General features: G+C 44.8%; 2 protein-coding genes across 2 annotated transcripts; both read right to left on the bottom strand.

Moving 5' to 3' along the window:
• Positions 1 to 7,562: 7,562 nt before the first annotated feature.
• LOC141100132 (oocyte zinc finger protein XlCOF7.1-like) lies at positions 7,563 to 40,050 on the bottom strand. The gene is made up of 5 exons (XM_073588393.1): positions 39,839 to 40,050; positions 38,488 to 38,654; positions 19,898 to 20,074; positions 9,050 to 9,173; positions 7,563 to 8,955 (listed from the first exon to the last, which is right to left on the bottom strand). The coding sequence occupies exons 2-5, from the start codon at positions 38,563 to 38,565 to the stop codon at positions 7,766 to 7,768; spliced, it is 1,569 nt and encodes a 522-aa protein (XP_073444494.1). The 5' UTR covers positions 38,566 to 38,654; positions 39,839 to 40,050; the 3' UTR covers positions 7,563 to 7,765.
• An 8,611-nt stretch (positions 40,051 to 48,661) lies between these two features.
• Positions 48,662 to 115,526, bottom strand: LOC141100137 (gastrula zinc finger protein XlCGF66.1-like). Its single transcript, XM_073588399.1, has 7 exons — positions 115,413 to 115,526; positions 59,896 to 59,994; positions 55,815 to 56,003; positions 55,082 to 55,205; positions 54,919 to 54,995; positions 52,502 to 52,607; positions 48,662 to 49,551 (listed from the first exon to the last, which is right to left on the bottom strand). The coding sequence occupies exons 2-7, from the start codon at positions 59,989 to 59,991 to the stop codon at positions 48,851 to 48,853; spliced, it is 1,293 nt and encodes a 430-aa protein (XP_073444500.1). The 5' UTR covers positions 59,992 to 59,994; positions 115,413 to 115,526; the 3' UTR covers positions 48,662 to 48,850.
• Positions 115,527 to 144,179: the final 28,653 nt, after the last annotated feature.

The raw sequence follows: 144,179 nt of genomic DNA, 5'->3' as shown, positions 1-144,179 counted from the left end.
TGCCATCTGAGAAGTTGCATTCCCCTGGTTGCTTGGAAGGAGGCGACCAGGGAGTATACATTTCCTCCATTTTGCCCTCCCAAGGTACCATGTCAGCAGATGTCTTGGCTGGCGGGGTACCAGAGGTGATACCGGTGTTTGTGGACAGAAGAGCACGAGTCAGTCTGGTGGATGCTCGCTTTGTCCAGACTCATGATCTGAGGTTAAAAACACATGTGACATGCACAATGTGAACAAGTCGGTAAGACAACGTTCACACCACCCACTAACTGACACACAACACGAAAACAGATTTGCAAAAATACTCTGCAGTAAAAGAGCTGTCTTGCACCACAAGCCCATACTAAGAAGTGCCTGTCCGAATCCTGTTCATTTTAGACACTGTTCAGATGTTCAGGTTTTAAATACATTAGATAGGGACTACTTCAATACGGGTTACCTTGACGCGGTGAAGCAGCTTGGTATACATTTTTTTGCAAAAAAACGTATTGACTAAATACCCTGTATTTGTTATCCAGCACTTGCTGATTACTGTCATATATTTTACTGCAGAGTATTTTTGCAAATCTGTTTTCGTGTTGTGTCTCATGGTCTGAGGTGTAGGACGCTAGCCCAGCCTATAAGCGTCCAGGCCATAAACTCTGTTCCACTGAGCCAGGGGAGCATGACCAAGGTCGTAGAGAATATCCATCTGCGTATAGGACATCATGAGGAGTCCTTATCGTGCTACTTCTTGGAGGGAATGCCAGTACCTATTGTTTTAGGCCTCCCTTGGCTGAAAAGACACAACCCGGTAATAGATTGGTGGGCGAGGGAAGTGGTCAGCTGGGGGCACTCGTACGGACCCCTTCCTCTCCGGTGAGAGCAGATGTGCTGCAGGAGAGTAGGGGCAAGTCTCAACCCTCGCCATTGGCCAACCCTGGGAGGCGCAGACCTCATGGTGGAAAGGGTTGGAGGGTGGTGTACCCCTTGGTGAAATGCGGGGGTGTGAGTGTAGTGACACAAGGGGACGCCTCTGTTGTCAATCCCAGAAATAGTTCTCCTAGTGGTGACAAACGAACGAGTGGCAATAAACGTTGAGGTCCGGACCTGTGTGTGAACGAGCGTGTATGGGTGGCCACCAAAAAACATCCAGTGGAAGTGTGTTGTGGAGTGTTACCAGCTCATACCAAACATACACAACTCGTTCTCCAGGTCAGCGCTTCGGAGATGTGTGGTACCTCCAGAACAAACGTTGCCAATACCAGCGGGCTCGTTTGTCATCAACCTGAAGTGCAGGTAGTTGCTGGGGTGAACTCTGGGTCTGGGCGTCCCCGCTGTAGGTGGTTCCCTGATGGGGAGCGGTCTTGAGGGTCCAGAGGCCCCTCATTAAGGGGAGGGTACTGTCATGATCCATACGGGATCAGGACAGATAAAAGCACAGGTAACCTTTTTTTTTTTCTCAATCTGTGCTTAGAGATGTTTTTTTCCCCCGGTGGCCATTTGGATTATTGCACTGTGGTGTCGTTTGTTCTAAGTTTGCCCCCGGTGGTGGTGAGCGTCATTGCACTCTGTTTCTTTAGTTAAGTGCACATTTATAATGCAGGTGTGATTGCTGGCTCTGCTATAAAAGAGTCACAGGTGTTGCAATCAGCGTTGGTGATAGTACTCATTTCAACCATCCCTGGTGGAGGAAGGAGCTGGAGAGCGTTTCTTGCAGCACTGTCTTAGCCCTGGTGTGGAAGAAGTCAGAGGGGATTTCCTTGTAGCTCTGACAGAGCTTGGTGGCAGCGTTTCAGGAGGAGAGCTGCATTCTGGTGTTGGACTCTGTTGCCAGGAGCAAGTGCAACGGAGTAAAGCTAAGTGTGTTCCCCTGTTTGTGTTTTTCCTTCGTGTATTAGTACAGCGGTGGGGCCAGTGCCTGCGCCACCCAGCTCCCTAGAAAGGGATAGGTATAGGGTGTGCTAGGGCGACAGGTATCCTGAGCGGCTCCCGGTGCGGAATCGGCATAGGGAACGTTAGGAGCGTTAGGAACACTGACTCAGGGGAGTGCAGGAGGTCTCCACGTCCCCTTTCCCTATTGCAGGGCCCACCGTTGTAACTGTGTTCCCTCCCCCTTGTCTTGTTGTTTACAGTTACCGGCCTGCGGGCCGTGTCACACAGGACGGGTCCACGTGACACTGTGGTGCTGGTCATGCAGTGTGGAGGTTGGACCTGAAATGTCTATGTCCGGACCTGGTCAAACTTTATCTGCGCTTGCCCTTTCTGGCGCCATTGGAGTGATCCAGAAATGTTTTAGGTACAGTTTGCATTTAATGTGGTCTTGCTTTTAATACTTTTAGGAGGCCGTAATGGCACAGCGAATATAAAAAACGTAGAGTAGGACTGCCCCATATGAGAATGCCTTGATGTGGCTCGGTGGCTCAAAGAATTGATCAATTATTTGCTAAATGTCTCATTTTGAAATACAGTTAGAAATCAATATGTGCATATGCACGTTATGTATTGTATTCTGATCATAAGCAGCGCTGGCTTCTCCCCTTTTATTTCCTAAACCCAACACACCTCTAACCCTAATCCCAACCCTATCCCCAACATTACAACCGTAAACCCAACACAACCCTAACCCTAGCTCTAACCCTAGCTCTAACACCAACCCTAACACTAATTGCAAAGAATGTAATAAAAATACATTTTTTTTATTTTATTATTTTTACCTAGGTTTGATAAGGCGGGGTTTGATTTACTATTTTTTTTATTTTGATCACTGTGATAGGGTCTATCACAGTGATCAAAATTAACCAATAGGAAAAATCTATTGTGTTTGGGTGCCGACTGGCAGATCTCGGGCAGGTGCACTGCACATGCGCCCGCCATTTTCTTCCGGGAAAATTAGACAGAGGGTCGGAGGACGGAGCCGGAGAGTCCAGGGATGCCGGAGGTACTGGAGGGGGGCTCGGGGGACCCCATTTCTCTCTCCTCTGGTATGCTAGATCATATCAGAAAAGAGAGAAATGAATAGAAAATCTGACTTTTTTTTGCGATCGCAGTTATTCGGAGAATAACCGTGATCGCAAGACTGGAGACGCTAAAAACCGACCCGAATCATGTTCTCTTGTAGCATGCTACCCCTGGTAGCCGAGACCCCGGAGATTTTCCGACGCTGAGGGGCAATATATACTTATTTCTCAGTGCCATTAAAAAGCCGCCATTATCGTTTGTTGTTAAGGGGTTAATGCGATGGCTGTATATAATTATTTTATCAAGAAATCTCACCAAAGAATTTTTATTATAATTCCATAGGGATGGCCTTCTGTGTTGACTTCTTGCATATAAATGGAATGACACAAAGTCCAAAAATAGATCTAAATCCATCTTTTATTTTTTTAAGGAAAATATATTAACATATTTACATTGTGAAGTTAAGCTTGTATTGTTTTTAACTGAAGGTATAAGAAAATGGAGAACCTTTCACCTAAGGTTTTCATGTTTAACTGAACATACTGTGGAACAGTAGCTGCAGAGCGGAATAAAAGGTTTTTATTTAGCTTCTCCATTGCAGAGATATTAGCAATCAAATATTTGCGTCTACTTTAGTTAAGTTCAAGTGGGTGTTATTAGATAGTTTTCACTGGGGGCGTGTACTTCTGCCTCCTGTATGATGCTGACCAATCATAAGCAGGCAGCAACATAGAAGTGCAGAAAGACCAGTGATATCATCAGGATCACATGACCTAAGTCCACATGGCCAGCCAGCTGGTGTGCAGGCTAAATATACACTGAAAATATTTTATACAGCACAGAAGTATGGACATATTAACTGGGATTAAAAGCTCCGCACTTCTGTGCTGTGTAATATATCTTCAATGCTTGTTTAAGCTGCATACTCTGGCTGGCAGGAAATGTGGACTCAGGTCAGGTGACCCTAATGACATCAACACAGGTCCTTCTGAACTTCTACACTTTTCTGCTTATGATTGGTCAGCGTAAAACAGGAAACAGAGGTGCATGCCCACAATTAAAATTTTAGTTAAGTCCTAGTGAGTGTTAACTCATTAGGTGTAAAATATTTGATTGATATTATCTCTGTAAAGGAGATGCAAAATAAAATAAACCTTGTTATTCCACTATTAGAATGTGTGTTGAGTTCAACATGAAAAATTTGGTGAAAAGTCCTATGGCCCCTTCAAGGCTGCTGGTTAGTTTCCAAGATGCTACTAATTTCCTAGTAGGTAACATAAGGTTATATTAGAACAAGATAAGTGATGGAATTGGAGGTATAATTGGCATTACATCATTAAAATATAATATCCTTCTATGGCCAGCTTCACATGTCTGCACTTTACTCTTCATGCATGGACCACATTTTCCAGACCAGCAAAGAGTCTCCTAACAGTCTCATAAATGTTTATGAGGTGGTCAGTTCGGGTAAGGAGACCAGCACATGGCACGAACATCATGTCCTGGATATGACCTGTGAAATGTGGGTGTGTGAAGCTGGCCTAAGTGCTATTTATTATAGAGTTCCCCATAAGTGAATGAACTAGGCTCTCTTGACCAGCTATAGGCTGAAACATCTCATGCATGTCATACCGTCACACCTTTAGACACCCACCCTAAATAATCTCCCTAATACACACTGCAAGGCATCCCATGATCATACACAATCCAGAGCATTTCACCGCTCCTTATACAGTACTGTACAAAAGTTTTAGGCAGCTGTGAAAAAAATGCTGCAAAATAAAAATGCTGTCATAAATAAAATAATTTATTTTATCAATTAACAAAATTCAAAGCGAATGAACAAAAAATAAATCTAAAAGCAATTTGTGTGACCGCCCTTTTACCTTCAAAGCAGCATAATTTCTTCCAAGTAGACATGCACAATGTCAGGAATGTAGGATATTAGTCAGGTGTATGAGCAACCAATTATGCCAAACAGGTTGACAGATAATGATTATTTTTATATGCAGGTTCAATCACAGTAATTAACAGAAACAGCTGGATAGGAGGCTTAAACCGTTTGAGGAACAGCCAAACTATGCGGCAAAGGTGACAAGATTGTGGTAGACACAGGTCACACCCATTACCAATCTGCAACAATACACACGGTAGTTATACTGCATCAGCAAGGTCTCTCCCGGGTAAGGATTTCAAATCAGACTGAGGGTTCAAGCTCTTGAGAAATTACCAAGAAAAGGGCATTGATGAGGACCAAAGACATAGTGGTTAGCCAGGACAGCTTATCAAAGCATAGTATAGACACATCATGCTTGCTTCCCTTTGAAACCAGAAGACGTCCAGCAGTGCCATCAGCTCAGAACTGACAGCAACTAGTGGAACTCAGCTACACCCATCTACTCTTGGGGAGAAGTTTGGTCAGCAGGGTCTTCATTGCAGCCAAAAAAATCATACATTTGACACAAACAAGGCCACGCAACTCAATACTGCACAAAAAAATAGAAACTGGGGTACAGAAAAATGGCATCAGGTGTTCTGAACTGAGGAGTCAAAATTTTAAATATTTGGCTGTAAAAGAAGGCTGTTTGTTCTTTGAAATGCTGAAGAGCAGTACAATTATGAGTTTCTGCATTGAAAAGTGGAGCAAGGGAGAGGTTCCTTGCAAGTTTGGGGATGCATTTCAGTATATGGAGTTTGGGATTTGGTCAGGATTAATGATGTGTTCAATGTTGAAAAACACATGCATATACGTAACCATTATGCAATACCATCAAGGAGGCATCTAATTGGCTGTATGTTTTGTTCATTTTCCTGATGCAGAATAAATTTTAAGCCTTGAAATTCATTAGGGGGTTTATAGGGGACTACTATATACTTTTTTTTTTTTTTACTATGGACTGTGGTAGAGCGGCTCACTCGGCTGGACACAGAGGTAAAACCAGAATACTGTCTTTTTAATAAAATCCTGGTTTTATTAAAGCCAGCATAAACCAAGCTTGGGAAAGTAAACACGCCTCTCCGGGCAAAACAGTAAAACAAAGAAACAAAAAGAAACATAGTCCTTTTCCTAACAGGGATCAGTCTGCTAACAGGCAGTAATGTCCACGGTTCAGATCAGCACACGCTTTCCTGGAGTCCTTTCTCTCCAGGCACCTCCTGAACACTGGAAGCTTTGGCAGTCAGCCATTTAAGCCCAGACCTTGTGACTCCTCCATCATGTGACTGATCACATGACCCTGACATCACACAGGTCCAGTAAGGACACTGCTCTATGGAGGTCAACTAAAACCAGCCCATTATATAACTTTATATAAACCGTCCCAACACGCAGTGTGCAGGAGGAAACTATTTTGGTTTTACATCACTGACGCCATCATCTCCCCTCCATCACTTCACCAGTGACTCTGTCACAGGACTGAAGATCTAACAGGCAGGTAGTTGCTAACTATCTGCCCATTCTGCCTTCCACTGATCTCTGCCAGCTCAGAGCAGTCACAGACTGCTTCTGCTGGTGATTGTCCAGCTTCTGTTGGTGTCATGTCAACAGAGCAGCTGATGTCATGCTGATTAACAGCAGGCTCCCTCCTGAGAAACTGGAAGACGATTGTCAACAAACATGACTTTGGCAGTCGAGCACCATCCACACAGAAAACCCAGAAGAGCATATCTGTTGACGTGAAACAGCAGAATCGCCAGCAGGAGTGGTCCGTGATTGCTCTAAGTCGGCGCCGGATAGAGCACATATGTAGTTAGCAATAACCTGACTATTGTTAGGCCCATAGTGGAAAAAAACTAGTCCTGGATAACTCCTTTAAGAACCATTTTGAATCGCAAAAAGATTTGAGCAAGCCTATATCCACAGAAGATCTTTGGTTAGTTCTCCAAGATGTTCGGAATAACCTGCCTGTTTAGTTCCTTCAAAAACTACAAGTATATCTAGAAGAATTGATGCTGTTTTGAAGGTAAAGCGTGGTCACAGCAAATATTGATTTGTTATAGATTTCTCCTTTGTACCTTCACTTTCTTACTTAATAAAAATTAAAAAATATAAGTGATAATAGTTTAAGCATTCTTACTTTGCAACGTTTTTTTCCACACCTGCCTAAAATCTATGCACAGTACAGTATATGTCAGCATATACTGTATCTCTATAAGCATCTCTATACACAATGTAGAGCATCATAATATCCTTAGGCTAGTTTCACACTAGTGCTTTTGAGCGCAGCGACGGCCTGCGCACGGCCGCCGCTAAGCCCCGCCCCCTGCCGCGCCTCCGCCGGTAGCTCCGCCTACCGGCGCATGACGCTGCATGCGTCCTGCGTCCCCTATCTTTATCACTGGGGGCGCAGGCCGTGCGCAGTATGCGTTTGGCGGTGCATGCGTCCTTTTGACGGTGCGCCAAACGCAACCTGCTGCAGTTTGGTTGCGCTCGGCGCACCGTCAAAAAGGCGCATGCGCCACCAAACGCATACTGCGCACGGCCTGCGCCCCCAGTGATAAAGATAGGGGACGCAGGACGCATGCAGCGTCATGTGCCGGTAGGCAGAGCTACAGGCGGAGGCGGGGCTTAGCGGCGGCCGTGCGCAGGCCGTCGCTGCGCTCAAAAGCGCTAGTGTGAAACTAGCCTTAGACAATAAATTGCTTGGTGCTTTTGAATGTAAGGACACACCGATAAGAAACAAATGCCATTAGATTATAAGGGATTCAATTTTGCACCTTGCTGAGGAGACATTTATTAGGTGCAATTACGCCAAATAATTTAACTTTACTAAGGCTTTCTAGAGGAAGGTGTAATCAGATTTTTCTAAGCAAAATTAAGATCTAGTCACTGCTGTGAATGTGTCTTTAAATGCAAAGTCAACAATGTTTTCTGGACAAAACGTTTCCCACAGGCAGGACAAGAATAAGGCTTCTCCCTAATGTGAATCTTCTGGTGTTTTATCAGATGCGAGTTGCAGCCAAAACTTTTTTTGCAGTCTAAACAAGAGAAAGGTTTTACACCAGTGTGGACCTTTTCATGTTTTGCTCGGTCGGAGTTGGTGGCAAAACGTTTTCCACATTCATGGCACGGGTAAGGCTTCTCTCCTGTGTGAATTCTCCGATGGACAATAAGGCTTGCACTACAATTAAAAGTCTTCCCACATACATTGCAAGGGTATGGCCTCTCTCCTGTGTGTATCCTACGGTGCACAGTGAGGTGAGCATTACGGTTGAAACATTTCCCACAATCCGAACAAGAAAAGGGTCTCTCCCCAGTATGGACCCTCTGATGAAGAGTAAGGTGGGCACTGCAACTAAAACATTTCCCACATTCCTGACAAGGATATACTTTCATCCCTTTATGAATTCTCTGATGGACATCAAATAATGATCTTGTTCTAAAGCAATCCCCACATTTGGAACATTCAAACAATTGGGAAGCTTTATGCCCTAAGAAATCAGAGCTGTTGAGATGGGTTTCATCCTCAAATATATAGTATGCTTGGCCTGAGGCATGGGTTGCTTGATTTAGAGCTGTAAATCGCGTCTTTGTGTTATTCACGGGTCTGTAAATGTTGGCATTCTTGAACATTCCTTCTTCCAATGAACCTGGTTCCTCTTTAATAAGAGGAGGAGGGTATTGCAGATGATCTCTGGCAGCATAAAAGTCAATGTCTAGAAGAGGACTTCCTTCCCAAGAGACTGGTTGCTCCTTAATGTATGGAGATGAGTATTGTTGGATATGTTCTGCAGTTGCATACATTTCTGGATCTGTGAGGTATCTTTCATCACAGAGTTCCTCTTTAATATGAAAAGATTTATAGTGTATAAGTTCTGAAGGAGTATATATTTCAGGATGAAGAAGACTTCCCTCTTCAAATCTCGCTGGTTTTTCTTTAATATTAGGAGATGGAGTTCGTTGTAAATGGTTTATAGGTGTATATGTTTCTGTGTCTCTGGGGTCTGCGCCATTACATGATACTGGCTCATTACCATCAGCCAACCGATTTTCAGATGTGTCATTTACTAGTAAATCTATTCAAAGTAAAAAAAACAAACAAATAAGATAGAACATTTACAATTACATAGAGTTTCTACTGATCATACTAAAGGTGATCACATTTCTTACCGAGCGATGTGAGAGATTGTTGGTTTTCCATCATGACGTCCTTGTACAGATCCTTGTGCTCTTCTATATACTCCCACTCCTCCATAGAGAAATGGACGGTGACATCCTGACACCTTATAGGAACCTGACACACATAATGATACAGTCATCATCCAGATACCTTTCTCACCTGCTTCCTGTCTCAGAAAATTTTAGCTTTTGCAATCTAGGTTTATTTTTCTCCCCTTCCTACACGAGCCATAATTTTTATTTTTCCACCAACATAACCAGATGCGTTACTGGAAAAAAAAATGCCATGCGAGGTGAAACTATGAAAAAAACCACATTTGAGCCATTCTTTTTTTTTTGTTACGGCATTCATTGTGTCAATAAGGTGAATATACCGACAAAAGTCCAAAAGTAGAAAATTCATAAAATATTTTATTAATTACAATATTAAAAACAAGGGGAAATGACAACAGATAACACGAATAATACCATAGTAGCTTGAGATAATATATCAAATACATGATCGGAAACACTGATTATAGAATATAGTCATGGTAAGTCCCTAACACATAATCTTCATAAAGTGCAATACATACACAGACTAAGCCTAAAATAAAGTGCATAGAAAATACATAAGAAGGGATAAGTGCCAATAGTCAGGGAGGGAGCTAGAGGATCACTGACTATTGGCACTTATCCCTTCTTATGTATTTTCTATGCACTTTATTTTAGGCTTAGGCTACTTTCACACTTCAGGTTTTCGGCGTCAGGCGCGATCCGGCGTCGTGCCGGAACGCCGGATCCGGCAAATGTTTCTGAAAACCGGATGTGACGGATCCGGTTTTCTGCCGGATCCGTCTTTTTCTGGACAGACAAAACCGGATCCGTCTCATCCGGTTCATCCGTTTTTCTATCCGTTTTTTCGACGGATTACGCCGGATCCGGTTTTTAAAATTGACCCTTGTGGCCTTCCGAACGGGATTGGCTACTGGAAAACTATATATAGCGTGTTCCTACAGCCCTTCTTTGACAGGTTGTAGAGGAGAAAGTGCAGGTTGGAGAGAAGAGCAAGTTACTGGCGAAGATGGATGTTGTGATTGGAAATATTTTGAAGAATTTGGCGGATTTTACAGCAGAGGCGAATCGTTTGAGGGTGATTGTTCTGGAGAAGGAGAGAGCGAGACAGCAGCGCATCAGGCATCGTAGACGACGTTTGTGGATCCACCCCATCACAGCCAAGAGAATGACGCGTGGGGTCTATTCTACACTATGCATGGACCTTCGACGAAACCCGGATAAATTTTTTGGATATGTTAGGATGAAAATGGAGAATTTTGATTACTTGGTGGAGCGCATTGCACACCTCATAAGAAAAGCGGACACCTATTGCCGCTTCTCTGTTTCACCCGCAGAGCGTCTGATGGTGACTTTAAGGTAAGCCACATTTATTGGATGTGATCGCATCAGAGCACACTTTCACTGCAATCTTGTTGGTGGTAATTTGTATCTCCAAGTGTTAAAGGTCAGTTTTGGTATGTAATGCTGTGATTTAAAACTAATTTATTGTTTTTTAATTCCCCACAGATTTCTTGCAACTGGAGAATCCCTTTCGTCACTGCATTTCCAGTACAGACTCGGGATTTCCACCATATCTGGAATTGTGAAGTACACATGCCGTGCACTGTGGGACTCCTTAGCTGAAGAGTTTTTACCAGAGCCCACAACAGAGAGGTGGATTGAAATTGCTGACAAGTTTCAACAGATATGTCAGTTTCCAAACTGCTTGGGCGCTGTGGACGGGAAACATATCCGCATTGTAAAGCCAGCTGGATCGGGATCGGAATATTTCAATTACAAGAAATATTTTTCAATTGTCCGCATGGCCATCGCTGACGCGGAATACAAATTTATTGCGGTTGATATTGGGGCCTATGGCCGCTCCAATGACTCTCAAGTTTTCAAACTGTCTGCCATGGGGCGTAAACTGTATGGAAACACCTTCCAGTTCCCACCACCTAGACCGCTGCCGCAAACATCTGGTCCACCTATGCCATTTGTCTGTGTAGGGGATGAAGCCTTCCAGCTGTCAGAACACCTTTTGAAACCGTACTCTAGCAGAGGATTGACAAGACCAAAACGCATTTTTAATTACCGCCTCACAAGAGCAAGAAGAATGGTTGAATGTACCTTTGGTATTCTGACAGCCAAATGGCGGGTCCTATTGACTGCGATCAACCTCAAGACAGAAACTGTGGACGAGGTGATCAAAGCGTGCGTGGTACTCCACAATTTTGTTATCTGCAAGGAACCCATTTCCATTGAGGACACCTCTGAAGAAACCACCTTGCAAGATTACCATGACATTACCACTAGAAGTTCTGTGACGGTTTCAGTAATGAGGGACAATTTTGCACTATACTTTATGTCACCTCAAGGCAGAGTACACTGGCAGGATGACAGAGTGTGAAAGATTTGTGCCCTAACCAAACTTGTGTACCTTCTGGACCAACAGTATATACCTTTGCCAACCAAAGTTGGCTATCTTGTCATGGTCTCTATTTTTAGCTTTAGGCCACAGGTGTGTACCTGGTTGTGTTTTATGCAAAGTATTTCACCTTTTAACAAAAGTTGTGTACATTGTTAGGAAATCACCAACAATAAACACAACTTTTTAGGTGAAATACTTTGCTTCAAACACAACCAGGAACACAACTGTGGCAAAAAGCTAAAATTTACCCACAGTTATATACCTAGTTTTGAATACCATTTCACCTTTTAAATACCCTGTATTTAACCTTTTTCGCCGCAGAAAGAAATGACAGACAACCAGTGTAAAATAATTTAACTTTTATTGAAAAATGTTTTTTTTAGTAAACTTTTTTAAAATTTTAATAAACTTGTTTAATAAAACTTTGAAACTATAAAACTGAAACCATAAAACTGGTCATTTTTATTTAAATACACACATTATAATTCTGTGTAGTGTGTGGTGGAAATACTGCTGTAGGGGCTGCGGGACACTTCGACACTGGGAGTGTGGAGAGAGGACTGGGATCGTGGTGGGGAAGGAACAGTTAGAGGTGAAGGTGTGGAAAAAACTACAGAATGGGTGGACATGTGGGAAGCAGAAGAGGTGGTGGGTGGTGGAGTGGAGGGTTGGGCAGGGACTGTAGGAGCAGATGATGTTGATGGCAAGTTGTATGGGGAAGGAGTTTGGTACGGGGCAGGTTGCTGGAAGTGGGGAGATGTCTGGTACGGGGCAGGTTGCTGGAAGTGGGGAGATGTCTGGTACGGGGCAGGTTGCTGGAAGTGGGGAGATGTCTGGTACGGGGCAGGTTGCTGGAAGTGGGGAGATGTCTGGTACTGGGGAGGTTGCTGGTACTGGGGAGTTTGCAGGTACTGTGGAGGTTGCTGGTACTGGTGAGGTTGCTGGTGCTGGGGAGGTTGCTGGTGCTGGGGAGGTTGCTGGTGCTGGGGAGGTGGATGGTGCTGGGGAGGTGGATGGTGCTGGGGAGGTGGATGGTGCTGGGGAGGTGGATGGTATGTAATAGGAGGGGGAGGATGGAAAGTGGCTGGAGGTGGATGGTATGTAATAGGAGGGGGAGGATGGAAAGTGGCTGGAGGGGGTGTAGATGTAATAGGAGGGGGAGGATGGAAAGTGGCTGGAGGGGGTGTAGATGTAATAGGAGGGGGAGGATGGAAAGTGGCTGGAGGGGGTGCAGGTGGAGGAACTACTGTGGTGGGAGGAGGAGGAGGTTGGGAGGTAACTTGCTGGAGAGCAGCGTGGCATGAATGCATTACATGCATCTGCTGGGCAGGAGAGAGCGTTTCCATGCGCTCCACAACAGACCTGAAAAAGGTGTGGTTTGGCGAAGATCTTGCTTCTGAATGCATGGTTTGCAGAAGTGTCTTCACCTCCAGAATGCTGGAGTTGATCTGCTGATAGCCTGCGGATATTTGCTCTGACAAGACTTTGAGACAGTTCTGGAAAGATGCATTCAGATGCAAGAACTCTGGCGCATAAGTCTTTTCCTGACCCCTCTGCCGCTGCCGCCCAGTACCCGCAGGTGTACTAGAGGTGGCAGGGGCAGAAGGGTGGGGTAAAGGGAAAGCGATCTCCTCACCAGCAGCTTCATGTAATGTAGGCGGCCACGATGCTCCTGTGCTGGTGGATGGGACAGATGGGTCGAATGTGTGGGAAGGCTGGGAAGGTGCAGATGTACCGGGGCGGTCGAAGTGTCCCTCGGTGCCGGTCTCCTCAGGGATCGCCTCAGAAGGGTCCAATCGTGCCGGCTCCCGAGTGCTGCTCACCGTGCTGTGGAATAAAGAGAAAAAAAAACAATTAAAATACTGACATGGTATGGCCCTGGCTGAAAATTTTTTTTACATATAACATTTTTTTTCACATGTGGTGTGTAATATTTACCTTCTGGTGACCATTGTTTCCCGGAGGAACGACAGGGCTTCTGCGTACTTGTACTTGCTCCTGCGTCCTCCAGATCCACTCGGGGCCCGCATCTCTTTATTGAACTCCTTCTTGAAACGATCCCTCACAGACCGCCACCGATTCACATTTCTGTTCCCTGAAACAAGAAAGGAGTGGTTAGTATACAACATCAGTGTTTCCCAAACTCCAGTCCTCATGGTCCCCAGGGGTCATGTTTTCATGATTTCTATAGTAAATAGAAATCCTGAACACATGATCCGTGGGGACCACGAGGACTGGAGTTCGGGAAACACTGGTTTACATCAAGCAACCGGTACTGTATATACTTACGCTCTTTAATCTGGGCCCGAGCTTCGAGGTCCTCCCAGCGGCCCACAAGGAGAGAACAGATTTCCTCCCAGAGTCGTCGGGTAACAATCAGGTCAGCGTGGCGGCGGTCAGCCATATTCCAGAGCGGCTCCCTTTCTCTGACGAGATCGATGAGGCGGTCCACATCAATCCCTCCATCCTCACCGTCAGAGTCGGGAGCACGCTGTGAAGGCTGTTAAAGAAAAAGACAAAAATAACATAATTAGCCTCCACAAAAGAAAGGAAATAAAAAGTGCAAAAAAACAAAGCAAAAATATTTATACTTACACGCTGGTGACCGCCGCGTTGCTGTCCCACTGTGGTGGGAGGAGGAGGAGGTTGGGAGGTAACTTGCTGGAGAGCAGCGTGGCATGAATGCATTACATGCATCTGCTGGGCAGGAGAGAGCGTTTCCATGCGCTCCACAACAGACCTGAAAAAGGTGTGGTTTGGCGAAGATCTTGCTTCTGAATGCATGGTTTGCAGAAGTGTCTTCACCTCCAGAATGCTGGAGTTGATCTGCTGATAGCCTGCGGATATTTGCTCTGACAAGACTTTGAGACAGTTCTGGAAAGATGCATTCAGATGCAAGAACTCTGGCGCATAAGTCTTTTCCTGACCCCTCTGCCGCTGCCGCCCAGTACCCGCAGGTGTACTAGAGGTGGCAGGGGCAGAAGGGTGGGGTAAAGGGAAAGCGATCTCCTCACCAGCAGCTTCATGTAATGTAGGCGGCCACGATGCTCCTGTGCTGGTGGATGGGACAGATGGGTCGAATGTGTGGGAAGGCTGGGAAGGTGCAGATGTACCGGGGCGGTCGAAGTGTCCCTCGGTGCCGGTCTCCTCAGGGATCGCCTCAGAAGGGTCCAATCGTGCCGGCTCCCGAGTGCTGCTCACCGTGCTGTGGAATAAAGAGAAAAAAAAACAATTAAAATACTGACATGGTATGGCCCTGGCTGAAAATTTTTTTTACATATAACATTTTTTTTCACATGTGGTGTGTAATATTTACCTTCTGGTGACCATTGTTTCCCGGAGGAACGACAGGGCTTCTGCGTACTTGTACTTGCTCCTGCGTCCTCCAGATCCACTCGGGGCCCGCATCTCTTTATTGAACTCCTTCTTGAAACGATCCCTCACAGACCGCCACCGATTCACAATTCTGTTCCCTGAAACAAGAAAGGAGTGGTTAGTATACAACATCAGTGTTTCCCAAACTCCAGTCCTCATGGTCCCCAGGGGTCATGTTTTCATGATTTCTATAGTAAATAGAAATCCTGAACACATGATCCGTGGGGACCACGAGGACTGGAGTTCGGGAAACACTGGTTTACATCAAGCAACCGGTACTGTATATACTTACGCTCTTTAATCTGGGCCCGAGCTTCGAGGTCCTCCCAGCGGCCCACAAGGAGAGAACAGATTTCCTCCCAGAGTCGTCGGGTAACAATCAGGTCAGCGTGGCGGCGGTCAGCCATATTCCAGAGCGGCTCCCTTTCTCTGACGAGATCGATGAGGCGGTCCACATCAATCCCTCCATCCTCACCGTCAGAGTCGGGAGCACGCTGTGAAGGCTGTTAAAGAAAAAGACAAAAATAACATAATTAGCCTCCACAAAAGAAAGGAAATAAAAAGTGCAAAAAAACAAAGCAAAAATATTTATACTTACACGCTGGTGACCGCCGCGTTGCTGTCGCCGACGACCCTGGGAGGCACTGCGAGGACCTCTTGGCCAAGCACCAGATTGGGAAGACTAGAGAAGAAAACAAAAAAAGTTATGTCTTTGGATGTAGGCATTTGTTTGCTGTGTGTGGTCTGCAGAACATTGTTTTCTATGTGTTGTGTGTAGTGTGATGTTGTGTTTCTGCGTTTGATGCAAAAAACTTACCAATTGTGAGCCCACTCCAAGTGTCTGTCCACCCCTTCCTTCTTCTTCTGGGAGCTCCTCTTCATCTTGTGATTCCTGTTTTGAAATAAAAGGCAATGAATAGACATATATTACAGAGAAGATGGATTTTGGAAATAAAAACTTACCGTCAAACGCTGACGATGCGAGGGAGGGCTCCCAGAAGATGTGCTGTCCTCTTGCTGGCCAGACTCCATGGCTGTGGGTGGTGTTACAGCTGCTGCCAGTGAAGCCAGTGCTGCTGCTGCTGCTGCTGCATCTCTTGGGCGGCTGTTGAATAAAGAGAAACAAAGGGCCAATGAATATCTTGATATTCAATAGCCCTAGTTTGGAGGAATGGGGGATTTGATAATTACCGTCTCTCATCTGCTGCTGGCCTCCCCTCCTCAGCATGTTCTATTTGCTGCTCCATTTGGGGTGGTGGTGGTGCGGATGGTGCTGCAGTGGTCTCCTGCCTTCTCCTGCGCCTGGTTGCTGTCTTGGGTGGCATGTTGGGTGTGGCTGTGGGTCCCACTGTCTTGCTTTTATATATGTCTTGTGGGCAGAGCTACTGAGCATGCTCAGACCAAAAAACCGGATCCGGCCGACGGATCCGGCTTTCGCCGGATCCGGCGCATTGCGGCGCTCATAGGCTTTCATTGTGTGAAAAAGCCGGACGCGCCGGATCCGGCGTGTCCGGCTTTTTCGACGGAGACAAAAAACGTTACAGTCACCGTTTTTTCCAGACGCCGGATCGCGACACATTGCCGGATCCGGCGAAAACCGGATGAAACGCATGGCCATCCGGCGCGATCCGGCGCAAATGCAAGTCAATGGGGGGGAAAACGGATCCGGCATTGCATTTCGCCGGATCCGGTTTCTGTCAAAAGCGCCGGATCGCGCCTGACGGCGAAAACCTGATGTGTGAAAGAGGCCTAAGTCTGTGTATGTATTGCACTTTATGAAGATTATATATTAGGGACTTACCATGACTATATTCTATAATCAGTGTTTCTTATCCTGTATTTGACATATTATCTCCCGCTACTATGATATTATTCATGTTATCTGTTGTCAGTTTCCCCTTGTTTTTAATATTGTAATCAATAAAATATTTTATGAATTTTCTACTTTTGGACTATTGTCAGTATATTCACCTTACTGAGTAAGTTTGATAGGGAATGTCATATTGGTGAATATTCTATATTGAGTTAGTTTTATCTCACTTATTTGTTGTTTGGGCATTCATTGTATGGTAAAAATGACCTGACAACATAATTCTGTAGGTCAGTTTGATTACGGCAATTGCAATTTTGCCCCTATCTACATAATGGGGGAAAAGTGTATGTATTGGCATCTGCACCGTCGCAGCTACAGCCACAAAATTTTTGCACAGTTACACGTCTGGACCCCAAGAGCGTCATAGGCTATGTTGTGAGGCAAAATTTTAACCCCACGCGTTCCAATTCACCAAACAATCTTGCCCCTATCTACATAATGGGGAAAAAGTGAAAGGAAAAGTGTTGGAGGCAAATTGACAGCTGCCAGATGTGAACAAGGGGGACTTAAAGAATGAGAGCGATGGCGCCAAAGAGTATATACCGTACAGTTGCTAAGGTGGGGCCCTGACATGGGATACTCACCACACACGGGGATATGAACACACAAAATGCGCCACACACTACCACGTGCTTCACCACATATACCACCCTCAGCACACATTTCACCACACATACACCAACCTCGCCACATAAAAGTCCAAACACAAAAGTCGCCACTCAAAAGTCGCCACGCTGTCCCAGAGCTGTTTAAAAGATGAAAAATGAGCTGTGATTGGTTGCTATCAGCAACAATTTTCTTTGTAGACAGTTGTGGTAACTGAGGCCTAGTATTCTTATCATTTCTATGGTGTTATCGTCCTTCTGTAAAGCTGGAAATAACACAATTTATTACCGTGCCAACACAGACTACCCTCTGACACAGACTGCAGGGGGAGCCCAGTATCACACAGGATAGGATTAGATACACAGCTCAGCAGTCAGTATCACACAGGATAGGATTAGATACACAGCTCAGCAGTCAGTATCACACAGGATAGGAACATATACACGGCTGAGCAGACAGTATCACACAGGATAGGATTAGATACACAGCTCAGCAGTCAGTATCACACAGGATAGGAACATATACACGGCTGAGCAGACAGTATCACACAGGATAGGATTAGATACGCAGCTCAGCACACAGTATCACACAGAATAGTATTAGATACATGGCTCAGCAGACAGTATCACACAGAATAGGATTAGATACACGGCTCAGCAGTCAGTATCACACAGGATAGGATTAGATATACGGCTCCGCAGTCAGTATCACACAGAATAGTATTAGATACACGGCTCAGCAGTCAGTATCACACAGGATAGGATTAGATGCACGGTTTTTATGTGCAATATAATCATTATAATTTTGTTATAACTAACCACAGTTGGTTACTATGCCCAGGCAACGCCGGGCTCTTCAGCTAGTACTTTTATATAGCTGTTGAACAACATCTGGCTCCCCATAAATGCATATTCTTAGATTCCCAATGTGGAGAAGGGAAGAAGCCACTGCTAGACCTTTGTGGTAGAGGTTTATCTCACATGGGACTATAACAAGCTACAATGTTAGATTATAACATGGTAGCTCTTTATATTCCTATGTCAAATAACTCTCTTAATCCGACTTTTGAGGCAAGGCTCCCTCTGGTGGATACTGCTGGTAGTGGAGCTGGTAAACATGATGTTAACCCAACAGCTGCAGAAGATAATTGGAGGAGTGGGGGTAGTGACTGGGACTACAAAAGCGAGAAGACTTCTCTCAGTGGCTGCCGGTGATGCTCCTTTCTTTGCTTATTGTGGATTTCTGTCTCCTGCCTGATCCTGCATTTTTCTGCTAAGTGTCATTTGCTAAACCCTTTGCATCTGATTTTGCCTTGCTGTCAGTGGTCAGCTTTCTCCCCCAGGGGCTGCTGGCTCCTGCCCTGTATTATTGTATCTTGTGTTTGTTTGCTCAGTCCCCTGCTGTATTAGCCTGTTGCTAGCCGCCAGTTCACACCTGAGTGCTAATATAGTGGGGGCGAGGTGTGTGCAAACCTCAGTATTTTTGTACATCAGTCGTGTTGGAATTGTTAAGAGTTTTTGCGTGATTGCAGACAGTGCCTTTTCTGTCCTGTCCTATCTAGTCAGTGTGGGCCCCATCATTTGCTCAGTCTATTTTCTGTTTGTGTTTGTGCTTCATCTTGTCTCACCAACAATATATGTTTGGGGGCTGTCTATTCCTTTGGGGATCTGCTCCGGGGCAGTTAAGATTTCACCTTTCTGTCTTTAGGCTTAGTTAGTCCTCCGGCTGTGACGAAGCGTCTAGGGCAACGTAGGAACGCTTCACGGCTACTGCTAGTTGTGTTGTTAAGATCAGGGGTCTGCAATCCGCTGAGCGACCAACCTCTCTGGTGTTCTGGTGGCATAGCCTATTGCGCTCTCCTCCTCAGTGACCCATTCATAACATAAACCCTTGTCATAATGACCTAGCAGAGGCTAGTTACCCTTTCTACATTAAAAAGTATGCCTCCGAAAGAAGATGTCAGGAGGTCATTATATACACATACGATAACACTGTCAGACCATTCTCGGGTTTAGACAAATTTTATCTTAAGTATTTGAAATCTCTAAATCACTTCTGGCAGTAGCTTCTTCCTGCGGAACAGATTAACTGCATATTAAATTGTAAAGCCAGCGAGATGACTGACTGTCAACGAATAATTGGCTGGCAACTATCTTGTCCATCTCTCCCATGCATAATATGGCTCCCTTGTCCTCTCCTGTGTTATCTATGAGATAGCCAATAACCATATATGTCTGGTAGTGGCTTATCTTTGGGAGAACAAAAGGATTGAGAGTTCAAAATCAAACAGGCCGGATCCTTATCTCCTCCGACAATCAACTGGGGCTCGTAAACATATTTGACCATTGGTGGAACTCGTTAAAGACATTAGTGTATTGTGTGAGTGGGGCTTAACATACCTTTTCTCTCATTACCCTGTCATCTACTGTTGTAGGAGAGTCTTAACATAACCACTAGGCAGTTAGCTGGTCCCACCAAAATGACTTTACTATGTCCCAGTATTCCCAGCAGCGCTCACCTCTCCAGTCAGCAGCTCAGTGATCTTGTTGGTGAGGTCCAAGATCTTCTGCTCCTTGTTTCTCTTGTGTTCATGTGAGTAAGGTGAAGAACCTGTCATTTTGCGGCCTCCGCCAGACACACTGTGACAGCTGCTGGGGGTGATAAATTCTCCAGATTTCTTCACTGCTGCATAATCCTGTGTAGAGAAAGGCAAATATATTATACACAGTCTTATATATATTAATGCCCAGCTTCATACGCCAGTGTTAACAAGGGGCGTGAAGGATTAAGATACACCAAATTCATTGAGAAGTGCATGCCATTTATTGAATGTGGTGCATCTTCTCAGTGGAATGAGCCTAACCACAAATGTTACTCCATTCAGGGAGTTTTGCTGAATTTGATGGAAGGGCATATCCATACCTGATCCGGCCCTGGCTCTCCCCAGCTCTACCCACTTTTAGCAAAGCTGCTTGAAATGGTCACAAAAAAATGACAAAAGTTACAACATGTTTGCACAACTTTTAAAAGTGTTTTACTACGGTATTTTTGCCACAAACACTTTGATGAATCGGGCCTAAGAGTCCATCACCTCTGACAGAGATGATCGTGCGGTATGAGCTGTAGGGATTCCACTCTTTGGCAGCAGTTAAGGAAAGCATAGCCAGCAAAGGTCTTTGTGAAAAAAACAGGCTGATTTATTAAAGTCCATAAATCTTCAGAGGAACAGAAAACAACCTTTTCCTTCCAGCATACAAACAACTCGCTCAGCATACACAGGTGAGCACGCAACATGCATCAAAATGACACATGCGGAGGCATCTGCATTCATCAGCACGGCCTGCGTACCTAATGCTAAAGATAGGGTACGCAGGCCGCATGCCGACAGAGGCGGAGCTGACCGGTGGAGGTGCGAACGGGGGCGGAGCTTCACAGAGGAAGTCCGCATCCCTTGCAGCTCCTCCATACGCTAGTGTAAAACTAGCCTTAGTGAAAAAAACAGAAATATGGCAAAAATTTCACAGTTTTACAATTTTAAATTTTTATGCCCTTAAATCACCGTTATGTTCCACAAAATAGTTAACAAGTAACATTTCCCACATGTCTACTTTACATCAGCACAATTTTGGAACCCACATTTTTTTGTTAGGAAGTTATAAGGCTTACAAGTTGACCAGGCATTTACATTTGTCCAACAAAATTTACAAAACCATTTTTTAGGGACCACATCACATTTGAAGTCACTTTGAGAGGTCTATATGATAGAAGATACTGAAAAGTGACACCATTCTAAAAACTGCACCCCTCAAGCTGATCAAAACCACATTCAAGAAGTTTATTAACCCTTCAGATGCTTTGCTGGAATTTTTGGAATGTGGAAAAAAAAATTAACATTTAATTTTCTTTCACAAAAAATTTACTTCTGATACAAGCATGCCGATACCCCATATGAGGGAGAAAACCACTGTTTAGGTGCACAGCAGAGCTCAGTAGGGAAGGAGCGCCATTTGACTTTTTGAATGCAAAATTTGCTGTAACAATTGGCGTATGCCATGTCATGTTTGGAAAGCCTCTGATGTGTCTAAACAGTGAATATCCCCACAAGTGACACCATTTTGGAAACTAGACCCCTAAGGCTGTGTGCCCACGTTGCGTTTTTATGCACTTCCGCCGCGTTTTTGCAGCAGCGGAAACGCTTAAAAAATGCTAATAAAACGCATCCCTATGCAATCCTATGGGATTCCACAGTTGCTGTGCCCACGTTGCAGCATTTCTGCAACGTGGGCATATAGCCTAAGGGAACCGATCTAAATCTGTGGTGAGCACATTGAACCCTCCGATGCTTCACAAAAGTTTATAACGTTGAGCCGTAAAAATAACAAAAAAAAAAAATCAAACTTTCCCCACAAATGTTTTTAGCATAAAATATTGCATTTTCATAATGGTAAGTAACAGGAGAAATTGCACCATACAATTTATTGTGCAATTTCTCCTCAGAACGCTGACACCCTATATATAGGGGAATGCTACTTTTGAGGCACAGTACAAAACTCAGAAGGGAAGAGGCGAATTCAGATTTTGCTGGAATGGTTTGAGGGTGCCATGTCACATTGGCAGAGCCCCTGAGGTGCCAGAACAGAAACCTCCTATATGTGAACTCATTCTACAAGCTACACTCCACAATGAATTCATCTAATGGGGCAGTGATCATATTAGCACCACATGTGCCTCACAGAATTTTATACCACTGAGCGGTGAAGAAAGAATAAATTACATTTTACCACTAAAATGTTGTTTTAGCCCCAAGTTTTTAATTTTACTTAGGGCTAATAGGAATTTTTTTTACAACAAACTGAGGTGCATTTTTCCCTGAGTGTGCCAATACCCTACATGTAATCAGGAAATAATTTTCAGGCACAGTGCAAAGCTCAGAAGGGAAGGAGCGCCAGATTTTACTGTTAGGCTGGGTTCACACGTGGCGTTTTTTTCGCGTTTCCGCGGCAGTTTTAACCGCGCGATTTTGCCGCGAAAACACGAAAAATAAGCATCCCATGCATTCCTATGGGATTCCGCAATGCTGTGCTAATGCTGCGGTTTTTACCGCGGCAGAATCGCTTTGCGGTAAAAACCGCAGCATGCTCATTATTTTGCGGAATCGCGGCGATCCCGCACCCATAGGAATGCATTGTTCCGCTTATTTCCCGCATGTGGCTGTGCACACCATGCGGAAAGTAAGCAGAACAATTGCGGATGGTACCCATGGTCCGGAGGAGAGGAGACTGTCCTCCGGGCTTTGGGTACCATATCCCTGTAAAAAATAGAATTTAAAATAAAAAATATTGTTATTCTCACCCTCCGACGTCCCGCGCAGCCTTCCCGCCTCTCTCCACGCTCCCGTTCCCAGTAGTCCTTTGCGAAAATGCCCGCGATGGCGTCCGATCTCGCGGGATCGCGAAGTCTCGCGGTAATTCGCGCGACGTCATCGCGAATTACCGCGAGACGTCGCGTTCCCGCGAGAACTGACGTCATCGCGGGCATTTTCGCAAAGGACTACTGGGAACGCCTGCGAGGGACGTCGGAGGGTGAGAATAACACTATTTTTTTTTACATTCTATCTTTTACTACTGATGCCGCATAAGCAGCCTCAGTAGTAAAAAGTTGGTCACACTCGTCAAACACTGTGTTTGACGAGTGTGACCAACCTGTCAATCAGTTCTCCAAGCGATGCTACAGATCGCTTGGAGAACGCTAGCATTTTGCAAGCTAACGCTTGCAAAATGCTAGTTTTTCCGCGGGAAAATCGCGGGAATTTAAAATGCGATTTTCCCGCGGACTGGAATTCCGGAATTCTCGCGGTAATTTCCGCGAGAGTTCCGGTACGTGTGCACTTAGCCTTATGGTTTGCCGATGCCATGACCCACTGGGAGATCCCATGAGGTGCCAGAACAGCAGAACCCCCCCATGTGACCTCATTTTACAAACTACACCTCTTAATGAATTCATCTAGGGTGCAGTGTTCATATTGACACCACGGGTGTGTCACATAATGTTCTACCATTTGTCAGTGAAGAAAAAAGAACTACCGAATATACTTGTGTATAAGCCGAGTTTTTAGCACATTTTTATAATGCAAAAAATGAACCCCTGGGCTTATACACAAGTGAATTGTCCCAGAGGCCGGCAGGGGAGGGGGTCAGAGGCAGGAGCCGTTTGCTGTGGCTACAGCCTGTGCCGCTGTTAAAGAGAAATGAATATTCATTTCTCTTATAGCGCACACAGTGACATCTGCAGCCGCCGGCTTCCAGATGACATCCTACTCGCCCCCGGCGCTGTCGTAGCATCTCAATGGTGCCAGCTTCTGGCAGCTCTTCCTGTGCTGAGCAATCACGTGGCATCGCTCATTAAGGTAATGAATATGCACGCGTCTCCATTCCAATAGGCGTGGAGGGAATATTCATTACCTTAATGAGCGGTGCCACGTGACTGCTCAGCACAGGAAGAGCTGCTGGAAGCCGGAACGAGGTGCTGCGAGGGCACTCTGAAGGATGAGTACGATCTTTGTTTTTTTTTTTGTAATAGAAAGCATGCATACAAGGATGGGAGGGGGGGAGCAACGCATACCAGGACAGCGACGGGGGGATAAACGCACACCAGGACAGCGACGGGGGAGCCACGCACACCAGGAACAGGAATGAGGCGACAATGCATACCAGTACAGTGACGTCGGGAGCCACGCATACCAGGACAGGAACAGGGGGAGCCACGCGTACCAGGACAGCGATGGGGGAACCACGCATACCAGGACAGGGACAGGGCAGCCACGCATACCAAGACAGGGACGGGGGGAGCCACACATACCAGGACAGGGACGGGGGAGCCACGCATTCCAGGATGGGGGAGCCACGCATACCAGGGCAGGGATGTGGGGACAATGCATACCCGGCTTATAATCGAGTCAATAAGCTTACCCAGTTTTCCGTGGCAAAATTTGGTGCCTCGGCTTATTCTCGGGTCAGCTTATACTATATTATTGAGTATATACGGTATATTTTTACCACCAAAATTTTGTGTTAGCCCAAGATTTTTCATTTTCACACAAAAAGTGGGTAAAAATGGCACCATAATTTGTCCCACAATTTTTACTGAACGTGGCAATATCCCATATATGGCTGTACAGTACTACTGTACAGTTTGAGTACTCAATATACAGAGCCCCTAATTGCTAGAAGAGCAGAATCCCCCCCTCAAGTAACCCCATTTTGGAAATTATACCCCTTTGGAACTTTATCTACAGATGTAGTGCTGATTTTGAATCCATGGGTATTTTCCAGAAACAAGCAGCAAAGAAGGTTACCAAGTGAAAATTGCAAACTGCCGCTGCAGTGACCAGTACGTTGAAGTCACCAGTACATTATGCCCGTTCCTGCTCGGTGTAAGCTGTCAGAATCAGCTGACACTTGGCGACGATCGCCCACGCACAGCCCGTGTGCGCAGGCAATTGCGATGACATAATAATCCATCCCTGGTCAAATAGGCCCCAGGCACAGGGACGGATTATTACGTCAGATGTCAGAAAGTGGTTACGTTTTTTTTTAAATTAATTTTCAAAGTTTTGAAAAAAAAAAAGTAAATTTCTGTGTTGCATGCATTTACATTTCTCCTGATACCTCAGGCCAGACCCAAGATAGAGAAAAGTAGCACCATTTCACTCAGAAATGTACAGGCTTTCATCCGATATGCCACAAGAATATCTTCTTTGTTTCATGACTTGTCCCAATCTTAGACCAGGCAAAAGGATAGAAAAATCTATAGTGGATACAGTGAAAGGTTTATACAATAGTAATGAAGTGTGCCGAATTATACGTGGCAAGAAAGACTGTCTATGAAAGTGAATGGTAAGTAAACTCGTGTCCATAAGAGGCTGGTTTCTGCCAATTTGAAAGAGACCTCATTAGGATTTTGAGGCTGTCACTTGACAACTCGGAGCTTCAACTCCCTCCGTAAGTTTTCTATGGGATTAAGGTCTGGAGACTGGCTATGCCACTCCATGAACTTAATGTGCTTCTTTTTGAGTCATCAGTTACACTTGTTTCAAGGGCTGGTCCATCCTCCTTGTGGAGGGTCTCCCTTGTGAAGGGTCTTACCCAGTGCCCTGTACGATGAGCGCAGTGTCTGGTCTGTTGCCTGCTTAGCTTAGTAATAAGCCGACAGCAAAGAGGTGTCATTATACCCAGTGTACAGGAGGACTAGCGCCGCTTCCGCAGATGACGTCATTGGTCTCTGTCAGACATAGTGACATCGCTCTGCTGCCAGCTTATTACTATTCATCTAAACAGACAGCAGACCAGACGCTGTGCTCATCGCACATGGCACTGAGAAAGACACTGCACAAGAAAGACACTGCAGGAACAGAGCAGGGACCAAGTCCCGTAAACGAGCATTGTTTCAGGGCAGCAAACAAAGCAAGGGGAGTGTCAGGATGTCCCAGCTGTTCATTTGTTCAAAAAAAAAAAAATATTTCAGAGATAACAACTAACATCCTACCCAGTTGTGGAGTCGGAGTCCATTTTGGTCGAGTCAGAGTAAAATAGACTCCCTAAAAATAATTAGGTCAGATTTGAGGTTATCTATGAAGGAGGATCTGATGGAGGCGATACTGTTTTTCAGAACAAATTCATAGACTGCACAAATGTTATTCAGTAGGTTTTTGTTAAAAACTGTTTTTTCCACTTACTGCATAGTGTATAACAAATTGTAAATATGCAAAAGTTTTTGTTGTTCTAAAGTACTCCAATAAATATATTTTATGGTCTATCTAAATGGCTTGAATATTGTATCATAATAATGACTAAAACCCTGATGTTACCGTTTTACCACAGTAAATTTATTACTTAAACATGAGCCATGTATGAAGGAGCCAGAGTCGTGGAATCGGTGTCATGGAAGTTGAGGAGTCCAAGTTGGAGTCGGAGGTTTGGCTTACAGACGCCACAGCCCCGATCCTACAAAGTTTGCGCAAGGTCTACTACTTCTCAGATGGCTCTTCTGCACAATATGAAATCAGGAGAAACTTTATAAATGTCTGCCATCATAAGAAAGATTTTTGAATGTAAGCTGAATGGCACTTTAGATTTAGGAGGCTCCGTGAAACGCCTTGCAGCTCGAGCTAGCCTCCAGAGGTCATGTTCACACCAAATCTTAACATTTATGCAATTGGAGTGAGAGTAATATTCCTAACATCGAATTCATGTGCTGTACTAACCAGGACTTCGAAACATCGGTTAAAGGAAGCAGAACCCATCACAGGGACTCCACAATACCACACTTTCACTCCATGTTGTGAAACAGAAATAAAAACAAGGATTTTTTCATTCAGCAACGACAGTGACTTCCATGAAGTGAATGAAAGTGGCACAAGACTGGCAATGGCTATCATAACTGGTTATGTGACCTGTGTGTACGATCGGCACTGGTGGCTAGCCAATGCAGTCTAAAAGATTATGACAATGAAGAAGTAGAAGTGACTTTTCTGCACCTTCTGGTCCATCCCAATCCTTTGTGTATACAAGAAAACCAGTCATATTAAAAGTAAACAAAATCAGATATAACTCAGGTGGACCTAAACACCATAACAGGCCGTACATACTCTGACACAAAAGGAAATGCCCATTGTTAGTAAGAGATTGTGGACATGATTACATTTCACCCAAAAGAAGGGATAAGTTAATGGTAAAAGGTCAGTTTAAAGACTTACTAGTAATTGTTTAAAAGGGAACCTGTTAGGTGCCCTCCAATCCATCCGAATTCAGCTATTTGTGAATCAACTCCCTGGCTATCCATCCCTGTATAACATAATTCAGTTAAATAAATTATTAAAAAAACAAACAAACAGATTTATAAACTCTGCTTTCCCGGTGATGAGTGCTTGGACTAGTCGATGGGGTGTTAGTTGTCCCAAACAAGCCAGGGTTCTTTCCATGCTATCACGACCCTGAGGGGGGGAGCAACGCATACCAGGACAGCGACGGGGGGATAAACGCACACCAGGACAGCGACGGGGGAGCCACGCACACCAGGAACAGGAATGAGGCGACAATGCATACCAGTACAGTGACGTCGGGAGCCACGCATACCAGGACAGGAACAGGGGGAGCCACGCGTACCAGGACAGCGATGGGGGAACCACGCATACCAGGACAGGGACAGGGCAGCCACGCATACCAAGACAGGGACGGGGGGAGCCACACATACCAGGACAGGGACGGGGGAGCCACGCATTCCAGGATGGGGGAGCCACGCATACCAGGGCAGGGATGTGGGGACAATGCATACCCGGCTTATAATCGAGTCAATAAGCTTACCCAGTTTTCCGTGGCAAAATTTGGTGCCTCGGCTTATTCTCGGGTCAGCTTATACTATATTATTGAGTATATACGGTATATTTTTACCACCAAAATTTTGTGTTAGCCCAAGATTTTTCATTTTCACACAAAAAGTGGGTAAAAATGGCACCATAATTTGTCCCACAATTTTTACTGAACGTGGCAATATCCCATATATGGCTGTACAGTACTACTGTACAGTTTGAGTACTCAATATACAGAGCCCCTAATTGCTAGAAGAGCAGAATCCCCCCCTCAAGTAACCCCATTTTGGAAATTATACCCCTTTGGAACTTTATCTACAGATGTAGTGCTGATTTTGAATCCATGGGTATTTTCCAGAAACAAGCAGCAAAGAAGGTTACCAAGTGAAAATTGCAAACTGCCGCTGCAGTGACCAGTACGTTGAAGTCACCAGTACATTATGCCCGTTCCTGCTCGGTGTAAGCTGTCAGAATCAGCTGACACTTGGCGACGATCGCCCACGCACAGCCCGTGTGCGCAGGCAATTGCGATGACATAATAATCCATCCCTGGTCAAATAGGCCCCAGGCACAGGGACGGATTATTACGTCAGATGTCAGAAAGTGGTTACGTTTTTTTTTAAATTAATTTTCAAAGTTTTGAAAAAAAAAAAGTAAATTTCTGTGTTGCATGCATTTACATTTCTCCTGATACCTCAGGCCAGACCCAAGATAGAGAAAAGTAGCACCATTTCACTCAGAAATGTACAGGCTTTCATCCGATATGCCACAAGAATATCTTCTTTGTTTCATGACTTGTCCCAATCTTAGACCAGGCAAAAGGATAGAAAAATCTATAGTGGATACAGTGAAAGGTTTATACAATAGTAATGAAGTGTGCCGAATTATACGTGGCAAGAAAGACTGTCTATGAAAGTGAATGGTAAGTAAACTCGTGTCCATAAGAGGCTGGTTTCTGCCAATTTGAAAGAGACCTCATTAGGATTTTGAGGCTGTCACTTGACAACTCGGAGCTTCAACTCCCTCCGTAAGTTTTCTATGGGATTAAGGTCTGGAGACTGGCTATGCCACTCCATGAACTTAATGTGCTTCTTTTTGAGTCATCAGTTACACTTGTTTCAAGGGCTGGTCCATCCTCCTTGTGGAGGGTCTCCCTTGTGAAGGGTCTTACCCAGTGCCCTGTACGATGAGCGCAGTGTCTGGTCTGTTGCCTGCTTAGCTTAGTAATAAGCCGACAGCAAAGAGGTGTCATTATACCCAGTGTACAGGAGGACTAGCGCCGCTTCCGCAGATGACGTCATTGGTCTCTGTCAGACATAGTGACATCGCTCTGCTGCCAGCTTATTACTATTCATCTAAACAGACAGCAGACCAGACGCTGTGCTCATCGCACATGGCACTGAGAAAGACACTGCACAAGAAAGACACTGCAGGAACAGAGCAGGGACCAAGTCCCGTAAACGAGCATTGTTTCAGGGCAGCAAACAAAGCAAGGGGAGTGTCAGGATGTCCCAGCTGTTCATTTGTTCAAAAAAAAAAAAATATTTCAGAGATAACAACTAACATCCTACCCAGTTGTGGAGTCGGAGTCCATTTTGGTCGAGTCAGAGTAAAATAGACTCCCTAAAAATAATTAGGTCAGATTTGAGGTTATCTATGAAGGAGGATCTGATGGAGGCGATACTGTTTTTCAGAACAAATTCATAGACTGCACAAATGTTATTCAGTAGGTTTTTGTTAAAAACTGTTTTTTCCACTTACTGCATAGTGTATAACAAATTGTAAATATGCAAAAGTTTTTGTTGTTCTAAAGTACTCCAATAAATATATTTTATGGTCTATCTAAATGGCTTGAATATTGTATCATAATAATGACTAAAACCCTGATGTTACCGTTTTACCACAGTAAATTTATTACTTAAACATGAGCCATGTATGAAGGAGCCAGAGTCGTGGAATCGGTGTCATGGAAGTTGAGGAGTCCAAGTTGGAGTCGGAGGTTTGGCTTACAGACGCCACAGCCCCGATCCTACAAAGTTTGCGCAAGGTCTACTACTTCTCAGATGGCTCTTCTGCACAATATGAAATCAGGAGAAACTTTATAAATGTCTGCCATCATAAGAAAGATTTTTGAATGTAAGCTGAATGGCACTTTAGATTTAGGAGGCTCCGTGAAACGCCTTGCAGCTCGAGCTAGCCTCCAGAGGTCATGTTCACACCAAATCTTAACATTTATGCAATTGGAGTGAGAGTAATATTCCTAACATCGAATTCATGTGCTGTACTAACCAGGACTTCGAAACATCGGTTAAAGGAAGCAGAACCCATCACAGGGACTCCACAATACCACACTTTCACTCCATGTTGTGAAACAGAAATAAAAACAAGGATTTTTTCATTCAGCAACGACAGTGACTTCCATGAAGTGAATGAAAGTGGCACAAGACTGGCAATGGCTATCATAACTGGTTATGTGACCTGTGTGTACGATCGGCACTGGTGGCTAGCCAATGCAGTCTAAAAGATTATGACAATGAAGAAGTAGAAGTGACTTTTCTGCACCTTCTGGTCCATCCCAATCCTTTGTGTATACAAGAAAACCAGTCATATTAAAAGTAAACAAAATCAGATATAACTCAGGTGGACCTAAACACCATAACAGGCCGTACATACTCTGACACAAAAGGAAATGCCCATTGTTAGTAAGAGATTGTGGACATGATTACATTTCACCCAAAAGAAGGGATAAGTTAATGGTAAAAGGTCAGTTTAAAGACTTACTAGTAATTGTTTAAAAGGGAACCTGTTAGGTGCCCTCCAATCCATCCGAATTCAGCTATTTGTGAATCAACTCCCTGGCTATCCATCCCTGTATAACATAATTCAGTTAAATAAATTATTAAAAAAACAAACAAACAGATTTATAAACTCTGCTTTCCCGGTGATGAGTGCTTGGACTAGTCGATGGGGTGTTAGTTGTCCCAAACAAGCCAGGGTTCTTTCCATGCTATCACGACCCTGATAATTTGCACGACCGACATCATCACAACTTATGCACATCTGCACAGGCTCACTGCTCATTCCGACAACATCACTGCATCTCTCAAGCCAGGTGCATGCTTCCCGGCTTAAGAGGCGTGCACTGCTCATTTCCGCATGTTCAGAAGATAGCCATCGGTCATGGGCAATCCCGCTGCTTCTCCCACTTGGCCCACGGGCTCCTCCTGGAACACCAAATCATCACACTTCACTCCAAAATAACTGCCATCTACCACGCCACCCCACCCTGCCCACATGTGGAGGAATCCGGACACATACACATCCCCACCTGGTCCTGCGAGGCTGCGACGATCTTTGCACCATCAACCTTAACACCATCCCTGGGCGATGCAATTATCATTCAAAACGGACCCTTAAACCTGTTCTGGATATTTTGAAAGCCAAGAAGATCCCCTTCTGCTAGGGGTTCCCCTTCTCATTGAAGGTGCAAAAGGGTCCCCGCATCCATACCCTTTGTTCCCAGGAAGACCTTTCAGCATTCCTACAAGCACTGGTGTTACCCATGATAGTTCTCTCCTCTTGGCTGATCCTGTCTCTCAACTCCATGGATACTAGGAAAAGATTGAGAGTCGCAGACTTCGAATCTACGGCGCAGTTGCAGGGGGCCTACCTCCTCGTGTCTCACGCAGCAACAACCAATGGAAAGCGCAATCCCACTCCTGTGTGCCTGAGGACAGTGACTAACTATGGTCAGGGTACTATTGAATGGATGGTGCCAATATCCTGATGCCCGTGTGTATATCAAGGTAGCCATCTGGTTGACGTTCCTCCGTAGCAGGCCTGGCCAAACTTTGGCTCCTGTTACCCTTGTGAATATGAAAAATTTGAGGCAAACCAACATTTGTGCAAGGAAAAGAATTTTTTCCATTTTCACAATTCAACATTGTAAAATCCTGTGAAGCACTTGTGGGTTCAAGGTGCTCACCACACTTCTAGATAAATTCCTTGAGGGGTTTGGTTTTCAAAATAGTGTCACTTCTTGAGGTTTTCCACTGTTTAACCCCTTCCTGACATCAGATGTACTATCCCGTCCATGGGACCCGGGCCCCTATGCCCATGGACGGGATAATACGTCTACCGCGATCAGCGGCGCCCACGTGGTGAGCGCCGCTGATCGCGGCCGGGTGTCAGCTGATTATCACAGCTGACACCCGGCACTATGTGTCAGCCGACACGTTAACCCCTTGCACACCGCGATCAAACATGATCGCGGTGTACCGGGGGTTAAAGGGAAGCATCGGCAGGGAGGGGGCTCCCTCCGTGCTTCCCTGAGCCCCCCACGGCAGCGCAATGTGCAGCGCTGCTGCGGTGGACTCTTTCCCTACAGGCCCCCGGATCCAAGATGGCGACGGGGGCCTGTAGGGAGCTGACTTCCTCAGTGCCTGCAAAGCGCAGGCATGAGGAAGTCTGCAGAACTGCCTGTGACAGATTGCTGATCTGTCACAGTTATCTGTGATGTGATACAGGACAGTGATGTCCCACCTGGGACTATGTAATAAAGTTAAAAAAAAAAATCGCCAAATAAATTAGAAAAAAAAAAATATATATTCCCCCAATAAATCCATTTTTTTTAAATAAAAAAAACAAACAATAAAAGTACACATATTAGGTATCGCCGCGTCCGTAACGACCTGCCCTATCAAACTATCCCATTAGTTAACCCCTTTAGCGAACCCCTTAAAAAATAAAAATAAAAAACGAAGCAAAAAATAATGATTTATTATCATACCGCCAAACAAAAAGTGCAATAACGCGCGCTCAAAAAGACGCATATAAATAGCCATGGTACCGCTGAAAACGTCATCTTGTCCCGCAAAAAACGAGCCGCCATACAGCATCGTCAGCGAAAAAATAAAAAAGTTATAGCTTGCAGAATAAAGCGATACAAAAATAATTATTTTTTATATAAAATAGTTTTCATTGCATAAAACCGACAAAACATAAAAAAACTACCTAAATGAGGTATCGCTGTAACCGTACTGACCCGAAGAATAAAACCGCTTTATCAATTTTACCGCACGCGGAACGGTGTAAACGCACCCCCCCAAAAGATATTCATGAAACGCTGGTTTTTGTTCATTCTGCGTCCCAAAAATCGGAATAAAAAGCGATCAAAAAATGTCACGTGCCCGAAAATGGTACCAATAAAAACGTCAACTCTTCCCTCAAAAAATAAGACCTCACATGACTCAGTGAGTCAAAATAAAGAAAAATTATAGCTCTCAATATGTGGTGATGCAAAAACTATTTTTACAATAAAAAGCGTCTTTTAGCGTGCGACAAAAATAAATACCGCCATAAATAGTAAATCAAACCCCCCGTTATCACCCCCTTAGTAAGGGAAAAATAATAAAATTAAAAGAAAATGTATTTATTTCCATTTTCCCATTAGGGTTAGGGCTAGGGTTAGGCCTAGGGCTAGGGTTAGGGTTAGGGGTGTGTTGGGGTTAGGGTTGGAGTTAGAATTGGGGGTTTCCACTGTTTGGGCACATCAGGTGCTCTCCAAATGCAACATGGCGTCTGATCTCAATTCCAGCCAATTCTGAGTTGAAAAAGTCATATGGTGGTCCTTCCCTTCCAAGCTCTGCCATGCGCCCAAACAGTGTTTTACCCCCACATATGGGGTATCAGCCTACTCAGGACAAATTGCAAAACAACTTTTGGGGTCCAATTTCTCCTGTTACCCTTAGGAAAATAAAAAATTGGGGGCAAAAATATCATTTTTGAGGAAAAAAATGATTTTTTTATTTTCACGCCCGGGAGTATAAACTTCTGTGAAGCACTTGGGGGTTCAAAGTGCTCACCACACATCTAGATAAGTTCCGTGGGGGTCTAGTTTCCAAAATGGGGTCACTTTTGGGGAGTTTCAATAGTTTAGGTACATCAGGGGCTCTCCAAACGCACGACACCCGCAGACCATTCCATCAAAGTCTGCATTCCGACGTGGGCCCATACAGTAGTTTTCACCCACATATGAGATATCAGGGTACTCAGGACAAATTGGACAACAACTTTTGGGGTCTAATTTCTCCTGTTACCCTTGGGAAAATAAAAAAATTGGGGACTAATTGATCATGTTTGTGGAAAAAATAAGATTTTTTTATTTTCACGCCGGGCGTTATAAACTTCTGTGAAGCACTGGAGGGGTCAAAGTGCTTACCACACATCTAGATAAGTTCCTTGGGGGGTCTAGTTTCCAAAATGGTGTCATTTGTGGGGGGGTTTCCACTGTTTTGGTACATCAGGGGCTCTCCAAACGCGACATGGTGTCCGATCTCAATTCCAGCCAAAAACGTCAAATGGCGCTGTTTCCCTTCCGAGCTCTGCCATGCGCCCAAATAGTGGTCTACCCCCACATATGGGGTATCCGCGTACTCAGGACAAATTGCACAATAACTTTTAGGGTCCTGTTACCCTTGGAAAAATAAGAATTGAGGGTGAAAAGATCATTTTTTTTGGAAAAAATATGATTTTTTAATTGTACGGCTGTATGTTATAAACTTCTGTGAAGCCCTTGGGGGTTCAAAGTTCTCACCACACATCTAGATAAGTTCCTTGGGGGGTCTAGTTTCCAAAATGGTGTCATTTGTGGGGGGTTTCCACTGTTTTGGTACATCAGGGGTTTTCCAATCGCGACATGGTGTCCGATCTCAATTCCAGCCAAAAACGTCAAATGGCGCTGCTTCCCTTCCGAGCTCTGCCATTCGCCCAAATAGTGGTTTACCCCCACATGTGGGGTATCAGCGTACTCAGGACAAATTGCACAATAACTTTTAGGGGCTCTCCAAATGTGACATGGCGTCCGATCTGAATTCCAGCCAATTTTGCATTGAAAAAGTCAAACGGCGCTCCGTAACAGTGGTTCCCCCCCACATATCAGGTATCAGCGTACTCAGGACAAATTGCACAATAACTTTTGCAGTCCAATTTCTCCTGTTACCCTTGGTAAAATAAAAAAAATTGAACCTGAAGTATTTTTTTTTTATGAAAAAAAGTTAAATGTTCATTTTTTTTTTTAAATATTCAAAAAATTCCTGTGACGCATCTAAAGGGTTAATAAACTTCTTGAATGTGGTTTTGAGCACCTTAAGGGGTGCAGTTTTTAGAATGGTGTCACTTTTGGGTATTTTCTATCATATAGACCCCTCAAAGTGGCTTCAAATGTGATGTGGTCCGTAAAAATCAAATGGTGTTGCAAAAATGAGAAATCGCTGGTCAATTTTTAACCCTTATAACTTTCTAACAAAAAAAAATTTTGGTTCCAAAATTGTGCTGATGTAAAGTAAACATGTGGGAAATGTTACTTATCAAGTTTTTTGTGTGCCGTATCTCTGTGATTTAAGGGCATAAAAATTCAAAGTTGGAAATTTTCAAAATTTTCAAAATTTTCGCCAAATTTCCATTTTTTTCACAAATAAACGCAAGTTATTTGAATGAAATTTTACCGCTAACATGAAGTACAATATGTCACGAGAAAACAATGTCAGAATTACCGGGATTCATGGAAGCGTTTCAGAGTTATTACCTCATAAAGGGACAGTGGTCAGAATTGTAAAAATTGGCCCTTTCATGAACGTGCAAACCACCCTTGGGGCTTATGGGGTTAAAGTTTACAACAAGCCACCTGGAAGACACACCAAACATATGGAAGGTGCTCTGGTCAGATGAAACCAAAATCGAACTTTTTGGCAACAATGCCAAACGATATGTTTGGCGTAAAGGCACACAGCTCATCACCCTGAACACACCATCCCCACTGTCAAAACATGGTGGTGGCAGCATCATGGTTTGGGCCTGCTTTTCTTCAGCAGGGACAGGGAAGATGGTTAAAATTGATGGGAAGATGGATGGAGCCAAATACAGGACCATTCTTGAAGAAAACCTGTTGGAGTCTGCAAAAGACCTGAGACTGGGACGGAAATCGGTCTGCCAACAAGACAATGATCCCAAACATAAAGCAGAATCTACAATGGAATGGTTCACAAATAAACATATCCAGGTGTTAGAATGGCCAAGTCAAAGTCCAGACCTGAATCCAATCGAGAATCTGTGGAAAGAGCTGAAAACTGCTGTTCACAAACGATCTCCATCAAACCTCACTGAGCTCGAGCTGTTTGCCAAGGAAGAATTGGCAAGAATTTCAGTCTCTCGATGTACAAAACTGATAGACATACCCCAAGCGACTTGCAGCTGTAATCGCAGCAAAAGGTGGCGCAACAAAGTATTAAGTTAAAGGGTCCAAATAATATTGCACACCTCACTTTTCAGTTTTTGAATTTCCACAAAAATTTAAAATGACCAATAAATTTCGTTCAACTTCGCAATTGTGTTCCACTTGTTGATTCTTAACCAAAAATTTACATTTGGTATCTTTATGTTTGAAGCATGATATGTGGGAAAAGGTTGAAAAGTTCCAGGGAGCCAAATACTTTCGCAATGCACTGTAGATTCCTTGAGTGGTAAAATTTCCAAAACAGGGTCACTTGTTGGGGGTTTCCAGACACATCAGGGGCTTTCCAAACGTGACATGGCGCCTGGTCTCGATTCTAGCCAATTTTGTGTTCAAAAAGTCAAACGGTGCACCTTCCCTTACGAGCTCTGCGATGCACCCATCAGTAGTTTTCCCCCAGATATGGGGTATTGGCATACCCAGAATAAATTATTGTTACCCTTGTGAAATTAAAAAAATGGGACAACAGTAAAATTTTTCTGATAAAATCTAAAAGTTCCTAACCCAAAAAATATGTTTAAAAAATGATGCAGATGTAAAGATGGACACTGCTGATCATAGCCTAGAAGGAGTCCACAGAGCCTCTATCTGCCTCGTTATAGGTAATCTGCTGAGGGTTCCGTCTGAATCACATTTTTCAGAGATTTATATGGAAACCCCAGTGTAAGCGCTCAGCTCAGAGCGCAGGATAAATGTGAGCCGAACCTTAATGCGATCTTTGGGAGGCAGAATGAACAAATTAACAGCAGGTGAACAGTTGGTTATTTATTTTTTACGCCGTTCCTCGTGCAATATAAGCGAGTAGAGGACATTATTTTTCTGGGTCAGTGCAATTATAGTGATACCAGATTTATATTTTTTTTTTCCTGTCTGGCGGCTGTAGCACACTAAAAGATGATTTTTTTTTGGGGGGGGGGGAAACTACTTTTTGCATTGCCATATTTTGAGAGCTATAATTTTTCCACATTACTTCCATTAGTGTCATGTGAAGGTTTGTTTTATTGCGGAATGAGTTTATGTTTTTATTGGTGTCATTTTTCAGGCACATGACATTTTTTGATCGCTTTCTATTCTGATTGTTCGGAGGCAAAATTAACAAAAAAAAAGCAAATCAGGAATTGTCTTTTGTTTGTTTTTATGCCATCTATGGTAAAATCGATAAGGCAGCTTTATATATCTTTTTATGTTTTGGTACATTTACACAATAAAAACTATTTTATAGAAAAAATAATTAGTTTTGCATCGCTGTATTCTGAAAGCTATACATTTTTTAATTTTCCACTGATGAAGCTGTATGGTAGCTTGTTTTTTACGGGACAAGATGGAAGTTTATTTAAATTTGTTAACTCTGCTGCCCGACTAATTCATCTCTCTCCTCGCTACTCCTCCACTTCTCCCCTCTGCAAATCTCTTCACTGGCTTCCATTCCCTCAGCGTATCCAGTTCAAATTACTGATACTGACCTACAAGGCCATCTATAACCTGTCTCCCCCATATGTCTCTGAACTAATCTCCCGATACCTTCCCTCACGTAATCTCCGGCCCTCCCAAGACCTCCTTCTCTCCTCCACACTTATTCGCTCCTCACCCAACCGCCTCCAAGACTTCTCCCGAATAGCCCCCATCCTCTGGAATTCTTTGCCCCAACATGTCCGACTATCAACAACATTCGGATCCTTCAGACGGAACCTGAAAATCCACCTCTTCAAGAAAGCCTACAGCCTGCAATGACCTCGCTACCTCCTCACCACTACTGGAGATATCACCTCAACCATCACCGGAACTGCTGTAACCTCCAACCTACTGTCTCCTTCCCCACCATCCTGTAGCATGTGAGCCCGAAAGGGCAGGGTCCTCTCTCCTCTGTATCAGTCTGTCATTGTAAGTTTGTTTACTGTAAGTGATATCTGCAATTTGTATGTAACCCCTTCTTATGTACAGCACCATGGAATCAATGGTGCTATATAAATAATTAATAATTTGGCTTTTTTATTTTAGACCACTCTTTGTTCGGCGGTATGATGAAGAAGCAGTTTTTTGCCTTGTTGTGGGGCACCGATCATAGTGGAGAGGAGGCCCATTCCCTCTCCCTTTCTTCTTTATGTTGTGATCGATATTGATCGCAGAATTTACAGGGTTAAACTGCTGGAAGCGATGTAGGCATCCCAACCAGGATGTATGGATACGTCTAAGGTCGTGAAGGAGTTAAATAGCCCGTTCAAATTCCTAGACCTAGAGGTAAGGGAATGGCAAGTCTCAACCAGCTCTTTGCTGGCTCCTAAAACTCGGACTCAAACTCCGGGCCCATTAAAAACACCTCTCAGCACTGTACGCGCTAAAGCCTGTTTCTCTAGGTCCTACATCACCGAAGCTTGTCACCTCAGTGACACATACCTCCCGTCCAGGACCTGTCTAGTTGACCACCTTAGAGACAATTACTATAATCATTTACCTCTCCAGTTAGAATGAAGATTATCTCCAGAGTGAGGTTTAGTATCTTGTTGGTGAGATGGGTTGAGTTCTTGTCCATCCTCTGTGGATATGTCAGATGATGTCTGTGAGACCTTTTTTCAAACACATAGGATTCACTTTGACTGTTCTTTTATTGGAGGAGAGTCTCTAAAAAGTCAATGTTGATATAACAAAGATTTATTTTTTCCAAAACCTCAGAGCTCTACAAATGTGAACGTCCTCATTGACAGACACCAATGGACACAAAGTATTACCTCTTGGGACCCTGTGTGGCTGCAACACACTGACCAGTGCAAGTCAATATGGTAGTTCACATGAACAATTTTATGAAACGGACCTTTGTTCTGCATGGGAAAAATCGCAGCGTGTTCTGTATTCTGGATCCAACTCCCAAATTGTAAGTCAAAGGGTAAGCAAAAAACAGATCACATATGGGGCACCAGCCCCGTGTTAGGATTGTAGTTCTAAAAATAGAAAACTATATTTGTCCTTTATTATTTATTAAAGGGAACCTGACAGGTGATACATGCTGCCCAAATTGCGGGCAGCGTATATCAGTCACAAGCTGTACGATCGCAGCCATGTAGGTCTGACTCTGAAACACTGCGGCGTTTCAGAAAAAAAACATACTTATGAAGGTGCCAGGGACCGAACCGCACTGTGAAATAGTCGTACAGGCGGGTCCACCGGTCAGATTGCCTTAATCTGTTCATAGAGTAGCCGTCTGTGTGGCATAAATGGACAAGGGAGCAGTACGGATATGGAAAACGAACATGTGGAAGCCTGGCCGGATGGAAATCAGACAATTTGGCAGGTGCTAGTGTGAACCCTTACACTGCAGGCACCGGATTTCATGGGTCACTAATACCCAATTAACCCCTGACACAGGACTTCGGAGCCCCCTTATTGCTGAACTGCATCTCTTGCGTATTAACCCCTTTGTTGCTTGAGTTTTATAACCTATCAGGTGCCACATTACTGAGCCCACTCTATGACTTGTCAGGGGGGCCATGGAACCTACAATCTTTATCCTACAACACATTAGTCAATATAGGGAAGAAACTCTGGTGTGAGCACAGTATTAGGACCTTATAATGATGTCGCACTGAAAGCCCATAAGAATTACCGCTTTGTGGACACCTATGGGGCCAGACCCTGCATACAAGGGCAACATCTGCACACCCTACAGCCAGAACATTGCATCAGGGGGCCCAAATGTCACACTCCCCACCCTTGTCAGGGTGCACATGGCCCCTGTGGACAGGTTTCTTCTGCCCTGAGGTCTGTGCTGACTGACTGACTGCTTCTAGCAGCACCATGCACAGCATTACCTGCAGGCACTTGGTGCAGCTCCTCTTCCTCACTGGCTGCTGCTGAGAGATAAAAGTTTTCTCCTGCCCCTCCACTTCCTGTTGCTGCGTTTCACTTCACTTCCAGGTTGCATGTCTCCAGCCTGTAGTCTGTTCAGACAGGAGGTGGAGTGGCTGGGGAGCTACATCACCTGTCATGCCGGCCACAGTGAGGCACTTACTGTACATGGAGCATGCAATTCTGTCAGCCCGAGCTGGTATTATGTGGCAATGCATTATGGGGAATGTAGTCTATACCCTGCGCACTCCTCCTAGCAGGAAACAGAAGAGCAAGTGTGAAGGAGCGGCCAGGTCTCATGGAAGACTGAACTGTAACATGGCTGACATACTGTCATGTCAATACGTCTCACAGCTGCTGCAGAACCTTATTATATGCACCAAGCTGCTGCAGAACCTTATTATAAGTACCAAGCTGCTGCAGAACCCTACAATACGCACCGAGCTGCTGCAGAACCTTATTATATGCACCGAACTGCTGCAGAACCCTATTATAAGTACCAAGCTGCTGCAGAACCCTACAATACGCACCGAACTGCTGCAGAACCCTATAATATGCACCGAACTGCTGCAGAACCCTATTATAAGTACCAAGCTGCTGCAGAACCCTACAATACGCACCGAGCTGCTGCAGAACCTTATTATATGCACCGAACTGCTGCAGAACCCTATTATAAGTACCAAGCTGCTGCAGAACCCTACAATACGCACCGAGCTGCTGCAGAACCCTATAATATGCACCGAACTGCTGCAGAACCCTATTATAAGTACCAAGCTGCTGCAGAACCCTACAATACGCACCGAGCTGCTGCAGAACCCTATAATATGCATCCAAGCTGCTGCAGAACCCTACAATACGCACCGAGCTGCTGCAGAACCCTATAATATGCACCGAACTGCTGCAGAACCCTATTATAAGTACCAAGCTGCTGCAGAACCCTACAATACGCACCGAGCTGCTGCAGAACCCTATAATATGCATCCAAGCTGCTGCAGAACCCTACAATACGCACCGAGCTGCTGCAGAACCCTATAATATGCATCCAAGCTGCTGCAGAACCCTATTATACACACCTGAGCTGCTCAGAACCCTATTACACACATCCGAGCTGCTGCAGAACCCTATTATAAGTACCGAGCTGCTGCAGAACCCTACAATACGCACCGAGCTGCTGCAGAACCCTATTACACACATCCGAGCTGCTGCAGAACCCTATTATAAGTACCAAGCTGCTGCAGAACCCTACAATACGCACTGAACTGCTGCAGAATCCTATCACACACATCCGAGCTGCTGCAGAACCCTATTATAAGTATCAAGCTTCTGTAGAATCCTATAATATGCATCCAAGTTGCTGCAGAACCATATTATAAGTACCATGCTGCTGCAGAACCCTATTATACGCACCTGAGCTGCTGGAGAACCCTATTACACACATCCGAGCTGCTGCAGAACCCTATTATACACATCCAAGCTGCTGCAGAATTCTATTATATGCACCGAGCTGCTGCAGAACCCTATAATACGCACCAGAGCTGCTGTAGAACTCCATTATACGCACCTGAGCTGCTGCAGAACCCTATTATATGCACCGAGCTGCTGCAGAACCCTATAATACACACCCCAGCTGTGGCAGAACCCTATAAGACACACCCGAGCTGCTGCACAACCCTATAATACACACCCGAGCTGCTGCAGAACTCTTATGCACCCGAGCTGCTGCAGAACCCTATTATAAGCACCGAGCTGCTGCAGAACCCTATAATATGCACCCAAGCTGCTGCAGAACCCTATTATACGCACCCAAGCTGCTGCACAACTCTATAATACGCACCCGAGCTGCTGCAGAATCCTATGTACCCGAGTTGCAGCAGTACTCTATTATAAGCATACAAGCACTGAGCTGCTGCACAACCCTATTATAAGCACCGAGCTGCTGCACAACCCTATAATACACACCCGAGCTGCTGCAGAACTCTTATGCACCCGAGCTGCTGCTGAACCCTATTATAAGCACCGAGCTGCTGCACAACCCTATAATACACACCCGAGCTGCTGCAGAACTCTTATGCACCCGAGCTGCTGCTGAACCCTATTATAAGCACCGAGCTGCTGCACAACCCTATAATACACACCCGAGCTGCTGCAGAACTCTTATGCACCCGAGCTGCTGCTGAACCCTATTATAAGCACCGAGCTGCTGCAGAACCCTATAATATGCACCCAAGCTGCTGCAGAACCCTATGTACCCGAGTTGCAGCAGTACTCTATTATAAGCATACAAGCACTGAGCTGCTGCACAACCCTATTATAAGCACCGAGCTGCTGCACAACCCTATAATACACACCCGAGCTGCTGCAGAACTCTTATGCACCCGAGCTGCTGCTGAACCCTATTATAAGCACCGAGCTGCTGCACAACCCTATAATACACACCCGAGCTGCTGCAGAACTCTTATGCACCCGAGCTGCTGCTGAACCCTATTATAAGCACCGAGCTGCTGCACAACCCTATAATACACACCCGAGCTGCTGCAGAACTCTTATGCACCCGAGCTGCTGCTGAACCCTATTATAAGCACCGAGCTGCTGCACAACTCTATAATACGCACCCGAGCTGCTGCAGAATCCTATGTACCCGAGTTGCAGCAGTACTCTATTATAAGCATACAAGCACTGAGCTGCTGCACAACCCTATTATAAGCACCGAGCTGCTGCACAACCCTATAATACACACCCGAGCTGCTGCAGAACTCTTATGCACCCGAGCTGCTGCTGAACCCTATTATAAGCACCGAGCTGCTGCACAACCCTATAATACACACCCGAGCTGCTGCAGAACTCTTATGCACCCGAGCTGCTGCTGAACCCTATTATAAGCACCGAGCTGCTGCAGAACCCTATAATATGCACCCAAGCTGCTGCAGAACCCTATTATACGCATCCAAGCTGCTGCACAACCCTATAATACGCACCCGAGCTGCTGCAGAATCCTATGTACCCGAGTTGCAGCAGTACTCTATTATAAGCATATAAGCACAAAGCGGCTGCACAACCCTATTATAAGCACCAAGCTGCTGCAGAACCCTATAATACGCACCCGAGCTGCTGAACTCCATTATACGCACCTGAGCTGCTGCAGAACCCTATAATATGCACCCAAGCTGCTGCAGAACCCTATTATACGCACCCAAGCTGCTGCACAACTCTATAATACGCACCCGAGCTGCTGCAGAATCCTATGTACCCGAGTTGCAGCAGTACTCTATTATAAGCATATAAGCACTGAGCTGCTGCACAACCCTATTATAAGCACCGAGCTGCTGCACAACCCTATAATACACACCCGAGCTGCTGCAGAATTCTTATGCACCCGAGCTGCTGCTGAACCCTATTATAAGCACCGAGCTGCTGCAGAACCCTATAATATGCACCCAACTGCTGCAGAACCCTATTATACGCATCCAAGCTGCTGCACAACCCTATAATACGCACCCGAGCTGATGCAGAATCCTATGTACCCGAGTTGCAGCAGTACTCTATTATAAGCATATAAGCACAAAGCGGCTGCACAACCCTATAATACGCACCCGAGCTGCTGCAGAACTCCATTATACGCACCTGAGCTGCTGCAGAACCCTATTATATGCACCGAGCTTCTGCAGAACCCTATCTTGAGCACCGAGCTGCTGCAGAACCCTATAATACACACCCTAGCTGTGGCAGAACCCTATAAGACACACCCGAGCTGCTTCAGAACCCTATAATACGCACCCGAGCTGCTGCAGAACTCTTTTACGCACCCGAGCTGCTGCAGAACCCTATAATATGCACCCGAGCTGCTGCAGAATCCTATTGTACGCACCCAAGCTGCTGCACAACTCTATAATACGCACCCGAGCTGCTGCAGAATCCTATGTACCTGAGTTGCAGCAGTACTCTATTATAAGCATATAAGCACCGAGCTGCTTCACAACCCTATTATAAGCACCGAGCTGCTGCAGAACCCTATAATACGCAACCTAGCTGCTGCAAATCACTACAATACACACCTGAGCTGCTGCAGAACCCTATAATACGCACCTGAGCTGTTGCAGAACCCTATAATACGCACGTGAGCTTCTGCAGAACCCTACTATATGCACCCGTGCTGCTGCAGAACCCTATTATAAGCGCTGAGTTGCTGTAGAAACCTATTATAAGCTGCTTATAATAGGGTTCTGCAGCAGCTCGGGTGCGTATTATAAGGTTCTGCAGCAGCTCGGGTGCGTATTGCAGGGTTCTGCAGCAGCTCAGTGCTTATAATAGGGTTCTGCAGCAGCTCGAGTGCATATAATAGGTTTTTGCAGCAGCTCCTGAGAGACGCCTGGGCCCAGAACCGCTATCTCTTTTTCATACCACACCACCCACTGGCTTTTTGGGGTGGGGCTCCTTGTCTCCTGCCCTTGTCCTTCAAATATATGGGAGTTGATGGTCTGGCTAGCACCCACCAGTAGATCAATTAAGGCCTCTTTAGTTAGTCCCTGGTAGTTTAGGCCCAGGTCTCTGGCTCTCTCATGTAAACTGGACACAGTCCAATTTCTGCACTCACTCTGTGGGTGGTTCTCCTTTTCGTTACACTATGTTGATCCCACTGCTGCCGCCAGTTGTCACGTCCTTTTCCAATCAACAGAGCAAGAGAAGAGTGAACAATTCCAAGACCTTTATTTAGGCAAAAATATGAAAAGTCCATATACAATCCACCACACAAAGGATAAGATATTCCAGAACCCGAATGCAGTTCAGTAACAGGATAAAAAGCCCTGGGAAATGAAAGTACAACAATCCAGCAGACAGAGGATAGCATAGTCCATATACTCTTCTTTCTCTCTGAAGTGCTGTGATCACATCCTAGTTCCACACACGATCTTAGATTGTGTCTCATCTCACTGATATTTTAAAAGTCCACCTCCTCATTCACAGGTCAGGGGGGAAGGCCACAGGGGCTCATTGTTTCATCAACCTAGGTCAATATGTCATTAGCATATTAGCAAACAGCAGTGTCGTAACTACAAAGTGATGGGCCCTGGTGCGAATTTTCATATGGGGCCCCCCCATGCCAAAATACACGCACATCTCCGCTCCGTACACCTCGTACACACGCGGCTCCGCTCCGTACACCTCGTACACACGCGGCTCCGCTCCGTACACCTCGTACACACGCGGCTCCACTCCGTACACCTCGTACACACGCGGCTCCGCTCCGTACACCTCGTACACAAGCGGCTCCGCTCCGAACACCTCGTACACACACGGCTCCGCTCCGTACACCTCGTACACACACGGCTCCGCTCCGTACACCTCGTACACACACGGCTCCGCTCCGTACACCTCGTACACAAGCGGCTCCGCTCCGTACACCTCGCACACAAGCAGCTCCGCTCCGTACACCTCGCACACAAGCGACTCCGCTCCGTACAGCTCGTACACACGCAGCTCCGCTCTGTACACCTCATACACAAGTGGCTCCGCTCCGAACACCTCGTACACACGCGGCTCCGCTCCGTACACCTCGTACACACGCGGCTCCGCTCCGTCCACCTCGTACACTCGCGACTCCGCTCCGTCCACCTCGTACACACGCGACTCCGCTCCGTCCAAAATTGTACACACACAGCTCTGCTACATCCACACTGTAAACCCCTCCTGACCCCACACATAAACTTCCCGTCATCCAGCACCATGACAACCAGCACAGCAGAGTCCTGCAGACACCGAAGCCCCCGATCATGTGAACCCTGACTCCTCTCCTCCTGTTACCTCATCACAGGTCCTGTGCGCACATTAGATAAAACAGCCTAGCGACGTCATTGTAGGCTATGGGCGGCTGCCTGCGGTGCTGGGTCTCTGCGGGAGGGCGAGGATGGGGTGCATGGGGGGGTGTGGTGCTGCGACTGTGGTAGTTACGCCCCTGGCAAACAGCATTATTCACTGACCCTGTGAGAAGACAATAATACAGTACTGTGGGGGCTGATCTCAGATGGCAACAACAGTCATTCATCAATTAGCAAATAACAACTCCTCCTACAAGAGAACACCATGAAAATCAGTAAAAAAAACTACTGGGATTGGATGGGAAGGAGCGATACTTGGCTTTTAAAACGTAGATTCCATTTGAAAAGATTGTGGGCTCCATAAGCCGAGCCCATGAGATGTTAGATCAGCAGGAACCCCCACCCAGGAGACCTCATATTGGAAACTTCACTGCCTATGGAATTCATCTATGGATGTAGTGAATATTTTGAACCCACAGGTGCCTCACAGAATTTTATAACATTGGGATGTAGAAATATATCATTTTAGTGGTAAAATATATATATTTTTTATTTGCTGCTAATTTGTCAGTTACACAAGGGTTAATAGGTGAAACTGGATCGCATCATATATGGCACAATTTCTCCCTAGTCTGATGATAACCCATAAGTCGTTGAAAAACTACTGTTTAGCCCAAGTCAGGTCTGAGAAAGAAGGAGCACTATTTGGCTTTTGAAGCACAAATTTTACTAGAATAGCTTGGGGGTGACATTTGTGGAGCCCCTAAGGTGCCAGAACAGCAGAAAAAACATTGACCTCAATGTAGAAATTGCACTGCAACTGCAGTTACTATTTTGTAACATTCACACGGTGCTTTATTCTGGAGAATTGCAAATATCCAAGCCCAAACATTGTGCCCCCATATTGTAGCACCCTCATACATAGTGGTTCTGGAGACACACACCCTGCAAATTGTTAAGTGCTCTCTCCCCACCACAGTAATGCCAAATATGTGGCCGCTTACTGCGGTTTAGACACAGTGACTCAGAAGGTGGAGGGCATTTGGATTTGGGAAAGCAGATTTCACTGGATTTAATTTGAGGGGGCGGGAGCCGTATCGCTTTTCCAGAGTCTTTGTTCTACCAGTAGCGTGGTTGTTCCAGTGACAGATGACAGACCTGAATGGGGGCTGGTTTTGTGCAGGATAAATTAGGGGGTTTTATTTGTAACATTTTGGGGTACATAACATTTTTTTGATCGCTTTCAGTTTAAGCCTGTGATCGTAATCTTGTGTTCTACACTGATCATTTGCATTGGGGTTTCCATGTAAATTCCACAAAAATGTGATTCAGAAAAAAATCCCGAGGGAACCACCCACAATGATGAGGCAGATGGAGATGCTTTGGGGTCCGTTTGGCATCTGTCCTGGTGGTATCCATATTTTAAGCGTTCACAGAACTGTTGTCGTCCACACTCGCGCACTAAATAGACACCTAAAATGATGGGACATCGCGGAAACAAAGACAAGCCACAATCAAAAGTGACTCCATCTGCCTCATAAGTGAGTGGTTCCATCTCAATTGCTTTTTTGGGGGGTTTATATGGAAACCCCAGTGTAAGCGCTCATTGGAGAGCACAGGATAAATGTGAGCCGAGCCTTATTTCGATTTTTTTGGGAGGTATAGTGAACAAAGCAGTACAAGAATAGTTCTTATTTTTGTGCAGTTCACCATGCTATATAAGTGATAAGACACATTTATTCTTTGGGTGGGTGCGATTTCATAGATATCAGATTTAGTTTTTTATGCTTTGCTGCCATCACACAGTAAAAATGCTTTGCCACATTCTGAGAGCTCTAACCTTTTTATTGTTTGGTGAACAGAGCTGCATGAGGGCTTATTTTTTGTGCAATGAGTTGAGTTTTTTTGGCACCATTTTGGCACACAGAACGTGTTTTTGATCCCATTTCTATCATATTCAGATGCAGAATAAACAAAAACCAGCAATTCAGTTATTGGTTTTATTTTTTGCTCTGTTTACCATGCGGTAAAAGTGATCAGATTGCTTTGTTCATTGGGTCAGTACAATTACAGAGATATCAGATGTACCAATTTTTTTATGCTTTGCAACTTTTACACATTAAAAACAATATTTTTCAAAACTGAATTTGCTTTTGCATCACCATATTCTTAGAGATGTAACTTTTCTTATTTTTGTGCCGAATGGGCCATATTAAGGCTATCATAACTACAAGATTATGACGGTATTTTGTTTCTCCCAATGAGAACAATGCAATAAAATTAGAAAAATGTATTAAGAGGCATCTTTACATGTTGCTAGGTGTAAATTTGCTGCCTGGCTTCAGGAGGATCCTCATCCTCCAGATAAATCCCCATCCACTTTACTCAGCATGTATTAAAAGTGACAAGAGCAGCTCAAAAATCATCATCAGTCAATCATCGTTATTATTTTTTTTTCAACAACACTGTGAAGAAAAAGCAAAACCCAGTCATAAACCTAGATCAGGTGATTGCGAATCCGCTTCTGCTCATCACTGGACTGCATCATGATTGGATCTTCTTGATCACCCTTTCATTGTATCAGTACTGTAACTCACATCTGCATGTATATTTTTGTATATTTATATAGTCATGTATTTGTTTGTTTTTTAATGAGAATCATTCATAATATCCCAAAACAAGTATTTTATGATGTGTACCGTGATACAAAGGTGAATTTATTTGCATAACCACAGTGCTCTAAATCACTTTTTTCTTCTTGTTAGATCTGAGCCACAAATAATTTTTTAGTAAATAATTTATAGCATGGGAAATCAGAGGTAATTATATCAGAAAATTAATAGAGGGGGGCTACTCTTTAATACAGGTAAGAAAAGACCCTAATGCCATAATTAATTAGACTCAATTTGTGTATTGGCTTCCTTTATGTGAAATATTAGAATCTTTTTTACATTATAAACATGGAAGACATCCTTTATGTTTTTTAAAATATAGTTTTATTGTAAAACATTCCAGAAATAAATTTTGCTGGAGTCCTCTTTACAGTGTCCAAAAAATTTCCCACATGTAAAACATAATTATATTTTAACCCATTTGAGAATTAGGTTTAACAAAACTAATTATTGGTAGACCATCTCCAACATTCTGAACACATTTTGATGTCTAAGATATATGAAGCTTCTGGTGTGCAACAAGATTTGATTTTTGGGTAAAGCATTTACCACATTCCAAGCATGAAAAAGGTTTCTCTCCTGTGTGAATTCTCTGATGATCAACAAGGGTCGATTTCTGCGAAAAACGTTTTCCACATTCAGAACACGAGAACGGCTTCTCCCCTGTGTGAATTCTTTGATGATCAATGAGAGTTGATTTCCTGCTAAAACATTTTCCACATTCAGAACATAAAAACAGTTTCTCCCCTGTGTGAATTCTCTGGTGGTCCACAAGACCGGATTTCCTAGTGAAACATTTACCACATTCTGAACATGGATATAGTCTAACATTTTTGTGGATTTTTTTATGTTTAACAAAATCTGATTTCTGGACAAAACATGTTCCACATACAGAACAAGATGACAATGTATTCTCCTGTGTGTGAATTTGCTCATGTTCATGATGAATTGATTTATAGGCTATAGGCCTAAAGTTTTCGGATCTTAAATATGGTTTTAAATTTGTAGACAGCATCGTATTAGGATTACTTTTACAGATAACATCTCCTCTATGGTATTCCATACTTGGTTGAACAGATGATAGATCTGCACTGCTGAGTCTTGAATGTATGTGTAGAGTAAAAAGGTTTTCTTCTAGGGAACATTGTGTGACATTTTCATGGTGTCTTTCTTGTCTCTTTTTAAGACAATCTGGTGAAAAGAAGAGAAGATTTCTAGCTTTCTAACATCATATTAACAAACATCACTATAACACAATACTTTCTAACTTACGGATTCATCCATCGTATTCAAGTACTACTATCGAGTAGTCAAGAGCATTTTGCCATTACACATAACATTGGTGTCTATAGATAAAAATACCATGTAGTGAAAACTCTCCTATAATGTGCATCCACCTGTGTATTAAAGGGGTTGTCTAGGGTTGGGACAAACGTCTAAGTCACTGTGATTTGTGGCAGTGTTTGGGGTGCACACTGTCTTGATTCCCCAGAGGTGCCGATGCGAGCGGTTAGTCACATGGCCACATGAATGTGATTCACATATTTGCGATCAGGTGCTGACTACACACGTTTGACTTCTCTCCATAAGAGTGATTTGTGAGAAGCTGAATGTAAGTGTCATGCTCGCCATGTCTGTTATGTCCGCCATGTCTGTTTTGCCTCATGACCCCTGGAGCGGTGTGCACGCGCATCTCATGTCTGCTATCCTGCATGTTCCCTAGAGCAGTGTGCACACTCACCTCATGGCTGTTGGCCTGCAAGATGCCTGCGTTTCTGCTCTGCCTTCTGTGATAGTCTCGTCATGTCTAGAACCCCTGATCATGTGTCCTTCCTATGTTCCAGCAGAGGCTGGTTCTGCATTCATCTCTGCATGTCTGGAACTCTGATCATGTGACCTGCCTAGGTTTCAGCACTGGTTCTGCAATCATCACTGCATGTCTGGAACTCTGATGATGTGACCTGCCTAGGTTCCAGCATTGGTTCTGCAATTGTCTCTGCATGTCTGGAATCCTGATCATGTGACTGCTCCCTGAGATCCTGGAGGATCTGAACTGGAAGTTCTCCCCTGGTCCAGACCCGGAAGTGGAGGTGCTATGCCCTATATCAGACCGCCCCTTCCTGTGCTCAGGGCCTGAGTATTGTGTTGCTTCCCTGCATGGCTGCTTGGTCTGCTGGGTCGCTCCCTCTATTCTGTGCCCTTGCACTTTGCTCTGTCGTGCCTCTCTGCACACGCTCCGTGCTCGTACTCCGTCTCTTGTCGTGCCATGTCTAGTGTTTGTCCTTTGTGCCATGTTTTGTCTTTGCTCCGCTTGGCCTTGTAGTCCTTCCTTGCTCTGATTCTGTTCTGTGCTCCAGTCTAGCTTCCGTTCCTTGTTCCGTACCTCGCCTTGCTCTGCCTTGCTCCTCCCTATGGTCTCTGTCTTTGCTTGCTCTGCCTCGCTCTCTCCTATGGTGCTCTGTAGTGCTCCCTGGCACACGCACTATTCCTCCTCGTTTACTTTTGTGCTCGTTTCCATGTCTAGTTCCAAGGCTCTGCCTTGGCCCGGCTCTGGCTTCGGCCTACACTCCGCTGCTAGACTCTTTCCTATTGTGCTCTCTTCCACGTTTCTAGGCTAGTCCCAAGGCTCTGCCTTGGCCCGGATCTGGGCTTCGGCCTACGCTCCACTGCTAGCTCTGTTCTTGCTCCGTGTTTCTGCCTATGCCTCCGTTCCTGGTTCCGTATTCTGCCTAAGCTCAGCCTGGTTTCCTGTCTTGCCTTGCTTTGCTGCTTCGTGTACCCTGTCCCTGGCGTGTCTCTCTACACGTGCAGGCCTCCGCTTTGAACCTGTCCCTGGCGTGTCTCTCTACACGTGCAGGCCTCGCTTTGAACCTGTCCCTGGCGTGCCCCTCGGCACGCACAGGTCTCGCCTTGTACTTTGCCCCTGGCATGCCCTTTGCATGCGCAGGACTCTGCCTCTTACCCTATGCCTTGTCTCTGATGTTTTGTGCGCCCTTGCACTTTTCGTACTAGGCTTTGCCGTGCTGTTTCGCACGAGTCTCTGTCCTGTACCTTTGCCTAGCCCTGCCTTGTGGCTCTGTGCCCTCGTGCACGCGCCTGGTCACCCTGTGCCTGCCTGCTGTGCCTCAGCCGTGCTGCCTCTAGTCGTGCTCGCCTGTGTGCCTCAGCCGTGCCTGCCGTCCAGTGCTATAGTGGTTATCGCCTGTGTGTGCCTCAGCTGTGCCACCTCTAGTCGTGCCCGCCTGCCTGTGCCACCGTCGGTACCGCCTGCCGGCGCCCCAGCCGTGGTTTCCGTCCTCCCTTGCACTCACGCTGGTTCTCGCACTGTGCGTTTTCGTGCTACTCTTGCACAAAGTCTTTTGCTTACTTTGCTCTGCTTTTTACCCTGTCTTGCCTGCCGGATTCCGTAACCTGCCGACCGCTGCCAGAGGTCCAGACCCTGATGACTGCGGCCTGATGTCCGGAGCTGATTTCCGCAGTCTGATTACTGGATCCTGTTGGTCGATGCCAGCCCCCCGGATTCCGATGCCACCGTAGCCTATCTTGGATCCTGGCGTGTCTTTGGGCACGCACTCTGTCTTGGACCCCGGCGTGTTCCTTGACACGCATCCTGTGTCTAACTTTGTCTTGTCTCCTTGCATGGAACCCTGGTTTGCTTACCGGATGTCCGGAACCTGCCGATCGCCTACAGGGCTACAGAATCTGATGTCCTGGTTGATCGTTGCCTGCTGTCCGGAGTCCGTTGTCATCGTGCCCCTGCCTACCATCTTGCACTTACCATGCTTTGGACCTTGGCGTTCCCTGTGTATTTATGTTTGGCACCTGTTATTACCCTGAAGTGTTCCTTAACGAAGTTACTTTGAATTAACGTCTTGTCTCGCCTTGTCTTGTTTCCCTGAGCCAGCCGTCTGGTCCAGCTGGCGTGGTGGCTCACCCCCTTGGTCCTGCCCCTGACACTCCCTGTATAGGGGGTGGCTTTGTCACTAGGTCAGCTCGCCCTAGATGGGTGGGTGCCACGGCCCTGAGGGTCCACTCTCATTCAAGAAAAACGACTCAGCGTAAGCTGACGATCGTCACAGTAAGCAGGTTCCAATCTATATCCCATCACAGATACTTTTCCTCACATTTGGCTATTACTCACCTAGTTGAATAGCCACAGGAATTTCTTCCTCCTTGTACTGATGATCTCCCTCCACGTCTTCTATTTCAGCTAGGACTTTATCTTCTAGACTGACCAGATCTTGCTGCTGATTGACCATAAGGAACAAATAATGAATAGTTACTGTACCACAGACTGCTATGAATCCCCCAGCAACATCCCAGCTATCTAATGGTGCATATGTATTAGATGACATCATGAACAGATCTAAGACACTACATGTTTGGGATTGTTTTTAAAAGGTGAGCAAGTCAGAATTTATTAATAAGCATGCCTCTTAAAAATATAAGCGCACGTCTTATAGACTTTATGCCAGAAAATCAAATCTACTGTGATTTTCATTATCATTTCTGCCAAATATTGGAGTATATTATAGTAAATCTTAAGGCCATCTTGTAGCAAAATGTCTTTCCACTAAGTTCCCACCACCATTAAGTCTAGCGCTGTAAGCGCTGGAAAAGTAAAAAAAAAAAAAAAGAAAATAGTTTTGCAAATGTGTAATGCGCCAGTTTACGCTAGAATAGTGATTTAGGTGGAATGATAAATTACCCCCTTGTATCGTTTTGGACTTTTGGTGCCATTGATTTGAGGAATTACCGTATATATATTTCTGAAGACTACTTTTTAAGCACAATTGTATTCAATTCTAAAATGGTATTCCACCTCCACATCAGGAGGAGAACGTGGCTGGTGAAATTACGTCTACCGATATCTGCCGGGTTGTGCGCACAAGCGACTGGGACCTGTACGTGTCCTATTCTGATAAACATAAAACCGTAATTCTGCTTTTTTTTAAAAAACATCATTCACCATTTAGTAGTAAAAGGTAGAGGGAATCCAGAAGCCAAAAAATCAGGTAAGCTAAAACTTCACATTTATTAGGAAAAGTTTAAAACCAGGGTGTAAATCATAGTAGAGGTATGAAAAGACATCTGGTCTACGCGGCTCTAATCGAAAGCCCAAAGACTAAGAGCTCTAACTCTACTTTCTACTTCTCAAATTACCCAGGAATCGGACTGGAGTTAGGCTGGGGTCACACTGCGTTATGGCAGTCCGTTAGAAGGACTGCGTTACACCGCGACATAACGTGATGTAACGCAGTCCGTTAACACAATTCGCTCCCATTATCAGGCGCATCGCTAACGCATGCCATAATTGGCATGCACTAGCGATGTGCCGTCATTCTGTGACGGAGCCTCTGACGCAGGCTGCAGCGTCCAAGGCTCCGTCACCGCTAGCGTAGATGAAGCATCTGCGCTAGCGGTATAGCATAACGCGATCGCGTTATTCTATAGCATTAATGCAGTCCGTCAACGCTATGCATTGAAGGGACTGCTTTAAAGCAGTGTGACCCTAGCCTTAGCCTTGCACCGCACCCATGCTGGTATTCCTCCTGCACTGGAAGGCTGATGCTTTTATTCACCATTTAATACAATAAACATTATATTGTTTTTTGTGTAAGCTGAACCGATAATGAGAAAACCAAAATGTATTTAGTTTCTTTTTTTATGTTTTACTACTTTTGTTGAAATTTTTTTTTTAATACATAACTTTTTTATTTTTCAGCAGACAAAGTTGAGGGAAGTCTTACCGTATTTTTTTCAGTGTAATCTGTAGTTTCAATGGTATCATTATTGGGTACATACAACAGCAATTCTGGCATTTTTTAAAATTCTTTTGTGTTTTCCATGCGGGATAAATAAAGATACAGTTTAATTCTATGAGTCGATATTATTACAGTGATTTATAACTTTTTGTTGTTATGTTTTACTACTTTTGTTCAGAAAATTCCTTTTTTTGTGCATCAAATTGTGAGACCAATAACTTTGACATTATTTTACTTTAAAAGTACCAAGACATAGCTTTTATTGGTAGCACCAAAAAAAGTATTAACCTGCAGATAAGTGGTTAATCTGCAGGTCAATAGCGTTATTAACCTGCGTGGCACCTGCATTTAGCTGAACGCTGCAGGGGGAAAATGAACGTTATTTCCCCTGGCAGCGTTCCTGATTCAGATACCACTCTAAGAATACAGAGCGGCTGCTGCAACTGGGACCCCAGCCCTGACTGACGGCCGAAATGCAATCTCAGCAACAGAAATTACATCAATAAAAATGTATTGGATGCGATGAATCCGCATGGTTCAGTGAACACATGCAGATTTACCTGAGTTCAATAGAAGGCAGCGCTTTGGATGCAGCGAACATACGCTGTGTCAAAAGCGCTGCTAGTTCCGGATCGTTGATGCTGCATTGGGAATACAGAATGCTTTTCATCTACAAATTAAACCTCCAGCACTCACGGTTTTATACATAGCTCCAATCTTATCTTCAAATCTGTATCTATTGCAAAATTTTAGCTCATAGAAAGACCTTTAGAGTCAAAGGGTAAAGACCTACCTGACTAATTAGTGGACAATCCTGTGCAAATGCGGAGCTGGGATATCCCTCTGACATGCTTCTATTAGATAAGCTACCTATAGAAAACACATGAGCATGAAAGTATTTAGGGGACGTTCAAAACTGTGATCACGTTTCCAAACAAAAAAGTGTCTCTCCTTACTTAGTGATGTGAGGTTCTGGTGGTCATCCATCATGATGTTCTTGTACATTTCCTTGTGCTCTTCTATATACTCCCACTCCTCCATGGAGAAATGGACAGTGACATCCTTGCATCTTATAGGAACCTGGCACACAATGATACAATCATCACCCAGACACATTTACCCTTGTGTTAATGTACAGGGTGGCCCATTTATACGGATACACACCTAAATAAAATGGGAATGGTTGGTGATATCAACTTCCTGTTTGTGGCACATTAGTAGTATATGGGAGGGGGGAAACTTTTCAAGATGGGTGGTGACCTTGGCGGCCATTTTGAAGTCGGCCACTCTTGCTATCAGTGTGTCAAGAGAGGGAGAAGAGGGTTGCATTGACAATCCAACACAATGGGCAGCACTTTGAACACATTTTATAAGTGGTTATAAACTTGTAAATAACTCATGAAAGATACGTTAAAACCAAGCACACCATTGTTTTTCTTGGAAATTCTCAATAAGTTTGATGTGTCACATGACCCTCTTCCCATTGGAAAAAATAAAGTTGGATCCACAATGGCCGACTTCAAAATGGCCGCCATGGTCACCATCCATCTTGAAAAGTTTCCCCCCCTCCCATATACTAATGTGCCACAAACAGGAAGTTGATATCACCAACCATTCCCATTTTATTTAGGTGTATCCATATAAATAGCCCACCCTGTATAATATCCCAGTATTCCCAGCAGCACTCACCTCTCCAGTAAGCAGCTCAAGCATCTTGTTGGTGAGATCTAGAATCTTCTGCTCTTTGTTCTCATCATGGATCAGTAAGTAAGGAAGGTGCTCTGTGATGGAACTCTGGGTTTTGCACCCTTCTAATATATTAGGATAGTTGCTGGATGTCACACTTTCTCCAGATGTCTTCTTGACCACTGTGTAATCCTGTGTATGTAGAGAGACTCTATATATACATTCATTATATACATTCCCCAAATCCCTTATTGTCATGTCCGCCATGTCTGCCCTGTCTGTTTTCTCTCAAGAACTCCTGGAGCGATGTGCATGCGCATATCTTGTTTGCTATCCTGCTCATTCCCTAGAGCAGTGTGCACACTCACCTCATGTCTGAGCTGCAGGATGCCTGCGTTTCTGCTCTGTCTTCTGTGATCTTCTCGTCATGTCTAGAATCTCTGATCAGGTGTCCATGTCTGGATCCTGCGCTGTCTGGTTCTGCAATCATCTCGTCATGTCAGGAACGCTGACCATGTGACCTTTCCTAGGATCCTGCCCTGTCTGGTTTGGTAATCATCTCGTCATGTCTAGAACTCTGATCATGTGACCTGTCTAGGTTTCAGCACTGATTCTGCAGTCATCTCGTCATGTCTAGAACTCTGATCATGTGACCTGTCTAGGTTTCAGCACTGATTCTGCAGTCGTCTCGTCATGTCTGGAACTCTGATCATGTGAATGCGCTCTGTTATCCTGTTGATCTGAACCTGGAAGTGTTCCCCTGGTCCTGACCTGGAAGAGGAAGTGCTATGCCCTATATCAGGCCGCCCCTTCCTATGCTCAGGGCCTGAGTATTGTGTGGTGTCCCTGCATGGCTGCTTGGTCTGTGGGGCGCTCCCTCTATTCTGTGCCCTTGCACTCTGCTCTGTCGTGCATCTCTGCACACGCTCCGTGCTCATATTCCGTCTCTGGTCTTGTGTCTTGTCTAGTGTTTGTCCTTCGTGCCATGTTTTGTCCCTGCTCTGCTTTGCCTTGTAGTCCTTGTTTGCTCTGATTCTGTTCCGTGTTTCTGTCCATGTGTCATGTCTCACTCTGCTTTGTGGTTTCAGGTACTCTGTCTCTGATGTGTCCTTACACGTGCATGTCTCCGTCTCTGTACCCTGCCCTGACGTGTCTCCCTACACGTGCAGGCCTTCGTCTCTGTCCCTGTCCCTGGCGTGTCTCTACACGTGCAGGCCTCCGCTCTGAACCTGTCCCTGGCGTGTCTCTACACGTGCAGGCCTCCGCTCTGAACCTGTCCCTGGCGTGTCTCTACACGTGCAGGCCTCCGCTCTGAACCTGTCCCTGGCGTGTCTCTACACGTGCAGGCCTCCGCTCTGAACCTGTCCCTGGCGTGTCTCTACACGTGCAGGCCTCCGCTCTGAACCTGTCCCTGGCGTGTCTCTACATGTGCAGGCCTCGCTCTGTACCCTGTCTAGTCCCGAGGTCCTTCCTTGGCCCGGCTCTGGGCTTTGGCCTACGCTCCGCTGCTAGACTGTCACTGTCCCTGGCATGCTATGCGCATGCGCAGGTCTCTGCCTCGTTCTTTGTCTTGTCCCTGTTGTTTCGTGCGCTCTTGCACATTTCGTACTAGGCTTGGCCATGCTGTCTCGCATGTGGTTCTGTCCTGTACCCTTTGCCAGCCCTGCCTTGTGGCTCCGTGCCTCCGTGCACGTGCCTGGTCGTCTGTGCCTGCCTGGGGTGCCTCAGCCGTGCCGCCTCTAGCCATGCTCGCCTGTGTGCCCCAGCCGTGCCCCGTCCAGTGCTATAGTGGTCTGGCTGCGTGGCCCCGCAGCGGTGCCGCCTCTAGTCGTGCCCGCTTGCAACTGCCATCGTCTGTACCACCTGCCGGTGCTCCCAGCCGTGGTCTCTGTGCTCCCTTGCACTCACGCTGGTTCTCGCACTGTGCCTTTTCGTGCTACTCTTGCACAAAGCCTTTGTCTCTTTTTGCTCTTCTCTGACCCTAGTTTGCCTGCCGGATTCCATAACCTGCCGACCGCTGCCAGAGGTCCGGAGCTAGATGACTGCGGCCTGATGTCCGGAGCTGATGTCCGTAGCCAGATACCTGGACCCTGTCTGTCGATGCCAACATTTGGATTCCGATGCCACCGTACCCTGTGAACCTGACCCGTCCCTGGCATGCCCCTTGGCATGCGCAGGCCACCGTCCTGTGAACCTGACCCGTCCCTGGCATGCCCCTCGGCATGCGCAGGTCTCTGTCCTGTGAACCTGATCCTGGCGTGTCCGTTGACACGCACCATGTCACTAACTCTATCTTGTTTCCTTGCATGGAACCCTGGCTGACTTCTGGATGTCCGGATCCTGCCGATCATCCTCTGAGCTACAGACCCTGATGCCCTGGTTGATCGTGGACTGTTGTTTGGAGCCCGATGTCCACGTACCATCTGCACGTTCCATGCCTGGACCTCGGTGTGCCATTGCACGCACCCTGTTCCACGAACTCTGTGTGTTCACGTTTGCTCCTGTTGCACCCTGAAGAGTTCCTCAAGTCTTGGACCTTGGCGTGCTCTTGCACGCACCTTGCCTTATGTTCTGTGTGTCCACGTTTTGCACCTGTTGTACCTGAAGTCTTCCTTAATGAAGTTTCTTTGAATTAACGACTCGTCTTGCCTTGTCTTGTTTCCCTGAGCCGGCCGTCTGGTCCAGCTGCCGTGGTGACTCACCCCCTTGGTCTTGCCCCTGACACTCCCTGTATAGGGGGTGGTTCTCATTAGGTCAGCTCGCCCTAGGTGGGTGGGTGCCACGGCCCAGAGGGTCCACTCTTTCTAAGAACGACTCAGCGTAAGCTGACACTCGTCACACTTATCTCCAGCCATGTCAATTGTTATTTGAGAGACGCTCTCTGTTTATCTTAAGTGTGAAGTGTGTCACCAAACGGTTATGCTAGACCTAAACCCCTATAAATGGGTTCGCCCGACAGTCTAATATGTTATGGGAGTCCTATACAATTTATTGTAGGGAAAAATATTGATGCGGCATGTCCGATTTTGGACTGAAAGTATTGTCTGGCGGCAGCTTATTCCTTGGAGACATGTTTGGCAACAGTTCTGTTATAGAGAACACAGAATTATCTAACGTGTTTGGTGGACTTTAGGGTTTGAGGTTAGTAATTTCATATCTACTACGGATATCCAGTTTGCTGTGCCACAGATCTTCACAAAGATTAGCACCAGTCACTTAATGGAATGTTGTAATCTTTCCTCAGGAGCGCACCGCTTCTCTGCCCCCCCCCCCCGGATTCCTAGTTGTCAAGGGGCAGCATGCTCCTGAAGATTGACAATTTGGACCAGCAGCATGGTACCAGCGGAGACAGCTTTGCCTTTTCAGCATGGTAGAAAGTGTAGGGGAACTGAAGCTGGCTGAATCCAGCAATCAGGTTAGCTTCAGCTTGACGATTGCATGTTCTAATGCATAGAGAAGAGATGTACAAGCTCTACTAGTCTGAGGGCCATATTGAATCACTCCTGAGGGCCGCAGTATAACTTAGGGATATTAGCATCTGCGACATTTCAGGCAAGATTATATCTTATAAATGAATGATATATAGGAGTCCAGAAAATGAACCTGCACCTATGGGAAGAATTGCGGTTCCCTTTTCACTTAATTAGCACTCCAGAGAGGAGAAAGCCATATGCGCTTCTGGCTTTGCATCATAAACTCAACTGCCTTAGACTACAATGGGGAGAGCCACATACATTGATAGTCACCTGTAAAGCATACACACCTTCCGGGAGGGTTATGCATTGGAAGCTTTCAGTGCTCTGTGCTCACATCTATGTCAAATCCTGTACATGTGAACAGGTCTTACACTTTCATGCATCTAACTCGTTGTAAAATCATATGCTGTGCAGTATTTGCATGATTCAGTTATAAAGAAAAATATAGTCAATAGAAGGTTATACTAATGTGTACAAGCTGAACATACGCCAAAAACACAACTTGCTTGTTGGAAATTAATCTATGGGCATGAGAAATGTATAGGCCAAATGTATCGTCATTACTGCCTACGAGTCATGTCATGCGACATAATCCCAAAATTGCTCACCTCTCCAGTTAACAAATAGATGATCTCTAGATTGAGGCTTATTATCTTCTGGAAGATCTGCTCCATCTGTGGTGGCTTGTTCAGAGAAGAGAACATCACCTTGTGGAAAGGATATGGAGAGGCTTCAGAATGATGCTCATTCAGCACAACACAGCAATAATTTTATGTGCAAGCAGAGATTAGTGACAGACATAATTATACAGCTCTGGCAAAAATTAAGAGACCACTGCACAGTTTTATAAAAATTAGCTTCTCTATATGTCTGACAGCCATTCCATTCCAGTGTCTGTTGAATTCCGACCAGAGTACACCTCATTCTGCTTATTGTGCGTCTGATTAGGTGATCACCTGAACCAAATCTTATTTAACGAAGGAAAGTATAAAAAACCCTGCTGTGGTGTTCACAATCCTCTTGCAATAGGACAAGCTGGATGGCAAAACAAGTGCTAGTAATATCCCAAAAGTAATAGGAATGAAAAAATAACTTTTAACCATGCCAAAGGAGTTGAAAAGAAAAGTCTTGAGTGAGGAAAAGAAGGGCTCAATTCTGGCTTTACTAGCAGAGGGATACAGTGAGCGTCATGTTGCCTCCATCCTTAAAATTTCTAAGATAGCAGTCCATTACAACGAGGTCAAGCAGCAGACATTGGGGACAACAAAGCTACAGACCGACAGAGGACGTAAATGACTCTCCACTGACCGGGATGACAGTCATCTTATTCGAATGTCACTCAGCAACTGCAGGATGACATCAAGTGAACTACAAAAACAATGGCAAATGGCAGCTGGGGTGAAGTGCACGGCAAGAACAGTTCATAGCAGGCTTCTAGAGGCAGGGCTCAATTTATGTAAAGGTGGAAAAAAGCCTTTCATCAATGAAAAGGCTGAAGTTTGCCAAAGACCATAAGGATTGGACCATAGAGGACTGGAGTAAGGTAATCTTCTCTGATGAGTCTAATTTTCAGCTTTGCCCAACACCTGGTTGTCTAATGATTAGACAGAGACCTGGAGAGGCGTACAAGCCACAGTGTCTTGCATCCACTGTAAAATTTGATAGAGGATCGGTGATGACCTGGGGATGCTTCAACAAGGCTGGAATTGGGCAGGTTAATCCTTGCGAAAGACGCATGAATCAAGCTGCATACAAGGTTATCCTGGAAAAACAGTTGATTCCTTCTACTCAGGCAATATTCCCCAACTCTAAGGACTGTTTTTTCCAGCAGGACATTCCGCCATGCCACACAGCTAGGTCAATCAATGTGTGGGTGAAGGACCACCACATCAAATCCCTGTCATGACCAGCCTAATCTCCAGACCTGAACCCCATTGAAAACCTCTGGAATGTAATCAAGAGGAAGATGGAGAGTCACAAGCCATCAAACAAAAAAGAACTGCTTGAATTTTTGTACCAGGAGTGGCATAAGGTCACCTAAAAGCAGTGTGAAAAACTGGTGGAAAGCATGACAACACGCATGAAGGCTGTGATTAAAAATCATAGTTATTCTACAAAATATTGATTTCTGAACTCTTCTTGAGTTAAAACATTAGTAATGTTGTTTCTAAATGATTATGAACTTGTTTTCTTAGCATTATTTGAGGTCTGCAAGCACTGCATTTCTTTTGTTCTTTGGACCATTTCTTATTTTCTGAAAATAAATACAAAATTTAGTGCTTGGAAATTCGAAGACATATTGTCAGTAGTTTATAGAATAAAAGAGAAATTTACATTTTACTCAAAAATATACCTATAAAGAGAAAAATCAGACACACTGAAAATTTTGCAGTGGTCTCTTAATTTTTGCCAGAGCTGTATATATGCTAGATGTAGAGAAACATGCACTCAGTCATTGTATCAGTGCAGTTATCCAGTTAATCCTGAATGCTATCTATGTGTTTTCAACTCTGCAAACTTATATCTGGTATACAGTTTTTTTCAACTTATTCTGCTTGTCCCCTTATGTTGTGAGGTCAAGAAACTTTTCAAAGTGCTTTATGATCCATGTAGTGCTGGACATGTGTTTATTTGACCACAACATTTTATTGGGTTCTGGTGTCTCAATTTAGTTTGATTGATTAACGAGAAGAGAGAGCCAAAAAAAAACAAAAAAAAAACTTAGCCTTAACCTCCTATATATTCAGACATAGCTAGGGGGAGCATTTATGCAGGGGTGGCATTTATGCACATGTAATCGAAGTACATGTATCAAAGTACTTCTGGCAGTTATAACATGGCAGTTAGACAGGGCAGGAGACAGGTAAGACATTTATATACATCTACTCCCTGTACATTTGGAGTACAACAAATATATACCATATGCATTTGTGTAATGTATATCCTTGCCGCTGCATTCACACACATCCACCGCCCTGGCATTAACTCTCCACACTCCATCCATATTGGCCCCTCGCTTCTTTCCTCTCCTATGTATAGCACTCACGCTCTTTTCACATTGATAAATTGCACAGATCCAGGCAGTCCCACCATTCAACACCAGAGACGCTCTCACAAATCACTTAACCATCTGCTCACTCTTTCTATCCTCCTTCTCCTAGTCGCAGGAGACATTGCTCCCAACCCTGGTCCCCCATGTTATAGAAAGTCAAACCCCCCCACTGCTACACTCAGAAACCCCTCTAATCTTATTAATATTCCCTGCATGCCATCTGTCTCTCTTAATTGTGCACTTTGGAATTCTCGCTCAGTGTGTAACAAACTCTCCTTCATTCATGACTTCTTCCTTTCTAATTCTCTTAACCTCCTGGCTCTTACTGAAACCTGGATCCAGCAGTCAGATACTACCGCTGCTGCTGCTCTTTCATACGGGGGGCTACACTTCTCTCATACCCCAAGATCAGACAATAGAGCTGGTGGAGGCGTTGGTCTGCTCCTATCACCAAAATGTACCTTTCAGGTTATCCCTCAAGTACCCTCACTTGTCTTCCCTTCTTTTGAGGTCCATGCCGACAGACTCTACACCCCTTTCTCCATGCAAGTGGCGGTGGTGTATCGTCCTCCCGGCCCCTCCCATCAGTTCCTGGATCATTTTGCCACTTGGCTTCCACATTTTCTCTCCTGTGACATCCCTACCCTCATCATGGGAGATTTCAACATCCCCATTGCTCTTCCCCTCTCCCCATCTGCTACTCACCTTTTATCTCTAACCTCCTCATTTGGCCTTTCGCAGCTTACTAATTCTCCAACGCATGAAGACGGAAACTCCCTCGACTTGGTCTTCTCTCGGCTTTGTGCAATGGATGATTTTGCAAACTCCCCTCTCCCGCTCTCTGACCACAATCTTCTTTCATTCTCTATAAAGAACTGCCAGGCTGCTCAGGTCACCCCCACTGTCCAGACTTATAGAAACATACAGGCCATTAACACCCAGAAACTTCTGAAGAACTTGCAGTCTTCATTGGCCCCTATCTCCTCCCTCTCATGTCCTGATTCTGCATTGAAGCATTACAATGAAACACTTCAAAGTGCCCTGGATGAATTTGCACCCCCTATAAATAGAACACCACAACACAGACGGCGACAACCCTGGCACACGGTGCAAACACGTTTCCTGCAGCGGTGCTCCAGGTGCGCCGAACGTCTGTGGAGAAAATCCAATCTACACGAATATTTCATCCATTTTAAGTTTATGCTTAGAACATGCAACACTGCCCTTCACCTCTCCAAACAAACCTATTTCAACACCCTCATCACCTCACTGTCCAACAACCCGAAACGTCTCTTTGACACTTTTCATTCTCTACTCAATCCAAGAGTACAGGCCCCAACCACGGAGCTCCGAGCTGACGATCTGGCCAATTACTTCAAAGAAAAAATTGACCAGATCCGACAGGAAATTATCTCCAAATCCCCTCATACCATGCACTGTCCTCCCTCCCCCACTGCATCTAACTCACTCTCTGATTTTGAACCAGTTACAGAAGAAGAAGTAAGCAGGCTCCTTGCATCTTCTCGCCCAACTACTTGCACCAGTGACCCATTTCCGTCACATCTCCTCCAGTCCCTTTCCCCTGCTGTCACCCCTCACCTAACTAAAATATTTAACCTCTCTCTCTCTTCTGGTATTTTTCCCTCCTCATTTAAGCATGCCATCATACATCCACTACTTAAAAAACCATCCCTCGACCAAAACTGTGCCGCTAACTATAGACCTGTCTCTAATCTTCCCTTCATCTCTAAACTCCTGGAACGCCTGGTCCACTCCCGTCTTATCCGCTATCTCTCAGAAAACTCTGTTCTCGACCCTCTCCAATCCGGTTTCCGCTCTTTACACTCCACCGAAACTGCCCTCACTAAAGTCTCTAATGATCTGCTAACAGCTAAATCAAATGGTCATTACTCCATGCTAATTCTCTTGGATCTCTCTGCAGCATTCGACACTGTGGATCATCAGCTCCTCCTCACTATGCTCCATTCCATTGGCCTCAAGGACACCGTTCTCTCCTGGTTCTCCTCCTATCTCTCCGACCGCTCCTTTACTGTTTCTTTTGCTGGTTCCTCCTCCTCTCACCTTCCCCTTACTGTTGGGGTTCCTCAAGGATCGGTTCTAGGCCCCCTCCTCTTCTCCTTGTACACTGCCCCTATTGGTCAAACAATCAGTAGATTTGGTTTCCAGTACCATCTCTATGCTGATGACACCCAATTATACGCTTCTTCTCCTGACATCACGCCAGCCTTTCTAGAAAACACTGGCGATTGTCTAAACGCTGTGTCTAATATCATGTCCTCACTATATCTGAAACTGAACCTGTCAAAGACTGAACTCCTGGTGTTTCCTCCTGCTACTAATGTACCTATACCAGACATTGCTATTTCTGTGTGTGGTTCCACTATTACTCCCCAGCAACATGCCCGCTGTCTTGGGGTCATACTTGATTCCGAGCTTTCCTTTGCCCCCCACATTCGATCACTGGCTCGCTCTTGTCATCTGCACCTCAAAAACATTTCTAGAATTCGACCTTTTCTTACTTTTGACTCTGCAAAAACTCTTACTGTTTCTCTTCTTCATTCTCGTCTCGACTATTGTAACTCTCTTCTAATCGGTCTCCCTCTTACCAAACTCTCCCCTCTCCAATCTGTCTTGAATGCTGCAGCCAGGATCATATTCCTCACCAATCGTTACACCGATGCCTCTACCTTGTGCCAGTCATTACACTGGCTACCCATCCACTCCAGAATTCAGTATAAACTTATTACCCTCACCCACAAAGCCCTCCATGGCTCAGCACCACCCTACATCTCCTCCCTTGTTTCAGTATACCACCCTACCCGCGCCCTCCGTTCTGCTGATGACCTGAGGTTAGTATCCTCAATAGTCAGAACCTCCCACTCCCGTCTCCAAGACTTTACACGTGCCGCGCCAATTCTTTGGAATGCACTTCCCAGGTCAATACGATTAGTCCCCAATCCCCACAATTTTAAGCGTGTCCTGAAAACGCATTTATTCAGACTGGCCTATCGCCTCAACACATTAACCTAACCTATCCCTGTGTGGCAGAGCCAAAAGTTTTACCATAACCAGGTTCCCAGCATCATGTTCCCACATGCTTTATGCATCCATTAGCCCTCTGTGTCTGTACTGTTACACACTTAACATTATGGCTGGTCCATACAATCAGAGCAACTGTTACCACCCACCTTTCGTGTCTACCTCTTTCCTCATAGACTGTAAGCTTGCGAGCAGGGCCCTCACTCCTCTTGTTATTAGTTATAATCTACTGTATGTGATTATTGTTATGCTGTAATGTCTATTGTCTGTACAAATCCCCTCTGAAATGTAAAGTGCTGCGGAATATGTCGGCGCTATAAAAATAAAATTTATTATTATTATTATTAGTTATGTGGCCAGGACCTTCTCTAAAATGTATGTAACAAGGAGTAGCATTGACAATGAAAACACAGTCACCCCCAAAAGGTCTAAACTGGCCCCATGGGCCAAAAATCCCCACAGAGAGGCATTAAAAAATCTTACAGCTCCACCACCCATCCATCATGAGCGCATATAGGTTAGCCAACCACTCATCACACGTGTATAACTATTCCACCTGATTCTCTCACATGCGTATAGCTCCACCACCCGCTTGTCTCATGTGTATAGCTCCTAGACCCGCTTGTTACCCGAGTATATCTCCACCAACCACACATCACAACACATGAGGCACTGCTGAGCTGTTGTTACACTGTCAGCGAGAGCTATCTACAAATCTACCCAGGGGTGTGTTTAAGAGTGTCATAATAAAGTATATGTGTATGAATGCTTGAAGGACCTGTGATGAGGTCATAGCCATGTGACCCGCTGGGCGTGGCTACGGACCATATAAGGTAACCAGAGTAGGTTACATGAGAGAGAGCGCATGGATCTGATTGAGCCATGTGGAAGGTCCCGGCAGGCCTAGGTGGAGGAAGGTGTGCTACCTTCCTGAAGACCACGTGCTGAGGCTGCTGACCCGGTGAGGCCTGTGGATATTGGCTGTCTGTGAGGACGGATAAGCCTCCTGTGTTTTGCTGAGGTTCCAGGACTGAGCCTGAAATCATGGACACTTATGCTTGCTTTCGCCTGAGCTAAAGGCTATTCCTTGTGTTATGTGCTGCTTTATGGGTTATGAAGCAATAAACCCTATGAACTTTTAAAGGAACGTGCCTCCTGATTGACTCCCGTTGCTCCTGAGCGAGTTGAATCCCTACAGTAGGTTAATTTTAACATTGAGATAGAATATCACAAACAAAATCCAGAAAATCACATTGTATAAAATGTATAAATTTATTTGCATTTTGCAGTGAGAAATGAGTATTTGATCCCCAACCAACCATTAAGCGTTCTGGCTCCTACAGACCAATTAGGTTCTACTAATCAACATGTTACCTGCATTAAAGACAGCTGTCTTACATAGTCACCTTTATAAAAGTCTCCAGTTCACAGACTCAATTAATCTGTCAGACTTTAACCTCTACAACATGTGCAAGACCAAAGAGCTCTCTAAGGATGTCAGGGACAAGATCATAGACCTGCACAAAGCTGGAATGGCCTACAAAACTACAAGTAAAGCTCTGGGTGAGAAGGAGACAAAATGGAAGAAATACAAAAGGACTGTCAATCGACATTGATCAGGGGCACCATGCAAAATCTCTCCTTGTGGGGTATCCTTGATCATGAGGAAGGTGAGAGGGCAGCCTAAAACTACATATTAAAACTTGTTAATGATCTCAAGGCAGCTGGTACCACAGTTACCAAGAAAACCATTGGTAACACATTACGCCGTAAAGGTTTACAATCCTGCAGTGCCCGCAAGGTCCCCCCTGCTCAAGAAGGCACATGTGCAGGCCCGTCTGAAGTTTGCCAATTAACACCTGGATGATTCTGTGAGTGATTGGGAGAACGTGCTGGGGTCAGGTGAGACAAAAATTGATCTCTTTGGCATTAACTCAACTCGCCGTGTTTGGAGGAAGAGAAATGCTGCCTATGACCCAAAGAACACCGTCCCCACTGTCAAGCATGGAGGTGGAAAAATTATGTTTTGGGGGTTTTTCTCTGCTAAGGGCACAGCACTACTTCACTGCATCAATAGGAGAATGGATGGAGCCATGTACCGCAAAATCTTGAGTGACAACCTCCTTCCCTCCGCCAGGACATTAAAAATGGGTCATGGCTGGGTCTTCCAGCAAGACAATGAACCAAAACATACAGCCAAGGCAACAAAGGAGCAGCTCAAAAAGAAGCACATTAAAGTAATGGAGTGGCCTAGCCAGTCTCCAGACCTTAATCCCATAGAAAACTTATGGAGGGAGTTGAAGCTCCAAGTTGCCAAGTGACAGCCTCAAAATCTTAATGATTTAGAGATGATCTGCAAAGAGGGGTGGACCAAAATTCCTCCTGACATGTGCACAAACCTCATCATCAACTCCAAAAAAAGTCTGACTGCTGCTCTTGCCAATAAGGCCGGGGTCACATTGGTGAGGAATACGGCCGAGTGAGAGGCGCTAAAAGCACGCATTACACACGGACCAATGATTCTCTATGAGGTACCTCGCACCAGGCGTATATTTCTCATCCGTATTCTACGGTCCGTGCCAATCGCAGCATGCTGCGATTGTCAGCGTACTACGGCCGTAGTACGCCAATGCAAGTCTATGGGTGCGCAAAAAATACGGATTACACACGGACCACACATGTGACTTGCGAGAAATACGCACCCGGTGTCTTTTAGCAAAGGCGGCAATTCAGTGCGCTATACAGTAAAATCACACTGACAGGTTTAATAAAGAAACGAAAGAATAGATATAGACACATAGAATACATATACATATATATATATATACAGTATATATATATATATATATACAGTATATATATATATATGCATTCTTTGTGTCTATATCTATTCTTTGGTTTGTGTTATAAAACCTGTCATAGGGCTCCATTATATGTCCATTTTGCAAGCCTGCGAGAAAATCTCGCCATACGGATGCCATACGGATTACATACGGATGCTTACATGCGCAAAATACGCGACAACACCTTGATTACGGATGACATACGGAGCACTGTTTAGGGGCCATTCATCCGTATTACGCATGTAAAATACTGACCGTATTTTGCGTCGGTTAGTGTGACCCCGGCCTAAGGGTTTTGCCTCCAAGTATTAAATCTTATTTGCTATAGGGATCAAATACTTATTTCTCACTGCAAAATGCAAATAAATTTATATAATTTATACAATGTGATTTTCTGGATTTTATTATTGATATTCTATCTCTCAATGTTAAAATTAACCTACCCTCAAAATTATAGACTGTTCATTTCTTTGTCAGTGGGCAAACTTACAAAATCAACAAGGGATCAAATACTTATTTCCCCCACTGTATAGCTCCACCACCTGTCACGGGTGTGTCAGAGGCTGCAGACAGTCAATTTGCATCTAGCTGTAAAAGGTCTTAAAAGTTTGCTTTGAAGACTCCTTCCTAGTCTTTCTGACTTTAGGACTCAGAGGCAATCTCCCCCGACTCTAGTTGACACACCTGGACCAGGGTGTTTATAACTCCCAGCTTGCTGCTGGAAGTTGACGGTGATATTTCCATTTCCATGTTGAGGCTTGGAGCTGTAGCAGTCGGCTATCTTCCGCTTTGGTGTTTGGAGGACGTCTGTGTTTCTCTCCGAGTCTACTCAAGCTAAGTGTTTCCTTTGTTTGTGTAGCCCATCTGTCTTTAGAGGTAGTGGGGATTGACTAGTGCCGATCCTGTCCTTCCCTATGCAGGGCTTATCACCAGGGTCAGACAGGGGTTAGGTATTCTGCTTGGCGACAGTTGCGGAACCTATATAGGAACTCTTAGGGCAGACAGGGTAATGTTAGATCTGCCTAAGGGTCTCCACTCCCCCCTAACCTAGTGTTGAGTTCCCTTCCCTTTATCCATTCGTGTTGCACTTAGTCTTTCCTACACTATGCGTGACCCCACCTGCTTGTCACACATGCACAACTTCACCAACCATACATCACAATGCAGTGCTTATAGCTCTACCACTGTCTTGCCACATGCTTATAGCTCCAGTACCCGCATGCCACACGTGCATAGCTCCAGCACCCATCTGTCACACATATAGCTCCACCACTTACGCATCACACACATATATAGCTCCACCACTTACCCATCACACACATATATAGCTCCACCACTTACCCATCACACACATATATAGCTCCACCACTTACCCATCACACACATATATAGCTCCACCACTTACCCATCACACACATATATAGCTCCACCACTTACCCATCACACACATATATAGCTCCACCACTTACCCATCACACACATATATAGCTCCACCACTTACCCATCACACACATATATAGCTCCACCACTTACCCATCACACACATATATAGCTCCACCACTTACCCATCACACACATATATAGCTCCACCACTTACCCATCACACACATATATAGCTCCACCACTTACCCATCACACACATATATAGCTCCACCACTTACCCATCACACACATATATAGCTCCACCACTTACCCATCACACACATATATAGCTCCACCACTTACCCATCACACACATATATAGCTCCACCACTTACCCATCACACACATATATAGCTCCACCACTTACCCATCACACACATATATAGCTCCACCACTTACCCATCACACACATATATAGCTCCACCCACCCCTCACACAAGCGTATAGCTCAACCATCCACTTATCACAAAAGTGTATAGTTCCTCCAAACATTTGTCGCATACATGTATAGCTCCATAGTCCACCACTCACATATGCATATAGCTCCACCGCCCACTTGTCACACATGTTTAGAGCTTTACCAACCCCACATCACACTGCGTATAGCTATGACAACCCAGTGACATATATTGTTTTTTCTTAAATACATCTAAATTAATGAAGCAACACCGAAAGGAAATATATTTCAATTTCAATCGTAATGTTTCAGGAATATACGGTAATACATGATTTCTCTTCAGTATTATAGATAAGATGGTTTAGGTAATGTACGATATATGGAGGGAGTAGCTTGGGATATTAAAGGGAACCTGACAGCTGATTTATGATGCAATATATATCAGCTTGTGGTTGCATGACTTAAGCCATTTATGTTTAACTCTGAAATGATGCAACATTTTAGAGAAGAACATAGTTTAATAGCCACTGGGGACCGAGCTGCATGGGAGACTAGGGACAAATGAGTCCCCGGCCACTTTTCACTGCCCGTTGTCCTCAGAGTGACAGGTCTCTCCCTGCAAGCATGAATAAGGAGAAACTCGTCACTCTAGGGGAGCGCGATGACATCATTAAATTGTGCCGCCAGAACTGTCCCATTGCTAGACAAGCCCGACGAGGAGACGAGGCTGCAATGGACAGGAACCAGGATTAGGTGAGTGGAAGATTTTTTTTTTTGTTTTTGTAATCTTGCAGCTTGAGAGTCGGGGAGACTTTGGTGGCATCATACTGTATACAGTACACCAGTGGTGGCGAACCTTTTATAACCGAGTGCCCAAACTGCAATCCAAAGCCCACTTATTTTTCGCAAAGTGCCCTGAATACTGAGCTTTTAGATTAGAAAGACAACCCGTACATTAGCGCGCTATAGAGTCAATATCAAAGAGTTGGCGAGGGCTACACTCCAAGCTTGTAAGGGCTTCCAAACACAGTATGATACCCCCACAGTGAACTCCTCCACACGCACAGTATGATGACCCTATTGTATCCCCCTCCATCAATTCCCCCAACAACAAATAGTGACCCCATCACAGTATGGTTCTCCAACTGTAATCACCACACTGCCCTCCAGACAGTATAACGGGCACATAAAGTCCTCCATACAGTACAATGGCTTCACATAAATCTCCATAAAGTATAATGGCTCCACATAGTCCTCCATACAGTGTAATGGCCCCCACATAGTCCTGCATAAAGTGTAATGGGTCCCACATAGAGCTCCATGCAGTATAAGGCCCCACACGATGCTCCATACAGTATAATGGCCCCACATGATGCTCTATACTGTATAATGGTCCCACACAGTATTTCATACTGTATAACATGCCCACATAGCACTCCATACAGTATAATGGCCTCATATTGAAAAAAATAAATACCGTATAAACTCGTGAATAAGCCAACCCGAGTATAAGCCGAGGCATCTAATTTTGCCACGAAAAACAGGGAAAACGTATTGTATCCTTGTATGCATGTGTGACGAGCGTCAGCTTAAGCTGAGTCGTTTTCCTTTTTAGAGTGGACCCTCTGGGCCGTGGCGGGAGTGTCAGGGGCAAGACCAAGGGGGTGAGCCACCACAGCAGCTGGACCAGACGGCCGGCTCAGGGGACACTATTGAGTGTCTGGCAACAGGACGGACGGGATACGAAACATAAAGCGAAGTCACAGGTTCTCTTCAGCAAACGTGGTTACACACTTTATTCAGGTGCTCGGCATAAACAGGGAATCAGGTGCAGGGCACAAATGGTGAAACACGGCAAGGTGCGTGCAAGGGCATGCCAAATGTTCCAGACATAACACGTGCAGAAAATATACCAGGGTCCAGGGCAGGGTACGTGTTAGGGTTCACACCAGAGTTCCTAGGAAGGATGCGTGCTAGGACACGCTAGAGTCCAAGACAAGGTGCGTGCTAGGAGACACGCCAGAGTCCAAGGCAGAGTGTGTGCAAGGAGACACGCCAAGGTCCAAGACATGGTACGTGCGAGATGGTAGGCAAAGGCACACTGGCATCGGACTCCGGACATCTGGAAACGATCGACATGATCAGGGCATCAGGCTGCGGACATCAGCTCCGGACATCAGGCCGCAGTCATCAGGCTTACGATCTCTGGCAGCGATCGGCAGGTTCCGGGCATCCGGCAGGCAAACCAGGGTTCCATGCAAGGAGACAAGACAACTTAGAGACACGGTGCGTGTTGAGGAACACGCCAGGGTCAGGCGAGACAGAGTCCTGCGCGTGCAGAGAGGCACGCCAGGATCAGGCGAGGCAGAGTCCTGCGCGTGCAGAGAGGCACAGCAGGGTCAGGCGAGGCAGAGACGGCACGCCAGGATCAGGCGAGGCAGAGTCCTGCGCGTGCAGAGAGGCACGCCAGGATCAGGCGAGGCAGAGTCCTGCGCGTGCAGAGAGGCACCGCAGGGTCAGGCGAGGCAGAGACGGCACGCCAGGATCAGGCGAGGCAGAGTCCTGCGAGTGCAGAGAGGCACGCCAGGGTCAGACGAGGCAGAGTCCTGCGCATGCAGATAGGCACTCCAGGGTCAGGCGAGGCAGAGTCCTGCGCGTGCAGAGAGGCACGCCAGGGTCAGGCGAGGACAGGGTTAGGACCTGTGCGTGCAAGAGGGCACGACAGGGTACATGGCAAGATCTGCGCGTACTTTTACAGAAGCACGGGGAGGTATGCCAAGGAGCAGGCGAGGGCCTGCGCGTGCTTTAGAGAGCACATAGAGCGCAGTGCAGAAACAGCGTGAGGTGCAAGGGAGCACAGAGAGCACGGCTGGGGCACTGGCTAGCTGATCGGGCTGCGGCACTGACAGGCGGGCAAGACTCCAGCGAACCCGGCTGAGGCATGGCAGGCGACACAGCTGTCACTGACCGACGAGCACGGCTGAGGCACAAACAGCTAGGGCGGGCACAGCTGAGGCACAATCAGGAGGCTGGGAAGGCCAGGCGCATGCAAAGAGCACACGAAGCAACAAGGCAAGATAGCAACAAGACGAGAAACAAGATAGAGCTTAGGCAGAGTACGGAACCAGGAACGGAAGCATAGGCAGAAACACGGAGCAAATCAGAGCGAGAACAGAGCTAGCAGGGGAGCGTAGGCCGAAGCCCAGAGCCGGGCCAAGGCAGAGCCTTGGGACTAGCCTAGAAACGTGCAAGAGAGCACAATAGGAAAGAGTCTAGCAGCGGAGCGTAGGCCGAAGCCCAGAGCCGGGCCAAGGCGGAGCCTTGGGACTAGACATGGAAAAGAGCACTGAAAGTAAGAGGAGGAATGGTGCGTGTGCCAGAGAGCACTACAGAGCACCATAGGAGAGAGCGAGGCAGAGCAAGCAAAGACAGAGACCATAGGGAGGAACAAGGCAGAGCAAAGGCAAGGTACGGAACAAGCAACTGAAGCTAGACTGAAGCACAGAACGGAATCAGAGCAAGGAAGGACTACAAGGCAGAGCAGAGACAAAACATGGCACGAAGGACAAACACTAGACAAGGCACGGGACAAGAGATGGAGAACAAGCACGGAGCGTGTGCAGTGACGCACGACAGAGCAAAGTGCAGGGGCACAGAATAGAGGGGGCGACCCAGCAGCCATGCAGGGAAGCAACACAATACTCAGGCCCTGAGCATAGGGAGGGGCGAACTGATATAGGGCATTAGCACCTCCACTTCCAGGTCAGGACCAGGGGAGAACTTCCAGTTCAATCCTCCAGGATCACAGAGAGCGATCACATGATCAGGGGTTTCAGACATGCAGAGATGATTGCAGAACCAGAGAATGCTGGAACCTAGGAAGGGTCACATGATCAGGGGTTTCAAACATGCAGAGATGATTACAGAACCAAACAATGCTGGAACCCAGGAAAGGTCACATGATCAGGGGTTTCAGACATGCAGAAATGATCAAAGAAGGCAGAGCAGAAACGCAGGCATCTTGCAGGCCAACAGTCATGAGGTGAGTGTGCACACTGCTCTAGGGAACATGCAGGATAGCAGACATGAGATGCGCGCATACCGCTCCAGGGGTCATGAGGCAAAACAGACATGGCGGACATAACAGACATGGCGAGAATGACAGTATGGCTCCTTTTCCCCATCCTTGTATGCATGGTTCCTAATCCCTATCTTTGTATGCATGGCTCTTCATCCCCATCCTTGTATGCATAGCTTCTTATCCCCATCATTGTATGCATGGCTCCTTATCCTCATCCTTGTATGCATAGCTTCCTATCCCCATCATTGTAAGCATGGCTCCTTATCCCTATCATTGCATGCATGGTTCCTCCTCCCTATCATTGTGTGTATGGCCCCCATGAGAAAAGCATAAAAAACCCATCCTACTTACCTTTCCTGCTTGCTCTTGCAGCATCTTGTTCCGATTCCAGCAGCATCTGCGGCCGAGCTCATTAACCCCTTCATGACAGGAGCTGTTGTCAGAGTTTGACAGCGGCTCTTAAGTACAGTGGGGCAAAAAAGTATTTAGTCAGTCAGCAATAGTGCAAGTTCCACCACTTAAAAAGATGAGAGGCGTCTGTAATTTACATCATAGGTAGACCTCAACTATGGGAGACAAACTGAGAAAAAAAAATCCAGAAAATCACATTGTCTGTTTTTTTTTTCATTTTATTTGCATATTATGGTGGAAAATAAGTATTTGGTCAGAAACAAGCAATCAAGATTTCTGGCTCTCACAGACCTGTAACTTCTTCTTTAAGAGTCTCCTCTTTCCTCCACTCATTACCTGTAGTAATGGCACCTGTTTAAACTTGTTATCAGTATAAAAAGACACCTGTGCACACCCTCAAACAGTCTGACTCCAAACTCCACTATGGTGAAGACCAAAGAGCTGTCAAAGGACACCAGAAACAAAATTGTAGCCCTGCACCAGGCTGGGAAGACTGAATCTGCAATAGCCAACCAGCTTGGAGTGAAGAAATCAACTGTGGGAGCAATAATTAGAAAATGGAAGACATACAAGACCACTGATAATCTCCCTCAATCTGGTGCTCCACGCAAAATCCCACCCCGTGGGGTCAGAATGATCACAAGAACGGTGAGCAAAAATCCCAGAACCACGCGGGGGGACCTAGTGAATGAACTGCAGAGAGCTGGGACCAATGTAACAAGGCCTACCATAAGTAACACACTACGCCACCATGGACTCAGATCCTGCAGTGCCAGATGTGTCCCACTGCTTAAGCCTGTACATGTCCGGGCCCGTCTGAAGTTTGCTAGAGAGCATTTGGATGATCCAGAGGAGTTTTGGGAGAATGTCCTATGGTCTGATGAAACCAAACTGGAACTGTTTGGTAGAAACACAACTTGTCGTGTTTGGAGGAAAAAGAATACTGAGTTGCATCCATCAAACACCATACCTACTGTAAAGCATGGTGGTGGAAACATCATGCTTTGGGGCTGTTTCTCTGCAAAGGGGCCAGGACGACTGATCCGGGTACATGAAAAAATGAATGGGGCCATGTATCGTGAGATTTTGAGTGCAAACCTCCTTCCATCAGCAAGGGCATTGAAGATGAAACGTGGCTGGGTCTTTCAACATGACAATGATCCAAAGCACACCGCCAGGGCAACGAAGGAGTGGCTTCGTAAGAAGCATTTCAAGGTCCTGGAGTGGCCTAGCCAGTCTCCAGATCTCAACCCTATAGAAAACCTTTGGAGGGAGTTGAAAGTCCGTGTTGCCAAGCGAAAAGCCAAAAACATCACTGCTCTAGAGGAGATCTGCATGGAGGAATGGGCCAACATACCAACAACAGTGTGTGGCAACCTTGTGAAGACTTACAGAAAACGTTTGACCTCTGTCATTGCCAACAAAGGATATATCACAAAGTATTGAGATGAAATTTTGTTTCTGACCAAATACTTATTTTCCACCATAATATGCAAATAAAATGAAAAAAAAAACAGACAATGTGATTTTCTGGATTTTTTTTTCTCAGTTTGTCTCCCATAGTTGAGGTCTACCTATGATGTAAATTACAGACGCCTCTCATCTTTTTAAGTGGTGGAACTTGCACTATTGCTGACTGACTAAATACTTTTTTGCCCCACTGTAGTTAACTATTGCGGGCACATGTCCAGCTGTTCACAACAGCTGACATGTCCTGGCTTTGACGTGGGCTCACCGCCGGAGCCCACATCAAAGCGGAGGTACTGCTATCGGACATACTATAACGTCAGATGGCAGAAAGGGGTTCAGGTAATGGATATTCACCTCTTTCCAAGCCTATGGGAGTGGAGAGATGTGAACATTCATTACCTTAATGAGCAGGCACCCATGACAGCCCGGCGGCTGCGGAAGAAACTGTGTACGCTATAAGAGAAATTAATATTCATTGACAGTGCAGTGAACATTCATTTCTCTTTAGCAGTGGGCACAGGCTTTAGGCGCAGCTGCTGGCTCCTGCCTCCTGTGACCTGCTGCTCCTCCTCCCCTGTGAGGGGGCTGAGAAGAGTGGTGGCCGCACTAGCCCTGAGGAGATGGCGTGCATGCCCAACAGAGGCTCTGCGTGTCCTCTCTGGCACGCGTGCCATAGGTTCACACCACTGGTATATACTATAGGTAGCTATGGGCCATCATACTGTGTATAAGGCTATGTAGGCATTACATGGTTTATGGGTGACTCTGGGCAATCATACTTCGATAGAGGGCCAAGGAGGCATTATAATGTGTATGGAGGGCTATGGGCCATCATATTATATGCTTCTTCTCCTGACATAACGCCAGCCTTTCTAGAAAACACTGGCGATTGTCTAAACGCTTTGTCTAACATCATGTCCTCACTATATCTGAAACTGAACCTGTCAAAGACTGAACTCCTTGTGTTTCCTCCCTCTACTAATGTACCTATACCCGACATTGCCATTTCTGTGTGTGGTTCCACTATTACTCCCCAGCAACATGCCCGCTGTCTTGGGGTCTGTAATGATAAGTAAAATATGACGTAAGATTCCCTAATTATTACACTACAGATGAGAGCCAGCCTGTCACATAGCTGCGACCCCTCCTCTTTTCGCCCACAGTTTACACTCACACCGCAGCTATGTCCTGTGTTAGGCCTGTTTCATACCACTGTCATCGGCGGTCAGTTGAAATCCGCCAAAGGTTGAAACCAGCGGATCCGTGATGGACGGATGTCAGCGGAGCACGTAGGATGAAGGATCCGTGGGAAAAGTGATGCGGCCAAATTTAAAGCGACCGCGGCAGTCGCAAATTGCATGTAGATCGCGGGAGCTGGAGTAGCGCGATATCGCGGGAGCTGGAGTAGCGCGATATTGCGGGAGCTGGAATAGCCGGGAGATGTAATAGCACGCTATCGGGCAGCACGGTGGCTCAGTGGTTAGCGCTGCAGCCTTGCAGCTGCAGCCTTGCAGCGCTGGGGTCCTGGGTTCGAATCCCACCAAGGACAACATCTGCAAGGAGTTGGCTGATATTGACTGAAGGGGAAAAAACGGATGTGTGAAACAGGCCTTAGGCGTGTGGGTTATGCGTCTGCTCTGCAGGAATCCAGAGCCTCACATTCTGCGGTCTCCTGCTGTCTTATCTACTGCAGAGAAGATTACTTTGCAGCAGACCGCTCCAGAGACTAAGTTCCTCTGTGCTCCTACTGGGCATGCTCACGAGGCGATCTCCCATTGGAGATCGGGGTTCATGTGCCCAGGTCCTGCTCCAGATTTCATTGGTCCATCTCGGAGATCTGGAAGGTCCCGCACGGCTATAAAAAGCGCGCATGACCGTTCGGCCATGCACTAGTATAGACTTTTCAAGCTCACGTGTGAATGGTGACGGATGTATGACTCTGGTGACTGACTCATTTGAAACCCCTGCCCTCTGATATTACGCATGTGGATAGGGAATTAGTGCAGCAGTCAGCGCCAGTCAGTGGCAAGCCTTGCAAGCCTTAGGCCACTGTGCACACCGCACCTCTACTCTAGCGTCCGACATTGCGCCTGCTTCCTAGCTTTGTCGACTAGCGGCCGTGCCCAACGCCGCGCTGCAGTTGCAGCCCTCCTTGGCGTCCGCAGGAGCGACGCCGCACACACAGTAGGTCTAGACGGACGCAGCTCCTCTGCCTTGGGTCCTGCTCCTGTGACCTGATACCGTGTGTGCATTTCCCTGTGGTCTGTGACACTAACAGGCTCAGCGTTTTCGTATGTTTATGCTGCGGCGCCTCTGTGTGTGAACAGAGCCCGCTTTGTGCACTTTGGGTGAAGTCTAACCCGTGCGCATTATACCGCCATATTGCTCGTCTGTCATTACTTAGCAGCGGTGTAACATCTACTGCACGGTGGACCCCGAGCGGCGAACGCACTTTATTATTTATTTTTATTTAGTGCGTTCCACCTTTCCTAACAGCCTGCTTGTAACCCTACACCAGATGCTTCCTGTGCAAACATTCTCCTCACCACAGCTAAGGAATGTTAATGAGTTAAGTGCAAAGAATGTCTTTGAAGCAACATGCGGCTGGGTATAAGTATGGGTAATATTCATGAGGCTGAATCTCGAAAACCATACGCGGCAGAGACATGAAAATTACATTTCTGCAAAATGCACGAAACCAGCATTCTGGCCCATGATTTTCACGGTTCCAGCACCCACAGAAACCGAGGACTGGATTTCTCCTAAACGGTGTGACATAATTACTGCATGTTTGGTCTTTAACTATTGTCTGCGACAGGCTAAAGAGAATGATACCATGTGCATGTTTATACGAGGTACCCTCTGTGAGATATAGTCATAAGTTTTGTAGTCAGAATTGTAACTCCTAGAGCAGGAGGAGGAACATACCAGACGGCCCCTTTTATGATGTCATAAACCCAAAGCTATAAGGTATTCACTCCCAAAAATCAGTCATTCGAGCTGGAGGTTTGCTGCCAAAAGGACCCCAGATGCAGGGTGACGTGTGGCTCCGCCTCCTTCCCACATGGTTAGCCTAAAGACCCTTAAGCAACTGTAAGTGTTGAATCTCTATGTTAATCCCTTTTATTTTATATTTGCATTGTACATATCTAATGTCTCAACTTGGTAACATCTTTTATCTGTGTAATCACTGCCCGCCTTTTTGGGAATAAACTATAAAATGTATTAGTCTGTCTTCATGCTCTAAAAACGAACACGTGCCTTTAAGATAATTGCTACTGAATTGGGTTGGCTTCGAACCCCTCTATTAAGTTTATCACTTAATCAGAGAAACTCTGGAGCTGGTGGCGGCAAAGTGTGATCTGGCCCTGGGCACCGTTGAGAGTGACGGAAGGGAGTTTATAAACTAATTGGGTGGCTGTGGCCAGAGCATTTTATAATTCCCTCACTGCAGCGTGCCGGGTGGCCAGTCCTCATTGAAGCAGCCGGCCGGCGACCAATTATCCCAGGTGTAGTTCCCTGACTGATCTGAGGGTAAGGGGGGCGTCGGAGAGCTGCGAGTTCCAAAGTGGAACTGAAAAGTTTCGTGAAGTATTGTGGGCAGTGGCGGGACAACCAAAATAACCCCCCTGTGATAAATTGTTAGGGCAGGACTAGCTTGCTGTTTTTTTATCACATGGTGCCAGAGGTGGGATAACTAAAATAAGCCCCCCTTGTGCCTGTGATAGCGGTGTGTTGGCAGTGCATCGCATCCCTCCGTCCGTGACATACCGGTGTTAGCGGTGGGACTGTGACAGGGTCATACTTGACTCCGAGCTTTCACTCGCACCCCACATCTGATCACTGGCTCGCTCTGGTTATCTGCACCTCAAAAACATTTCTAGAATACGACCTTTTCTTACTTTTGACTCCGCAAAAACTCTTTCTGTTTCTCTTATTCATTCTCATCTGGACTATTGTAACTCTCTTCTAATCGGTCTCCATCTTACCAAACTCCCCCCCTCCAATCTGTCTTGAATGCTGCAGCCAGGATCATATTCCTCACCAATCGTTATACTGATGCCTCTGCCTTGTGCCAGTCATTACACTGGCTACCCATCCACTCCAGAATCCAGTACAAACTTATTACCCTCACCCACAAAGCACTCCACGGCTCAGCACCACCCTTCATCTCCTCCCTCGTCTCAGTCTACCACCCTACCCGTGCCCTCCGTTCTGCTGATGACCTGAGGTTAGCATCCTCAATAATCAGAAACTCCCATTCCCGTCTCCAAGACTATACACGTGCTGCGCCAATTCTTTGGAATGCACTTCCCAGGTCAATACGATTAGTCCCCAATCCCTACAATTTTAAGCGTGCCCTAAAAACGCATTTATTCAGACTGGCCTACCGCCTCAACACATTAACCTTACTATCCCTGTGTGGCACAGTCAAAAGGTTTACCATAACCAGGTTCCCCGCATCATGTTCCCACATGCTTTATGCATCTATTAGCCCTCTGTGTTTATACTGTTACACACTTAACATTATGGCTGGTCCGAACAATGAAGGCAACTGTTACCACCCACCATTCGTGTCTACCTTTTTTTTCCTCATAGATTGTAAGCTTGCGAGCAGGGCCCTCATTCCTCTTGATATCTGTTTTGATCTATGTGATTATTGTTATGCTGTAATGTCTATCGTCTGTACAAGTCCCCTCTGACATGTATAGTGCTGCGGAATATGTCGGCGCTATAGAAATAAAATTATTATTATATTGTGTAAAGGGGGAACTATGGTCACTATCATACCATCATGCTGTGTATAGGGAACAAAATGAGAGAAATGTACTGAGGACATGATACTCTGTGTAGGGGGCTATGGGCCATCATTCTCTGTATAGGGGCATCATACTGCACTTTAGGGGTCATTATACTGTGTATGGGTGGCTGTTGAGAAGAGGCAATATAGAGAGAAGGCACAGTATAGAAAGAACACAGTATAAAGAACGGGTAGTTCTGGAGGTGGTTCTGGTGCTGTTTTTATGTACTGATGGTGCATCTGGAGCAATATTCATGTAGTTTGTGGTTTTGGACTATATTGGTGTACTGACAGTGGTTCTGGTACTGTATTCCTTCATAGGAGATAATGATTTGTTCTATATGCTGCAATAGTATAAGTGTTCTTTCACACTGAGTTTTTTTTCCCTGTTGGGGAATACGTCCGAAACCGGGGACCTGATGCATGCGCCAATGGGTCCATACACTGTAATCATGATGGCAGAAGTAACTTGCGTTCTGATGTACACCATTTTCAGGCGTGTGCACATACAGGAGTGTGGGCTCTGCAGAAACTGCAACCATACCTCTATGGGTGCAACTTCACCATGATAACAGATCATAACCCACTGAGTTGGCTCAGAAAAGGCAGTTTTCGTGGTCTCAGATCCCAGGGTGCCTTCCTGAGAACACACAGAATTGGAACAGTTCACAGTTTGAGGGCAGCCAAGCTGATGTGATCCATTTTCATACTTCCTCCCTCAGGAAACAGAATACTAGACTACAAAGTTTAGATATTTCTGTAAGTTTCTCCCTTTTATGTTATAACTGTTTTGCATATTTGTATGTCACTTTTATTTCCATATTTTTATATCCTTTTATTGTAAGCACTGTATCTTTTCTATTAAAGCTTAAAAGTTTAATAAGTCTCAACCTTGTATGCTCTAAAACAGGAGTGGGCAATTCATTTTCCCGAGGGGCCACATGAGAGACCATCACTGTTGTGCAGGGCCAAACCAATAGCTTGAAATTAATTCTACTCAATGCTAATTTATTAATATTAATTGTATCACTTAATATTGAGCAGAATTAAGTATACTGACACCCCACCTATATATCTTTAACACGCCCCCCCGCAGCCCCTTATATACAGCATGAGCCCCACCCAGCCTCCCCCATATGAGGCATGACCCTCACACAGCCTTCTACATATGCAGCATGAGCACCACCCAGCCTCCCCATATACGGCATGAGCCCCACCCAGCCTCCCCATATACGGCATGAGCCCCACACAGCCTCCCCATATACGGCATGAGTCCCACACAGCCTCCCCATATACTGTATGAGCCCCACACAGCCTCCCCATATACGGCATGAGTCCCACACAGCCTCCCCATATACTGTATGAGCCCCACACAGCCTCCCCATATACGGCATTAGCCCCACACAGCCTCCCTATATACACTGCATGAGCCCCACACAGCCTCCCCATATACGGCATGAGCCCCACACAGCCTCCCCATACACGGCATGAGCCCCACACAGCCTCCCCATATACGGCATGAGCCCCACACAGCCTCCCTATATACGGCATGAGCCCCACACAGCCTCCCTATATACACTGCATGAGCCCCACACAGCCTCCCCATATACGGCATGAGCCCCACACAGCCTCCCCATATACGGCATGAGCCCCACACAGCCTCCCCATATACGGCATGAGTCCCACACAGCCTCCCTATATACACTGCATGAGCCCCACACAGCCTCCCTATATACACTGCATGAGCCCCACACAGCCTCCCTATATACACTGCATGAGCCCCACACAGCCTCCCCATATACGGCATGAGCCCCACACAGCCTCCCCATATACGGCATGAGCCCCACACAGCCTCCCCATATACGGCATGAGCCCCACACAGCCTCCCCATACACGGCATGAGCCCCACACAGCCTCCCCATATACGGCATGAGCCCCACACAGCCTCCCTATATACGGCATGAGCCCCACACAGCCTCCCTATATACACTGCATGAGCCCCACACAGCCTCCCCATATACGGCATGAGCCCCACACAGCCTCCCCATATACGGCATGAGCCCCACACAGCCTCCCCATATACGGCATGAGTCCCACACAGTCTCCCTATATACACTGCATGAGCCCCACACAGCCTCCCTATATACACTGCATGAGCCCCACACAGCCTCCCTATATACACTGCATGAGCCCCACACAGCCTCCCCATATACGGCATGAGCCCCACACAGCCTCCCCATATACGGCATGAGCCCCACACAGCCTCCCCATATACGGCATGAGCCCCACACAGCCTCCCCATATACGGCATAAGCCCCACACAGCCTCCCCATATACGGCATGAGTCCCACACAGCCTCCCCATATACGGCATGAGTCCCACACAGCCTCCCCATATACGGCATGAGTCCCACACAGCCTCCCCATAAACGGCATGAGCCCCACACAGCCTCCCCATATACGGCATGAGCCCCACACAGCCTCCTTATATACACTGCATGAGCCCCACACAGCCTCCCCATATACGGCATGAGCCCCACACAGCCTCCCCATATACGGCATGAGCCCCACACAGCCTCCCTATATACAGCATGAGCCCCACACAGCCTCCCCATATACGGCATGAGCCCCACACAGCCTCCCCATATACAGCATGAGCCCCACACAGCCTCCCCATATACGGCATGAGCCCCACACAAACTTCTTACATACTATACAGCATGAGCCCTACAGTCTCTCCACATACTGAATGAGGCCCCCCAACTGCCTCCCCATATACTGATTGAGCCCCACACAGCCTCCCTATATACTGCATGAGCCACACACAGCCTTCCCATATACTGCATGACAGTATACAGCCTTCCCATAGCCTCCCCATGTGCAGCATGTCACCCCCATAGAATCCCCATAGAATCCCCATGTTCACCCCCGTAGAATCCCCATGTTCACTCCCATAGAATCCCCATGTTCCATACATCTGCACATTGCAAACACAGCCCTGCTACATGAACATTACACATACATCTGCACATTGCAAACACAGCCCCGCTACATGAACATTACACATACATCTGCACATTGCATACACAGCCCCACTACATGAACATTACGCATACATCTGCACATTGCATACACAGCCCTGCTACATGAACATTACACATACATCTGCACATTGCAAACACAGCCCTGCTACATGAACATTACACATACATCTGCACATTGCAAACACAGCCCCGCTACATGAACATTACACATACATCTGCACATTGCATACACAGCCCCACTACATGAACATTACTCATACATCTGCACATTGCATACACAGCCCTGCTACATGAACATTACACATACATTTGCACATTGCATACACAGCCCCGCTACATGAACATTACACATACATCTGCACATTGCATACACAGCCCCGCTACATGAACATTACACATACATCTGCACATTGCATACACAGCCCCGCTACATGAACATTACACATACATCTGCACATTGCATACACAGCCCTGCTACATGAACATTACACATACATCTGCACATTGCATACACAGCCCCGCTACATGAACATTACACATACATCTGCACATTGCAAACACAGCCCCGCTACATGAACATTACACATACATCTGCACATTGCAAACACAGCCCCGCTACATGAACATTACACATACATCTGCACATTGCAAACACAGCCCCACTACATGAACATTACACATACATCTGCACATTGCATACACAACCCCTCTACATGAACATTACACATACATCTGCACATTGCAAACACAGCCCCGCTACATGAACATTACACATACATCTGCACATTGCATACAGAACCCCTCTACATGAACATTACACATACATCTGCACATTGCATACACAGCTCCACTACATGAACATTACACATACATCTGCACATTGCATACACAGCCCCTCTACATGAACATTACACATACATCTGCACATTGCAAACACAGCCCCGCTACATGAACATTACACATACATCTGCACATTGCAAACACAGTCCCGCTACATGAACATTACACATACATCTGCACATTGCATACACAGCCCCTCTACATGAACATTACACATACATCTGCACATTGCAAACACAGCCCCGCTACAGGAACATTACACATACATCTGCACATTGCATACACAGCCCCGCTACATGAACATTACACATACATCTGCACATTGCATACACAGCCCTGCTACATGAACATTCCACATACATCTGCACATTACATACACAGCCCTGCTACATGAACATTCCACATACATCTGCACATTACATACACAGCCCTGCTACATGAACATTCCACATACATCTGCACATTGCAAACACAGCCCCACTACATGAACATTCCACATACATCTGCACATTACATACACAGCCCTGCTACATGAACATTACACATACATCTGCACATTACATACACAGCCCTGCTACATGAACATTACACATACATCTGCACATTGCATACACAGCTCCGCTACCTGAACATTACACATACATCTGCACATTACATACACAGCCCCACTACATGAACATTACACATACATCTGCACATTGCATACACAGCCCCACTACATGAACATTACACATACATCTGCACATTGCATACACAGCCCCTCTACATGAACATTACATGTACATCTGCACATTGCAAACACAGCCCTGCTACATGAACATTACACATACATCTGCACATTGCATACACAGCCCCGCTACATGAACATTACACATACATCTGCACATTGCATACACAGCCCCGCTACATGAACATTACACATACATCTGCACATTGCATACACAGCCCTGCTACATGAACATTACACATACATCTGCACATTGCATACACAGCCCCGCTACATGAACATTACACATACATCTGCACATTGCATACACAGTCCTGCTACATGAACATTACACATACATCTGCACATTGCAAACACAGCCCCGCTACATGAACATTACACATACATCTGCACATTGCATACACAGCCCCGCTACATGAACATTACACATACATCTGCACATTGCATACACAACCGCACTACATGAACATTACACATACATCTGCACATTGCATACACAGCCCCGCTACATGAACATTACACATACATCTGCACATTGCAAACACAGCCCCGCTACATGAACATTACACATACATCTGCACATTGCAAACACAACCCCGCTACAGGAACATTACACATACATTTGCACATTGCAAACACAGCCCTGCTACATGAACATTACACATACATCTGCACATTGCAAACACAACCCCGCTACATGAACATTACACATACATATGCACATTGCATACACAGTCCTGCTACATGAACATTACACATACATCTGCACATTGCAAACACAGCCCCGCTACATAAACATTACACATACATCTGCACATTGCATACACAGCCCCGCTACATGAACATTACACATACATCTGCACATTGCATACACAGCCCCGCTACATGAACATTACACATACATCTGCACATTGCAAACACAGCCCCGCTACATGAACATTACACATACATCTGCACATTGCAAACACAGCCCCACTACATGAACATTACACATACATCTGCACATTGCATACACAGCCCTGCTACATGAACATTACACATACATCTGCACATTGCAAACACAGCCCCACTACATGAACATTACACATACATCTGCACATTGCAAACACAGCCCCGCTACATGAACATTACACATACATCTGCACATTGCAAACACAACCCCGCTACAGGAACATTACACATACATTTGCACATTGCAAACACAGCCCCGCTACATGAACATTACACATACATCTGCACATTGCAAACACAACCCCGCTACATGAACATTACACATACATCTGCACATTGCATACACAGTCCTGCTACATGAACATTACACATACATCTGCACATTGCAAACACAGCCCCGCTACATGAGCATTACACATACATCTGCACATTGCATACACAGCCCCGCTACATGAACATTACACATACATCTGCACATTGCATACACAGCCCCTCTACATGAACATTACACATACATCTGCACATTGCAAACACAGCCCCGCTACAGGAACATTACACATACATCTGCACATTGCATACACAGCCCCGCTACATGAACATTACACATACATCTGCACATTGCATACACAGCCCTGCTACATGAACATTCCACATACATCTGCACATTACATACACAGCCCTGCTACATGAACATTCCACATACATCTGCACATTACATACACAGCCCTGCTACATGAACATTCCACATACATCTGCACATTGCAAACACAGCCCCACTACATGAACATTCCACATACATCTGCACATTACATACACAGCCCTGCTACATGAACATTACACATACATCTGCACATTACATACACAGCCCCGCTACATGAACATTACACATACAACCGCACATTACATACACAGCCCCGCTACATGAACATTACACATACATCTGCACATTGCATACACAGCCCTGCTACATGAACATTACACATACATCTGCACATTGCAAACACAGCCCCACTACATGAACAATCCACATACATCTGCACATTACATACACAGCCCTGCTACATGAACATTACACATACATCTGCACATTACATACACAGCCCCGCTACATGAACATTACACATACAACCGCACATTACATACACAGCCCTGCTACATGAACATTACACATACATCTGCACATTGCATACACAGCCCTGCTACATGAACATTACACATACATCTGCACATTGCAAACACAGCCCCGCTACATGAACATTACACATACATCTGCACATTGCATACACAGCCCCGCTACATGAACATTACACATACATCTGCACATTGCATACACAGCCCTGCTACATGAACATTCCACATACATCTGCACATTACATACACAGCCCTGCTACATGAACATTCCACATACATCTGCACATTACATACACAGCCCTGCTACATGAACATTCCACATACATCTGCACAATGCAAACACAGCCCCACTACATGAACATTCCACATACATCTGCACATTACATACACAGCCCTGCTACATGAACATTACACATACATCTGCACATTACATACACAGCCCTGCTACATGAACATTACACATACATCTGCACATTGCATACACAGCTCCGCTACATGAACATTACACATACATCTGCACATTACATACACAGCCCCACTACATGAACATTACACATACATCTGCACATTGCATACACAGCCCCACTACATGAACATTACACATACATCTGCACATTGCATACACAGCCCCGCTACATGAACATTACACATACATCTGCACATTGCATACACAGCCCTGCTACATGAACATTACACATACATCTGCACATTGCATACACAGCCCCGCTACATGAACATTACACATACATCTGCACATTGCATACACAGTCCTGCTACATGAACATTACACATACATCTGCACATTGCAAACACAGCCCCGCTACATGAACATTACACATACATCTGCACATTGCATACACAGCCCCGCTACATGAACATTACACATACATCTGCACATTGCATACACAACCGCACTACATGAACATTACACATACATCTGCACATTGCATACACAGCCCCGCTACATGAACATTACACATACATCTGCACATTGCATACACAGCCCCGCTACATGAACATTACACATACATCTGCACATTGCATACACAGTCCTGCTACATGAACATTACACATACATCTGCACATTGCAAACACAGCCCCGCTACATGAACATTACACATACATCTGCACATTGCATACACAGCCCCGCTACATGAACATTACACATACATCTGCACATTGCATACACAGCCCCGCTACATGAACATTACACATACATCTGCACATTGCATACACAGCCCTGCTACATGAACATTACACATACATCTGCACATTGCATACACAGCCCCGCTACATGAACATTACACATACATCTGCACATTGCATACACAGTCCTGCTACATGAACATTACACATACATCTGCACATTGCAAACACAGCCCCGCTACATGAACATTACACATACATCTGCACATTGCATACACAGCCCCGCTACATGAACATTACACATACATCTGCACATTGCATACACAACCGCACTACATGAATATTACACATACATCTGCACATTGCATACACAGCCCCGCTACATGAACATTACACATACATCTGCACATTGCATACACAGCCCCGCTACATGAACATTACACATACATCTGCACATTGCATACACAGCCCCGCTACATGAACATTACACATACATCTGCACATTGCATACACAGCCCTGCTACATGAACATTACACATACATCTGCACATTGCATACACAGCCCCGCTACATGAACATTACACATACATCTGCACATTGCATACACAGTCCTGCTACATGAACATTACACATACATCTGCACATTGCAAACACAGCCCCGCTACATGAACATTACACATACATCTGCACATTGCATACACAGCCCCGCTACATGAACATTACACATACATCTGCACATTGCAAACACAGCCCCGCTACATGAACATTACACATACATCTGCACATTGCAAACACAGCCCCGCTACATGAACATTACACATACATCTGCACATTGCAAACACAGCCCCGCTACAGGAACATTACACATACATCTGCACATTGCAAACACAGCCCCGCTACATGAACATTACACATACATCTGCACATTGCATACACAGCCCCGCTACATGAACATTACACATACATCTGCACATTGCAAACACAGCCCCGCTACATGAACATTACACATACATCTGCACATTGCATACACAGCCCCGCTACATGAACATTACACATACATCTGCACATTGCAAACACAACCCCGCTACATGAACATTACACATACATCTGCACATTGCATACACAGTCCTGCTACATGAACATTACACATACATCTGCACATTGCAAACACAGCCCCGCTACATAAACATTACACATACATCTGCACATTGCATACACAGCCCCGCTACATGAACATTACACATACATCTGCACATTGCAAACACAGCCCCGCTACATGAACATTACACATACATCTGCACATTGCAAACACAGCCCCACTACATGAACATTACACATACATCTGCACATTGCATACACAGCCCCGCTACATGAACATTACACATACATCTGCACATTGCAAACACAGCCCCGCTACATGAACATTACACATACATCTGCACATTGCAAACACAGCCCCACTACATGAACATTACACATACATCTGCACATTGCATACACAGCCCTGCTACATGAACATTACACATACATCTGCACATTGCAAACACAGCCCCACTACATGAACATTACACATACATCTGCACATTGCAAACACAGCCCCGCTACATGAACATTACACATACATCTGCACATTGCATACACAGCCCCGCTACATGAACATTACACATACATCTGCACATTGCAAACACAGCCCCGCTACATGAACATTACACATACAACCGCACATTACATACACAGCCCCGCTACATGAACATTACACATACATCTGCACATTGCATACACAGCCCCGCTACATGAACATTACACTTACATCTGCACATTGCAAACACAACCCCGCTACAGGAACATTACACATACATTTGCACATTGCAAACACAGCCCCGCTACATGAACATTACACATACATCTGCACATTGCAAACACAACCCCGCTACATGAACATTACACATACATCTGCACATTGCATACACAGTCCTGCTACATGAACATTACACATACATCTGCACATTGCAAACACAGCCCCGCTACATGAACATTACACATACATCTGCACATTGCATACACAGCCCCGCTACATGAACATTACACATACATCTGCACATTGCAAACACAGCCCCGCTACATGAACATTACACATACATCTGCACATTGCATACACAGCCCCGCTACATGAACATTACACATACATCTGCACATTGCAAACACAGCCCCGCTACATGAACATTACACATACAACCGCACATTACATACACAGCCCCGCTACATGAACATTACACATACATCTGCACATTGCATACACAGCCCTGCTACATGAACATTACACATACATCTGCACATTGCATACACATCCCCTCTACATGAACATTACACATACATCTGCACATTGCAAACACAGCCCCGCTACAGGAACATTACACATACATCTGCACATTGCATACACAGCCCCGCTACATGAACATTACACATACATCTGCACATTGCATACACAGCCCTGCTACATGAACATTCCACATACATCTGCACATTACATACACAGCCCTGCTACATGAACATTCCACATACATCTGCACATTACATACACAGCCCTGCTACATGAACATTCCACATACATCTGCACATTGCAAACACAGCCCCACTACATGAACATTCCACATACATCTGCACATTACATACACAGCCCTGCTACATGAACATTACACATACATCTGCACATTACATACACAGCCCCGCTACATGAACATTACACATACAACCGCACATTACATACACAGCCCCGCTACATGAACATTACACATACATCTGCACATTGCAAACACAGCCCCACTACATGAACATTCCACATACATCTGCACATTACATACACAGCCCTGCTACATGAACATTACACATACATCTGCACATTACATACACAGCCCCGCTACATGAACATTACACATACATCTGCACATTGCATACACAGCCCTGCTACATGAACATTACACATACATCTGCACATTACATACACAGCCCCGCTACATGAACATTACACATACATCTGCACATTGCATACACAGCCCCGCTACATGAACATTACACATACAACCGCACATTACATACACAGCCCCGCTACATGAACATTACACATACATCTGCACATTGCAAACACAGCCCCGCTACATGAACATTACACATACATCTGCACATTGCATACACAGCCCTGCTACATGAACATTACACATACATCTGCACATTACATACACAGCCCCGCTACATGAACATTACACATACATCTGCACATTGCAAACACAGCCCCACTACATGAACATTCCACATACATCTGCACATTACATACACAGCCCCGCTACATGAACATTACACATACATCTGCACATTACATACACAGCCCCGCTACATGAACATTACACATACATCTGCACATTGCATACACAGCCCTGCTACATGAACATTACACATACATCTGCACATTACATACACAGCCCCGCTACATGAACATTACACATACATCTGCACATTGCATACACAGCCCCGCTACATGAACATTACACATACATCTGCACATTGCATACACAACCCCGCTACATGAACATTACACATACATCTGCACATTGCAAACACAGCCCTGCTACATGAACATTACACATACATCTGCACATTGCATACACAGCCCTGCTACATGAACATTACACATACATCTGCACATTACATACACAGCCCCGCTACATGAACATTACACATACATCTGCACATTACATACACAGCCCCGCTACATGAACATTACACATACAACCGCACATTACATACACAGCCCCGCTACATGAACATTACACATACATCTGCACATTGCATACACAGCCCTGCTACATGAACATTACACATACATCTGCACATTACATACACAGCCCCGCTACATGAACATTACACATACATCTGCACATTGCATACACAGCCCCGCTACATGAACATTACACATACAACCGCACATTACATACACAGCCCCGCTACATGAACATTACACATACATCTGCACATTGCATACACAGCCCTGCTACATGAACATTACACATACATCTGCACATTGCAAACACAGCCCCGCTACATGAACATTACACATACATCTGCACATTGCAAACACAGCCCCGCTACATGAACATTACACATACATCTGCACATTGCATACACAGCCCTGCTACATGAACATTACACATACATCTGCACATTACATACACAGCCCCGCTACATGAACATTACACATACATCTGCACATTGCATACACAGCCCCGCTACATGAACATTACACATACATCTGCACATTGCAAACACAGCCCCACTACATGAACATTCCACATACATCTGCACATTGCAAACACAGCCCCGCTACATGAACATTACACATACATCTGCACATTGCATACACAGCCCCGCTACATGAACATTACACATACATCTGCACATTGCATACACAGCCCCGCTACATGAACATTACACATACATCTGCACATTGCAAACACAGCCCCGCTACATGAACATTACACATACATCTGCACATTACATACACAGCCCCGCTACATGAACATTACACATACATCTGCACATTGCATACACAGCCCTGCTACATGAACATTACACATACATCTGCACATTACATACACAACCCCGCTACATGAACATTCCACATACATCTGCACATTGCAAACACAGCCCCGCTACATGAACATTACACATACATCTGCACATTGCATACACAGCCCCGCTACATGAACATTACACATACATCTGCACATTGCATACACAGCCCCGCTACATGAACATTACACATACATCTGCACATTGCATACACAACCCCGCTACATGAACATTACACATACATCTGCACATTGCAAACACAGCCCTGCTACATGAACATTACACATACATCTGCACATTGCATACACAGCCCTGCTACATGAACATTACACATACATCTGCACATTACATACACAGCCCCGCTACATGAACATTACACATACATCTGCACATTGCATACACAGCCCCGCTACATGAACATTACACATACAACCGCACATTACATACACAGCCCCGCTACATGAACATTACACATACATCTGCACATTGCATACACAGCCCTGCTACATGAACATTACACATACATCTGCACATTGCAAACACAGCCCCGCTACATGAACATTACACATACATCTGCACATTGCAAACACAGCCCCGCTACATGAACATTACACATACATCTGCACATTGCATACACAGCCCTGCTACATGAACATTACACATACATCTGCACATTACATACACAGCCCCGCTACATGAACATTACACATACATCTGCACATTGCATACACAGCCCCGCTACATGAACATTACACATACATCTGCACATTGCAAACACAGCCCCACTACATGAACATTCCACATACATCTGCACATTGCAAACACAGCCCCGCTACATGAACATTACACATACATCTGCACATTGCATACACAGCCCTGCTACATGAACATTACACATACATCTGCACATTGCAAACACAGCCCCGCTACATGAACATTACACATACATCTGCACATTACATACACAGCCCCGCTACATGAACATTACACATACATCTGCACATTGCATACACAGCCCTGCTACATGAACATTACACATACATCTGCACATTGCAAACACAGCCCCGCTACATGAACATTACACATACATCTGCACATTGCAAACACAGCCCCGCTACATGAACATTACACATACATCTGCACATTGCATACACAGCCCTGCTACATGAACATTACACATACATCTGCACATTACATACACAGCCCCGCTACATGAACATTACACATACATCTGCACATTACATACACAGCCCCGCTACATGAACATTACACATACATCTGCACATTGCAAACACAGCCCCGCTACATGAACATTACACATACATCTGCACATTGCATACACAGCCCTGCTACATGAACATTACACATACATCTGCACATTGCAAACACAGCCCCGCTACATGAACATTACACATACATCTGCACATTGCAAACACAGCCCCGCTACATGAACATTACACATACATCTGCACATTGCATACACAGCCCTGCTACATGAACATTACACATACATCTGCACATTACATACACAGCCCCGCTACATGAACATTACACATACATCTGCACATTGCATACACAGCCCTGCTACATGAACATTACACATACATCTGCACATTGCAAACACAGCCCCGCTACATGAACATTACACATACATCTGCACATTGCAAACACAGCCCCGCTACATGAACATTACACATACATCTGCACATTGCATACACAGCCCTGCTACATGAACATTACACATACATCTGCACATTACATACACAGCCCCGCTACATGAACATTACACATACAACCGCACATTACATACACAGCCCCGCTACATGAACATTACACATACATCTGCACATTGCATACACAGCCCCGCTACATGAACATTACACATACATCTGCACATTGCAAACACAGCCCCGCTACATGAACATTACACATACATCTGCACATTGCAAACACAGCCCCGCTACATGAACATTACACATACATCTGCACATTGCAAACACAGCCCCGCTACATGAACATTACACATACATCTGCACATTGCAAACACAGCCCCGCTACATGAACATTACACATACATCTGCACATTGCATACACAGCCCTGCTACATGAACATTACACATACATCTGCACATTACATACACAGCCCCGCTACATGAACATTACACATACATCTGCACATTGCATACACAGCCCTGCTACATGAACATTACACATACATCTGCACATTGCAAACACAGCCCCGCTACATGAACATTACACATACATCTGCACATTGCAAACACAGCCCCGCTACATGAACATTACACATACATCTGCACATTGCATACACAGCCCTGCTACATGAACATTACACATACATCTGCACATTGCATACACAGCCCCGCTACATGAACATTACACATACATCTGCACATTACATACACAGCCCTGCTACATGAACATTACACATACAACCGCACATTACATACACAGCCCCGCTACATGAACATTACACATACATCTGCACATTGCATACACAGCCCTGCTACATGAACATTACACATACATCTGCACATTGCAAACACAGCCCCGCTACATGAACATTACACATACATCTGCACATTGCAAACACAGCCCCGCTACATGAACATTACACATACATCTGCACATTGCATACACAGCCCTGCTACATGAACATTACACATACATCTGCACATTACATACACAGCCCCGCTACATGAACATTACACATACATCTGCACATTACATACACAGCCCCGCTACATGAACATTACACATACATCTGCACATTGCAAACACAGCCCCGCTACATGAACATTACACATACATCTGCACATTGCATACACAGCCCTGCTACATGAACATTACACATACATCTACACATTGCAAACACAGCCCCGCTACATGAACATTACACATACATCTGCACATTGCAAACACAGCCCCGCTACATGAACATTACACATACATCTGCACATTGCATACACAGCCCTGCTACATGAACATTACACATACATCTGCACATTACATACACAGCCCCGCTACATGAACATTACACATACATCTGCACATTGCATACACAGCCCTGCTACATGAACATTACACATACATCTGCACATTGCAAACACAGCCCCGCTACATGAACATTACACATACATCTGCACATTGCAAACACAGCCCCGCTACATGAACATTACACATACATCTGCACATTGCATACACAGCCCTGCTACATGAACATTACACATACATCTGCACATTACATACACAGCCCCGCTACATGAACATTACACATACAACCGCACATTACATACACAGCCCCGCTACATGAACATTACACATACATCTGCACATTGCATACACAGCCCCGCTACATGAACATTACACATACATCTGCACATTGCAAACACAGCCCCGCTACATGAACATTACACATACATCTGCACATTGCAAACACAGCCCCGCTACATGAACATTACACATACATCTGCACATTGCAAACACAGCCCCGCTACATGAACATTACACATACATCTGCACATTGCATACACAGCCCCGCTACATGAACATTACACATACAACCGCACATTACATACACAGCCCCGCTACATGAACATTACACATACATCTGCACATTGCATACACAGCCCTGCTACATGAACATTACACATACATCTGCACATTGCAAACACAGCCCCGCTACATGAACATTACACATACATCTGCACATTGCAAACACAGCCCCGCTACATGAACATTACACATACATCTGCACATTGCATACACAGCCCCGCTACATGAACATTACACATACATCTGCACATTACATACACAGCCCCGCTACATGAACATTACACATACATCTGCACATTGCATACACAGCCCCGCTACATGAACATTACACATACATCTGCACATTGCAAACACAGCCCCGCTACATGAACATTACACATACATCTGCACATTGCAAACACAGTCCCGCTACATGAACATTACACATACATCTGCACATTGCATACACAGCCCTGCTACATGAACATTACACATACATCTGCACATTGCAAACACAGCCCCGCTACATGAACATTACACATACATCTGCACATTGCAAACACAGCCCCGCTACATGAACATTACACATACATCTGCACATTGCATACACAGCCCTGCTACATGAACATTACACATACATCTGCACATTACATACACAGCCCCGCTACATGAACATTACACATACATCTGCACATTGCATACACAGCCCTGCTACATGAACATTACACATACATCTGCACATTGCAAACACAGCCCCGCTACATGAACATTACACATACATCTGCACATTGCAAACACAGCCCCGCTACATGAACATTACACATACATCTGCACATTGCATACACAGCCCTGCTACATGAACATTACACATACATCTGCACATTGCATACACAGCCCCGCTACATGAACATTACACATACATCTGCACATTACATACACAGCCCTGCTACATGAACATTACACATACAACCGCACATTACATACACAGCCCTGCTACATGAACATTCCACATACATCTGCACATTGCAAACACAGCCCCGCTACATGAACATTACACATACATCTGCACATTGCATACACAGCCCTGCTACATGAACATTACACATACATCTGCACATTGCATACACAGCCCCGCTACATGAACATTACACATACATCTGCACATTGCATACACAGCCCTGCTACATGAACATTCCACATACATCTGCACATTGCAAACACAGCCCCGCTACATGAACATTACACATACATCTGCACATTGCAAACACAGCCCCGCTACATGAACATTACACATACATCTGCACATTGCATACACAGCCCCGCTACATGAACATTACACATACATCTGCACATTGCATACACAACCCCTCTACATGAACATTACACATACATCTGCACATTACATACACAGCCCCGCTACATGAACATTACACATACATCTGCACATTGCAAACACAGCCCCGCTACATGAACATTACACATACATCTGCACATTGCATACACAACCCCTCTACATGAACATTACACATACATCTGCACATTGCATACACAGCCCCACTACATGAACATTACACATACATCTGCACATTGCATACACAGCCCCGCTACATGAACATTACACATACATCTGCACATTGCATACACAACCCCTCTACATGAACATTACACATACATCTGCACATTGCATACACAGCCCCACTACATGAACATTACACATACATCTGCACATTGCATACACAGCCCCGCTACATGAACATTACACATACATCTGCACATTGCAAACACAGCCCCGCTACATGAACATTACACATACATCTGCACATTACATACACAGCCCCGCTACATGAACATTACACATACATCTGCACATTGCATACACAGCCCCGCTACATGAACATTACACATACATCTGCACATTGCATACACAGCCCCGCTACATGAACATTACACGTACATCTGCACATTGCAAACACAGCCCTGCTACATGAACATTACACATACATCTGCACATTGCATACACAGCCCCTCTACATGAACATTACACGTACATCTGCACATTGCAAACACAGCCCTGCTACATGAACATTACACATACATCTGCACATTGCATACACAGCCCCGCTACATGAACATTACACATACATCTGCACATTGCATACACAGCCCCTCTACATGAACATTACACGTACATCTGCACATTGCAAACACAGCCCTGCTACATGAACATTACACATACATCTGCACATTGCATACACAGCCCCGCTACATGAACATTACACATACATCTGCACATTGCATACACAGCCCCGCTACATGAACATTACACATACATCTGCACATTGCATACACAGCCCCACTACATGAACATTACACATACATCTGCACATTGCATACACAGTCCCTCTACATGAACATTACACGTACATCTGCACATTGCAAACACAGCCCTGCTACATGAACATTACACATACATCTGCACATTGCATACACAGCCCCGCTACATGAACATTACACATACATCTGCACATTGCATACACAGCCCCGCTACATGAACATTACACATACATCTGCACATTGCATACACAGCCCCGCTACATGAACATTACACATACATCTGCACATTGCAAACACAGCCCTGCTACATGAACATTACACATACATCTGCACATTGCAAACACAGCCCTGCTACATGAACATTACACATACATCTGCACATTGCATACACAGCCCTGCTACATGAACATTACACATACATCTGCACATTGCATACACAGCCCCGCTACATGAACATTACACATACATCTGCACATTGCATACACAGTCCTGCTACATGAACATTACACATACATCTGCACATTGCAAACACAGCCCCGCTACATGAACATTACACATACATCTGCACATTGCATACACAGCCCCGCTACATGAAAATTACACATACATCTGCACATTGCATACACAGCCCTGCTACATGAACATTACACATACATCTGCACATTGCATACACAGCCCTGCTACATGAACATTACACATACATCTGCACATTACATACACAGCCCCGCTACATGAACATTACACATACATCTGCACATTGCAAACACAGCCCCGCTACATGAACATTACACATACATCTGCACATTGCATACACAGCCCCGCTACATGAACATTACACATACATCTGCACATTGCATACACAGCCCCGCTACATGAACATTCCACATACATCTGCACATTACATACACAACCCCTCTACATGAACATTACACATACATCTGCACATTGCATACACAGCCCCGCTACATGAACATTACACATACATCTGCACATTGCATACACAGCCCCGCTACATGAACATTACACATACATCTGCACATTGCATACACAACCCCTCTACATGAACATTACACATACATCTGCACATTGCATACACAGCCCCACTACATGAACATTACACATACATCTGCACATTGCATACACAGCCCCGCTACATGAACATTACACATACATCTGCACATTACATACACAGCCCCGCTACATGAACATTACACATACATCTGCACATTGCATACACAACCCCTCTACATGAACATTACACATACATCTGCACATTGCATACACAGCCCCGCTACATGAACATTACACATACATCTGCACATTGCATACACAGCCCCGCTACATGAACATTACACATACATCTGCACATTGCAAACACAGCCCCGCTACATGAACATTACACATACATCTGCACATTGCATACACAGCCCCGCTACATGAACATTACACATACATCTGCACATTGCAAACACAGCCCCGCTACATGAACATTACACATACATCTGCACATTGCAAACACAGCCCCACTACAGGAACATTACACATACATCTGCACATTGCATACACAGCCCCGCTACATGAACATTACACATACATCTGCACATTGCAAACACAGCCCCGCTACATGAACATTACACATACATCTGCATATTGCATACACAGCCCCTCTACATGAACATTACACATACATCTGCACATTGCAAACACAGCCCCACTACAGGAACATTACACATACATCTGCACATTGCATACACAGCCCCGCTACATGAACATTACACATACATCTGCACATTGCATACACAGCCCTGCTACATGAACATTCCACATACATCTGCACATTACATACACAGCCCTGCTACATGAACATTCCACATACATCTGCACATTACATACACAGCCCTGCTACATGAACATTCCACATACATCTGCACATTGCAAACACAGCCCTGCTACATGAACATTACACATACATCTGCACATTGCATACACAGCTCCGCTACATGAACATTACACATACATCTGCACATTGCATACACAGCCCTGCTACATGAACATTCCACATACATCTGCACATTACATACACAGCCCTGCTACATGAACATTCCACATACATCTGCACATTGCAAACACAGCCCCGCTACATGAACATTCCAGATACATCTGCACATTACATACACAGCCCTGCTACATGAACATTACACATACATCTGCACATTGCATACACAGCTCCGCTACATGAACATTACACATACATCTGCACATTGCATACACAGCCCTGCTACATGAACATTCCACATACATCTGCACATTGCAAACACAGCCCCGCTACATGAACATTCCACATACATCTGCACATTACATACACAGCCCTGCTACATGAACATTACACATACATCTGCACATTGCATACACAGCCCTGCTACATGAACATTACACATACATCTGCACATTGCATACACAGCTCTGCTACATGAACATTCCACATACATCTGCACATTACATACACAGCCCTGCTACATGAACATTACACATACATCTGCACATTGCATACACAGCCCTGCTACATGAACATTACACATACATCTGCACATTGCATACACAGCCCTGCTACATGAACATTCCACATACATCTGCACATTACATACACAGCTCCGCTACATGAACATTACACATACATCTGCACATTGCATACACAGCTCCGCTACATGAACATTACACATACATCTGCACATTGCATACACAGCTCCGCTACATGAACATTACACATACATCTGCACATTGCATACACAGCTCCGCTACATGAACATTACACATACATCTGCACATTGCATACACAGCCCTGCTACATGAACATTACACATACATCTGCACATTGCATACACAGCCCTGCTACATGAACATTACACATACATCTGCACATTGCATACACAGCCCTGCTAAATGAACATTACACATACATCTGTACATTACATACACAGCCCTGCTACATGAACATTACACATACATCTGCACATTGCATACACAGCCCTGCTACATGAACATTACACATACATCTGCACATTGCATACACAGCCCTGCTACATGAACATTACACATACATCTGCACATTGCATACACAGCCCCGCTACATGAACATTACACATACATCTGCACATTGCATACACAGCCCTGCTACATGAACATTACACATACATCTGCACATTGCATACACAGCCCCGCTACATGAACATTACACATACATCTGCACATTGCAAACACAGCCCCGCTACATGAACATTACACATACATCTGCACATTGCAAACACAGCCCCGCTACATGAACATTACACATACATCTGCACATTGCAAACACAGCCCCACTACATGAACATTACACATACATCTGCACATTGCATACACAACCCCTCTACATGAACATTACACATACATCTGCACATTGCATACACAGCCCCGCTACATGAACATTACACATACATCTGCACATTGCATACACAACCCCTCTACATGAACATTACACATACATCTGCACATTGCATACACAGCCCCGCTACATGAACATTACACATACATCTGCACATTGCAAACACAGCCCCACTACATGAACATTACACATACATCTGCACATTGCATACACAACCCCTCTACATGAACATTACACATACATCTGCACATTGCATACACAGCCCCTCTACATGAACATTACACATACATCTGCACATTGCATACACAGCCCTGCTACATGAACATTACACATACATCTGCACATTGCATACACAGCCCTGCTACATGAACATTACACATACATCTGCACATTGCAAACACAGTCCCGCTACATGAACATTACACATACATCTGCACATTACATACACAGCCCCGCTACATGAACATTACACATACATCTGCACATTACATACACAGCCCTGCTACATGAACATTACACATACATCTGCACATTGCAAACACAGTCCCGCTACATGAACATTACACATACATCTGCACATTGCATACACAGCTCCACTACATGAACATTACACATACATCTGCACATTGCATACACAGCCCCTCTACATGAACATTACACATACATCTGCACATTGCATACACAGCCCTGCTACATGAACATTACACATACATCTGCACATTGCATACACAGCCCCTCTACATGAACATTACACATACATCTGCACATTGCATACACAGCCCCGCTACATGAACATTACACATACATCTGCACATTACATACAGAACCCCTCTACATGAACATTACACATACATCTGCACATTGCAAACACAGCCCCTCTACATGAACATTACACATACATCTGCACATTGCATACACAGCCCTGCTACATGAACATTACACATACATCTGCACATTGCATACACAACCCCTCTACATGAACATTACACATACATCTGCACATTGCATACACAGCTCCACTACATGAACATTACACATACATCTGCACATTGCATACACTGCCCTGCTACATGAACATTACACATACATCTGCACATTGCAAACACAGTCCCGCTACATGAACATTACACATACATCTGCACATTGCATACACAGCTCCACTACATGAACATTACACATACATCTGCACATTGCATACACAGCCCCGCTACATGAACATTACACATACATCTGCACATTGCAAACACAGCCCTGCTACATGAACATTACACATACATCTGCACATTGCATACACAGCCCTGCTACATGAACATTACACATACATCTGCACATTGCAAACACAGTCCCGCTACATGAACATTACACATACATCTGCACATTGCATACAGAACCCCTCTACATGAACATTACACATACATCTGCACATTGCATACACAGCTCCACTACATGAACATTACACATACATCTGCACATTGCATACACTGCCCTGCTACATGAACATTACACATACATCTGCACATTGCATACACAGCCCCGCTACATGAACATTACACATACATCTGCACATTGCAAACACAGTCCCGCTACATGAACATTACACATACATCTGCACATTGCATACACAGCTCCACTACATGAACATTACACATACATCTGCACATTGCATACACAGCCCCGCTACATGAACATTACACATACATCTGCACATTGCAAACACAGCCCTGCTACATGAACATTACACATACATCTGCACATTGCATACACAGCCCCGCTACATGAACATTACACATACATCTGCACATTGCAAACACAGCCCTGCTACATGAACATTACACATACATCTGCACATTGCATACACAGCCCTGCTACATGAACATTACACATACATCTGCACATTGCATACACAGCCCTGCTACATGAACATTACACATACATCTGTACATTACATACACAGCCCTGCTACATGAACATTACACATACATCTGCACATTGCATACACAGCCCTGCTACATGAACATTACACATACATCTGCACATTGCATACACAGCCCCGCTACATGAACATTACACATACATCTGCACATTGCATACACAGCCCCGCTACATGAACATTACACATACATCTGCACATTGCATACACAGCCCCGCTACATGAACATTACACATACATCTGCACATTGCATACACAGCCCCGCTACATGAACATTACACATACATCTGCACATTGCAAACACAGCCCCGCTACATGAACATTACACATACATCTGCACATTGCAAACACAGCCCCGCTACATGAACATTACACATACATCTGCACATTGCAAACACAGCCCCACTACATGAACATTACACATACATCTGCACATTGCATACACAACCCCTCTACATGAACATTACACATACATCTGCACATTGCATACACAGCTCCACTACATGAACATTACACATACATCTGCACATTGCATACACAGCTCCACTACATGAACATTACACATACATCTGCACATTGCATACACAGCCCCTCTACATGAACATTACACATACATCTGCACATTGCATACACAGCCCTGCTACATGAACATTACACATACATCTGCACATTGCATACACAGCCCTGCTACATGAACATTACACATACATCTGCACATTGCATACACAGCCCCGCTACATGAACATTACACATACATCTGCACATTGCATACACAGCCCCGCTACATGAACATTACACATACATCTGCACATTGCAAACACAGTCCCGCTACATGAACATTACACATACATCTGCACATTGCATACACAGCTCCACTACATGAACATTACACATACATCTGCACATTGCATACAGAACCCCTCTACATGAACATTACACATACATCTGCACATTGCATACACAGCCCCGCTACATGAACATTACACATACATCTGCACATTGCATACACAGCCCCGCTACATGAACATTACACATACATCTGCACATTGCATACACAGCCCCTCTACATGAACATTACACATACATCTGCACATTGCATACACAGCTCCACTACATGAACATTACACATACATCTGCACATTGCATACACAGCTCCACTATATGAACATTACACATACATCTGCACATTGCATACACAACCCTGCTACATGAACATTACACATACATCTGCACATTGCAAACACAGTCCCGCTACATGAACATTACACATACATCTGCACATTGCATACACAGCCCCTCTACATGAACATTACACATACATCTGCACATTGCATACACAGCCCTGCTACATGAACATTACACATACATCTGCACATTGCATACACAGCCCTGCTACATGAACATTACACATACATCTGCACATTGCAAACACAGTCCCGCTACATGAACATTACACATACATCTGCACATTGCATACAGAACCCCTCTACATGAACATTACACATACATCTGCACATTGCATACACAGCTCCACTACATGAACATTACACATACATCTGCACATTGCATACACAGCCCCTCTACATGAACATTACACATACATCTGCACATTGCATACACAGCCCTGCTACATGAACATTACACATACATCTGCACATTGCATACACAGCCCCGCTACATGAACATTACACATACATCTGCACATTGCATACACAGCCCCTCTACATGAACATTACACATACATCTGCACATTGCATACACAGCTCCACTACATGAACATTACACATACATCTGCACATTGCATACACAGCTCCACTACATGAACATTACACATACATCTGCACATTGCATACACAGCCCTGCTACATGAACATTACACATACATCTGCACATTGCAAACACAGTCCCGCTACAGGAACATTACACATACATCTGCACATTGCATACACAGCCCCGCTACATGAACATTACACATACATCTGCACATTGCATACACAGCCCTGCTACATGAACATTCCACATACATCTGCACATTACATACACAGCCCTGCTACATGAACATTCCACATACATCTGCACATTACATACACAGCCCTGCTACATGAACATTCCACATACATCTGCACATTGCAAACACAGCCCCACTACATGAACATTCCACATACATCTGCACATTACATACACAGCCCTGCTACATGAACATTACACATACATCTGCACATTACATACACAGCCCCACTACATGAACATTACACATACATCTGCACATTGCATACACAGCCCCACTACATGAACATTACACATACATCTGCACATTGCATACACAGCCCCTCTACATGAACATTACACGTACATCTGCACATTGCAAACACAGCCCTGCTACATGAACATTACACATACATCTGCACATTGCATACACAGCCCCGCTACATGAACATTACACATACATCTGCACATTGCATACACAGCCCTGCTACATGAACATTCCACATACATCTGCACATTGCATACACAGCCCCGCTACATGAACATTACACATACATCTGCACATTGCATACACAGTCCTGCTACATGAACATTACACATACATCTGCACATTGCATACACAGCCCCGCTACATGAACATTACACATACATCTGCACATTACATACACAGCCCCGCTACATGAACATTACACATACATCTGCACATTACATACACAGCCCCGCTACATGAACATTACACATATATCTGCACATTGCATACACAACCCCGCTACAGGAACATTACACATACATCTGCACATTGCATACACAGCCCCGCTACATGAACATTACACATACATCTGCACATTGCATACACAGCCCCGCTACATGAACATTACACATACATCTGCACATTGCATACACAGCCCTGCTACATGAACATTACACATACATCTGCACATTGCATACACAGCCCCGCTACATGAACATTACACATACATCTGCACATTGCATACACAGTCCTGCTACATGAACATTACACATACATCTGCACATTGCATACACAGCCCCGCTACATGAACATTACACATACATCTGCACATTGCATACACAACCCCACTGCCCCACTACATGAACATTACACATACATCTGCACATTGCAAACACAGCCCCGCTACATGAACATTACACATACATCTGCACATTGCATACACAGCCCCGCTACATTTACATTACACATACATCTGCACATTGCAAACACAGCCCCGCTACATGAACATTACACATACAACCGCACATTACATACACAGCCCCGCTACATGAACATTACACATACATCTGCACATTGCATACACAGCCCTGCTACATGAACATTACACATACATCTGCACATTGCAAACACAGTCCCGCTACATGAACATTACACATACATCTGCACATTGCATACACAGCCCCTCTACATGAACATTACACATACATCTGCACATTGCAAACACAGCCCCACTACAGGAACATTACACATACATCTGCACATTGCATACACAGCCCCGCTACATGAACATTACACATACATCTGCACATTGCATACACAGCCCTGCTACATGAACATTCCACATACATCTGCACATTACATACACAGCCCTGCTACATGAACATTCCACATACATCTGCACATTGCAAACACAGCCCCGCTACATGAACATTCCACATACATCTGCACATTACATACACAGCCCTGCTACATGAACATTACACATACATCTGCACATTACATACACAGCCCTGCTACATGAACATTACACATACATCTGCACATTGCATACACAGCTCCGCTACATGAACATTACACATACATCTGCACATTACATACACAGCCCCACTACATGAACATTACACATACATCTGCACATTGCATACACAGCCCCACTACATGAACATTACACATACATCTGCACATTGCATACACAGCCCCTCTACATGAACATTACACGTACATCTGCACATTGCAAACACAGCCCTGCTACATGAACATTACACATACATCTGCACATTGCATACACAGCCCCGCTACATGAACATTACACATACATCTGCACATTGCATACACAGCCCCACTACATGAACATTACACATACATCTGCACATTGCAAACACAGCCCCACTACATGAACATTACACATACATCTGCACATTGCATACACAGCCCTGCTACACAGACATTACACATACATCTGCACATTGCATACACAGCCCCGCTACATGAACATTACACATACATCTGCACATTGCATACACAGCCCCGCTACATGAACATTACACATACATCTGCACATTGCATACACAGCCCTGCTACATGAACATTACACATACATCTGCACATTGCATACACAGCCCCGCTACATGAACATTACACATACATCTGCACATTACATACATAGCCCCGCTACATGAACATTACACATACATCTGCACATTGCATACACAGCCCCGCTACATGAACATTACACATACATCTGCACATTACATACACAGCCCCGCTACATGAACATTACACATACATCTGCACATTGCATACACAGCTCCGCTACATGAACATTACACATACATCTGCACATTACATACACAGCCCCGCTACATGAACATTACACATACATCTGCACATTACATACACAGTCCCGCTACATGAACATTACACATACATCTGCACATTGCATACACAGCCCCGCTACATGAACATTACACATACATCTGCACATTACATACATAGCCCCGCTACATGAACATTACACATACATCTGCACATTGCATACACAGCCCCGCTACATGAACATTACACATACATCTGCACATTACATACACAGTCCCGCTACATGAACATTACACATACATCTGCACATTGCATACACAGCCCCGCTACATGAACATTACACATACATCTGCACATTACATACACAGCCCCGCTACATGAACATTACACATACATCTGCACATTACATACACAGTCCCGCTACATGAACATTACACATACATCTGCACATTGCATACACAGCCCCGCTACATGAACATTACACATACATCTGCACATTACATACACAGCCCCGCTACATGAACATTACACATACATCTGCACATTGCATACACAGCCCCGCTACACAGACATTACACATACATCTGCACATTGCATACACAGCCCTGCTACATGAACATTACACATACATCTGCACATTACATACACAACCCCACTACATGAACATGTGCATTACACATACACATACACCCCGCTACATGAACATTACACATACATCTGCACATTGCATACACAGCCCCGCTACATGAACATTACACATACATCTGCACATTGCATACACAGCCCTGCTACATGAACATTACACTTACATCTGCACATTACATACACAGCCCCGCTACATGAACATTACACATACATCTGCACATTGCATACACAGCCCTGCTACATGAACATTATACATACATCTGCACATTGCATACACAGCCCCGCTACATGAACATTACACATACATCTGCACATTGCATACACAGCCCTGCTACATGAACATTACACATACATCTGCACATTGCATACACAGCCCTGCTACATGAACATTACACATACATCTGCACATTGCATACACAGCCCCGCTACATGAACATTACACTTACATCTGCACATTACATACACAGCCCCGCTACATGAACATTACACATACATCTGCACATTGCATACACAGCCCTGCTACATGAACATTACACATACATCTGCACATTGCATACACAGCCCCGCTACATGAACATTACACATACATCTGCACATTGCATACACAGCCCTGCTACATGAACATTACACATACATCTGCACATTGCATACACAGCCCCGCTACATGAACATTACACTTACATCTGCACATTACATACACAGCCCCGCTACATGAACATTACACATACATCTGCACATTGCATACACAGCCCCGCTACATGAACATTACACATACATCTGCACATTACATACACAGCCCCGCTACATGAACATTACACTTACATCTGCACATTACATACACAGCCCCGCTACATGAACATTACACATACATCTGCACATTGCATACACAGCCCCGCTACATGAACATTATACATACATCTGCACATTGCATACACAGCCCCGCTACATGAACATTATACGTACATCTGCACATTACATACACAGCCCCGCTACATGAACATTACACATACATCTGCACATTGCATACACAGCCCCGCTACATGAACATTACACATACATCTGCACATTACATACACAGCCCTGCTACATGAACATTACACTTACATCTGCACATTACATACACAGCCCCGCTACATGAACATTACACATACATCTGCACATTGCATACACAGCCCCGCTACATGAACATTACACATACATCTGCACATTACATACACAGCCCTGCTACATGAACATTACACTTACATCTGCACATTACATACACAGCCCTGCTACATGAACATTACACATACATCTGCACATTGCATACACAGCCCTGCTACATGAACATTACACATACATCTGCACATTGCATACACAGCCCCGCTACATGAACATTACACATACATCTGCACATTGCATACACAGCCCCGCTACATGAACATTACACATACATCTGCACATTGCATACACAGCCCTGCTACATGAACATTACACATACATCTGCACATTGCATACACAGCCCTGCTACATGAACATTACACATACATCTGCACATTGCATACACAGCCCCGCTACATGAACATTACACTTACATCTGCACATTGCATACACAACCCCGCTACAGGAACATTACACATACATCTGCACATTACATACACAGCCCTGCTACATGAACATTACACATACATCTGCACATTGCAAACACAGCCCCGCTACATGAACATTACACATACATCTGCACATTACATACACAGCCCTGCTACATGAACATTACACATACATCTGCACATTGCATACACAGCTCCGCTACATGAACATTACACATACATCTGCACATTGCATACACAGCCCCGCTACATGAACATTACACATACATCTGCACATTGCATACACAGCCCCGCTACATGAACATTACACATACATCTGCACATTGCAAACACAGCCCCTCTACATGAACATTACACATACATCTGCACATTACATACACAGCCCTGCTACATGAACATTACACATACATCTGCACATTACATACACAGCCCCGCTACATGAACATTACACATACATCTGCACATTGCATACACAGCCCCGCTACACAGACATTACACATACATCTGCACATTGCATACACAGCCCTGCTACATGAACATTACACATACATCTGCACATTACATACACAACCCCACTACATGAACATGTGCATTACACATACACATACACCCCGCTACATGAACATTACACATACATCTGCACATTGCATACACAGCCCCGCTACATGAACATTACACATACATCTGCACATTGCATACACAGCCCTGCTACATGAACATTACACTTACATCTGCACATTACATACACAGCCCCGCTACATGAACATTACACATACATCTGCACATTGCATACACAGCCCTGCTACATGAACATTATACATACATCTGCACATTGCATACACAGCCCCGCTACATGAACATTACACATACATCTGCACATTGCATACACAGCCCTGCTACATGAACATTACACATACATCTGCACATTGCATACACAGCCCTGCTACATGAACATTACACATACATCTGCACATTGCATACACAGCCCCGCTACATGAACATTACACTTACATCTGCACATTACATACACAGCCCCGCTACATGAACATTACACATACATCTGCACATTGCATACACAGCCCTGCTACATGAACATTACACATACATCTGCACATTGCATACACAGCCCCGCTACATGAACATTACACATACATCTGCACATTGCATACACAGCCCTGCTACATGAACATTACACATACATCTGCACATTGCATACACAGCCCCGCTACATGAACATTACACTTACATCTGCACATTACATACACAGCCCCGCTACATGAACATTACACATACATCTGCACATTGCATACACAGCCCCGCTACATGAACATTACACATACATCTGCACATTACATACACAGCCCCGCTACATGAACATTACACTTACATCTGCACATTACATACACAGCCCCGCTACATGAACATTACACATACATCTGCACATTGCATACACAGCCCCGCTACATGAACATTATACATACATCTGCACATTGCATACACAGCCCCGCTACATGAACATTATACGTACATCTGCACATTACATACACAGCCCCGCTACATGAACATTACACATACATCTCCACATTGCATACACAGCCCCGCTACATGAACATTACACATACATCTGCACATTACATACACAGCCCTGCTACATGAACATTACACTTACATCTGCACATTACATACACAGCCCCGCTACATGAACATTACACATACATCTGCACATTGCATACACAGCCCCGCTACATGAACATTACACATACATCTGCACATTACATACACAGCCCTGCTACATGAACATTACACTTACATCTGCACATTACATACACAGCCCTGCTACATGAACATTACACATACATCTGCACATTGCATACACAGCCCTGCTACATGAACATTACACATACATCTGCACATTGCATACACAGCCCCGCTACATGAACATTACACATACATCTGCACATTGCATACACAGCCCCGCTACATGAACATTACACATACATCTGCACATTGCATACACAGCCCTGCTACATGAACATTACACATACATCTGCACATTGCATACACAGCCCTGCTACATGAACATTACACATACATCTGCACATTGCATACACAGCCCCGCTACATGAACATTACACTTACATCTGCACATTGCATACACAACCCCGCTACAGGAACATTACACATACATCTGCACATTACATACACAGCCCTGCTACATGAACATTACACATACATCTGCACATTGCAAACACAGCCCCGCTACATGAACATTACACATACATCTGCACATTACATACACAGCCCTGCTACATGAACATTACACATACATCTGCACATTGCATACACAGCTCCGCTACATGAACATTACACATACATCTGCACATTGCATACACAGCCCCGCTACATGAACATTACACATACATCTGCACATTGCATACACAGCCCCGCTACATGAACATTACACATACATCTGCACATTGCAAACACAGCCCCTCTACATGAACATTACACATACATCTGCACATTACATACACAGCCCTGCTACATGAACATTACACATACATCTGCACATTGCATACACAGCCCCACTACATGAACATTACACATACATCTGCACGTTGCATACACAGCCCTGCTACAGGAACATTACACATACATCTGCACATTACATACACAGCCCTGCTACATGAACATTACACATACATCTGCACATTGCATACACAGCTCCGCTACATGAACATTACACATACATCTGCACATTGCATACACAGCCCCGCTACATGAACATTACACATACATCTGCACATTGCATACACAGCCCTGCTACATGAACATTACACATACATCTGCACATTGCATACACAACCCCGCTACAGGAACATTACACATACATCTGCACATTACATACACAGCCCCGCTACATGAACATTACACATACATCTGCACATTGCATACACAGCCCCGCTACATGAACATTACACATACATCTGCACATTGCATACACAGCCCCACTACATGAACATTACACATACATCTGCACATTGCATACACAGCCCCGCTACATGAACATTACACATACATCTGCACATTGCATACACAGCCCTGCTACAGGAACATTACACATACATCTGCACATTGCATACACAGTCCTGCTACATGAACATTCCACATACATCTGCACATTGCATACACAGCTCCGCTACATGAACATTACACATACATCTGCACATTGCATACACAGCCCCGCTACATGAACATTACACATACATCTGCACATTACATACACAGCCCTGCTACATGAACATTACACATACATCTGCACATTGCATACACAGCCCTGCTACATGAACATTACACATACATCTGCACATTGCATACACAGCCCCTCTACATGAACATTACACATACATCTGCACATTGCATACACAGTCCTGCTACATGAACATTACACATACATCTGCACATTGCATACACAGCCCCGCTACATGAACATTACACATACATCTGCACATTGCATACACAGCCCCGCTACATGAACATTACACATACATCTGCACATTACATACACAGCCCCGCTACATGAACATTACACATATATCTGCACATTGCATACACAGCCCTGCTACATGAACATTACACATACATCTGCACTTTGCATACACAGCCCCGCTACATGAACATTACACATACATCTGCACATTACATACATAGCCCCGCTACATGAACATTACACATACATCTGCACATTGCATACACAGCCCCACTACATGAACATTACACATACATCTGCACATTGCATACACAGCCCTGCTACATGAACATTACACATACATCTGCACATTGCATACACAGCCCCACTACATGAACATTACACATACATCTGCACATTGCATACACAGCCCCGCTACATGAACATTACACATACATCTGCACATTGCATACACAGCCCCGCTACATGAACATTACACATACATCTGCACATTGCATACACAGCTCTGCTACATAAGCTTTCTATACACTGTTGTTATACAGCACAATTCTGCAATATATCATCATAATAAAACTGCACGCTACATACAATCATGAAGCATAAACTAGTTTTACCTTCTACAGCACAGCCAGACTCCTCCTACACATGTGACTGATCACATGGTCATGACATCATTGTGATGGAGCAGGGGCCATATTTGATTTGGGCACTGCCCAGAGCAGTACTTGCTACATCTGTCAGTTCCATGTAGTTGGAATTTCTGTGGTAAGAAGCAGGGGTGATGGCATTAGGGCTGAGCCTAGGACTGAGATGAGCCGATCCCTCCACTGAGCTTCGAATTCCAGTAGGGTTTCGTGAAATACACCGTCCCAAGCAAATTCATACAATCTGAGATTCACAAGAATCTGCAAAATAAAGGTCCTGTTCCATTCCACACATGCTGCACTCCCTGAGCAGGCCAATGGCATCCGACGCCCTGCAGCAATATACATCGTGGCCGCATGTTCGTTACCAGTCGTGAGAATGAATGGAGGAACTCGCAACCTGGCATTTTAGGCTGCAATAAATTGGTTTTCATTTTGGTTCAAAGTCATTATTAAAAACAACAACAATAAGAGTTTAAGGTTTGGCAAATTTTTACTAGTAAACTAAAAATTGGTTAAATTTTATAAACAAATTGTCCAAAATGTATGATAAACACAAACACAGCACAGGCGATGGATGAGGCAGGGGAGTAGGAAAAAAATCCTAATTTCATGGATAAAAATGTGGATTCCGCTAGCTGCTCTCTAACACCACCGGTAGTGTTGACAGCAACTGTCCCAACAGTAGTACTACCGAAGGCCTCCTTTACCTCTGACAAGCTCATTAGCAGCAGGGGGCATAATGGAGTATATATCCCATCCCTCACCTCAATCATAGCAGGATGATGTAGCCACTGACAGCGACACCTTCATCTGCAGCCAGTACTCTGCTCAGTCCACCGCCATAACAGTTTAGGGTTGTCCAGTGTTGTGGTCAACACTGCATGCTGTCAGGATACTCCAGTGTTGCTGCTGAGAAAATGGTCACATGACCACAAGTTTGCGATTTGTATACTTCCGGCCACATTCCAACTAGACATGCTCAGCCTCGATCAATTCACTTATATGAAGAGAGGTCGAGCACATCTAGCCACCACGTGACCGCATGTATCATGTGACTACCCAGTCATGGCAGCAACACTGAAGTATCCTGACAGCATTCAGTGCGCACGTGATAAGGATTCCGAAGTCTGTGGAGAGGCTGCAGACTTTCACTACAAGACCAGAAAACCCCTGTAAAGTTGAACATAATGGAATTTCCAATCTGTCAAAGACCTCTGTTTCTATTCGGTCTCAAGTCCTTTAACCCAGAGCAACTTAGGGGCTACGGAACTTAGGACATCAGAAGAACTTCCTCCAGTAGAAATTTTGGAGAACAGGAACAGTCAACATATGTTCTTGGAAATATGGTGCTGGAAAAGAAGAATACTAAACTACAGTATATTGCAGGCTCTGTGAGGTGACGTCCTACAGACCTTGTTCATAGTATTAGCACTATGAGCCAGGGCAAATCTAAAGCAGGCAGCGGGGCAGGGAGCACTGGCCATTTCACATCCAGAAGAATTGGTCAGCCCAAATTATGGATGTTGATGAAGACCATAATAATTCTATGTTGGGACAAAACTTGGAACCAGATGAGGTGATGAGGAGGTTGCTAACATTGTTGACACAAAAAACATCCTCTGGGGCGAAACAGCTTTTCCGGCGGTGAGCTCTGGAGTAGGCAGTGTTGCACGTGCTTCTACAGCACCTAAAAGGTGTGATTGCTGTGGTGGCAAGTCGTACGTGTGGGCTTTTCGTGTGTGGGAGTTTTTTAGTACATTGCCGCCAGACAATTCTTTGGCACTCTGCAGGCTCTGCCAGAGGAAAATAAGCAGAGGATATCTTGGCTCTTATAGACTAGGAATTATGTCTCTCAATCGGCACACAAACCAACATCACCTGCTCATTTGGCAAAGTTAAGCCAGCAATCAGAGCAAGTCTTGAGTTGTCTTCCTTCCCCTTCTTGCCATGCTTGTCTTGCTGTTAGCCAAACCGCAAATTTAGATAGCAGCTGTTTGGTGTCATCCTCACCACCATTATCATGGTCATCCTCCTCTCCTGCATGTCCTACTCCAAGTACAGCTCCTCCTCCTTCTCTGTTGAAACAACAGATATCCATTGCCGATTGTGTATTGAGGAAACAACTGTACACTCCAAGGCATCCACTGGATTCACAACTAAACTGAACTCTAGTCAAATTACTGGTGGTGCAGTCACCGCCTTACCAGCCTGTGAATTTTTCTGCCTGTCAACAAATTATGGTGTGCGCACAGCCTCGCTTGAAGATACTAAGCCTCTTTCTTGCAAGAAACTTTCTGTTTTCAGAGGAAAATGTAGGCTGCTCTCTGTACTTGTCTTTGAGCTCCAAGGTGCACTGCACTGGAGCAGCAACTAAAGTATAGCCAGGGATAATACATGAGTTTCACAGTTCACCTTAACGTTTTCAGCAGCAGAGATGCAACACCGCATCTGGGACAATGGGTAAGACCTCCGCGACTGGAACCTACGCCTGTTTCCACCGCCAAGCAGCGGTTATCTGACTCCTCCTACAGAGAACATTGTTGATTCCACACAGCGCAATCATTCTTTTTGCACATGCAACACAAAGCATTGGCAAGCAGTTTTACAGCTAGGCAGCCTGGTTGAGAAAAGCTAGAAGAAAAGAGTTGTTGATGTGCATCAGGAGGCAACTCATCCAGTGGCTGGCTCCCCATGAACTACAGCTTGGAATTGTGAGAGACAATGCCTGGAACATTTTGTCTGTCTTAGGCTGTGTGCACACGCTGCGGATTTTGCTGCGGTTCCGCAGCGGTTTTGGCCGCTGCGGACCCGCAGCAGTTTTTGCTGCGGTGTACAGTACCATGATTCCCTATGGGAATCAAAAACCGCAGTGCAGACGGTACGGAATTTTCCGCGCGGATTATCTGCGGTTTTCAATCCGCAGAAAGAATTGACATGTCAATTCTTTCTGCGGATTCTCCTGCGGTTTGCCATCTCCTCCATTGAGGAGATGAAAAACCGGAGGGCAAAACCGCAGAGCAATCCGCAGGTAAAACCGCAGGTCTTTTGACCTGCGGTTTCACCTGCGGATTTTACAAAATCCGCACATAATCTGCAGCGTGTGCACACAGCCTTACTTTCAGGCAAAATAACCCACGTTCCAAGTATGGCCCTCATGTGGGACGAGGGAGAATCCATTTTGGATTATAGGTTCAGGACATCTCTGTCCACTCCTGGAATGTGCTCCCACCCTTGCGTTCCCCCAGGCCATAAAAGGCAATGCAATTTTTTACTCCAATAACAAGCCCTTTGAAGCTCTGGTCCCCACCAATTATCACAAGGGTGTGAACTCTCCTGCACCTCCAGCCAGCTGGCACTCTTTTTCTGACCCAAGCATATGGAGACATTGTGGCACCATAGGTCACAGCAAGGCTCTGAGGTATTGAATCTGGAAAATGACCTATAATAACAGAATGCAATATCTCTGAGACTAGCCGAGCACATAATTGGAATCGACATTCCTTCCCCACACACCCGTGCCCAGCAGCCACCTGTAGTGCTCTGCATTATTGAGTTATAAAGCATAGCTACCAGGAATTACATATGGTAGGCATATTTAGGCTCTATGCACAGATAAAATCCAGCAGAATCCAGTGGAATCGCTGCCATTCCATTCAGAGATTCGGGCAGAAAGTTATGAGCCTCCACGGTTTTGGACAGAAAAATCATACTCTCAGATATGGGAGGAGAGAGGCTGTACAAGCCCAGGGGTGGGTGCAGAGTGTGGGAGGGAGCAACCTAGGAGATATAAGGTAGCCCCTCATTTTGGACTTAGTTTTTCTACTGGCAGGAGGATCCATTACCAGACGCAGCCAGGAAAACTACGTAACTAAGATTTGGACCTGTGATCCATCAGCGCCTCCCTGTGGTCACATGCTACATAACACGGTAATTGCAACCTATCCATACCCTATCCTTGTCCTACGCTCTTGACTGTATACCTGTATATTGTTCTTGTAAATATATACCTGTATATTTCTAGTGCGCCATTTCAACGATTTAATATAACATTAATCTTGGGCTGCTCTTTTAACTCAATACACAAATTCCCACATCTGCATACTCCGTTGGTTATATTATACGCTACCCGGGTTGGTTTCTGACCTGATATAAGCCTGTTGTCGGACGGGCCTTATTTCGAATAAGGAACTAGTGGCAGCAAACCATACTGTTTTAGTGAGGAACTCTGGCAGTGATGGCTGGGAGGATTACATATATATCCCCAGCCTGGACTGGTGATATATATCCCCCCTCACTTGGAGCGCCTCATAAACTCGTACCCATAAGGGAAGCCTTTCCAGTGACTATTTACCCTCGGTGCAGTTCCGTGACTGACCTGGGGCAAGTGGTGGCACTAGAGAGCCGATCCCTGCTGGGTACTTCTCTCCCCTCCCCCGAGGTGAGCGAAGTCGACACCCCCTTCCCCTGTGCGATCCATCACACCTCATCCTTAATTTAATAGTGCAAGATTATTTTCACAAATATAACGTATTTTGTGGATTATAAGGCACTCCGGATTATAAGAAAAATAGGAAAAAAACTTTTAATAAAATGGTGGTGCTTCTTATAATCCATGCGTCTTATTGCTTACCTGGGGTGGTGGCTTCGGAGAAGCGGGGTCCCAGGGTCGCTGCTGGAGGTGGCAACAGTGGAGTGTTGCTGCAGGCCGTAGACTGGGATGAGGGGGCGTTCGGTTGTGCGGCGCGCCGCTTCCGGGTGTCCAGTGCTGTGGGGGCTCTGCCGACATTTTGTAAAAGGTCAGAGCCCCTGCAGTTCTATGGTTTCCTATGCGGTGGACTCCAGGAAAATGGCTGCTGGGGGCCCATGTGCACATGGAGATCTCAGCGCTGAGAGCAGAGCCCCCGCAGTAGCGGACAACCGCAGCGGTAGACCGCACCTCCGAACACCCCCTTATCCCAGTCCCCAGTCTGCAGCAACGCTCCACTCTTTTCTGCTCCAGCAGCAATCCTGCTCCCCCATGGCCTGTAAGGTATATCCGCATTATAAGACGCACCCCCATTTTGACCCCAAATTTGGGGGAAGAAAAGTGCATCTTATAATCCGAAAAATACGGTATGTTCAGTTTGAGTGCTGTCCGTGAAAAAAACGGACAGCACTCGGACTAATGTTACTGAGTAAGGAACTGCAGAATAAAGGGAACCTGTCACCACTTTTTTTGGCCTACCAGCTAAAAATATAATTTAATTGTCAGCTATGCATTCCACAACTACTTCTGAAACCTCATGACTCCCCATAAAAATCATTTTTATTTGTCCCGTGCTGTATGTTAATCTGTTCGGTCTGGTCCGATGGGCGTTGCCTCTGTTCCGTCACTCCTTGGCTTGCTGTACGCATTCATTCCTATGAATATCACAGGTCGCGTACAGATTTTGCGTGTGTGCATTGAAATGTGACCTTGCGCATGCGCAGGTATGCTTTGCCCAACTGAGGGCAAAGCCGAAAATCAGTAGATAATAAGTGAGAAAAAAATTGTTTCACTTTTCTGGATGAAACACTGAAAGATTTTTTTTTATATGCTCGTGTGAACAAACCCTTAATGTGAGGCAGCGTTTGCTCCATTATCAAGAAGCTTTGTTTTCTTGGAGTAAATCTACTAACCTTCTGTATTATTTCAGGACCCTAGCAAATAGAATTTAGCCACTAGGGCCTCCTTAGGTAAGAGGGTTAGGTTTATCATAGCCTTAGCTTATTCTTCAGCTGGTTAGAATGGTCCTCAGGATCTAAGCGCACACTTCATTAGCGCAATTGCTACTTCCTGGGCCGAAAGGGCCAATGCCTCCAGTGGAACAAATCTGTAGAACAATTGCTTTGTCCACACCATCTATCTTTTTCAAAACCTATAGGTTGTACTTGCGGAATTTTGACCTTTCCTCTATGAGTAACGTTCTACCACTTTTAAATTTGGAGACCTCACACATGGCCTCTCTATCGATCTGTGTTGAACAAAACCTTAATATGATGCCCATACCTTGCTATGAGTTCATACTTTACTTTTAGATTAAAGACTGAAATAAAATGATGGTGAACCCTTCATATTCCACCTCAGACTGTTTTGAAGCAGATATCGAGATCCTCTTATACAGTATCTATATAGGACTATGATTGAACATCAGTTATACACTGTATTTTCTAATTTACTTAAAGCCCAAAGACATCCCATTAATTTAATAACTTTATTTGCACAGTGTTTTTATGACTCTTTGTCTTAATATTCTCCCTCATATATCCTTTATTTATATCAAGTTATTCATCACAGTTATATGTACAGTATGTTTTCACACTATGTATTATATATACAGAGGGGAAAAAAAGTATTTAGTCAACCACTAATTGTGCAAGTTCTCCCACTTAAAAAGATGAGAGAGGCCTGTGTCATGTCCCACGACTTGGGAAATCATTTAATATTTGCATTGTTTGTGTTGCATCATCTGTTGCTAGGCAGAAGTTTGCCTTTCCCTGTATTTTGTTCCAACTCTCTCCCTGTAGTCCTGTGATGTATGTTTGTTCCCTCCTTCATTCTCCATTTTGTGATCGTCCCTCCATCTGTATGCATCTTCTTACATGTCCTCTGAAGAATATTCCTTTTTACCTGCTGCTTTCATCATAATACAAGAATTTCAGTTAAAGCATCCCTCTTTTCCTGGAGTCTTCTTACATGAGATCGTGGCTGAGTTAAGCTGTCTGATTAATCGGTATGAACGTGAGTACAGGTCGATACGGAAGGGGCCCAGAAAGAGATGTCTATCCAGGCACCATACGTTCTACATAGCCATGAGACAGAATAGTAAAAAGGAATAACCTGCCTTCAGAGACAGTAACTCAAGGTCTGTGCTGAATCTCAGTGGAAAAGGACATTTCCCACATAGACTGTAACCCAGTTCCAGCCAGACCCCAGCGTGCATAGAAGCCACACTGCAGCTGAACAGAGAGGAATATAACTCCCATCATTACACAGGACCCTGCAGCTGCTCCAGCATTAGATACAAAGTATCAGCTCTGTGCAGAGTCTCTGTGTATTTCCTGTTGCTGAACAGTGGGAAGTATAACCCCCATCATCAACTCTTCCTGCCTGCAATCTAATCATGTCTGAAGCAAGGAATACAATGTCCCTACCAGACTTACAAGCACAGGAAAGAGACCCAGACCCCCATCCACCATCTAGCGAAAGGGGAAAACGTACAGTCAAACCCACATGGAAAGTCATGGAGAATTTAGAGACTGCAAAATGTGAATTATATAGTGATGTGTCTTCAGTATGGAAGAAAGTGCTGAGTCATATAGACACTGCATCAAGGCCTGCTTCTCATGAGTTACCACCAGAGGGAGTTCTAGAACAATTATGCACAGCATACCAAATGTACATGGAGAAGAGTGACCAATACATTATTCTCCTGAAGAAACTGAATCTCCCAGAGACTTTAAACGAATTGCAAGGTTTCCAGCAGCTTAATTCTGAAAGAGACTGCACTGTACGTGACATTAAAGCCAGGATAGAGGCTAGAATCGCACGAACACCAGATGCATCAACTCGCTCATCCAAATCGTGTAAGCACTCAAAACGTTCATCTAGGTCAAGTTCATCAAAATATTCTACTCTTACTGAGCAGCTTATAAGAGCACGTGCTAAGGCTGAAACTACTAAGGTACAAGCTGCCTTTGCACAAAAGAGAGCAGAAATGGACGCAGCTGTTGCACAAAAGAGAGCAGAAATGGACGCAGCTGTTGCACAAAAGAGCAGAAATGGACGCAGCTGTTGCACAAAAGAGAGCAGAAATGGATGCAGCTGCTGCAGAAATGGATGCAGAAGCGGCACGCGTGAAAGCGGAAAAGGAAGCTCTAGAGAAGGAATGTGAGCATGCAACAGCCATGGCAGAATTAAAGATACTCGAGCAGGCTGTCAGTGGGAGTCAAAGAGACAGCGTCAGTTTGTGTGAAATGGAGGCAGAAGACCCTATTGAAAGCACAAGAGACTACGTGCTAAGCCAAGATGGCGAACCGCAAATCATCACTAACACTCTTGATGGTGTTGACGCTTCTCTAGAGCACCAGGATGCCGATCCACTTACAGAATCCTGCATTCAAGGTCATTATACCCTCGACAACCACACAGTGCCACCTCCACATGTAGCAGAAACTATACCCACCAAACCAGTTGCTGGACTAAATGCATATGCCTCTCCATACTTCCCCATGTTTCAAGGCCAAGACGTCTCCACCTCTATGTACAACACCGCTCAGCCTACAATTGTGCATCCTAAGTCAGAAAGAACAGACATGTCCGACTTCGCAAGGTACATGATTCGCCGTGAACTTACTAAAACCGGTCTCACAAGGTTCGACGACCAACCTGAAAATTACAGAGGTTGGAAAAGTGCCTTTAGAACCGTAACTAGTGACCTCGGCATCACTGCTGCGGAAGAGCTGGACCTGCTGATCAGATGGTTAGGACCACAATCCACTGAGCGTGTCAAGAGACTCAGGTCTGTACATATCAGTAATCCAACGGCTGGTCTCATGGCTGCATGGGAAAGACTAGAGAGAAACTTTGGCAGTCCAGAAGCCATAGAGGATGCACTGTTCAAGCGACTACAGAGTTTTCCAAAGATATCAAGCACCTAATATTAACCAACAGGCCAGACCGCATATCAAATGTAAGGGTTGAGGGTCACTTGGGTAATAGTGATCACAAATTAATAAGTTTTCATGTATCCTTTAATAAGATGTGTAGTAGAGGGGTTACAAGGACACTAAACTTCAGGAAGGCAAATTTCCAACGGATGAGAGATGATCTTGGTGCAATTAACTGGGACGATATCCTGAGACATAAAAATACACAAAGAAAATGGGAGACGTTTATTAGCATCCTGAATAGGACCTGTGCACAATATATACCGTATGGGAATAAACATGCGAGAAATAGGAGGAAACCACTATGGCTAAATAGAGCTGTAAGGGGCGCAATAAGAGATAAAAATAAAGCATTTAGAGAATTAAAGCAAGTAGGTAGTGATGAGGCATTAAATAAATACAGAAGATTAAATAAATTCTGTAAAAAGCAAATCAAGACAGCAAAGATTGAGACAGAGAGACTCATTGCCAGAGAAAGTAAAAATAATCCCAAAATATTCTTTAACTACATAAATAGTAAGAAGCTAAAAAATGATAGTGTTGGGCCCCTTAAAAATAGTCTGGGTGAAATGGTGGATGAGGAAAAAGCCAATATGCTAAATGACTTTTTTTCAACAGTATTTACACAAGAAAATCCCATGACGGATAACATGATCAGGGATAAAAATTCTCCATTAAATGTCACCTGCTTAACCCAGCAGGAAGTACGGCGGCGTCTACAAATCACTAAAATTGACAAATCCCCGGGCCCGGATGGGATACACCCCCGAGTACTGCAGGAATTAAGCACAGTCATAGATAGACCACTATTTGTAATCTTTAAAGATTCCATAATAACAGGGTCTGTACCACAGGACTGGCGTATAGCAAATGTGGTGCCAATATTCAAAAAGGGGACAAAAACTGAACTTGGAAATTATAGGCCAGTAAGTTTAACCTCAACTGTGGGTAAAATCCTGGAGGGTTTTCTAAGAGATACTATACTGGAGTATCTGAAGAAGAATAACCTCATGACCCAATATCAACATGGGTTTACAAGGGACCGTTCCTGTCAGACTAATCTGATAAGCTTTTATGAAGAGGTAAGTTCCGGACTGGACCAAGGGAATGCAGTGGACGTGGTGTACATGGACTTTTCAAAAGCTTTTGATACGGTGCCACACAAAAGGTTGATACATAAAATGAGAACAATGGGGATAGGGGAAAATATGTGTAGGTGGGTTAAGAGCTGGCTCAGGGATAGGAAACAAAGGGTGGTTATTAATGGAGCACACTCGGACTGGGTCACTGTTAGCAGTGGGGTACCACAGGGGTCAGTTTTGGGCCCGCTTCTTTTTAACATATTTATTAATGACCTTGTAGGGGGCATAGAGAGTAGAATTTCAATATTTGCAGATGACACTAAACTCTGCAGGGTAATTAATACAGAGGAGGACAATTTTATATTACAGGAGGATTTATGTAAACTAGAAGCTTGGGCTGATAAATGGCAAATGAGCTTTAATGGGGATAAATGTAAGGTCATGCACTTGGGTAGAACGAACAAGTTGTATAATTATGTGCTTAATTGTAAAACACTGGGCAAAACAGTCACTGAAAAAGACCTGGGTGTATGGGTGGACGACAAACTCACATTTAGTGGCCAGAGTCAAGCAGCTGCTGCAAAGGCAAATAAAATAATGGGATGCATTAAAAGAGGCATAGATGCTCGTGAGGAGAACATAATTTTACCTCTATATAAATCACTAGTGCGACCACACTTAGAATACTGTGTACAGTTCTGGTCTCCGGTGTATAAGAAAGACATAGCTGAACTGGAGCGGGTGCAGAGAAGAGCGACCAAGGTTATTAGGGAACTGGGGGGTCTGCAATACCAAGACAGGTTATTACACTTGGGGTTATTTAGTTTGGAGAATCGAAGGCTTAGGGGTGATCTTATTACAATGTATAAATATATGTGGGGACAATACAAAGACCTTTCTAATGATCTTTTTACTCTTAGACCTGTGACGGGGACAAGGGGGCATCCTCTACGTCTGGAGGAAAGAAGGTTTAAGCATACTCACAGATGCGGATTCTTTACTGTAAGAACAGTGAGACTATGGAACTCTCTGCCATGTGATGTTGTAATGAGTGATTCACTACTAAAATTTAAGAAGGGACTGGATGCCTTTCTTGAAAAGTATAATATTACAGGGTATATACACTAGTCTCCTTAATATTGCGTTGATCCAGGGAGCTAGTCTGATTGCCGTATGTGGAGTCAGGAAGGAATTTTTTTCCCCAATGTGAAGCTTACTGTTGTCACATGGGTTTTTTTTGCCTTCCTCTGGATCAACATGTTAGGGCAAGTTAGGATAGGATATGGGTTGAACTAGATGGACTTAAAGTCTCCCTTCAACCTTAATAACTATGTTACTATGTTACTAAGCAAGGACAGTTCAAAGTTCCTAGAGCTCAGTGACCTGCTGTTAGAGCTCCAGCTGGCCAAGGCAGACACCCACCTACCTGGCCTCAGCTACCTGGACACTGCTCGTGGAGTAAACCCCATTATCTCCAAGCTACCATACAATGTACAAGAGAAGTGGACTGCAATAGGGTCAAAATACAAGAAAGACCATCAAGTGTCATTTCCTCCGTTCTCCTACTTCTATGAGTTTATAAAAGACATTGCAGAGCGTAAGAACGACCCAAGCTTTTCCTACGGAGAATCCAGTGGCCCAGCTTCACCTCCCTCTAAATACATGAGCACACGCTCGAATGACAGAAACCGCAGGGGTCCAGTGTCAGTGAAGAAGACGGATATTCTTCCCTTACCAACATCAGCCCCAGGCAAGAGCAACAAGGGTGAAAAGATAGAGAACCCAAATCGTGAGTGTCCCATCCACAAGAAGCCACATCCCTTAAAAAAGTGCATCGGCTTCAGGAAGAAACCGCTCCAAGAACGCAAGGAACTTCTCAAGAAGTTCGGGGTATGCTACAGATGTTGTGCTTCTACTGAACACCTTGCTAAAGACTGTAAAACTACAATTAAGTGTATGGAGTGTGACAGTGAGGATCACGTACAAGCACTCCACCCATACCGTCCTGACTCTACACGTACTCCTTCCCCCACCACGAGCCATGGCGGGGAGGACGCAACTCAAACTGCAAGTCATACCACAATATCTTCTTCATGCACAGAAGTCTGCGGAGAAGGTCTCTGGGACAGGTCCTGTGCGAAGATTTGCCTGGTGAACGTATATCCCAACGGTCACCCAGAGAAAGCCGTGAAGGTGTACGTCCTCTTGGATGATCAGAGCAACCGATCACTTGCAAGGTCAGAACTCTTTGATATGTTTAACTTAAAGGGAAATGCTTACCCTTACACCTTAGGTACTTGCAGCGGTGTTACAGAGGTCTCTGGGAGAAGGGCCAGTGGTCTTATAGCGACATCCCTCGACAACACCGTGGAGATACCCTTACCTACACTTGTCGAGTGCAACCAGATTCCATCCAATCGAGAAGAGATCCCAACGCCAGAGGCTGCTCTTCATCACCCACATCTCAAGGGGATAGCAAACAAGATACCAGCCCTCAACAACAGCGCAGATATCCTGATTCTGCTTGGCAGAGACATTCTCCGGCTGCACAAGGTACGTCAGCAAATTAACGGACCACACGACGCACCATTTGCCCAACGCTTTGATCTAGGCTGGGTAATTATAGGCGATGTTTGCATACACAAGATGAAGAGACCTAATAACATCTCCTCTTACAAAACACACATCTTGCCAAATGGTCGCAGCACTCATTTTCAGCCATGCCCACATCATTACTGGGTGAAAGAGAAAGTGAGCAACACCAAGAGGCAACAGGAATCCTTCAACAACATGAACATGCTCCAGCCCTGGGACGAAAACCTCGGATCAACAGTGTTCAATTCCACAAGTGAAGACAACAAGTTAGCACCCACAAGGGAAGATAAAGAATTCATAAAGGTTATGGACAAAGAATTTGTTCAAGATGACTCCAACAGTTGGGTAGCTCCTTTACCCTTTCGTTTCCCAAGAGCGAGGTTGCCAAACAACCTGCAGCAAGCAACTGCAAGGTTCTCATCCTTAAAACGTACCCTAAAGAGGAAACCAGAGATGGAGAAGCATTTCATTGACTTTATGCAGAACATCTTTGACAAAGATCATGCTGAACCTGCGCCACCACTGAAGGAAGGAGAAGAATGTTGGTACCTTCCATCCTTTGGTGTCTATCACCCTCGCAAGCCTAACCAGATCAGAGTGGTGTTTGACTCCAGTGCTCAGTATGAAGGCCTCTCTCTCAACAACCTGCTACTAACTGGACCCAACCTGAACAACAGCCTCCTTGGAGTATTGATCCGCTTCAGACAAGAACCTGTTGCTATAATGGCCGACATCCAGCAGATGTTTCATTGCTTCATCATGAAGGAAGACAGCAGAAACTATCTTAGGTTCCTATGGCACAAAGACAACAATGTCAACAATCAAGTCATAGACTACCGGATGAAGGTCCATGTCTTCGGCAACAGTCCTTCACCTGCTGTGGCGATCTACGGACTGAGACGGACAGCCCAGGAAGGTGAGAGAGTACGGATCCGATGCTCGTCAATTCGTAGAGAAGAACTTCTACGTAGACGACGGGCTCAAGTCCTTGCCCACAAGTGAAGAGGCAATTGACCTACTCTCCAGGACACAGGAAATGCTATCCACATCAAACCTCAGACTCCACAAGATCATCTCTAACAGTCAAGAAGTAATGAGCGCGTTTCCATCTGAGGACCATGCCACGAACCTAAAGGACCTCAACCTAGGTTCTGATGTTCCTCCCACACAGCGCAGCCTTGGTCTACTGTGGGATATCAAACAGGACACCTTCACCTTCCAAGTGTCGCCCTGTGACAAACCCTTTACCAAACGAGGAGTCCTATCTGTCACAAACAGCATCTACGATCCTCTCGGGTTTGTAGCATCCATCACTATTCAAGGCAAGATACTGTTAAGACAGCTCACTGCCGAGAACACTGATTGGGACACCCCGCTTCCGACTCAGAAACAGCAAAGGTGGGAGACATGGAAGAAGTCCTTGAAGTTCTTAGAGCAACTCCAAGTCCCACGTTGTTATTCTCCAATGATTCTTACCCCAGCTACACTTCTTACACAGAAGATTGGAGCTGCTACAGTTCCTTCCGGGAATTTCGATAACAAGGACATTTACAAACGTCAGTGGAAGCAAGTACAACACATAGCCAACGTGTTTTGGCACCGTTGGAAGACCGAATACTTGCACCTGCTTCAAAACCGTCACAAATGGCAGACACCCAGTCCCAATCTCCAAGAAGGAGACCTTGTCCTCTTAAAAGACAAAGAGGCACATCGTAACGACTGGCCAATGGGTCTTATCACCAAGGTCATGCCCAGCGAGGACGGAAAGACTCGTAAGACAGAAGTTAAGGTGACAAAAGGGGGCTCTACCCGAACCTTCCTCCGTGTGGTCACCGATCTCGTGCTGCTACTGCCAAAGGAGGACGTCACATGAACTGAACATTGCTCCTGGACGTTGCTCACGGCGGGGAGCATACCTACTCATTCCCCAGTTTTATTGAACATTGACATTTTCCATTGGATTGAACTTTGAACATTGCCATTGGATTGCTGGGTTGGTGGAAGAGTTGGCATGTTTGCGGCTTCCCCAATCCAAAGATGGGTTTAATAGACTTGGACTTATCTTCCGGTGTGATCTATGGGTCAAGAACAACGAGTTGGACTTTAAAAATGTTTATTATTGCATGCATGTTTTTCTTTTCTCTTGTTATTCAGGTTCGAACGACTTCGAAGAATTACGGACATCGTGAAATCCAAGGATTTCAGATGGGGAGTGTCATGTCCCACGACTTGGGAAATCATTTAATATTTGCATTGTTTGTGTTGCATCATCTGTTGCTAGGCAGAAGTTTGCCTTTCCCTGTATTTTGTTCCAACTCTCTCCCTGTAGTCCTGTGATGTATGTTTGTTCCCTCCTTCATTCTCCATTTTGTGATCGTCCCTCCATCTGTATGCATCTTCTTACATGTCCTCTGAAGAATATTCCTTTTTACCTGCTGCTTTCATCATAATACAAGAATTTCAGTTAAAGCATCCCTCTTTTCCTGGAGTCTTCTTACATGAGATCGTGGCTGAGTTAAGCTGTCTGATTAATCGGTATGAACGTGAGTACAGGTCGATACGGAAAGGGCCCAGAAAGAGAGGTCTATCCAGGCACCATACGTTCTACATATCCATGAGTCAGAACAGCCTGTAATTGACATCATAGGTAGACCACAACTATGAAAGTCAAAATGAGAAAACATCCAGAAAATCACCTTGTCTGATTTGGCAAGATTTATTTTGCAAATTATGGTGGAAAATAAGTATTTGGTCATTAATAAAAGTTCATCTCAATATTTTGTTATATATCCTTTGTTGGCAATGACAGAGGTCAATCGCTTTCTGTAAGTCTTCACAAGGTTGGCACACACTGTTGGTGGTAGGTTGGCCCATTCATTCATGCAGATCTCCTCTATAGGAGTGATGTTTTGGGTCTGTCGCTAGGCAATACGGACTTACAAATTCTTCCAAAGGTTTTCTATGGGGTTGAGATCTGGAGACTGGCTAGGCTACTCTAGGACTTTCATATGCATCTTACAAAGCCACTCCTTCATTGCCCTGGCGGTGTGCTTGGGATCATTATCATGCTGAAAGACCCATCCATGTTTCATCTTCAATGCCCTTGCTGATGGAAGGAGGTTTGCACTCAAAATCTCACGATACATGGCCCCATTCATTCTTTCATGTATGCGGATCAGTCATCCTGGTCCCTTTGCAGAAAAACAGCCCCAAAGCATGATGTTGCTACCCCCATGCTTCACAGTAGGTGTGGTGTTCTTTGGATGCAACTCAGCATTGTCTCCTCCAAACATAACGAGTTTTGTTTCTACCAAACAGTTCTATATTGGTTCCATCAGACCGTATGACATTCTCCCAAGACTCTTCTGGATAATCCAAATGCTCTCTAGCAAACTTCAGACGGGCCTGGACATGTACTGGCTTAAGCAGGGGGACACGTCTGGCACTGCAGGATCTGAGTCCCTGGCAGCGTACTGTGTTACTGATAGTAGCCTTTGTTACGGTGGTCCCAGCTATATGCAGGTCATTCGCTAGGTACCCCCGTGTGGTTCTGTGATTTTTTTTCTCACCGTTCTTTTGATCATTTTGACCCTACAGGGTGAGATGTTGCGTGGAGCCCCAGATCGAGAGAGGTCATCAGTGGTCTTCTATGTCTTCCAGTTTCTTATTATTGCTCCCACAGTTGATTTCATCACATCAAGCTGCTTGCCTATTGCAGATTCAATCTTCCCAGCCTGGTGCAGGGCTACAATTTTGTTTCTGGTGTCCTTCGACAGCTCTTTGGTCTTCACCATAGTGGAGTTTGGAGTGTGATTGAGGTTGTGGACAGGTGTCTTTTATACTGATAACAAGTTCAAACAGGTGCCATTACTACAGGTAATGAGTGGAGGACAGAGGAGCCTCTTAAAGAAGTTGCAGGTCTGTGAGAGCCTGATGTCTTGCATTATTTCAGGTGACCAAATACTTATTTTCCACCATAATTTGCAAAATAAATCTTTTCAAATCAGACAAGGTGATTTTCTGGATGTTTTCTCATTTTGACTCTCATAGTTGTGGTCTACCTATGATGTCAATTACAGGCCTCTCTCATCTTTTTAAATGGGAGAACTTGCACAATTGGTGGCTGACTAAATACTTTTTTCCCCCACTGTATGCTATGCGTCTACATATATTGTATTAATTATCAATTCTTCCTAGCACATTTGCACTTTTTACATTTCTGCCATTCTGGGTTCCTTTTTTTATATATTTTTATATTCATTAATATAAACTTTTTCTTTACGATTTCTTTATTATTTTTTGATCAATTCTTGGATCACAGTTTTAAAATTATATATATCACATATATTTTATTCTTTTTGTGCTTACATCACTAATACTGTCTTTGAAGTCTTCTTTCACACAATCATGCATCATTTATAGCTATTTTTTTTTTAAATAATATCCCAATACACAGTCTATACTTTTGCTCAGCATAACTGGATCATGCACATGTATATGTCCTGGAGATTTGATGTATATATCTCTTCAGATTTGCTCTCTTAGCCATGCATAGTATATTTTAACTATCAGCTGTGGTGCACTCCGTTTGGTCACGTGCTGCTGGCTCTCCATGGCGATGTGTCTCCTCCGGCTTCCCTTTCCATGCTCCCATCGTGACGCGTCTGATGGGAGCGGTGATAGGTGACGTCAGATGCCGAACATCCAAGCTGCATGCCTGACTGCTCCGAGCGCCTCTCCATGCCGCGATTTGTGCATTCCACCATAAAAAGCTCTGGTCTTCCTTCTGGCTCACTCTTTTCCCATTTTTTTAATAAGCTAATGCGAAACGCGCGTTGGGGTCCTTTCTGCTGCACACAGACTGTTCACCCAGGTCTGCCTTATCCGTATGTATTTATTTTTTGAATCAAGTTATGCATTGTTTCTGCATTCAATATTACTATTTAACTATAACATAAGTATTTACTATTATTTGTACTGCACTTTACCCTTTGCATAGAGTCTCTTAGCTATATCTGTGAAACATCACTCATCACTTGATACATATACACTAAATGTATCACTATAGATACATAGATCCCTCGTTCATTTTTTGCAGTAGCACGTTAACAATAATCTTGCATTATTTAGGATTTAGGGCATTGATATATCACTTGTGAATTATCTATCTGGGCCACCCTGGTACAAGCAGTTTCTCTGTACACATTCTCTGCATTTTAAATGTTCGTATATTTGACTTTTAATGTAATACCAATAAAAGTAATTTAAATTTTACTATGGGCTCAGTGCTTCTCATCTTTTCTAGGTTTTCTGCTTTTTTCTACTTTCAGATGTCTAGATTGATGCAGAAAATAACTTGCCATGCTTCATTTCAGATACATACTCCTCCTGAAGCATTACCCACAGAGGCATAATCTAGCAGCATACACATATAGTTCTATCCACCACAGTGATACGATAAAGTGCCATAACCGTAAGAAGTGATGAAAAATGGAAGGAAGGTTAAAAAATCTCTTTATTAATTATAATGTTTAAAAAGGAATGTTTTAAAAAGACAGGGGGAAGAAAGATACCTCAAAAAAAGGTGGGGAGAGAACAGCAGAGTCACCAATATCTGCACTTTAACAGTAGTATTAAAGGAGAATAGCATACAATATAAATCATCAAAGTTATAAATCAAGCAGACTTGTAGAGGTATAGGGACTAACCAACCAAAATTCAAGCGAGCGCCTAAGAAATATATATATGCAGGGTAAAGAAAAGTTAAAGAGGCCAGATGAATTTGTTAGAGACCCAAAAAATATATGATATATAGCCCTATTGCCATGCCCTTACTAAAATCTCCATGTAGCAAGCACATAAAAGGAAAATTCCACACATAGATATTTATAGAAAATTAGGCTATTACCTGAGGGGATAAGTGGTTGCTACGAGGCAGTGCAGCTGAAAGAAAAGGCTGTATCTTGCCCAGTGCCTGACGAGTGCCGTTTCGCAACTAAGCTTCATCCAGAGGGGTGTGACAGGAGTTAAAGTTTGAGAGGTATTTATACCAAGGTGCCAATGGGGGAGTGATGATACCGAAATAAATTTTGAATTGCATTTATGGTCGCACGTGTAGCCGGAAATCGCCTCGCTGGCAAAAGACATCCGGACAAGCGCTCAGTCAGACGCAGTGGAAGCACCGCGGTCACGTGTAGAGCGCCTCCGGAAGTCAGAGGAGGATACCAATCCGGCGCATGCACGAGGATGTCATGAAAATGGCCGGGATAAGCCAGTGTCTGGGTATTGTGACCGCAAGTCGCGACGTATGGAAAGGCGATGCAAGAAGAAATGAGGAATGTAAAGTAAAGATTGCCACCCCCAAAAGGGGCAAATGGAAGCAACTAAACAAGAAAGTGAAGGGCGAAAAAGATAAGTGCTCGCCATAGCGTGTTAAGAAATGGCAGAGAAAAAAAAAGGAAAGGGCCTATAGTACATGCCAGAATGAAAGTTGAACATGTGTTAAATCAAATATGGATAAAAGAAATGACAATATAAAACCACATTGTCCAATAAAGTGCAAATAGGTATATATATGCAAGTATGAATAATAATAAAAGCACATATGTGGGGAATGTGAATGTAAAGGTAGTGCTCGCCGTGAGGTGTTAATAAATAGCTGAAAAAAAGAAAAGGGCATATAATACATGCCAGAACACTGTGGTGAATCAAATATGAATAAAAGATATGACAATATAAAACCACATTGTCCAATAAAGTGCAAATAGGTACAGTATATATGATCCAGTATGAATAATAATAAAAGCACATATGTGGGGAATGTGAATGTAAAGGTAGTACTCGCCGTGAGGTGTTAATAAATAGCTGAAAAAAAGAAAAGGGCATATAATACATGCCAGAACACTGTGCTGAATCAAATATGAATAAAAGATCTGACAATATGAAACCACATTGTCAAATAAAGTGCAAACAGGTACAGTATATATGATCCAGTATGAATAAAAATAACAATAAAAGCACATATGTATCAACAAAGTGGAAAATGTGACCAGTGGGAAAAAGTGACAGTTCTGTAGATAATTGTGTCTTAATGCATACTATAAGATCCTGGTTGGATAGAAAGCTTGAACCCTCACGTATCTGGAATTAAGTCCATAAATTCATTGAAGGTGCAAGGCCTCTTCTATTTCCAGGAAAAGTCCAAAACCGGAGTAGTGGTTCTGTAGTCAAAGCTGCCAGACAGCGTCGGCTTTATTATATTATCTATTAGTCAGAACATTTACATTTTTAAAATCGGGACCTCTGTGACGACTGTTATATATGCAGTGGTAAGCTTGATGAGAAGTATTGCTCATTTTTATGTTCATACGGATGGCATCTGCAGGCCTATGCCACAATTTGGCTTTCTGAAACCATCATAATAATAGTTTATTGATAACAACATCTGATCGGTGGGGTCAAACTTCCGCATCCTATTCAATGTTTACCCCAGCTCTCATCTATGGCTATGCCTCAAGATTTTGGAAATTAACCTGATAATACTCTAAAAGGCTTCCTCCCTCATGTGACCAGTGACATCACCGCAGGTCCTTCACCCTTCCTTCTTACATTCCCCTGAGCTCCGCCCCCTCATGTGACCAGTGACATCACCGCCAGGTCCGTTACCCCTCCTTATTATCTATTTATATAATTGCCTTGTAATGTTTTCATTTCCTGTTCTGTCCAGATGTCAACTTATCCCAGAATTTCAAGTGGAGGAAGTTCACTGACCGCCATATTAGGACACCCAAGTGATGAGTGTCTCAATATGGAAACTGCTGCTGGTACCAACCTATCACGCCGTACCACCAGCGAAACACCGTTGCACCACACACACACACTCTATACGCAAAGTGCACCACACACACACTCACGCAGCCTCTTGTGCGGTACCACCAGCGGAACACCGTCGTGAACACGCTGCCACTGGGATCAGCCGAATGATTCACTGACCGCCGCCACCTTTGTACAGGAGGAGCACATGTGCAGTTTTAATGTGACTGCCGCTATCTGCACAAAGATGGCGGCAGCCTGATTTACTGCGCCTGTGCGAATTACACGCAGGTGCAGTGAATTATTCGGCTGATCCCAGCGGCAGTTGCACGACATGTCTACAGGCAGAAGAAGCCGGTCACATTAAAGGGGTTTTCCTATGACTGTGTACAGAGCATACCACATCTCCTGGGCAGGGGAGGAAGCAAAAGACAATACTGACATTACAGCAGGAGATCGCAGAGGATACATTTTGTGAGGTAAAATATTTCACTGACTGTTTTTAAACAATATTTTACCTCACAAAATGTATCCTCTGCGATCTCCTGCTGTAATGTCAGTATTGTCTTTTGCTTCCTCCCCTGCCCAGGAGCTGTGGTATATTCTGCACATGGTCAGACACAGAGGTGAGAGAGACAGAGCACAGGGGGAGACAGCTCAAACAGGACAGCACATGAGGGGAGAACACAGCACAGGAAGGAGAGAGACAGCAGACAAGGGGGATAGCACATGGGGTAGACAGATCAAAGAAGAGAGAACAGAAGGGAGAAGTCAGCACATGGGGAAAGAGAGAGTGGATAGGTGGGTGAGCACATGGGGGGAAGAATATTCAGAATTGAGAGTCCTCAGTGGTTGATACCTTTTAATGGCTAACTGAAAAGATGGTAACACATTGCAAGCTTTCGAGACTACGCAGGTCTCTTCATCAGGCTTGACTAATACAAAATCTGAAGAATCACATATTTATACACAAGACAGCAGAGAAACAGAAGAATCTCTGAGTACAAATTTATGAAAACTTTCGACACATTCAGTGCAGGAATGAATGTGTTTCATGGATTTATGTCTTTTTACATCAATTAAAGAATTTGCTCCTCAGAACTTCTGGGGTCATCACAACACAGAACCTGCCCCAATCAGAGGGAAATAAAACCTTCAGGCCTCATACCCATTGGCGATTAAAAAAAACGGTCCGATTTCTGGACTGTAAAAAAGGGTGGAGTGTTATGCCATTGTCATGCGATTTCTAATCTTTCCATCCGTTTTCCATCCGTTTGCAATCTGTTTTTTTTCCCATCAACTATTTTTCTACAGTCATTTACAGAACCATTTACAGTGTTCTATACCACAGAATGGTGATGTATCCGTTTAAAAAGGATGGAAAACGGATGGTCCGTTTTTTTAATCGCACCCATTGACTTCTATTGGCGAAAATCACTGCAAATCGCAGCATGCTGCGATTTTTTTCTCAGACCGATTTTGGATGAGAAAAAAAATTGCAAGTGAGATGTCACCTATTCACTAACATTGGTCAGAGTGCAATCCAATTAACCCCTTAATCCCATGTGACGTACTATCCCGTCCATGTGCCCTGGGACTTAATTCCCAGGGACGGGATAGTACGTCACAACGATCAGCAGCGCCCACGTGGTGAGCGCCGCTGATTGCGGCCGGGTGTCAGCTAATTACCACAGCTAACACCCGGCACAATGTGTCAGGGGCAGTCACCCCAATAAATTCATTTTTTGGAAATAAAAAAAGAAAAAAAACAATAGAAGTACACATATTTGGTATCGCCGCGTCCGTAATGACCTGCCCTATAAAACTGTCCCATTAGTTAACCCCTTTAGCGAACCCCTTAAAAAATAAAAATAAAAAAAACAAAATAATGATTTATTATCATACCGCCGAACAAAAAGTGCAATAACGCGCGATCAAAAAGACGCATATAAATACCCATGATAACGCTGAAAACGTCATCTTGTCCCGCAAAAAAGGAGCCGCCATACAGCATCATCAGCAAAAAAATAAAAAAGTTATAGCTCGCAGAATAAAGCGATGCAAAATAATTATTTTTTATATAAAATAGTTTTCATTGCATAAAAGGGCCAAAACATAAAAAACGACATAAATGAGGCATTGCTGTAACCGTACTGACCCGAAGACTAAAACCGCGTTATCAATTTTACCGCACGCAGAACGTTGTAAACGCACCCCCCAAAAGAAATTCATGAAACGCTGGTTTTTGTTCATTCTGCGTCCCAAAAATCGGAATAAAAAGCGACCAAAAGATGTCACGTGCTCAAAAATGATATGAATAAAAAAGTCAACTCGTCCCGCAAAAAATAAGACCGCACATGACTCGGTGGGTCAAAATATGGCAAAATTATAGCTCTCAATATGTGGTGTTGCAAAAACTATTTTTACAATAAAAAGCGTCTTTTAGCGTATGACAGCTGCCAAACATAAAAACTCGCCATAAATAGTAAATCAAACCCCCCGTTATCACCCCCTTTGTTAGGGAAAAATAATAAAATTAAAAGAAAATGTATTTATTTCCATTTTCCCATTAGGCTTAGGGCTAGGGTTAGGGCTGAGATTAGGGTTAGGGGTGTGTTGGGGTTAGGGTTGGAGTTAGAATTAGGGGTTTCCACTGTTTGGGCACATCAGGTGCTCTCCAAATGCAACATGGCGTCTGATCTCAATTCCAGCCAATTCTGCGTTGAAAAAGTCAAATGGTGCTCCTTCCTTTCCAAGCTCTGCCATGCGCCCAGTGTTTTACCCGCACATATAGGGTATCAGCCTACTCAGGACAGATTGCAAAACAACTTTTGGGGTCCAATTTCTCCTGTTACCCTTAGGAAAATAAAAAATTGGGGACTAATTGATCATGTTTGTGGCAAAAATACGATTTTTTTTTTTCATGCCCGGGCATTATAAACTTCTGTGAAGCCCTTGGGGGTTCAAAGTGCTCACCACACATCTAGATAAGTTCCTTAGGGGGTTTAGTTTCCAAAATGGGGTCACTTATGGGGGGTTTCCACTGTTTAGATACATAAGGGGATCTCCAAAAGCAACATGACACCCGCAGACCATGCCATCAAAGTCTGCATTCCAAAACGTACTACTTCCCTTCCGAGCCCCGACGTGTGCCCACACAGTAGTTTTCTCCCACATATGAGGTATCAGCGTACTCAGGACAAATTGGACAACAGCTTTTGGGGTCCAATTTCTCCTGGTACCCTTGGGAAAATAAAAAAATTGGGGAATAATTGATCATGTTTGTGGAAAAAATACGATTTTTTTATTTTCATGCCCGGGCATTAGAAAATTTCTGTGAAGCCCTTGGGGGTTCAAATTGCTCACCACACATCTAGATAAGTTCCTTAGGGGGTCTAGTTTCCAAAATGGGGTCACTTGTGTGGGGTTTTCACTGTTTAGGTACATCAGGGGCTCTCCAAAAGCAACATCACACCCACAGACCATTCCATCAAAGTCTGCATTCCAAAACGTCACTACTTCCCATCCGGGCCCTGCCATGCGCCCATATAGTAGTTTTCTCCCACATATGAGGTATCAGCGTACTCAGGACAAATTGGACAACAACTTTTGGGGTCCAATTTCTCTTGGTACCCTTGGGAAAATAAAAATATTGGTGACTAAAAGATCATGTTTGTGTATAAAATACGATTGTTTTATTTTCACGCCCAGGCATTATAAACTTCTGTGAAGCACTGGGGGGTTCAAAGTTCTCACCACACATCTAGATAAGTTCCTTGGGGGGTCTAGTTTCCAAAATGGTGTAATTTGTGGGGGGTTTCCAGTTTTGGTACATCAGGGGCTTTCCAAACGCGACATGGTGTCCGATCTCAATTCCAGCCAAAAACGTCAAATGGCGCTGCTTCCCTTCCGAGCTCTGCCATGCGCCCAAATAGCGGTTTACCCCCACATGTGGGGTATCAGCGTACTCAGGACAAATTGCACAATCACTTTTAGGATCCTGTTACCCTTGGAAAAATAAGAATTGAGGGTGAAAAGATCATTTTTGTGGAAAAAATGATTTTTTAATTGTACGGCTGTATGTTATAAACTTCTGTGAAGCCCTTGAGGGCTCAAAGTTCTCACCACACATCTAGATAAGTTCCTTGGGGGGTCTAATTTCCAAAATGGGGTCACTTGGGGGGGGTTTCCACTGTTTAGGTACATCAGGGGTTTTCCAATAACGACATGGTGTCTGATCTCAATTTCAGCCAAAAACGTCAAATGGCGCTGCTTCCCTTCCGATCTCTGCCATGCCCCAAATAGTGGTTTACCCCCACATGTGGGGTATCAGCATACTCAGGACAAATTGCACAATAACTTTTAGGGTCCTGTTAGCCTTGGGAAAATAAAAATTGGGGGTGAAAAGATCATTTTTGTGGAAAAAATATGATTTTTTAATTGTACCGCTGTACGTTATAAACTTCTGTGAAGCCCTTGTGGGTTCAAAGTTCTCACCACATATCTAGATAAGTTCCTTGGGGGGGTCTAGTTTCCAAAATGGGGTCACTTGGGGGGGGTTTCCACTGTTTAGGTACATCAGGGGCTCTCCAAACGCGACATGGCGTCCGATCTGAATTCCAGCCAATTTTGCATTGAAAAAGTCAAACGGCGCTCCTTCCCTTCTGAGCTCTGCCATGCGCCGAAACACTGGTTCCCCACCACATATCAGGTATCAGCGTACTCAGGACAAACTGCAAAATAACTTTTGCAGTCCAATTTCTTCTGTTACCCTTGGTAAAATAAAAAATATTGAACCTGAAGTATTTTTTTTGTGAAAAAAAGTTAAATGTTCATTTTTTTTTAAATATTCAAAAAATTCCTGTGACGCACCTAAAGGGTTAATAAACTTCTTGAATGTGGTTTTGAGCACCTTGAGGGGTGCAGTTTTTAGAATGGTGTCACTTTTGGGTATTTTCTATCATATAGACCCCGCAAAGTGGCTTCCAATGTGATAAATAAATAAAATGGTGTTGCAAAAATGAGAAATCGATGGTCAATTTTTAACCCTTAGGCTGAGTTCACACGTTGCATCTTTTTCGCGTTTCCGCGGCGGTTTTGCCGCGAAAAATAAGCATCCCATGCATTCCTATGGGATTCCGCAATGCTGCGCTAATGCTGCGATTTTTACCGCGGCGGAATCGCTTTGCGGTAAAAACTGCAGCATGCTCATTAATTTCGTGGAATCGCGGCGATCCCACACCCATAGGAATGCATTGTTCTGCTTACTTTCCGCATGTGGCTGTGCACACCATGCGAAAGGTAAGCAGAACAATTGCGGATGGTACCGACGGTCCGGAGGAGAGGAGACTGTCCTCCGGGCTTTGGGTACCATATCCCTGTAAAAAATAGAATTTAAAATAAAAAATATTGTTATTCTCACCTTCCGACGTGCCGTGCTGCCTTCCCGCCTCTCTCCACGCTCCCGTTCTCAGTAATCCTTTGTGAAAATGCCCGCGATAGCGTCCATTCTCGCGGGATCGCGAATTCTCGCGGTCATTTGCGCGACGTCATCGCGAATGACCACGAGACGTCGCGATCCCGCGAGAACGTACGTCATCGCGGGCATTTTCGCAAGGGATTACTGAGAACGGGAGCGTGGAGAGAGGCGGGAAGGCAGCGCGGCACGTCGGAATGTGAGAATAACACCATTTTTTTTTTTTTACATTTTATCTTTTACTACTGAAGCCGCATAGGCGGCCTCAGTAGTAAAAAGTTGGTCACACTTGTCAAACACTATGTTTGACGAGTGTGACCAACCTGTCAATCAGTTCTCCAAGCGATGCTACAGATAGCTTGGAAAACGCTAGCATTTTGCAAGCTAATTACGCTTGCAAAATGCTAGTTTTTCCGCGGGAAAATCGTGGGAATTTAAAATGCGATTTTCCCGCGGAATGGAATTCCTGAACTCTCGCGGTAATTTCCACGAGCGTTCCGGTACGTGTGAACTTAGCCTTATAATTTCCTAACAAAAAAAATTTTGGTTCCAAAATTGTGCTGATGTAAAGTAAACATGTGGGAAATGTTATTTATTAAGTTTTTTGTGTGCCATATCTCTGTGATTTAAGGGCATAAAAATTCAAAGTTGGAAAATTGCGAAATTTCGCCAAATTTCTGTTTTTTTCACAAATAAAGGCAAGTTATTTTAATGAAATTTTACCACTAACATGAAGTACAATATGTCACGAGAAAACAGTGTCAGAATCACCGGGATCCATGGAAGCGTTCCAGAGTTATTACCTCATAAAGGGACAGTGGTCAGAATTGTAGAAATTGGCCCGGTCATTAATGTGCAAACCACCCTTGGGGGTCAAGGGGTTAAAAATCGGATTACAATCGTCCGATTTTATCACCAGTGAGTATGAGGCCTCACACTGCTTATCTATGAACTGGTCCAATGTTTATATTTATGTTTCTCCCTCTCCCATATTGATAGTTCTGCTTCACGTCACTTGTCTTATCTATTGCTTTTTTTCTGTGCTGTATTGTGCATAAATATGTGACTTCAGATTTTGTATTAGTCTCTGCCTGATGAAGAGACCTGAGTAGTTGCAATGTGTTACCATCTTTTCAGTTAGCCATTAAAAGGTATCAACTACTGAGGACTCTCAATCCTGAATATTTTTCTAGCTACTGGCTAACACGATACAAATAATAAAACAAACTGACGGCACATCTAGAACTAGTCTGAATAGGTGCATACCAAAAGGCAACTTACATATTAAATAGAAAATGACAGCACACCAAATATGAAATATGTGAAATATGAATAGCATAATGGCTTTTGCAATCTTGAAAAACATATGAGATACTTAGCACAAAATTTGGCCAAAAGATGTGAGCCCATTCACCAGCGACAAGGTGATCTCAGATTGAATGGGTCCCTATACTGACTGCCTGATGTGAACTGACCTCTGGCTAGTAACATGATAAAGCCTGTATATATAGGACGATAGGAACCAAACAAGTGATTGAATGCGATTAAAATCACCACTTGATGAAGGGCGGAGTGCTCAGTCAGAAAAACAGTATACAAGTAATAGAAAAACTGACGGCACATCTAGAACTAGTCTGAATAGGTGCATACCAAAAGGCAACTTACATATTAAATAGAAAATGGCAGCACACCAAATATGAAATATGTGAAATACGAATAGCAAAATGGCTTTAGTAATACATTTCATAATGGCTCTTATAAGGCATATCAAATATGAAATAAGTGAAATATGAATAGCATAATGGCTTTTGCAATCTTGAAAAACATATGAGATACTAGCCAGAGGTCAGTTCACACCAGGCAGTCAGTATAGGGACCCATTCAATCTGAGATCACCTTGTCGCTGGTGAATGGGCTCACATCTTTTGGCCAAATTTTGTGCTAAGTATCTCATATGTTTTTCAAGATTGCAAAAGCCATTATGCTATTCATATTTCACTTATTTCATATTTGATATGCCTTATAAGAGCCATTATGAAATGTATTACTAAAGCCATTTTGCTATTCGTATTTCACATATTTCATATTTGGTGTGCTGCCATTTTCTATTTAACACGATACAAAGATATACATCTTTCCTGTATCACATGGGGGAAGAGATTATCAACGCTGCAAAGCCTGCATCCATCCTGACATTACCGCCCTCGCATCGGGCTTCCATCTAGTACTCTCAAAAGCTTTCTATGTGACTAGTGACATCACCGCAGGTCCTCCACACTTCATCATATTCCGCTGCCCCCTCATGTGACCAGTGACATTACGTAGGCAGGTCCTTCGCCCCTCCATAGTATGCGCTCATGAGCTCCGCCCTCTCATGTGACCAGTGACATCACCGCAGGTCCTTCACCCCTCCATAGTATGCCTTCTTGAGCTCCGCCCTCTCATGTGACCAGCGACATCACCGCAGGTCCTTCACCCCTCCATAGTATGCCTTCTTGAGCTCCGCCCTCTCATGTGACCGGTGACATCACCGCAGGTCCTTCACCCCTCCATAGTATGCGCTCATGAGCTCCGCCCTCTCATGTGACCAGTGACATCACCGCAGGTCCTTCACCCCTCCATAGTATGCCTTCTTGAGCTCCGCCCTCTCATGTGACCGGTGACATCACCGCAGGTCCTTCACCCCTCCATAGTATGCGCTCATGAGCTCCGCCCTCTCATGTGACCAGCGACATCACCGCAGGTCCTTCACCCCTCCATAGTATGCCTTCTTGAGCTCCGCCCTCTCATGTGACCGGTGACATCACCGCAGGTCCTTCACCCCTCCATAGTATGCGCTCATGAGCTCCGCCCTCTCATGTGACCAGTGACATCACCGCAGGTCCTTCACCCCTCCATAGTATGCCTTCTTGAGCTCCGCCCTCTCATGTGACCGGTGACATCACCGCAGGTCCTTCACCCCTCCATAGTATGCGCTCATGAGCTCCGCCAGCTCATGTGACAGGTGACATCACCGCCAGGTCCGTTACCCCTCCTTATACTACTCTTATAAGCTTCCTCCGTGAGACATCGCCGCTGGTC

The sequence above is a fragment of the Dendrobates tinctorius genome, unplaced genomic scaffold, assembly GCF_039654945.1.
Source record: "Dendrobates tinctorius isolate UK_male_01 unplaced genomic scaffold, ASM3965494v1 ptg000103l, whole genome shotgun sequence".
Classification (NCBI taxonomy): Eukaryota; Metazoa; Chordata; class Amphibia; order Anura; family Dendrobatidae; genus Dendrobates; species Dendrobates tinctorius.
Note: the sequence above shows the minus strand (reverse complement) of the source record. Positions and strands in the feature narration are given on the sequence as shown.

Excerpts from the sequence above, each read along its gene's own strand:
- LOC141100137 (XM_073588399.1), bottom strand. The coding sequence starts at position 59,991 with ATGTTCTCTTCTCTGAACAAGCCACCACAGATGGAGCAGATCTTCCAG. Across the intron at positions 54,996-55,081 it reads CCAGAACCTCACATCACTAA|GTAGCTTATCTAATAGAAGC; the intron begins GTAAGGAGAGAC and ends TGTTTTCTATAG. Across the intron at positions 52,608-54,918 it reads ATTGTCCACTAATTAGTCAG|CAGCAAGATCTGGTCAGTCT; the intron begins GTAGGTCTTTAC and ends ATGGTCAATCAG.
- LOC141100132 (XM_073588393.1), bottom strand. The coding sequence starts at position 38,565 with ATGGACAAGAACTCAACCCATCTCACCAACAAGATACTAAACCTCACT. Across the intron at positions 20,075-38,487 it reads TCTTCATTCTAACTGGAGAG|GATTATGCAGCAGTGAAGAA; the intron begins GTAAATGATTAT and ends TTCTCTACACAG. Across the intron at positions 9,174-19,897 it reads CTGAGCTGCTGACTGGAGAG|GTTCCTATAAGGTGTCAGGA; the intron begins GTGAGCGCTGCT and ends TATGTGTGTCAG.